At 42.6% G+C, this 140,499-nt stretch overlaps 4 protein-coding genes across 14 annotated transcripts; 2 read left to right on the forward strand and 2 right to left on the reverse strand.

Annotated features, from left to right (window-relative positions):
- Positions 1-3,622: 3,622 nt before the first annotated feature.
- On the reverse strand, positions 3,623-75,716 carry ACOT9 (acyl-CoA thioesterase 9). Of its 8 annotated transcripts, none has more exons than XM_038132339.1 (17): positions 74,792-75,710; positions 73,317-73,408; positions 71,742-71,768; positions 68,369-68,414; positions 64,129-64,299; positions 64,009-64,046; positions 61,960-62,043; positions 61,272-61,375; positions 60,406-60,479; positions 58,164-58,231; positions 57,085-57,196; positions 55,943-56,033; positions 55,075-55,160; positions 54,224-54,311; positions 53,886-54,036; positions 24,062-24,190; positions 3,623-3,669 (listed from the first exon to the last, which is right to left on the reverse strand). In XM_038132339.1, the coding sequence occupies exons 1-17, from the start codon at positions 74,803-74,805 to the stop codon at positions 3,638-3,640; spliced, it is 1,407 nt and encodes a 468-aa protein (XP_037988267.1). In that variant the 5' UTR covers positions 74,806-75,710; the 3' UTR covers positions 3,623-3,637. The 8 variants fall into 8 exon arrangements, with proteins under 8 accessions (XP_037988267.1, XP_037988295.1, XP_037988304.1 ...); XM_038132367.1 differs by lacking the exons at positions 3,623-3,669; positions 71,742-71,768 and adding exons at positions 21,993-23,569; positions 69,717-69,876 and having other exon boundaries at positions 74,792-75,715; XM_038132376.1 differs by lacking the exons at positions 3,623-3,669; positions 71,742-71,768 and adding exons at positions 21,993-23,569; positions 70,033-70,162 and having other exon boundaries at positions 74,792-75,715.
- Positions 39,377-47,345, forward strand: PRDX4 (peroxiredoxin 4). 2 transcript variants are annotated; one of them, XM_038132406.1, is made up of 8 exons: positions 39,377-39,660; positions 41,419-41,536; positions 42,499-42,615; positions 43,154-43,276; positions 43,894-44,024; positions 45,602-45,636; positions 46,842-46,888; positions 47,212-47,345. In XM_038132406.1, exons 1-8 carry the CDS (start codon positions 39,444-39,446, stop codon positions 47,213-47,215), a joined length of 792 nt encoding a protein of 263 aa, XP_037988334.1. In that variant the 5' UTR covers positions 39,377-39,443; the 3' UTR covers positions 47,216-47,345. The 2 variants fall into 2 exon arrangements, with proteins under 2 accessions (XP_037988334.1, XP_037988324.1); XM_038132396.1 differs by lacking the exon at positions 46,842-46,888 and having other exon boundaries at positions 39,379-39,660; positions 47,212-47,335.
- A 5,880-nt stretch (positions 75,717-81,596) lies between the features above and the next one.
- Positions 81,597-84,345, forward strand: SAT1 (spermidine/spermine N1-acetyltransferase 1). Of its 3 annotated transcripts, XR_005258346.1 has the most exons (7): positions 81,597-81,861; positions 81,991-82,042; positions 82,127-82,210; positions 82,517-82,624; positions 83,381-83,482; positions 83,575-83,615; positions 83,834-84,345. XR_005258346.1 is itself a non-coding variant. In XM_038148710.1 (6 exons), the coding sequence occupies exons 1-6, from the start codon at positions 81,796-81,798 to the stop codon at positions 84,002-84,004; spliced, it is 516 nt and encodes a 171-aa protein (XP_038004638.1). In that variant the 5' UTR covers positions 81,599-81,795; the 3' UTR covers positions 84,005-84,345. The 3 variants fall into 3 exon arrangements, 2 of the variants coding, with proteins under 2 accessions (XP_038004630.1, XP_038004638.1); XM_038148710.1 differs by lacking the exon at positions 82,517-82,624 and having other exon boundaries at positions 81,599-81,861; XM_038148702.1 differs by lacking the exon at positions 82,517-82,624 and having other exon boundaries at positions 81,598-81,861; positions 81,991-82,210.
- A 17,997-nt stretch (positions 84,346-102,342) lies between these two features.
- Positions 102,343-131,485, reverse strand: APOO (apolipoprotein O). The gene is made up of 9 exons (XM_038142402.1): positions 131,419-131,485; positions 127,480-127,587; positions 125,054-125,173; positions 122,366-122,420; positions 121,213-121,308; positions 119,185-119,276; positions 113,458-113,565; positions 105,424-105,519; positions 102,343-102,650 (listed from the first exon to the last, which is right to left on the reverse strand). The coding sequence occupies exons 1-8, from the start codon at positions 131,425-131,427 to the stop codon at positions 105,451-105,453; spliced, it is 657 nt and encodes a 218-aa protein (XP_037998330.1). The 5' UTR covers positions 131,428-131,485; the 3' UTR covers positions 102,343-102,650; positions 105,424-105,450.
- Positions 131,486-140,499: the final 9,014 nt, after the last annotated feature.

The following is a 140,499-nucleotide window of genomic DNA, read 5'->3' on the forward strand; positions in this document are numbered from 1 at the left end:
TCCAGTCTGCTAATCTGACCACAAGGAATTGACAAATTAGTTCTAGAGGATAAATCAAAGGGGTTTTTGTGTGGCCCTTACCCCCTGTTTTGCATACAGTGCTTCCAGCTCACTGCTGTCTCCTCAGTTCTCCTAGAAAAGCTCCCTGGCTACAGAGGCGTGTTATTTGAGGGTGAAATGCATTAGCCTCTGTTTGCTCCAAATTTAATTCATCTATTTAAATAATTTAATACAGCATCCATCAGTATGAAAGCTGGGCAAATTGAATCCAAAGGATTTGAAGACACATAGATTAAATAAACTACCTTCAAATCCTGGCTCTCAAATTATCACTGCCCCTGGATTAATTCTACCTTAATTAGACAAAATAATCTTCTCAAAATGATTAAATTTGTGAAATAAAGATGAAATAAACATAAAGTAAAAGCAAATGGAATATAAACAGCCAGAAAGCGTAAGATATAATACAGAGCCTTAAATCATACTAAAAGTCATTCAGTTTAGGTTCTCATTAGAGCTCTAAAAAATCATGAGTGGCATGAAAAAGATGAATAAAAAGTTTTGTTTCTCAAAATACAAGAGATAGGGGTGCATCACATGAAATCTTCAGCCAGGGCTTTAAAACAAACAAAAGCGAGGGCTTTCTGACAGAGTGAATCATTACAGTGCTAAACTCATTGCCAAAAATGCTGCAGATGCTGAAAGCAAAAGTAGAATCTGACAAATCAACAAAAGATAAGGCCACAAAGACTTATTAAGCACAGAGATCAGAAAATCTTTAAGCCATAAGCTGCTGAGGGGTGGGAGAACCTATTGGGGAAATATCACTCAGTACTTTCCCTGCAGTTACACCCTTTGCCTAATTATCAGCTACTGTCAGAAACAGGATGCTGAGCTGGATGGGCCCTTGGTTGGGCATAATGGGGCTATTCTTGTAATGTGACAAGTCATGAATTGGATTTACTTTAAAATGTTGACACTGGCTTCAGTCTTGTACCAGACGGTGACTGAAGAGCGCCCAAGTTAAACTCAGCTCGTGGAGTTTAGGAGAACAATTAGGTTCTCAGACTTACCTAACTTCAGGAGTTGTTCGTGTTGCAACTCCACTTGATTGCCAAATCTATTAAGCATCACTACTGTAAAGGCAAAGTCAGATATTTTTCTATGGCTATGGCCCATCATGACAGCAAGCCAGCAGGTTACAGAACAAAAGACAGCAGTACTCTGCAAAAGGTCCCTAGCAAGCAAGTCCTTGACAGCAAGGATTTTAAGGACAAACAAAAAAAATTTTAAAAAGAGTAATATCTTCAAAAAAGGCCCCAAAATTTGAGGACAGGATTGAAAGAATTAAAAACATCTGTTCCCTTCAGGAAGCTAGAAACCATAGGGAACACTCCTTTGAAGTCTCTGGAGAGTCCTTTGGAAGTAAGCATAGAAGAAATCCCTGCCCTCCCTGGACTGTAATGAAAAGCAACACTTGGAGATCAGGGTCAGAAAGATGCTTGTCCAAACCAGGCCTCAGAAATTACAAGCAGAGCAGGTCATCACTCCAGAAGACAGTGTAGAACTGATGCTAAATTCAAGTAGAGGTAAGGAAACAATCCAGTTTTATACCCTTGCAGCAGGTGGTGCAGGCCCATACGTCAAACATAACCAGCAGCGCCACCTGACAAACTAATCTTCTCTTTTTCAGCCACAATGCCAAAGTTTCTGAGCAGGAAAGCATTGAGACAGGTCAGTTTTAAGCCAGTTTTAACACTATCTGGAGAGTCACCAGGACTCTAGAAGCAGTGCAGCAGATAGTCAATATTGCCATGCCCCAAGTCTACTGCCAGAGCTGGATCATCCCACCAACTGCATGTTTCAGAAAAGCCAACATTTTATTTTTGTCTTCTGGAAAAAAAAAAAAGCCCTAGATTGATGCAGCCTGCAGACCTGACTCACCCTTTATTGTCTTCAGCAGAAAGACCCTTGATGCCCTCCTGGGAGTGGAGTGCAGCCTTCAAAGTTGCCTGGAAACATAAAACATGATAAGACTGTTCAGGTATTGAAGCTGCCCTCAGAAGCCAGGTGAGGACAGCCTCAGGCTCCCACAAAGCTCGTGGAGAAAGTGTTTACCAGGAGCAGCAGAGTGAGTTCACTGCCCTTTTCACCCACATCAAGAGCCCTCAACAGCCAGACAAGTGGGTGCCCCCAAAGGTGGCACTGGGACATGCAGGCAGGGGTGTCTCACCACTGTGATATTTCACAGTCACATCAAAACAAGCTCTTTTTTCCCCCTGTTTTCTCTTGTTCTTCCTCCCTCAGTTCCCCATGCAAAGCCTGTCCCCATCTTCCACCATCATCTTGCTACAGCAGGAGCAGCCATTAAATACCTCAGCCCAGAGTCAGAAAATGTAATGCCCACCCTGCTGACTGTCCTGAGCCAGCTCTCACTCTGCACCTTCCTTTGGGGAACAGTTCTCAGCCGCACACATTTCCTCCATCACACTCGTACTGGTACTGACCTCTGCTCCTGAAACAGCCTTCAAAACCCTTATCAAGCACCAGTCACCACCCTGACCCATACACAGCCTTAAAATTACAAGCCCTGGATCCCTGCCAGCTTAAATAATGCACATCCCGATGACTTTAAATCTCTTTTTTTTTTTTTCCTCTCTGCATTTTCCATACACAGTGTTAAGACCCACTGCAGAAAACTCCGTTTCCCTGCGTTATTCTGTAATTTGCAATGCCACCCACCAAATGGTACAGTAGAAATAGTTAATCACATAGGCTTGGGATATGCATAAGCTGAGTTGTAAAGGTGCTAATAGGTATATTTGAATTCAAAAGAGATCTGAGAGGTGGAAAATAATATCTTATTAGTATGCTATATGTGTGTGCAAAGCAGCAGCCTGTTCTCTAAAAGATGTGGGGGGAAAAAAGTAGAACCAAAGCCTTCAGCTTCTCCTATAACAACACATTAAAATCAGTAATCTTTATTTTTTTCTCGTTAGAATTATTAACACTATTGATTTCTACATTACAGAATTTTGAGCCATTGCAAAAAATATTACACACAGTAAATCTGCATTTCTGTGTGTTGACAACCATCGTGTCTGTCTCTGGGTCCAGCCTCAGACACCAGCAGCTCAGTGTTTCCTTATAACTTGCAGTTTGCCTGGCATTTGCAGAAATGTGTTGAACCTGAATCAGGTAGGAAATGGGTCCTCAAAATGAGCTGTTAGAATGTACTGAATATGGGCTGAAATAACACAGCACGAAACCACCTTCAACTTGCTTACCTTTATTTCCCAGAGCAGACATATTCCTCAAATACATGTAATTTATGGGAATTGCTCTTTCTGTCTTCAGCACACTGCTGGTTTGCAGGTTGTTTTCTCCCATTCTCTTTGCTCACTCTAGAGCAGCAGCCTTCACAGAGAAGGTCCAGCTGAAGGGGCCAGGGACAGACGATCTCCATAGAGGCAAGGGAGAATAAGATCAGTGAAGTACACAGATTATGTGTGGGCAGGATTCATAAGTTTAAAACTTAGAATAAACAAGTATACCCAAGCAATTAATCCAAGTTTCATTATGACTACTTAATGTGCTGTTGTTAGTCAGCTCAGTAATTCCATCACATCCATCACGTTTACATCTCAGCTACAGAATTTGGAAATGATTCTGCAAGATACAATTTGGGGGGGAAAAAAAAAGGTTATCATTTCTTTTTAAACCTTGGAGCATGAGGGGGAGGATAAATACTGGGCTATTTGAACTTAGAGTGTTTTCTCTGGCATAGAGAGGCATAAGATTTCAACCTGTTCTCTTTTTAAACTGAATTTCAACATTAAAAGTGGATAAAGGGGTTGTGACACCCACAGCACACTCTGGGCACCAGGGGCATGACTGAATTTAAAAAAGCATTAGGCAATCCCTGCCTGTAGACATTCTCCCCCTCATCCAGATCTCTGATGTACAAACTGGCACAGTGAAACCTGACACTAGAGTCTCTGTTTCCATGAGCAAGGGGCTACTTTTGCAGAAACTTCTTGGTTCATCTGATCTCAAACAGCAAACCCAATGAGATGAAAGTTGCTCCCACAGGCTTCTACTGGGAAGTATTTTCCTTTGTACTGAGTAAGTGCAACAGGAAACAAAACAAAGCAAATCCCTTGGGCACATTCCCTCTCCTCAGCTGTTCACACTGACCTCCCAGGATCTTTACCAGCCTGAGTCGGGTTAAGCAATGCCTGCCAACCAGGGCAGAGAACGTGCCATCCTGAGTGTGGCACACACACCATGAGGCCACCGTGCAGCTCCCCACCTGCACAAGGGCACGGCCAGGTGTCACGTCAGGCACCTCCAGCAGGGAGGGCAAACACACTGCCAGCCCTGGGGTCTGACACTGGCTTTGCAAGCCCCATCTTTCAACCTAACGTTGCCTTGAACAGCAAGGAGTGTGTATCCATGTTGTACTCAGCACACTGGCTGCCTTGGGGATACCAAAAAGATAAAAAAACCCAGACAGGAAAACAATCTGTGACAACTGCTTTCACCTCTGCAGTCACAAAAGCTGTCAAGAATCCAGAGGTCTAGAAAGTGAAGCTTCCTGTTCATTCTGAGCACAGGACAGGCCCAGAGAGGTTGTGGAGTCTCCTTCTCCGGAGATACTCACATTGTTTCAACACATTCCTAAGTGATGTGCTTTAGGGAAGTAGGGAGGTTGGGCCAGATGACCTCCAGTGATCCCTTTCACCCATCCTGTGTGATTTTGTGATTCATCATTTCCTGGGAATGAGGTGGTGCTTCAGCAAAGCACACAGCACACTACACATGAAAGTCAGGGTGGCACAGTCGGTGGATAATGTGAAGCACATACATCTGCTCTGTTCTGCAGGGATCAAAACATCCATTCCCTTTTTTGCATTCACCCTTTTTGCAAGGATGAATCATACCTATAGCAATTATGTTTTCATTAGTTCACACTGGATCTGTCTTGATTGAATTAAAAAAAAAACAAAAACAAAAGAAAAGAACATAAATTCACTTTAAAAGTTATGATTAAATGAAACAATGCTCTTCTGCAGGACATTGAAACTTACTTAATCACTTGCAAATCTCTAAAATCAACATTTACATAATGCTTGGTCCATCACTTTTTTAATTGCTCACATATTTTTATACTCACACAATTTCTTATTACACCAGGTTCACTAGATCACCTTTGGAAAGTATCCCACAAAGTACAAGTGTATGTACATTCAAAGCATAATTGCAAAAAACCTCTAGTGCAAAACACAGAACACTCAAAACTAGTTCACGTGCACATGGGTTTTTAAAGCTGAACTGCATAAAAACCCAACAGAAATGCAAAACACTGAAGACTCGATTACCATTTTTGCACCACTACAGCTTCCAGGAAGATGCAATATTTTCTTAGTATTTTTCAATTTAATCTTTCTCAAGAATATGATTATTTTGCTGTCACTGGGTTTTGATTAGTACTTATTCACAAATGTTTCAGTTTTGGTTTTGTGGTTTTTAATGTTCAGCTGCAAATTGTAGTGTTTCACCTGCCACGGACATCATGGGAAGTATTTGACGCTTTGGGGTTTTTTCTCTTGTCCCTGGAGTTACAGCAAAGGTAGCTTCACCCTAGAGTTTAGGATCTTCTTTATAAACAATCTCTCAAATTTGTGAAAAGTATTGCTGCTGGGAGCTTAGTGGGTGGCAAACACTCCAGGTGCTGCTGAACATTCAGTTCATGCATTGGGCGTAACTGGAATTGGAAATAATGAGATTAATATTTCAGTCCTGAACTGTGCCTGTTCCTCTAATCCTCTGTTGCAACTATATTTGCTGCTTAGCAATATCAGTTTTAATTCCCAGTTCCTAATAAGAGCTATCAAGCATCACTCTCTCGAGTTCATTATACAGAACTGGATGAAACCTTAGGTCAAGTGTAACTCCCTGGTGAGCTTACATTACCATTTGCCTCCTGGTTTCTGTCTGTGCTCTACTGGTTCCACCTCAAGCAATGGCAGATCCTTTGTAAGAGCTGAAATTGTTCAGCTGGGTCCTCAGGGCACCCCAAAACACAGCAGACAGCACACAGCTGCGGCAGCAGCCTTGGCCACAGAGAGCAGCAGGCACAACTTTCCCAGGCATTGTCCTGGGCAAGGCTGTGAGAAGGTCAGAGAAAAGAATGAGAAACAATTCTTATCTTCACTTGCTGCACCTGTTGTTGTGCACATGTGGAATGTGTTACGGGGATTTGTTTACCAAAGGGGGGTTTCTTAATTGGCCGGTGGTGGTGATGTTTTAATTAAAGGACCAATTAGGTCAACCTGTATCGTAGTTGTCCCTAAAGGCAATGGGTTTCTCAATAGTATAGAATAATCAGGTGATTGATCAGCCTGCTGGAATCATGCAGCCAATGCTAATTATTGCCTGGCTGAGGACGTCGTGCTACGACACACAACAAATGCCACAGCCCTGAGGTGTTTAGCTGTGGCAGTGCAGCTGGCAAAAGCAAGCAGCCCAGCAGCTGATGAATGTCACCAGGGTTAGCGCAAATCATCCTTCACTCAGTGTTTTCCCCATTCTTCCCATCCTCTTTTGTGACTTTGAAATGAAGGTGCATAAGCAAAAACTGGCAGTTCACATCCACGACAAATGACCAGCATGAAATAGGTGACAACTTCACATATTTACAAGGCTTGGAGGAGGCATTTGGATCATCAGGAGCCTTAAAACCACATGGTTTTTAATATGCATTTCCAACTCTCAGGGATATGATGAAGAGTGTTTCACTGCTGGCTGAGCACTAATGGGTTTGGAGATGTTAACCGTAGTCCAGAGGCATCCTGAAATGGTGAGCTAATGTGCATTTAATTTTGCTTATTTGGTTTTAGCACAACCAGGTTTAGTTCTAACACTGTAGTGTCAGCACCAGCCATCTGGGGTTGAACACTGGGAGAAAAGGGTGTGAGTGGTCAGTGAAACCTTTTGAGAAGAGGAAATTTAAAGAGAAGCAGATGAAAAACAGAAGAGAAACAGACAGGGATAAGAAAAAGAAAAGAAATGTCAGAGAAATAACAGCAGTAACAGGCAGTGACAGAATAAAACACCAAAAGGGAGTGGTGCTCAAATAAATACCCACACATCTGCTTGCTCCACACATCTGGGTAAAGACTGGGTGTTGTCAGGAAACTCTCTGAAACACTAATATCAGCAAACTGAGGGATGCCAGTGTTCCCATTTTAGATATCAGCCCTCAAATTAGGATTGAGTACTGGATCCTCTCCTGGAAAAAGAGCAATCCTGAAACCATCCAGTAAGTCCTGGAAACATTTAGAGGCTGCATGGCCTTTAAGCAGCTCATGTTAAGTTTCCTCCCTGAAAAGCATTCAAAATACAATATTTCAAAACAAAGCAGGGAGGAAATGCTTTTCAGGGAAGAAACTTAACATAAGCTGCTTTGATATTTTACTGTGGCTTTTCACCTGTAAGTTTTGCAAGTTATAATGGGCTGGGAGGATGTTGGCACAGGAGCTAAAGGATGACAAACCAAACAATGATACAGGATCACAGAATTTTCTGAGTTGGAAGGAACACACAAGGATAGTGTACAGGAAAACAAGATCATCTCAGGCTTTTAGAAGTGCTGCTACCAGCAGGAAGAGAGTCCAAAGAAGCAAAAGGGTCAAAGATATGAGAACTAGAAGATCTGAGCAGGGACATCTGCAAACCAGGAACACAATCCTCTTCCTCAGCTCTAGATGTGCACTGCAGGCACATCCCAGCTTGTAAGGACCTGAAGCCCAGACACATTCCCAGGGAGAGGAAGGTGTGAACACAAGCTGCCCCCTCGTGTACTTCAGGGTGAAGAAAAAGCAAGAGTGCAGTAAATGCCATGTCCAGAGCTGTATGCACAGACCAGCAGCCACTGACACCAGCCCAGAGCAGCATCCTGGCAGGGAGACCATGAACCAGCCCCAGCCTGAGCAACACTTGGCACCAACAAATGGACCAACCATAAAAAAAATCTCAATAGATCATTTTCGTCCTTATAAATGTTGTTACTAATGATTTCACATCAGTCCAAAAGAACCTTCCATAGCTCTTACTCTGGCAGGGCCTGAAGCAAGGCCAGCTCTGAACAGACAGTGGATATATTCCCCTAATTTCCAAGACTAACTGTGTAATACAACTTTGTCATCACCAGCAACAAAGAGTCTCCCAAGAGACAGCCTTGGAGAGCCTGGGGGGGGACTTTTAGAATCACATTAAAATATGTCTGGTCTTTAGTACTGGCCAGAATTTCACTGTTTTTCAGGTGGCAAAGTAAACTGAAGACAGAGGAAAATCCACCATCTTCTGAGTGACTTGAAACCAGCACCAGTTTAAACTGTAATGTCAGATGTACAGATTCTTACCTAGTGTAGATTCAGAACCGGCTGGCAAATTAATATTTAACAGGAATCTTAGGAAGCTGCCCACATAAAGAAAACAAACTAAATACCAGCTAAGGTTTCATTCTGCATTCATACACCTACTTATAATGGGACACTTTGGGAGTGGTCCCTCACACCAAGGTCCTGCAGCAGTTGAACCAGGTAGAAGCAGGGATCCCAACACAGATGTGCTCCCCCCATCACACTAAAGCTGCATCTCAGACGTGGGAACACCACCTGAAGCTGGATCCTGCAAGGGCCCAGTGAGCTGAACCAGCTCATTTGGCCTGGGTGCTGGGAGGGTGTTTTGCAGCAGACATTGCAGACAAATCCAGAAGGATTAGTGGCTGGAGAGCAGGAGTGGAACTGAGAAACCTGCTCCTCCTGCCAAATAAATGCAGCAAATGAGTCTTGGGTAATGGAAGTAGAGGGTGTTATGTGAAGGAAATGCATATTGCTGTCTCCTGTAGTGAGGGCCACAAAGGACTGGTTGCACCAATTAAATTAAATCAATTTCATAGCCGGTATTGCACTATTGCACAGCCATCTGTAGAAAGTGATATTTCAATTAAGAGCATTTCCTCTCAGTTTTGATTAAGACAGTTCATAGTAAATTTTTTTTAAATTAATATAAACCATTTCTAAAGTGAAATCCAAGCCTTGACAGAACACCATTAGCTGATTTCATGCAAGCCTAGAAAAAATAACTTCTCAGCAAGATACATAAAGTTATGAGAAAGATTTCTGGGTTTTGCAAGAACATTTATTATTACTACTTCTTTTCTAAAACTCATTTCTAAAGCATTGTGAGATTTTCTTTTATTGTGGCTGGCTTTATGCTTGAGTGCTGCAAAGCAGTTTGCACTGAAAAGGGCTTTTTTGCTGATAAAAGATACTGAGAATCCTCTTGAGCTTGGACTATTAAATGGCCAATGAAGATCTATCAACTTCCAAGCACTTTTTTTTTATTAATTTATTCATTCATACGACTAATCATTACACAGCACTTAAAAAACTTTGGGAGTTTTTTTGTTTGTTTTTATAGAAGAAATAAACTCTTGAATGGCAAAATTGGTGAATAGCGTTGGTAGGTAAGCCTGCCCACCAGGACCAAGAGCATTCAGAATTTAAGTGCTCAGTCAGACTGACACAGGTTTACTGCAAAAAGTGAAAGCACACAGACATTTGTGTTAAGCTGCCTTGTGGGAATACCTACTGGAGTTGTCTGGCCCTGCAGTGAGGTTTTATTGTCACCTCATCTCAGGCAGCAGGGTCTGCTCTTGGAATATTTGCCATCTATAATCATCTTCTCTGCATATTTGAGGAAGAAAGGACCAAGGAGGGGAGAGAGGGAGGAAACAAGGGAGAAGAGAAATGAGATCATAGGATGTTTTTAGATTTGCTAGTATGAATATATTTCTGTTGGAAAATCACTTTAGCTAACCCCATTTGTTTTATTCCTTGTTTTATGATATACCTGTATAAATAACAATGCCAAGTGTAACTTTTTGCTGTTAGAAGCTTATAAAGTCTCCAACTGCATTAGACAACTGTGAGAAATGAACATACTGCTTATCTAGAGGTTATCTGAGATGTAGTGAATGGCTTTTCACGTCTCCTCAGCTCAGTTGAGTACAAAGGGGAGTGGCTTAGATTATTTCACCTCAGCTGGTTTGAGATAGCATGGATAGAGGGGGAGAAATCCCCACACCATTCTGCAACAGACAACTTTCTGTCTGAGAGCAAACCAAGCAGTCACAGCTTCTGCACTGAAAAGCTTTTCAACCACTTCGAGGTCTTGCATGTGCCTGCAGGTACCATGAGAGGGCTAGGCTGTACAGCTATTCCACTAGACCAGACATGTTCCAGAGTAGCCTATGGCCATGACTCAAGAAGATACATCCTATTGCTCCACTTGCGTTATTCTGTCACAATTTCTGGTCATTTCTCCATCCCTCTTAGGAATAGGCAGAAATATCTGCCCCCAAACCACAGATGAGCAAAGGTTTGATCCTGCCCCTCTGACTTTTCCAGACCCCAGCTCCCTGGCCATACAGAAGGCTTCTGTGAAGCTACACTGGTACAACTTGTGTGAGCAGTTCCAGCCTATTAAACTATTCCCTGGGGAGTTCTTCTCACCTAGAAAAGTCAATAATGTCCTTATTTCAGTTAAGCATTCATTAGCTTTCTGTATGCAAGCCATTGAGTGGGCAGGGAAGAGCAGAAGGATGCGTGTTGAGAAGACACAATGTTCTCCTCTGGCAATGTGGGAAGACTGGCACATCATAATGTTCAGGAATAATAATTGCACCTCCAGCACATCCACTACCTTCTTGATCAATGTTTAATAAAGATTTAACGTACTGGTGTCTTTGAAAAGTAACCAGCAGTCCAGATGCACAGCTCGTGAGGGTCAGGAAAAGGGCAATGGAGGAGAACTCTTGAAAATGGCTGAATAAGAAATTTGATTGAAAACAAAAAGAGTGGAAAAGCAAGTTACTGTTTCTGACTTTTACTACAGATAAGCAAAATCTCAAATAAAATAAAAAGAAGAATATATTTTCACCAAAAACACTGGGAAAGCAGGAATATTAACTGTTGCTTGAGTGACTTATGTTGTCCTTCATGTAGGCCAAGCTTGGTAGTCCAGTTGTACATCCTGTCATGCCTGAAGATATCATTCCCCCTCACTCATGCAAGCCATTGCTTCTGGGGAACCTGGCTTACAGGGCAAAACTGGAGCATGAGGAAAACAAATGGCAGCTTTATGAAGGATTTGGCATAGCTCTTCCAAACCAAAGGCACAGGTCTTGGCTGTACTACCTCTGTTTTCAATGAAAAGCACCAATTTCTGCCAAAATGCTATTGAAGTTCAAGTGATTATTTTATTAAATCTTAATTGATTGAAAATGTTACCTCTCAATTTTTGTGAATTACCTTCCTTGAACATTGGAGGCAATGGTGGACTAATCTTTTTTTCTTACATTAAAAAGGAGAAAATGTGGTGCTATATTACTTGACTAATTTTGCTAGACTTTCAAATCTAATAATAGCATTCTTTGTAATTGATTTAGTCTTTCTCAATTCCACTCAAATTAGCTTTCTGCTTTAATTAAATCACAACATATTTTATGCCAGGAGAGAATTGATCATTTTTACCTGCTGGAATAATTACAAAATACCACCATAATGCACAAGAGAATCCTGAGATCTATAGTTATAAAAAAGAGTTAATTTTATGCTCCTGTTTTCCCTCCAATATTTACACCATATTTGTATTTCTGATATATTTTATGCTGCTATGTTTTACAGTGTTTTGCAGATGGTCTTGCAATTCTCAGCATAAAATAATAGGAATTAAATATTTATGGTTGTGCATAACTTTAGCTCTCTCTGCAGTCTTCAGAGTTCCCTGCAGAAGTCAGCATTTGTCAGCTCGGAGCCTGCGCTGGCACCAGCAATGATTGTACTGGCACTGCCTCACGTTACAGCAAAGACTCTCCCTAGCCCCACCTCATCCATAATTTCAGCACATTTCATCCCATTCTCTTCACAGAAAAAAGTTATCAAAGTCAAAATTGTTGCCCTACTTTTCCAGCCTGAGGAAGGCACTGTCTGAGAGCTGAGACTTTGCTTTGGTTTCCAGGCATCTCATCACACCTTGGAGTGGGAGGTTTGACTCTGTGTGGGACATTTGTAATTCATGCCTCCAATCAGACCAATGTGGGAACCCAGGACATCCCTCTGGGTGCCCTGGATGGCCAGAGCCGCTGGCAGGGGGCTCTGAGACCCTGGCATGCAGCCAAAGACACACGTGGGGTTTTGATCTTAGCCCGTGGAGCAAATCACCAACTCTGTATGAAGAATTACAAGCCACACACACAAGTTTAGGTATTGTAGTAGAAGCAGTCACGAAGTGAAAGGAAGGATTTTTGAGTGCTGTACAGGGGGGTTTAAGCCTTGTACACAGGGGTCCAAGTTTTGTACATGGGGGTCAGGGGTTCTGAGATGGAGGGATTTGGGTGTGCCCTGTCCTCCTCCTTTCTCCTTCCTAGTCTCCATGTCTTTGGTGATGTTGGCACTCACAGATTGGTTTAGAGTAGAAAGTCACCATTCAATATAGATAGTAGGCATTGGGGAAAAAGTATAAACATGTAACACGTAATGTGTGATATCAAAGATGGCAGCAGCCCCTGGGAGGGCAGTGTGCCTTTGTCTGACCTGCTGAACGGGCCACAGCAGCTCAGGAGAAGAATCTTTTAGATAACCAACAATAAACAACCTTGAGAACAGACAACAGAGGACTACTGAGTCTTTCTTTGAAGGCACGGGTTGGAGGAGGGACTTTTCTATCTTTCGGGGTCACCCCAATCCGGGACTGAGACCCCACAGACCAAGACCTCAGACTTCCCTCCACCTGACAACAGGTCACACAAAACACACAAGGAAGAGGTGCACAAACTGTTTCCAGGGCACTTGAGGCTTGCAGTGAGGGACTGGAGGAGCAGGTTTTCAGGGGCAGCTGCTCTTCTTCCATCTAGAGCCACAACAGGACAGGACCAGGAGAGCATCCAAGCTCTCAGCAGAACCAAACCTTCAGCTGACACACACAACAGCTGAGACAAGTCTTTGCCTACTGCTGTCCTGGGTCCTACTCCCTCCTGGGTCTGGGTCTCCTCCTTAAAACCAGTTCTGGTGCTGTTCACAAGCTTGGGATCCTTTTCCAACTAGTAGATAGAAAAGCCCTGTTAGTGGTAACCCATCCCATGCATTTATTCTAGAAATTTCAAAATTAAGTAAGAATCAAAAATTAAAAGCACTGCTAGTGTCTGTTAACAATGTCTAGACTTTTTATTTCTTTCTCTGTTCCCTTATTTGACCATCTGTGCTGCTCTGAGAACAGGAACTTGAGTTGTTCTCTCCAGTGTACACAACGAAATGGACCCTGGTAAATCTGCAGGTCCCTCCCCACAACTTTTACCCTCTGCTATGTAAATGAAATGATTTTATGAAGTTATTTTAATTATAATATGGTACTCTTACATTAGGCCTAATTTCCTTTCAATAGAGCCTCAGAAGAAGGAGCTCATTTACAGTGTTCTAAAGCCCTTGTACTTCCTTATTGCCTGAACTTTCTAATATGAATTCTTGTAAGACAGAGCACAACATTAATTATGTGTATCTATATTCACTCGTAAACCTATCAAAATTTGCATCTACTCCCTTCCTGCTTTTTCTCCTTGTTGAATTTGTTCTTTTCTTCTCAACCCAATCTGTTAGGGACCTGGTAAATCCTTTGCATCAGTACATGTTTCTAATTTCAACCTTGAATGTAACCAGCTAAAGAAAAAAAAAGTCCAGAAAGTAAAATTTTCCTTTGCTATATGTCTTTTTTTTTTTTTTTTTTTTTTTTTTTTTTTTTTTTTTTTTTGCTCCTAAATATAACTTCAATCTTTATCTGGCAGAAGCTAGGAAGAGAGAGTAATGATTTCTCTTAAAAAATGAGTAAAGCTTAAAAACTTCTGAAGCAAGATTTCTGCCTCCAAAGGGGTACTCACTCAAAATGCTCTGTGTCTCAGTGTGAGCAGTAACATGTCTTCCAATCTGAACATCATCTCTGAAGTGCCTTGTCTGAAAGAGCAGCCAGCCTGTAACTTGGACATTCACTAAATAGAAGTGAGGAAATCCTTTTCATAATGCTGTGCATAGACACAGAAAATTACCCCTTGTGCACAATTGCATATGAGAATTCAATCTTTTTTACAAGTGTTTGGATACATATATGTGCATTTATATTGATGTATAAATAATATAAATATGTTATTAATGACTCCCAGTAATAATACTGCTGCATATTCTGGTGGTACATGACTTCAGAAATCTCCCAAGGGATGTTGTCATTGCAACAACGTTGTTCCAGCTCTGCTGGAATAGGACAAGTGGAGTGGACAATTGCTACTGTCAACTCACACCTCATGTGGAGGTTTACTGACAATATAGCCTCTGCTAGCTTTCCATGACACATCTCTACCTGCAGCTGCACCAGCTCTCTACACAAAAATATAAGTAAAGTCTTCAAATCATGTGAAGGCTCGCAGCACTAAAGCTAAGATCTGAAAATATTTTCTGGAAATATTAAATATTTTAACGAAATATAGCTGTGTAGTGACTGGACTGGTTCAGTGAGTGCTTGATGTAATCATGCACATGTGGCAGTGTCTATCCAGAGATCTCTGTCAGTCTAAAATTGAGTTTTAATAAAACACTGCAAAATGAAAACATAATTAAAGGCAAATGCAAAAAAGTAGTAACTTCTTAACTTTTAGTTTCTATCACTATGACCACAAACTAGCAGCAGAATGCAATCACTGATCCTACATTTGAAAACACTTAGATGCTACCCACAACCTGCTGGTGTAGTAGCTGAAGGCAAAAGAAGCAAGGTGAAGAATAATTAAGCAACTCATAATACATTGCTGCTATGCATATACACAACATGGAACAAAAAGAAACCACATTAGCAAGAAGAACACATGGAAGAGACCTAGTGCTTTTCCTGAAAAATTGTCCGAACTTCTTCCTTTAAGTAACACTTGGGAGCACATTGGGTTTTAAGGTCAATTGTTTTCACACATTGGAATTGTGGGAGCATTGACTTTCTTCATTAAGTCGGAGCTATAATCCATAAGACCGACAATAAAAATATTCATGGTGCTTTGTCCAATTTTCAGCTGATTATCATCCTCTGCAAGCAAAGCTGCAGGAAGCAAAAAATTGAGTAACTCATTGAAAAACAGACCAAACTGCTTTTCTCTCAGGAACTAAAATGTCCATCTTTGGGAACACACTGGCAAATTTAACTAAAAAAAACGTATTTGTCATGATCTGCTCAGCATATTACCTACTTCATATATTATTATTTATTTTAAGTAAATTAACTTAAGCATTGACAATTATCTATTTATGCCAATTTTATTGCCAATTATGTCTTTATTGAGCATCACTGGGCTTGTACCCAAAAAATCCTAATTTAGTTTGAGAGTCACAACTCTTTTTAAAAACTTTTCCTGTACTTCTTATAGAAGGACAAAGTTGTTCTTCTACAACTTTGCTGTAACCATGTAGGATTAACTTGACAGAGCTATTGGTGACCAGACCAAGCACTCACCTGCAGGGTGGCTCATGACATTTAACCTCTGGCCTCCTCTGCCCTGCAGCTCCAATTGCTCCTCCAACCCGGCCAAGACCAACATTTCTCACAAAACTGGAGCAAACTTCCCTCCTGTGGGCCAGACAGGTGGACAGGTCTCCAGGATTGATCACCTGCAACACACTGGAGTGTTCCTCTCAGCTTGGAATCATAGAATCAGTTAGATTGGAAAACATCTCTAAGTTCAACCATTAGGGTTCTTTCTGCAACAAGTCCAGACTTTTGGCTTGAGGGTGTGAAACTTGCTCACAGATTTTGGTAGACTTGCAGTGAGGGAGACCCTAAGCCACAAATCCCAAGCATTTGGGAGAATGTTAAGGAAGTATCACTATGTACTTTCTCTTCTCTTCCTCTCTCACTCAAGTACCTGCAGCTCAACAAAAGGCAGGATAACTGCTCTGAAGTGTTTTTCTTTGCTTCTGTTCATTAGGAATTACTGGCCAAAATCTGATATCCAGAATTCAGACAAAGAATGGGGTAACATAAGTTTCCCTCATCCCCTCATTTCCCCTTTTCTTTTTGATATTCCAAGAAATGTAAATAACTCACTGGTTTTAAGAAATCAATGGAGACTGTCACGTCCCTGCAAGTAAATGAATGACATTTAGACTTTCCACTACACAAGTTTGAATCTCTGATTGATTTTTATGCTGGAGAATTTAGTTTAGGCAAGCACTACTGCTAAAGTCTCATGCATCAAAACAAGACAGACTTCCATTTGACATCTCCTGAAAAACAGAGTGAAACTGTCCAAACTCTTCAAGTACACTTGGTTGCTTGACCTTGTAGGAGAGCTGCTTGTATCACCCAGGGAAGTGCAGCACGGAGTGAGACTGTGGCCTTCACTTTGCTATACCCTTCTATATGAATGATAAAAATTATCTCAGGAATGAAAGCACAGATTAAGAAACAAGTCCAAGATGTTCTCAGAACAAGGGTGTTAGTAGCACAGCACTCGTTAAAGTTTACAAATCGTGCCAGCAGAAAAAAAAGCAGTGCAGAGACACTTCAGCCCAAAAACTTCCTGGGGAAATAAGGTTGGCAGTGGCTGAAAAATTTGTTCAGACCTTGTGCACATTAGAACAAAACCATCTGCAGCCATGTCAGTGACTCCAGGTCACCGAGAATCACAGCTTCCTTCCCAATGCCAAACTGAAGGGCTCACTCAGCTGACCAGTCTACAGTTACATATCATCATCTGATTTAATTCTGAGTTTTAAGATTAATTCTTTTTTTCTGTCATTTGACTGGTTTTTCTCACCTTCCTTATTAAGGAGAAAGTTGGACTTGGGTTTTGTATTATGACAGTACCCTTCCCTGAGACTGTGTGCTGACAAACAAGGCTCTGCAACTTCCATAACCATTTTTTCTTTTAGATACTAACCAAGGCAATAACAATTTTATCTGAAGAACACAAATACATTTGAGGTGACCAACAAAGAGAAAACAGCTTTTTATTACCTGAAATATTCTACAAAGTTGTCAACAAAAGAAGAGTGAGTTGACTGAAGTGCACATCAGTCATTAAAGCAACAATCATCATTTCAAATCACTCAGGGAAAAATACATTTATCTGTGGCTGCTTTTATGAGTGGAAATTAATTCAGCCAAATTTCAGAGAGGAATAAATGGCCTTTTGTCAGAGCTACCACAGCCAAATTGTGATTCCTTTCTGACTTCTAGCATGATGTCAAAACCCAGCATCTCACATGACATGTGAGTGCAGAGTCCCCTCAAAGAGAGACCAAGGAGAGGATACAGCCTCAGCCAGCCCCTTCCAGAGCTGGATGGGGGCTACCCTGATTTGGGTGAAAAAGGAAAACAGTGCAGGGGGAATGTGCCAGCTCAAGCCCATGGCAAGGTGTGCTGCTGCCTTTCAAATGAATGGCAAGAGGCAGGTCAGTTTTACCAAACAAGAAGGGAGCCACAAGCATTACACCTCAGGAAAGCACAGGTTATGATGGCCAGAGCAACACAAGATAAATAACAGTGTACCCCACACAGCCTGCTATCTTAAATCAGTGCTGCCAAACTATGCCTTTTGGAGGAGAGCTAAAAATGACACTGAAGGTTTTCATGTGGCTTTTACTTCAGAGTGAATCCATTCAGCCTGGGGAGACATAGAGATCCTCTCAGAGAATCTGCTCTTATCTAGCAGCAGCATTCCTGCTTCACCAGGGCTGAGGACACTGAGTGCATCTGACCAGCAGGGTCACCCAGGTCACTCATCCCTTCCCACAGAACAGAGCCTTAATTTGATGAGTATGCAGAGCATAACAGAAAAGAAAATCACGACAGCTTTAGGCCCTGTGCCCTGCTCATCTCTCCAAACAAATCCACTTCTGCTTTCAGTGACTTGTTCCCAAACTTTTCTGACAAATGAGTCATTACCTACCCACCCATGATTCTTTTGGCAGAAGAAAAAAAAAAAGCCTTGTGCAACATCCATCACTCTGAGGGATAACAACAACTGAATAACAGCTATTACCAACAGGGTGCTGCTCACAGAGAGCAGGGGACCAGTGTACAGCCCCATGTGCCAGGCTCTCCCAGGCCACAGCATCTGCAGACCGCCACCTAGAAACCCCCACCTCTAACAGAGGGACAGGGCTGCTCCCCAGCACCCCCCATGCCAGGCTTTTCCATGCTGAGGAAAGCTTGGCCACTGCAACTGAGTGCCAGACAGAGGCAGATCTGCAGGAGAGCTGGTCCCAGCACTGCAGCCCCGCTGCTGCACACAAGACTCCTGGAGAATGGCTGAGGTCTCCAGTTACCCTAATACCATTACTAACAACTACCTCATACAGCAAAAAAATAATACTTTTATGCATTTTTCCTCAACATTTGAAGGAACCATCTCCTAAATACCACCTTTCCTTTGAAACTCTGAGTTTACCCAGGTTGCATCTCACTCTGTGCCGACCTCACCCTGCCTGACCTCACTTTTACCACCTCCATTCCCTCCCCCTTTTGTTTTCTCTATCATCAATGTGCTTCTGCTTAGAATAATTGTTAAATTGTAAAATTAAATTTCATGTTAGTTCTTTATTAAGTATCTTGACCTAAGTTTGTTCTGTTTGTTGTTCTTATTGAAAAATAAGTGAATGGCATTTAGCAGGTCCATTCCAACCCAAGCCATTCCATGATCCTGTGGCTCTATATTTGCAATTTCTTGTGCAGAGTATAATCTGTGCTGCATCTTCCTGTCATATCATACTGATAGAGGCCCTAACAGCTAATTAAAGATTTTTATACTTTTTCTTTTCTCTGTTTTCTCAGACACAAAGTTCTGGTTTTTTTAGTAGCACCTGATTTTTATGGAAGACATCTCTTCCAGACAGACATGCTGGAAGCAGCAGCAATAATTTCTGACCTATTATGGGCAAATCAGCAGTATTAAGTGATCTTCAAAGCACTTCTGTAGATGGTACAAAATGTATATAAGCTGCTCCATTGGCAAAATTATCTACCTTCTGGTGCCATTACACAGAACAGCCTAATATGCATAATTACAGTAATTATGCAGAGTACAGCACAAACAAAAACAAAATTATATGCTGCTTCACACTGGCACTCTTTCAGACAGAAATTAATTTTCACATTTACAGTATTGCAAATATGGACAACATTAGTACAGCAGAATTTGAACGTAATTATGCATACCAACTCCACATTAAATTGGTGTTTTCCATCTCCAGTATGTTGTAGGTAGCTGTTGTGATGTCTTTTTGATAGTACACTAAACCACCTAAACTTTAACAACATGCAAGTCCATCTCTGCTTGTCTTTCAACAGCATCACTGAAAGTAAAGTACCACAGCATCTGTAACCACCTGCTGCCTTCAAGCTGACTGACTCTGCTTTCCATAGCACAAGGAACTAGTAGGAATTGCCAGCCATGAAATCTTGACTTTGGGACAAAATATACCTAAAATCACATCTTCAGATCATTCTAAAAAGAAACATCCTTCCTTGTTTAGAATTCAAAACATACTTTTTAAGTTTCCCACCAAAAAAAAAAAAAAAGAGAGAGAGGGAGAAAGAGAAAATATTTTAAGCAGAATGGACTGTTTCCTTTCAGTTCAACTATTTTTAAGCAAAATGAAAACTTGGAGCCCAAGGTCTTCCTACACTGCAGTAACAACCTGCATGAACACAGCTCTTTGCAAAACACATATCCCCTATATGCTCTGATAAAATTTCAAGTTACTGTTATTTTATGCATATGGTTACCTAAAAGGAGAATCCCTGTTGGGACACCAGACTACTCTGACTTTGAGCCTGCCACATTGGCTGGGAAGTGTCCCAGACCTTTTCCTCTCGTCAGCCCCAGCAGCTGGGCAAGGCCCTGGGGTAAGAACAAGAGGGAGATGAGTGAGTATTTAAGTGTTGAGGGTACCTGGAAAGGACTCACCAGGCACCAGAGATAAGACACTGCTGTGACTGAGAGAGTATCCAGAACCCATCTAGAGAAGCAGAAAATGCTTGTAGTGCTGGGGTGTGACTGCAGGCAGTGAGCTGCTGCTGGCACAGAAAACCTGCACTTGGAAACGCAGTAGCTGGGAGAAGAAGAATAATGAGTGGCCCAGTTTAAAGCTTCCAAGAGAAGAAGGTTGATGTCAGTGGCAGTTTTGGAAGTCTTTCTCACCTGTTTGGACACCAGCTCTTTCAAAATGGTTTCATCTATCCAGGCTTTTGATACTTAGGAGAGGGAAGATGGAGGAAGAAGGATCATGGCAAGCAAGCTGCTGAAAAAAGCAAAACTGAATGTTTGTTAAAGGACTGAATTAGTAGAACTGTTTTCCACATTGTCACATCATGATGACCTCCTTCAGCTCAGAGTGGATACACTGGCAGGCATTAAAACCCAGACCAAGACCAGGAAATGCAAAGATTGCTCACGTGAGAGGAAAGCCATGAAGCCCTGCTGTGGGTCAGCAGGGACAGGGATGCTCAGGCTTGTCCAGACTGATCAAGCACAGGAGAGGCAATCAGCCAGGCTCCTTCAGCCACGGCCCTGTCCTGAAAGTCCCAGGTCAGAAGAACATCTGGGCAGAAAAGCACTGCTTCCTTCCAGATGTTCCTCTAGTCAGCTCTGAGTGAAAGCTAAAATGCTAACATTTCTGGAGGAAACAAGGCTCTTCGTGTCTGCATCCAGGATTGTTTGTCTTTGGTTGTGTCTCTTCCCTAACCCTTTGTGAGCCCATTGGACAATTTAGATCTAATAAGACAAACCAGAAGTCTTACAGTCATTAAGTTCCCACACATTTCCTGAAAATGGCATGTGGGTGGAAGAGAAAGAGCTCATTAATGCTGCCTGTGGGGGAAAGGCTGGTGAACAAACTCCCCCCTCTTTAGAAACCAGATTGCACACAAGGGACAGAAAGCAAGTGGTTCTGAAAATCCCAAGTGTGGGGAAAGCTTGAGGTCTGAAGAGGACCCAAACAAAAAGGTCAAAACCACAGAAACAAACACAAACTTTCCTTCCTTATATGTTTTGACATTCAGTCTTACCACTGGGGGTAATCCAATCTATTTTAGTTTCAGGACCTGAAAAGAGAAGGGAACCAGGTGTATTTGTGTTTGGAGTTCAAGTGGGCACATCTGTGAGCCCACATGAGCTCCATGCAGGAAGGAAACACTCCGCAAATAACACGGAGCTCTCGTGTATCTTCAACTGCCCTGAGACTGGGGAATGCCATTTGTAATTGCTGATTGTAGGGGACCATTGAGAAAATTGATGGAGCCCTGGCTGTCAAGTGGACTGCCCTGCACAGGCAGGGCAACAGCTGACCAGAAAGGAAAAGAAGGTTTGGTTACCACAAAACAACAGAAAACTAGGGTGAAGGCTTTATAATCAAAGCTGTGGCTCATGTATTAGCTGAATATTCTGCTTCCATGTGAAGATGTATCCAGCTGAACAAATCAGTTTTGACTCTTTGATAAAATTATCTATTGAACACATTTACAATCAAATAGCAGCCAACTTCTTCACTGTTGGTATGGAGGGGGGGTTTTTGTATAGCTATGCCAGTGTGTAACACTCTCTGTGTGGTCTCTGGATCTCCAAGTGCAAGGACTCAGGCCGTCACTTTTCTTGGCAGAAAATATCCTACAATTTTCCTAAAGTTCAAGGCTTAATTCTCATCCCTACAGCACTCTGACTGTATAATAATCTTCAAGTTGTCACTAAGGAGCTATGGCAATAACTTGAAGACTATGACCTAAAGCACCTTCTCAAACATCTACTTTTTATCTTATATTCTTTTAATCTTAATAATTACAGAAACAACATATAAAAAGATTGAAATATTTTAAATAAGGCAGAGGATATTTTCATTTAATTTCTTTAATCAAAAGATTTTCCAAATGTGACCATTTAAAAGAAACATTTCCACTGCAAATACTGGAAAAATAAAATTAATTACATAGAATTATTTCAGCTTCTGACATTTTATTTCCCTATCTGATTTATTTTATGGGAGTGTTCTCTTCATTTTGCTTTATTCTATGATGTTTTTAGAATGAATTAACTTTATTCCCAGATCAAACCACCTCCCTAATAAGTTCATTTATCCTTTTGGATGCAGCACTGAAGTACAAGCCAGTCACCCAAGCCAGTCACAAAGGAAGATTGCTCTGAGTGGAATTCACTTATGTCCAAAGGCCAACTTCTCAAGTTTGCAGGTTGATAAATCTGGAATCACAGACACTTCCCAGGAGGTAAGTTGTCTGAAAGTTGCATGGGACTTTGATTTTGCAAAAGGACAAAAAGCAAAGCAACACAAGGAGCCCAATGTGATTCATGAGAGAGAAACCCTTCCAGGAGCCTTCTTCCCCTGCAGGGACCTGGGCTCTGTTCTCTGCACCAGTGCCACAAGAAGATCTAGCCACTCATTAAAAATGTATTCCAGGTTCACAAAGTCATAGATTGGTTGAGTTTGGAAGGCAGATCATACAGTCCTGACCCGTGCTCAGAGCAGAGTCAAAACAAGACAGCTGCTCAGGGCTGTGTCCAGTCAGGTTTTGAACATCTCCAAGGGATTTTGCCTTGGGGCACTTTTTCCTTGATATTCAACAATAGAAGAATTGGAGCACTCTACAACCTGTATCAACAAATTGGATAAAAGCAACCATCTCTCCCTAAAACATCACATCTCTTATAAGATCAGAATGGTCTTTTCTGCTACTGCTGCTATTGCTGCTATAAAATTTCAATTTTCTTTTTTGGACTTTAAGAGTAGGTTTTACAGATTCTTCACAAGTAATTAAAATCTCCTGCCTCTTACCTCTGTATATTTGAACAGATTGCCTCATATATTCTCTAAAACTATTATTAATCACATTTATTACCTGAAGATTTAAGCCTTAGTATGAGAGATCCATATAGAGAGTAAGGAGGTACTTTTGGAGAGGAACATTTCTGAGCTGTGTACTTCTTCCATTAATCAAGGCACCAAAGGAACGATCTCCACCAATACAGCTACCCCAGTTCTCAGCAGGCAACAATCTCCCTTTAATGTCTGTAAAGCATTTCTTATTTAATAATACCAGCTAATTAAATAATCAGAGAAGCATATGTCTATGGAGAATCAGAGAAGTATATGCCTGTGAAGACTGTTCAGTCCCAGGCACAAGTGTGAGAATGTGGGTTTTTTTCTTCTAATAAGTATTGAAGCTAAATTCTTCCTTAGCTTTTCATCTTACTGCTCATTTGAATTTCTCAGAAGCATTCATTTTGACTCTAAGAAAAGCCGTGATTCAAATCCTTGCAGCTTTGCTGATGCTCAGATTAGATCTCCTCGTGGAGCAAAGTGTTCCCCAGGACAGCTCTACTTAGCAGGATGCAGGGTTCGGTATTTGTGTGAATCAATCCAGACCATTCCAGGGTCACTTTCAGCAAAGGAAAGCCTGCCTGTTAAGACCAGATAAGAGTGAGGTCATTGATTTATTTTTCCCTCTTAATCTGGCAAGGTTTCAGTTGAAGCCTAAACTCATTATCTCTGTGGAAATACAAACACAACTTGGTCCCTTGAAGCAAGTTAATTTAGTTTGAAAACAGTTAGGGAGTTACCTTCTGAATTCAATTAGCTAATAACTCCTCATGGGTAAAGGTCACAAGAGCAAGGCACTGTGCTGGTTCAAGTTAAATGCAATTCTAGGTAATATCAGAGCAGCACTTTTTCCCTTCTTACTGAGTCATGGCTGCAGGTTCTGGCCACCATCTCCAAATTCTCTGTCAGAAGGGAGAGAAATTTTTGCCAGAAGGGATCACCTTCAGGGATGAGAACAGCAGCAGTACCTTTGAGCCACAGCTCCTGCAGTGTCTCCCCTTTATACTGGAAATAAATCAGCAGGGGAAGACATTCCCCCTGTCAACCACACTGAATAAAGCCCCTCTACTCACCCATGTTAATCAAAATAATCTGTACATTAAAATCAAAATCCTCTCTGCAGCAAGATGCAGGATTCACTTCTATTCCCAGCTGTTGAGATGGCTCCTGTGAGGACTGGTGCTGTAGGAGAGCCTGTGTTCCTGCAAAAGATACGACACTCGAGGATCACTCAGAGACCACCAGCTGCAAGAGGCTGTTCCAGGCTGGGCTGGGAAAACATTTCCAGCTTAACATCCAAGTTAGAAAATAATACAATGATAGAAACCCTGACAGGCTTGATCACAGTATAATAACTGTTGGTATTGCTACTATAATAGAGGGGAAGTGAATGGTGGAAGGGCGGCACATTTTAATTGTTCTCACAAGGAAACACCGGGCTCTGAGCTACGGCAGGCAATCACCAGCTACAAGCAGTTCCCTCTCAGAGAAACAATTTTTCATTTTATAATGTGAAAGCAAATTTCTTGCCAGTATTACCTCAGGTCATTAGCTATATTGTAATTCTTGTATTTTTCCAAACTGATTTCCCCCTTAATTTGATTTTGAGCAGCTGATTAAATTTACCCTCCTTGAAGAAACAGACATTCAATTTAACTCTAGTTCGACATTCTCCTGGTATCAAAAAGCAGTTCTCGTGGTCACACTTCTAGCTACAGAGTAATTTTGTCACTGCTTTAAAGGGGCATTCTGTAAGCAATGACAATATGTTGGCTTCTCCTGCACATCCATGTTATACACAAGCTCAGAAAGCAGAACAAAAAAATGTACAATGCAGAAGGTACTCTTCAGACAACTACAAATCATTGAATTACAGGACGAAGGCAAACCCAATGCAGCACTGGTATTCATTTTACTGACTTATCCCACAAGGAATCAGAGGCACGGGTGCCTCTGGTTCATTACCATAGTCCCCAGGGCTCTCACCTCCTCAGGTGGCTGGATCAATGAGACCTTCCAAACACATTCTCTTTCAAGACTCTGAGTGGACATCCAGGCTGGGTCTAAATTATTTAAGTAGGGATCAAACCTTGGGATCCTGTAGGTCTCTGAGCTACTTTATGTGCAAAACATTAAAAAAACATTACACAGAAACATTATGCTGAAGAATTCTACTGGATCAGATCAAAGGTCCACTTAGACCAGTATTCCACCACTAACAGGAACCAGCAGCAGATAGCAAGGCAAACAATTTTAAAAGGGGTAACCATGCAGTCATTTTCTCCACTCTTTCCTCCCCACATGCAGAGCCTGCCACACAGGCAGCTCCTCAGGCACAAATGTCATCTCCTTGCCTATTAGTCCCTGACAGATCTCCTTTTCCTGTTAATTTGCCTCATTGGTTTTGAGCCCATCTAACCTCTTGACACCCAGCAGATACTGTAAGACTGGGTCCAGTTTAATCACACACCACTTGCTGTTTGCTTAAGCCACTACCCAGTAATTCCACCTGATGTCCCCTGTTCTTGTTCTGGGAGAAACGCAAACAATCATTTGCTACTTATTTTCTCCGTGCCACTCATGATTTTAAACACCGCTATCACACGCCTTTCCACCTTCCCTTTCCCCATCTAAAGAGTCTATCTAATCAATCTCAATTCAGAAGCTGCTCTTTCTTTGTGAAAACACTTGTCAGGTTTCTCTGTCCCCTTTGAACACTGGCATACCTTTTCTTAGCCGTGGAGACCAGAACAGTGCACAGTAATCAAGAGGTGAACAGACAGCAAAATAATTATTTTGTTTGCTGTGTCTTCCCTAGCAATTTCTGACAATCCATTTGCTTTTGAGCATTGCTCTGCCCTCAGCCAACGTTTCTTAGAATTACTGACAGCTAATTTGAGCCCTGTTCCCTGAGTCACAATAGGTAGTTTAAAGCCCATTTCAGCAACTACAGTCAGGTTTATTTTTTCCCATGTGCGTTATCTTGCGGTTGTTGGCACCAAATGCAGGCTGCCATTTTACTGCAATGCCACTCACCACGTTTTTAAAAGTAGATTTTTATTTCTCCTACCCTGAATAACTCCATCAAAGAAGCATCCAGCACTATTTAGAACATTTTCCAGACCACTTATGAATTTGCCAGGCATCACAGAACTCAGCGCAGATCCCTATGGGATTCCACTTGTTATCTCCCACTCAAATACCTGACTGTTTATTCCTACTCCTCACATCATTTCCAGCAGGGAACTTTCCTTTCATCCTGCAACTGTTTTGCTTCTTTAGGATCTTCTGACTGAGGAGCTTATCAAAAGCTTTAGGAAAATCTGAGCACACTGTACCAACCAAATCACCCTAATCCACACTCATGTCAGTGCTTCAGACAAAGTGCAGTGGATTTCTCTCAGACACGATTTCTCTTGACAAAAGCCACATTGACACGTTTCCAAAGTCCTTTTTAAACAGAGGTGACAAATTGCTATTTTCCCTTTCTGTGGCACAATAGATGTGTGGGGCAGGGGTTCCTGTTCTGCTGCTGAAAGTTGGCTGAATCTGAGTGTGCAGTGGCTGCAATGACCAGAAGTCCCTCCAGCCCTAACCATGCAAACAAGGCCCTGCTTGCCCTTCTGAAGGATGCCAAGCACTGCTTCCTCTGCAGGGATTCCCCTTTAGTGTCTTCAACACGCAGTCACTCGTGCTGCTCCACAGCAGCAGAACCGCTCTCATCGTGACTCTTTCTCCACTAACACTCCTGCTTCTTTCTGCAGCTGCTTGTAGTTGTGATATTTTGTGAAAATCCCTTTGCTAGGATTTTCTTCTCCTGAGAAGCTGAAGGGCCTCAGCTTCAAGTGTAAACAATTTGTGATCTGCTGCTGTGGAATGCAGCAGGTGCTTCCTCCATTGGTCAGTGTGGGATGTTTCTGCTTGGTGGCCAATCCAGGAGGCAGCAGCTCTCGGACTCTCTGGGAGTCACAGAACTTTGTTATTCATTCCTTTCTATTCCTGTCTTGCCTTCTGATGAATCTTTCTCTCTGTTCTTTGTAGTATAGTTATAGTGTGGTCTTTTTAATGTAATAGATATCATAATATAATAAACCAGCCTTCTGAAATGGAGTCAAGATCTCTCCTTCCCTTCACCAAGTCCCGACTGCCCAGAAGACCCGCGGTAATAAATGGTGACCCCAGACACGGTAATAGCTGCTCTCTTCTGTGAATTACTTCCACACCTTTAGTGCCCACAATACCCCCACAGAACCACCTTTCCCTCAGCAGCCAGACCTCTCCTGCAGCCAGGCTGCACCTTCCTTGTGAACTCAGGCCTTCCTGGAGCTCATGGAGGGGGCTGGGATCTGCTCTCACAGGGGAGAGGCCCCTGCCTCTCTCCACCACGTTCAGCCATCCCTGCAGAACATGACATGACAGAGCTATCTTTTAAGAAGGTTTAACCAAACTCCATATTAAAATTCACATGGGTTCCCCAGTGAAGAAAATTTTGAAGCCACAGAACTACACTGGTGCTTCCTTTTACAATCAGAGATTAATCATCTTAGTGTTATGGCTACTCGTGTAAAGTCTGAGGCATCAATTAAATTAAGGTAAGTGACAGGGTCTCCCTAATAGCATTCAGCTATTTGACAACATATCTGGTAGTTATTTCAAATTGTTGTGGCTATTGCAAATAAAATTTAACTATGCAAACACACTTGGTTTCTAATTTTACCTGGTTTCATGTTAATAGGCTTATTCTCATCCTATTCTTATCCCTTTTCAGATTTTTCATTTAATGCCTTGGAAAATATAAGCATGCACATTTCAGTGGCAACTCAGCTTTTCAGAACATATCACAAGTTCTTAGAGATGTATACATAAAAGGAGTAAAAAATCCACCAGGATCTTAGGCACTGCTTTGCATGTATGAGGTGCTATCTGTAAAAGAATTCAATCAGAAAATTCATTACAAAATGTGAGAAATGGCCCAGAACCTTCAGTCTAGTGTATGCTGGAATTTATGAAGTAGTGTTAAGGGAAAATTGTTTCCAGAAGGCATCAGATAAGATGGCAAAGATAAAAACTTCCAAATAAGGAATTGGAAAGCAGACATACACAGTGATGCCCAAAATATGCCTTTTTAATTCCAGGTACCAATGCTCTAGTTAACAGGTGGATCTGTATTCAGTCACGTGAAGCGAGGCCAGGGATTAAAAATGTTCCTGTCCCTGAAAACAGCTATTATGAAGTATGTTAACAGTAATGGATTATTCTCAACTGAGGAGGTGAAACTTTTCAGTGGAAGAAAAATACTTAATTTGAGTTTTTTCACTGACACACTTGGGTGTCTGTGTGCATACATGTACACACAGAGGCCACGTGAGCTCAGAGAGCATTGTAAAAACACAGGCCCTGAGTTTCTCAGTCTTTTTAATATTGAAAGGTGAAACAGCTAAGGTGGTACTACTTTCCTGCTGTGAAACACCCCCAACTGTTTCCTTTCACATGAAATGTCTTTCGAGCTGGACCACTTAAGTCCCTGGGGCTACAGTAAGTACCTCTAGGCAGTAAATGGTATAATTTACTGCAAAATTTGTGTACAAAATATCTCCCTCCACAGCACCCCAGAAGCCAGAAGGACACATGCACAATGAATATTTCAGGACTTAGAACTCATAAAGAAAGGAAAATTCAGAAACTATAGATCCCAAACCCAACCACATTGGGACAATCACTGCACAGAAACCAAGCTTGAATGAACAGCTTCCAACTAATTAAAACCTAATAACCATAGCAATGTTTCCAGCTCTGCATGCTTCACTAAATGTTTAATTTTTTCCACTGACTTTCATTTCATACATTTTAGCAATATTTGTGTCTCTTGATGCATTGCTGATGCTCAGATTCAGTTCAGTTTTCCCAAGTCTTTATTCCACACTGATTTCCTCAGTGCCTGAGTCACCCTTTCAGAGATGATGTTCCTCCAAACCCAAGCCTGGTCCGGCGGTTTCGGGGTATTTAACCAGGGCAGCAGCGTTGTCTGGGCTGAGTGGGAGCAGGGTAATGCCAGACTCCTGCTGGTGCTGCCTCTAACCTCTTCTCCAGCCAGGCTCTGAAAACAGCCCTGACCCTGCTGCATCTCTCAGCAGCAGTTCCCTGCTGGGGAGGGGAGGGTGAAGGAGCTGCTGGCCTGTCCCTCAGCCAGGAGAAGGCTGCAGGCACAGCAGGGCAGCTGTTCAGACCGCACACCCTCTGCCCTTACACAAACCTCGTGTAAGAACCACAACCAAAGCTGACCCATGGCAAAGGGCTCCTCCTCGCTCTTCTGCTTTCAGCCACCCAAAGGCTGGGCACAGTTGTTCAGGAACATCACGGTATTTGCTTGTTTCCTCAAAATCTTTTCTTCAAATGTCTCACAATAACATGAAAGCTCGCCTTTCATTTAAAACAAGGCCTCCATGGAAAGCCAGACATGTGAATCCTACATGCACACCTGGAAGCAGACTGGTCCAAAGATCTCCAAGCCTCTTACTGCTACTGCTTTCCCTCTTGCAACCTCTCAGCATCTGCATTCAGCAACACTGCACAAAAACTCAAGGCACAGGACTCACCATTTCTTCCTTCCAGGCTTGGGGCTGTTACCTGGCTCTCCGTGGGGAGTGGGGAAAGAGGGAACATTTTGGCTGGTGTGCCGGGAAGCAATCACTGCTGCCAGCAGAGCTCGCGCTCTTCCATTGTGGAAGCACTGCTGTCATCAACAGCAGGCTTCACACCACGAATGTTCAGGCAAAAAGCAAAATCTTTACAGCTTCTGAAAAACAGACAGCCCCTGTAGCTCCAGACAAGACAGACTTCTGTTTTCTTTGAGTGGGTGCAGAAGGATTTAGTACATTTACTGACCAGGCTATACATTCTGTCACCTGGAGCCTTCTGCCTGCTCTTTATTTGTAATTTTTCAAAGAAACCCCTCTGTGAGACAGGACATACTGGTGACAGTCTGTCCCTCCCTCCACAATAACAGCCCTGCAGCAGCTCTCCTGCCTTTATCAGAAGCACCCAGGAGCAGCAAGATGGGAACAGGAATGCACTGAAGCACAAAGTGGCTTCAGTGGGATTATAATGAACTACTGACCCTTAACAAACAATTTGGTAAATATAAACTGTGGTTTGCTGTGGTGCCCTCCTCAAGCACCACAGGGTGCAGGCACAGCAAGCAGGTGACTCTCAAGGGGTACTGCTGCTGCCTGGGGAGGAGCAGAGCACAAAGCTCATGTCTCAGCCAAGCCTTTCAGTATCAATACCAACTTGCCACAACAGTTTCTAGATGGCTTTCTAGTAATAAAACTGAACAAATGGGTAACAAAAACTTAAATTAACAAAGGGATTATGTCAGGTATTTTTAATGAGGCATTTTTAAAATGAATTATTTCTTGCTAAACACTAAGAGTCTGTTGGTAATGTGGCGGCAGACTCACCAGGACAAAAAGCATCATGTCAGGCCTCTGAGAAAGGGCAGCAAATGTTGCAAATGACCTTGAAGACTGTGCTCCTACAGGACGATCAGGAGATACAGAATCTGACTTCTTTGGTTCATTTTTTTTTTAATGCTGCTTGTTTCATTTTCATTAAAAAAATACCATCTGGCAGAAAACTTATCTCAGAAATCAACACCCAGGTCTAGGAGAGGAACTCTGCTCCATTAACTGCTCTGTATTATCAGCTTTCTTAACTGGCAACTTCAGTTCACTCAATAGTTGCTCACAGCAACTATTTCAAAGTGTAGGCTTGAGGAATAATCCCTTGCAACAGCTGTTTGTGCAGAAGGTCAACACATCATTTTATATATCTCAGCAACATTTACCATCTTCAAAATCTTAGAAAGTTTTAAAATGTTTTTTTAAAATAGGGGGAATTACTCGGCAGCACCTCGCACACAGTGAATGACAGAGATGACACAAATTTTGACAAGACATCTGCAGCTGTACAGTGGTTCAGATATAGCCATCCCTCTGTCCAGGGACAGGCTTTGGGTCATGCCTGGAGTGGCACAGGGAGCATTCACTGTGCTCATGCAGAAGTGTTATTTTATTTACAGATTACACCCATTCCCCTTTCCATCACTTTAGACTCCATACTGAGGAAAACAGTCAGAGAATACTGGTTCTCATTCTTGTATTACAATTTAAGTGTGCAAGTTGCACACTGTGCTTTGGTTTAGGCTTCAAGAGCAGCAGAAAAAAGAAAAGCAGATGCACCCAAATGTAGCAAGTATCAGTATTTTCTAAACATTTTTGTCCATATTTTGATTCTGTAATGATGGATATGATTGTAGGGTATAAATATATGCTCTGCACACAGGTAATACACCTCAAGTGTACTACCTATAGTACCTATAGCATCTTGAAATCCCTATGCTTGCACCTAATTTGTAAACTTGCAAACGTCTCCAAACTTCTAAGAATGATGCCTTTCTTAAAAATAAGTAAACATGCCATAATAAATAATACTCATATCTATGTATCACGGGCTTTTTTTCCTTTAATCATGGGAAAACAGCAGCACTACATTTCAAGTTTAGTTGTAGTTGATCAAATATTTACTCTTGCACAGAGGCATGGCTTCCCAAGGCTACCTGGAAAGCTGACAAATCAAAGCAGAGAAAGAGCTTTGGCTCTAACAGGAGTTATTTTAGTATTAATGCAAAGTAATTTACAATTTACTATACAACTTATATGCTAAATTAGACTATTGGATTTATCTGAAGGAGACTTAAGTCATATACCTACGGTCCAAGGAACACAAATATTGGGTTCATTTCACTTCCAATTACTACGAAATTTTGCTTCGTAAGGAAATCTTTAGGTCCTTGCATTAGACCAAGCAGGCAAGCTGAAATAGTTGAACCTCTGAAATATTTGCAAAATTGAACTGGGATAGGTGAGGATGTTACCATAAAAAAGGTAAACTCTTCATTTATTTACAGCAATTCTAAATGGAGCACAGAGATTTCTGAAAGAGCAGAGACGAACCAGGGCCTGTACACTCCACTCCAATTAAAGTAGAGATGATAGCTTCCTGGACTGCTTCCTAATCTCCCAGAAACCGTGCATAGCTAGCAAAAAAGGAAGCAGAAGCAAAAATTCAGTATTGATTTCAGTACTCCATAGTGAGCAGGTTAAAACTCATTTTCTCTGACACATCTTCACCTCTTTCACCAGAACTTTTATGGGGTTTTTTTAAATTTTTTCTTCCTTTTCAAGAGATTACAGTAGCATCGCCAGCATCTTCACTCTCAGAGTTTATTCAATACAGTAAAGTTTTTACTGAAAAATTATATAACCTTGATTGTTGCAACAAGTTCACAGGAACCGGGGTTGTTTGTGAGGACTGAATATAGATTTCAATTTGCATTTCCCACACCTGTGGACCTTGTATTTTAGAGAAGAAAATACCAGATCCCAGATTTTGGGGAATTTCAGACTCTTGGAGAACAGATGACTTCAATTCTTTCCATCGGTATAGCAAGCATGGTACTGCCATCTAGTGAGCAATGTAAAAGCAACTGACACATCAAGGTGCATAAATATTTCTCATTATGAGACATTTTTCTCTTTCATAAGTCCAAATAGAAGAGAATAGCAAATTTAGGTATGGAACGCTGCTAGAAAATAGATAATAGAGAAAGCTTTGCAAGATAAAAGTGAAGCGGCATAAGCAGGCCAGCGTAACAAGAGGAGTTGGGAGCTCTTTATGACCACATTGTCCCACCATCCTGGGAATGCAGCCCTCTCTCCTGCACAGATCAAGGGATCACCCATGCTTCAGACAGCAGGGTCAATTTTTTGACAACAGCTAAATATTCAATTTTTCTTCACGGCCCAAATGCAAGGCATGTAGCACACCCATAAGCTTGTGCAAGGCTATAGTGGCTACCCACAGAAGAGGCTTCCCCCAGGTGCCACCAATAAACATTAGCAACCTCTGTCCCCATTCTGGTTTAAGAGAATAGGAAATTAGGTTGCCACAGGGCTTCTTTCCATCCATGAGGCTGTGGTTCAGACACCTGTGAGGACAAGACACAGCTTTGCTTTGTTTGAGCAGAGAGGTTGTAGGTATGATATTTTATGAAAATTCCTTTGCTAGGATTTTCTTCTCCTGAGAAGCTGAAGGGCCTCAGCTTCAAGTGTAAACAATTTGTTATCTGCTGCTGTGGGATGCAGCAGGTGCTTCCTCCATTGGTCAGTGTGGGATGTTTCTGCTTGGTGGCCAATCCAGGAGGCAGCAGCTCTCGGACTCTCTGGGAGTCACAGAACTTTGTTATTCATTCCTTTCTATTCCTGTCTTGCCTTCTGATGAATCTTTCTCTCTGTTCTTTGTAGTACAGTTATAGTGTGGTCTTTTTTAATGTAATATATATCATAATATAGTAAACCAGCCTTCTGAAATGGAGTCAAGATCTCTCCTTCCCTTCAGCAAGTCTTGACTGCCCTGAAGACCACCGCATCAAATGGTGACCCCAGACGTGGCATCAAGAGGTGACAAATTTTCCACCTTTTCCCAAAGGCTGACTGAGCTGAAGGCTTGGACCAGAGTGCTGTAGGCTCAGATCAGATCTGAGAAGGCAGAACCAAGGGTGGGACGCCGAGGGCAGCAGCCTGTGAATGTCTCTGATGGAGATTACTACCCTTGACACAGTGGGATTACTGCTCTGGGGCTGAAGGTCTGTCTTGGTCAGCTCCACCAGACAAAGCTAGCAAGGTGATTCTGGCTGTGATGGCCCCAGGGCACAGCAGCAGCACACTGCCAAGAGCACGTCCAGACATCCAGCACTGGCTTTCCAGAGCAATTCCTCAACTGTCCTTCACAGTTCACTGACTTGCAGAGAACAGCATATGTCTAACAGGTGTTGTTCAGCACTGACTTTCTCTGTCCTCATCAGTGCAGCGGGCCAAAAATTGTGCTAGTGCACAGAGATGTTTTGGGCATTTCTTTGAATCCAGACTTGGTAAAGAAAGAAAAAATGAGATAGAGCATAAACACACTTGTAACCCACCCCCAGGTGACAGCCAAAGGAAAACTGATGAGGTCCCACAAGGACGACATGATTTGTCAACTCAAGAAGGTGGTTTCACAATGTTTGTTTTTATTCACAAACTTGCAGATTCTGTCAGCACTTACAGAGGCAGAAGAAAGCTTGGAACAGAGGTGCTTTAGAAACCATACTCCCCCCTCACCCAGTGACTAGCGGCACCAACCACCCTTTGCTGCCAGGCTCAGTCAAACACACCAGTGACCTGCTCTGCCCTGCTCCTGTCCCACAGCCCTGCAGGGTTTCTGACACCAATGACACAGGAAGCAGAGCTGGCTGGAGGAGAAAGAAATGAAGCAGAACTTTTCTATGGCAGGTGTGTTTGCAGAGGAAAAACATAAATTCCTCTCTAAACACTAATGCATTCCCCAAAGGTAGGCTGCAGGAATAAACACATCTATGATGCTGCTATAGTATAAAGTGGCAGGTTTTACAGAGTCTATGCTTATGTTCACTCAGTCATACTGCTTCCACTAGCTGACAACACGAGCAGCAGTCAGAAGTCAGGATGCAGCTCAGTTAAAGCAAATGGCACCACCCAACACTTCTCAGCTTGATACACTTTTTCTTCAAGGCCCCTTTGCAGCCAGCACATGCACAGCTGATCCCACCAGTCTGGCCTTACCAAAAGCCAAAGAGCAGAAGTCTTCTCTAATTGTTAATTTTAATTATGGTCATTCTGTTCCAATCCCTCTCACAAAATAGATGTTTTCTACCCTCCTTTCTCCAGCAAAGTTTCCTATGCTATAAATTTTTGTCATGCATGATGAGCAACGCAATATATTTGTTAAAATGTCCCTGTAAAGCAGGAGGAGGATAAAACCAACTGCTAGTTTCACCAGCACAATATTGAACATCTGCTCCATCCGTTCCAGGAAATGGTGACGGGTATCTTGCTACAATATATTACACTAATTTTTCCAAGATATTTTTATGTTTGGTCATTGAAATTGCAGCAAGGTATTTTATTACCACACAGAACCTCCATAACCAATTCTAAACTGCTTCAGTAACTTAAATCACTCCCTGCTCACATAACTTTAGTGCCACTGTGGCGATGACATCCTGCTACTATCAAGGCCTTTGCCAAAACTGAACCTTCCTCATGGGCCTGGATAGGGCATGACAGGAGGAATGCTGCCTGGGTGCAGTGGGGGAAAGGAAGGATTTAAGAGATTTCCCTTCACACACGCTGAGCCTTCCCAGCTTCAGAAGAGCTGTGTAACAGGAGGAATGAAGCAGTGTTTCTCTTATCACATTTTAACAGCATCACTTAATGTCACCAATTCAAACACAACAATCGGCATTCAGTCGAGTATTTAATCACTGGGAAAAGAAAGACTGCTGCCCAGTTTCTCCATTTAGACTCTGAAGAGTGATATACATTTGGATTTCATCATGGACTCCATTTATGAGTTTTTTTCATTTTTAATCACTTGCAGAAGTCTTGAGAGTACAGCATCAGCCAGAAAGTCTTTCTTGTTGCTCTTTTGAACTCCACTCTATGCCTATATATACTTAATCACATATGAACCTCAAATTACTGCTATTAAACTAAATATTAAACATTATATTAAACATTATATTCCGCAGATAAAACCCCTTTTTGTCCTTCAGCATTTTCTCAACTCACCAGAGGCCTGCGTTTTTTCTATTTTTACTGCATTGATTTTACTGGTTTTCTCTCTCATTTACAGATACGTGGGAATATCTTTCAACTGAAGGATGTTAACATTATGTAAAGGGCATACCTTGCGACTGCTCTTTTTTTTTTCAACCTTACTGTGTGTCTACCTTTCAAATCACTGCCATTTCCTACAGCTCAAAACACCAGCACAAAGAAAAGAGCAGGGCCAACCAAAATTCTCTGTGAATTCTCTCTCTCCTCTCTCACAGAGGCCATGACTGTCACTTTTCTGATGAGCACTGAGATTGAGGGAAGCTTGATATTAAACTCAGTGCTACTAGAGTTAGATCATGTAAAACAGTAATCTATCAACACGTTTTAGCAAGCTGAAATGTAAAGCTCATCTGATTCTGAGATCAGTGGGAATACACAGGTTGTTTAAGTGCTTTTTTCCACCACAACCAGAATGCTTAACATGAGCAAAATGGGTTTTCTTCATCCTCTTTTTAATGACATGACCTTGATAGGGAAGAGGTGTCAAACTCAAACAGCAGCACTGAAAATAACAGGTTTTACCCTGCTTTCAACACTTGGGGAGGTACAGAGAATGGCTACCACCAACTCCCTGTGGAAAAAACAGGACAAGGGGATCTCATGTGCCATCAAGTCCATTTCCCCTTTAGGCAGACATTTAATACAATTTTTTTATAATTCCACACATGCTGATCAAGTTTGGTAAATATGCCGGTGTTTGCTCCTGTACTCATGAGAGGGCTGTCCCAGAGCCTTACACTTCTGACCCTCAGTAGTCTTCAATCCCTTCCTTCTGGGGCCCAGGGAAGATTACTACTGTGGCAGTAAGGATATGAGTGGCATAGCCCTAACTTGGAGAACCTAGACTGGAATTTAGAGGCAAATACCCCAAGAGATGGGAAAGAAAAGGAGATCTTTCTGGAGAGAAGTCCAAGCTTTGGGAGAAAGGAACACTGACATCATAGGTTAAGAAGTCCAAGCATGCCTACAAGATCTTGTTTCTACCCCTCCTGTGAATTTAATTCTGTGAAGTACCTTTCTGAAGAGTGAAATCTGTTACAGGAAACCAGAAATATATCAGGATATTTTCAAGACACAATGTATACTCACAGGTGCCTTGCTAGTCCTTTTCTTCTTTTACAGAGCCTTTATCTTTGAAAATGGCCCTCAGCGTATTCTTTTGCCTCTGCTCTTTACATGTCTGTTCTGTATCATTTGAGGGAAAAAAAATGCAGAGAAATTGTACAGTCCATTCTGGCACAGGGGCTACAGCATCCTGAAGCGTTTCTCATAAATCATCTGCAGAGACAGGCTGCAATGCAGGCGTTCCTGACATCAGGCTGGAGAGCTGTTACTGGGCCAGCAGCTTTCCCAGAGGATGGCATCCACACTGCTCAAAGCACAAAAGGTCAACACTTTTGATAAGGGACAGCTCCAGCTCTTTCACACCCTTATTTTTAAGGACCCTGGGTGTAATTTAATTGATACACTTGACAGATGACCTGACCTGTCCGTGTCCAATGGGTATCCCTAGTTCAACCAGAAATTGCGCTGCCACGCCTTATCAACTGCTTGTCAAAGCCTACTTACTGTCTTCAAAAATCTTCTTATTAAATGCACTGTGGAATTACATTCTACCTATGCTTATCTGTGACATATGTAATTGTTCTGTGATATGAACCACAATTCACTCAGGACTGGGAAAAATGACCTCTCACAAGGCAAACTTGGAGCAAGGCATCTGGGTCACAGAGATGATCACAGTGCTGGAGCATCTCTTCTGCAAACATTGAGGCTGCTCAGCCTGGAGAAGGCTCCAGGGAGACCTTGGAGCAGCCTTCCAGTACCTAAAGGGAGCTTATAAGATGGTAACAGACTTTTTAGCAAGGCCTATTCTGATAGGACAAGGAGTAATGGTTTCAAATTACAAAACAGTAGATTAACACCAAAGATAAAGACATTTTTTACAATGAAGGTGGCACGCTAGCACAGGTTGACCAGAGGTGGATGCCCCAACCCCAGAAACATTCAAGGTCACCCTGGACAGGGCTCTGAGCAACCTGATCTAGCTGAAAATGACCCTGCCATTGGAGGGGTATTAGAATAGATTCTCTTTAGAGGTCCCTTCTGTGAGACACAAAGCTGTGTTTCGTGTCAGGTACATACAGGCAGCATGTGTGCTTGTGATTGTGATATGTGTGGAAACTGATCATGGGACAATTAGAGGATGAATTCTAAAAAATAACTGAGGGAGTAAAGCATGGAAGAAGGCCTTTGAACTTATCCTTTGTTTGCAATTAACTTTTATAGCATCTGAATTAAAGCTTTAAGGATGTTGCTGCTGGACAGGAACTTTCTGCACGTAGCTAAGCATTAAACAGCTTTGCAATAATAACCTTTTGAAGTATAATTTTAGAATATTGCTTGTAGTAAGGAGCTTTGAAAATATAAGTTTAGAATATATGTAAAGGAAACATGCTTATCTCAACACCTTAGCAAAACAGTAAAAAGCAGCTTGAGAAAGGAAGATGAACATCAACCCAAGGATTGATAGCTTCGACCAAGGGAAGCTGGACATCACTGTTACAAGATTTATAGTCTTTGCAATTAAAAGGTGGGCCCACATCTGGAGTCTGGACCGCAGCAGCTGGAAGACCTCTTTCTTCTTTCAGAAGTCGAACCCCACCATCTGGGGATACTCCTTTCTGGAGTACATCCTGAGAAAAACTAACTCACAAGAGTGTATAGAATTGTGATGTAAAAATTGGGAATAGAAACTGCTGAGAAAAGCTTACGTGTACCCCTATAAATATCTGTACGCCCCAACCATCGGTGTGCAGTTGGAGGGAAAACTTCCCCCACTGTACCCAGCGCTGTTTTGCTCATACTTTACCACATTAATTAATAAATTGATTGCTGCTTGAAAATTGGCCTAGTCAAGCTTCTTATTTATAACACTTCCAACCCAAACTATTTTGTGATTCTGTGAATTAAGGCACTCAGTATTTAATTTCTGTCTAACCACACTCTTACACAGTCACCACGTGCACCACACGGTGCCCATTCACGAGCTGCTGCCGAGCTGGCCACAATCCAAGGTTTTGGGCCCGAGGCAGTACCCCCTTCTGCACTCCCTGTATCCATGAGGGCAGAATGCACAATCTGCATTCGGCACAGCTGGGCACGACCGCCAGTGGTGCGGCGCCCACAGAAGCCACGCTGCCACAGATGAGCGATGATAGCAGATAGGGAGCCGCTCACACTCAGAGCTTCCTTCTGCAATCACTCCGGGTACGTGCGCGCCCTGTCTCCACAGCCACACGTGTTCTTTTCCCCTCTTTCTCTGCACCCGTACATCATTCCCCTTTTCCTCCGGGGCCGGAGCAGGAGCCCGGGGCCGGAGCAGGAGCCCGCAGCCCCGCCGGCCCTGCCCGCGCTCAGCGCCCGCCCCACGGACGGGGCAGGGCCCGGGGCGGCTGTGCCGGGAGGGGGTTCCTGTGCCGGGATGGGGTTCCTGTGCCGGACCCGGGGTGGCTGTGCCGTGTCCTGTGTGGCTGTGCAGAGCTCCGGGCTGGCACAGCCCCAGCCCCTCGGGTCCCCGCCCGGCTCCCTGAGCCCCGGCCCGGCCCGGCCATGCGGCGGGAGTGCGTGAGGGCCAAGCTCCTCCCCGCCGCCGCCGCCCCTCGCCGCGCCGCGGGGACGTGCAGTCGCTCGGCGGGACATGGAGGCGGGCGGCGGGGCCGGGGCGCGGAGCCCCGCGCTGCTGCTGCTGCTGCTGGCGGCGGCGCTGGGAGCCGAAGCGGGGGCGGAGGAGCCGCGCCCGGCGCGGCAGCGCGGGGACGAGCAGTGCCATTACTACGCGGGCGGGCAGGTGTACCCCGGCGAGGCGGCCCGGCTGCCCGTCTCCGACCACTCGCTGCACCTCAGCCAGGCCAAGAGTAGGTGCCGGGCGCGGCCGGGGCTGCGGGGAGCGCCGGGGCCGGGGCGGGGATGTGCCCGCAGTGCGCCTCGGGGCTGCGGAGCGGGGCGGCGGCAGCGCCACGTCAGGCGGAGCGGGAGCTCCCGAGCCCTGCCCGTCCCCACGCCGGCCCTGCCCGCGGCCTCCGGGCCGGCCTCGGCAGGCAGGGAGAGGGGAGGAGGGGGAGCGCCGAGCGGCTCCTTCCAGAGCTGCGCTCCCATCGTGGTCGCCGCCGCTGTCTCACGGGCGGCCGGCGGGGTCCGTGGTTCCAGAAATGGCGAACGAGTTCAGGGGATCCGCGGGAAGCGTTTCAAGGGATCCACAGCAATGTTTGTGCTCACGCTGCGAGCGGAGACAATGAACGGGCGCCTCTCGTGAGCCGCCGCCACCGCGCTGGCTTCGGCACCGCTTTTGTGCCTGTGCTCTGATGCGGGTTAAATGCTCTACGTGACAGACGTGGGGACAAACACCGTAAATCGCATCGCTGTGAGATGTTCGGGGACACCTGCTCAAAGTCCCGTCCTGCGGGACACAGAGTACAGAGAGATCACACAGATATTCAATTTGAAATCCTTTTCCAGGGCATATGTCCTGTTTTAAACGTTTGCAAGCAGATGCTCCAAAACAAAACAAAAAAGAAAAAAAAAAAAAGGAAAAGCAGCCAAGATATTTTTGTAACCGATACTGTTTGGGTTTTTCTCCATTTGCAGTGTAAGTTATTACAGACAGATGTTTATAACTGCAAAAACAACTACCTTAATTTAGAAAGGGGTAAAGATGTACAGTATTTCATTTAATATCTTTTCCTTCTCCCTCCTAATCTGAAGGTCCTTGTTATGCATCCTTGCTAACTATATTCTGCAGCTGTGAGCTGTCCTAAGAAAAGGAGAGCCAAACAATTCAGGCACCGTCGAGATAATACATAAGATTCCACATATTTTTCTCAGAAGCTTTTCCCTAATTTGCCAGAGATGTATGTCAATGTCCTTGACATGGCAAGTGTATTCAGACCACCTTGTAATTCCAGCATACCCTATCCTTTGTCTCAGAATTCACAGTGGTATGAAAATAGTACCTGGCAGATTAATTTTTAATATTTTCAATTCAAGGTTAATCCCTTCTCATAGGAACAGTAAATATATTTCATGCTTTTCAGATGGATATTTTTTTAAAAACACAGCTGTCCAGGTTAAAATTTGCTTAGGAGTTGTAATTTAAGAAACATATGCTGAATTTTTAGGCATTTGTCTCTAAACATGTTGTGGCATGTATTTTTTTATGGACCAGAATTCCAGACAGATTTCCATGGCTAAAAAGCAGCAAAGTGAGTTTGAACTATCTTGTGCTTCTGGTTCCCAACAGCTGTTTTTAAGATAACAATGAGAGTACCTGAAGTATTAAAGAGCTTTCCCCTTCAGTCCAGCAGGTGCCCTGAGCTGGCAGAGCACACAGGGTTTGTTCAGTCAGCCCAGATAAGGTTTGTGTGGCCTTGATTATCAGTGATCAACAGGGCTCGTGTATGAGCACAAGTTGGTCAAATTATTTACTTTGTATGTGTACTAAAGCCTTCATTTCTTCATCATCCTGCACCCCCCTGTTCAGAGCTGGAAAGCAGCTTCATCTTGGAACTGCTGCAGGTTGTTTTTCAAGCAAAAGGAAGAACGGCTGTCCTTGGGCAGCTGGCTTTGAACACAGGTGTTATGTTCTGACTTCTAATTCAACATTCTTTGCATTTCAGTCTCCAAGCCAGCACCTTACTGGGAGGGAACAGCAGTCATTAATGGAGAGTTTAAAGAGCTGAAGCTAACAGATTATGAAGGAAAATATCTTGTCTTCTTCTTCTATCCTCTTGACTTGTAAGTAGGAGCACTATAGGCATACCACTGAGTGCAGCTACACTCAATTCATAATTCATTAATTCTTCTCTTTTTTGAGGTCTTGTATTTTTTGTTTGGTAAGAATTTAGGAGAGAAGAAAGGAGTGACGGAAGAAAATACATTGTTTGCATTTGTTTTCTCATCATGCATTGGTAAAATTGCAACACAGTCTTTGTACTAGTAACTGTGTCCACTAATTTGTGTCTCCACACGAAACAAACAACTTTGTAGTTACCCAGTTAGGCAGACAATAATGTTCTGTTCCATGCTGTAAATCTGTGCTGCAAGTAGAAGAAAGCATCCTTTCTAGAGTGTATATAATATATCCAAGAGGTGGCATTTTTCCCTTTGAGATCATCCCATAACATCTTATGAGCACTTAGCATTATCATCCTTTATTTAGAATGCAGTAACTTCACTGATTGAGTGAAAACATCTCTGGTTTTTAAAGGACAATCCCATTCTTTTCCACTAAATGAAGATAAGAGGACAGAGATGCATAACTACTTTTAATATTGTAACATCATTAGCTTTACTACTTTAGTTCTTCTGTAATGGAAAAAGTTGAAGACAACTTAGTTAAAAGTTGCAGATTTGCACAGTAACAACAAATTATAGTATGGTCCTCTGAAAAAATTGGCTTATAGTGCCTTAATTCAGCCACATTTGTAAAGTCTAAAAGAAAGTAACAGTACAAGCTCTGAATCCAGATTGTAAAGTAAACATAGATTTTTAGTCTTCAGAAATAATCCATTTGCAACAAAGCTGGAGTCTGAGGGTGGAGGATGTGTCAGGCAGCATTTTGGTTAAATACTTGAAAGAGCAATAAAAATAAGCAAGAGCTGAAATAATTTATGATAAATAGACCATTTTAAGTTAGGCAGAGAATTTTCTGGCTTTCTCATGAAATTTTGACTTTTATCTTGTCTTCAATCATCTAGTACGTTTGTCTGCCCAACTGAGATAATTGCCTTCAGTGACCGAATTGAAGAATTCAGAGCAATAAATACTGAAGTAGTAGCATGTTCTGTGGACTCAAAATTCACTCACTTAGCATGGTATGTATCTTTCTCTTGTCTTTCACTAAACATTATTCATGGTTCCAACTTAGCAAGAGAACAGTACTCCCCAGATTTTTAGCCCGTGGAGATATATCATAATGTGTGAAAGTGTGATGCTATTGACACAAATGTTTAGAGTAAATTTTTACCCTAATGTGTGAAAGTACTTTTATTTTTTAAGCTTGTTTAATGTGCATTGCAATATGTTGTGTGTCTCAGTCCAAAAAAATACTACTAATACAAAAAGAAAATATTAATGAAACTGTCAGTAAATGCTTCACTTGTCCCAGTTCATGAGCACATTGGCATAAAGCAAATGCAACTGATAAGAAAAAGATGTGGACAGAACTGCAAAAGATCTACTGAACATTTTGTTCAAGCCACAAATACTGTTCATCTCCTTGGTGTGCAGAACAGAAAAAATATCACTTGCACTAAATCCTTCTGTCTATACTGATGCAGTTTGTGATTTCTGACTTGTGTAGGGAATATAAATCTGTATGAGAAATGCATCTGTATTTCCTTTCCTTCAAAGGATTAATACTCCTCGTAAACAAGGAGGACTTGGACCAATGAAGATTCCCCTTCTTTCTGATCTGACACACCAGATTTCAAAGGATTATGGAGTGTATCTGGAAGATCAAGGACATACACTTAGGTATTTCACTGGGTGGCAGTTTGGTTGGGTTTTTGCTGGGGTAAGACTGCTTTATATTTAAAGAAGGATTTGAAGTTTTTCTTTTAGAGCAGCCTTTACTTGGGGATTCATGGCGAGTAGCAACTATTGAAGAACACAAAAAATGTAGTCATAATGAATCAGAAGAGGGCTCAAGGTTAATATCCTGTTTAACAGCAGGGATCAGTAGATACCTAAGGCAGGGCAAATGTGCAGGATTCCCCAGAACTGCAGTTGCTCAGGGACCTCCCAAGTCCAGGTGGAGTCAAGACTAAGGTTACCTGAAGAGATACATTTGCCTACAACTGAATAGTTTCTTTTGGGGCCCCTTTAATGACCTAGCATCTGCAGCATCCCTGCCAGGGCCTGTCAGAGCTTAGTTTTATGTTAGTTCTGCAAGGAAGTATATTTTTTTGGTTTTAACTGGAGCTCAGATCAAGTCCTGTGATACCCAGGTAAAGAATAGTAGGTTACTGGTGGTGAGTGTTACATGGTGTTTGCAAAGATCAAATTCCTCCCATCCAGAAGACATAAAATAATGCATGAAAACACCACTATTATTCTGTTTCCTAACACACACCCAATTTTTTTACCTACAGAGGCCTTTTCATTATTGACAATAAGAGAATCCTTCGACAGATCACAATGAATGACCTTCCTGTTGGGAGATCAGTGGATGAAACACTTCGTTTAGTACAAGCATTCCAGTACACAGACAAACATGGAGAAGGTGCTCTTTTAAGTATTGCCATATTGAAGATTGCTTTACTTAGCCTGGAAGCTGTATTAGCTTTTTGGAGGAAAGATGCTCAGTAGCATTAAGGACTGGTCTCACACATTGACTGGAGTGATTTGATTGCCCTGCTTGATTCCATGGTCCCAGGTCCTCAGGTTGTTTCTAGAATAGTAATTTACATTTCGTTTCACATCTGTGACAATGAGAGCATAAAGCATTCCTTTAGTCTGGATTTTGGCATGATGTACCCTGTGTCACAAGCATAAATTTGTACAAAATATGAGGCTGTGAAGAACGAGGCCCAATATTTCAGTACGTTTTTGCATACTAAAGTAATGGAGATGCAGGCCATCCTTGTCCTGTGCCATTCAGTGAGGACCTGTGACAACTAACTGAGAATGTTTCGTGTCAAGATACATGGTGATACTGTGGAAATTACAGCACCATTACGTGTGTTTTCTGTATAAGTGCTCTTGATCATCTTTCCCCAACAAAGAAATTTTACTGTCTTCAGATCATTACTTTGTAGCAAGAATTCTTATTCCTCCGGTTCAAGCATGGGGTGAACTTTTTCACATTTCTTTAAATAACTTATTTGAAGATTTCTTTAGATATGAATACACATTTAGCAGCTTAACTTCTAGTTCAACTCAATGTCTCCAAGCATTTGAAAGTGCCTTTATATGAAGGTACAAATCATTATTCTGCTGTGCTGTACAGACTTGAAAAAATAGATGGTGATACTTAGGCTCTGCACATCTGACTAAGGAAATTTCCCCACATTCAGTGCCAGCTTACAGGATGTTGATTTGCAGTGTTTCCAGATTACCACTTTTTTTCCCCAGCTTTTACATGAATGTTGAGGAGAGCTTCTGTAGACACCTCATTGGTTTCTTTGCACAGAATAACAGTTCTCCACAATTCCTACTAACGTGTGGGGCATTTTGTCTGCCAGCCTGTCTTAAAGCAGTGTAATATGACATAACTGCTTGGGCTGAAGCCTCAGAGGGAGAGCTCTGTATAAATGAGAGCTTTACTCCAGAATACAGCTGTTCAGGTGGTCCCAGGGCTCCCAGCCACACTGTGGATTCACACATGCTGCAATCCCTTTGCTCCTGAGCAAGGTTACAAATAAAATTAGTCTCTTGTGAAATCTTCGAACCGATCTCTGTGCTAAAAAATGCTCCTAGTTTTGCTTTTAAAGAAAGAAGGGTAGGTCTCTATGTAGTCACCTGAATTTTATTGCAAAACTTCTGTTTTACTAGAATAGGTGTTGATTCTCAGATACTGCTTTGCCAGCACTTCATGTAGAAGGGCACAAGAATTAAACTGAGGCATAGGCATCCATCCAGAGATCTGCAGGTAACTGAAGTGGTGGGTGGTATCAGGTATAAACTGCTAGGTCACCATCCCATGTGTAAAGAAAACTGCACATTTAATAGTTTCAGATATTGACATGTGATACTTCATGGTGTTTTACTTTAAGGTCAGAAAGAGAATATTAAGCACACAAAAGTCTTGTGTGTGTAAAAATACTTGAGCTAACTTTGTCCCTTTTTTTTTTTTTTCAGTTTGCCCTGCTGGTTGGAAACCTGGCAGTGAAACAGTAAGTCACTGTTTATATAAACATGCATGTAGTACTAACAAGCACTCAGGTACCATTTCTACTAGAGCCAAATCCAAAATCTCAGCAACTTTCAGTGAGAAGGTATGAGTAATGTTGCATCATTAAACTTACACCATTTGGATTACTATTGGTTTCATTAGGGGATTGTTTCCCTCACACTAGACATGTTCCAGTTGTTTCCACCATGTTTTGTTCCATGGTGCATGAACAAAATTCACTTGACCAGCAGTGAGTTTGTGATCAAGAACTTTTTCCTGTTAACACCTGATGAGGGAAAGTTCAAAACTCTTGAGTTTGCTGTATCTTCTTGGTTATTTGTCCATATAAATTCTTGGTGGTTCTTACTGCAAATCCTGGGCACTACCTAAAAAAAGACAAGACCCAAGTTCCCAGGCTGCTGTGGGATGTGCCAGAGCCAGTGCCACTGTCAGCACTCCAGCAGGGAGCACTGCTTTGCTGTGCAATTGCCCTCCCTTCTTTGCCACTCCTGAGCTCCATGTGACTGGAGGCAGAGGAGCCAGAGTTCACATAAACACTCACTGAACTCGTTTGTGTTCCCTGGCCCAGAGCAAGCCTCAGCAGAATACTGAAACTTTCACAGAGGGCTGAGCTGCCTCATCCAGATGAGATCACTGTCACTTACTTGAGCATGTGGCTTCCTTCTGAGCCATCTGGTGATGGCAGTGTACTGTTGTTAAAGAGCTGGCTCAACAAAAAACAGGTCCCAGCAGCCTCTAAGCAGAGTTAGTGAGCATTGTACTTGATAGTAAAAACCAGTGGAATTTAAAATCATGTTTCTTTGCTGGATGTGAAAGTTTCCTAGGATGACTTGAGGCTGGGAGTCAATTTTTTCAAGGTAGCAGAGGAGTGTCATAATGGGGGAAGCTGGATATTGAGACTGTAAAATGAAAGAGGGTGGGCTGGCCCAGCATTTGCATTTTGGCACTGAAAAGTTCTGCCCTCCATAACTAGGATCACCTAGATAACATGACATTGATATATTTTCTAACAAACAGTTTTACAGTGCTGACTAACAGCTCCCACGCTGCCAGTTTAGTAATGTAAAGCAGTACATGAGCATTCTCCACCTCCTCTGTGCAAAAGATGCAGACAATAGCAGAGTAGTTGAAAAAGCCTTTCTCAAAGATGTAGTCATGCCTTTTAAATGTGTTTGATTTAATTAGATCAAACCAGAGGAAGCCATGAGAGTGTGGTGGCCAAGGGAAGAACTGTAAGTAAAGTCTGTGCCTCTAGGTTACAGATCCTAATTTATCAAAATATCTTGCTTTTGGGGCAAGCTGTCAAAATTCTTCCTTTGGTAGGCTGCACTCTCTCATGCCTCAATTGGTTGAATCTCTCTGCTACTGCTGTTAGGTACCTTTAGAGGTGAACAGTAATCTAGTAGCAAATCAACTGATAAATGACTCTTCAGTGTTGCAAGTGAGTCGGCAGTAGCATCTTCCTGTGAAATACCATGCTGTTCTGGCTTTATAGTTTGCTGTGTTTTTGTGGCTTTGGTTTTTGACTAACATGTTAATTTTCTTTCTTGCACAGATAATTCCAGATCCAGCTGGAAAACTGAAGTATTTTGATAAACTAAACTGAGGCTCTCTTCTGTTGAATTCAATAGGTCACATTCAACTTGATTTTTGCCAATAAAATTTCATTAATTTTGGTACTTTTGTGAGTTTGATTAATATGTAACTTAATACGTAACCGTAAACAGAAGTCTAACCTTTGTGAAGCACAGGTACCTCATTCATTATCGGACAATATTCTTATGAAATACATGTTTTCTCTTTAGGTGATATTTAAATGTTCAGTCTTCCCCAAATCCATTTAGCATCTTGGGCTTAGATTCATGACTTTTGCTATTAATAGATTTCTTAATTTCTGCAAAAATCTTGTGTGTTTGGTCACATTCTAGAAACTACAGCTAGAAAAGAGCCACTTGGTTATGGTCCATTTGTCTGTAGTCCAGTGGCAATAGCAGCTAACTTAAAAGCCAGGAATAAGTTACAGTTGCTGAATTAAATTTCCAGTCTGGGTAAAGCTTGAAAACATTTTTCAACTACTAAGAACATACCCTACACTATATAAATCAGTACATCTGCACTGAAAAAACCACACCTCTACCAGTTCATGTGATTCAAGGGCTGAACCAGTAAATTTTTCTGTGCTTAAATTTGTAGTGTATTTGCTGATAAGATCGATTCTGTTTCACATTTTCTGAGTTTTGTCCCTGTCCCTGCACTGTTAACAGATGGATGTGGGGGATAGTGTCCTGTTCCAATCCACTCCCTAACTGTGGCTCCTAGGTTTAAGGGAGTAGTCATAGTCTTCTCAAGATAACTACTGACATATGATCATCAGAAACTCTTGCGGCTGATGGACAAGAATTTCTTCTTTGAAGTGAAAAGAACATCTCCATGTAAGACATACTTGTGTGCACTGGAGAACCCTTTCCTGAGGGTGTCATCTTGCTTGTTCCCACCTCTTCCTGTTTTTGACACAGTATTCTAAATTCTGTGCAACTGGAAAAACAGAAACTGAAATGCGTGTCAGCTTTTCACTAGGGTCGTCCTTGAAAAGTCAACAGGCACCTTCCGTCTCCAATCTGCACCACTACATTATCACTCTCAGTTGGATTCCACATGCCTGAGAACTCACTTTCCTCACCAAACCATACAATTCCCTGCCTTATACAAAGGCTTCACTACAGTTCTGTAGAATCAGGCCAGGACTTGCATTTGCCCCGTGAAGTTCCATGATTTTGTGGACTTGGATGAGTATTGAGCAGCTCTGCATGTTAGTCACTGCAGACACAGAGCAGGAACAGCTGCTTCCTTCACTTCAGCTCTGATACAGATAACACCTGTGCACGTGCCATGGGCAGAGGGAATCACAGCCAGGGCAGGTAGAGCTTCACTGAGCCTCAGCCTCCCTGTTCCTGTGAGGTCTGGGGCAAGGAGTCCCTCATCCCATCTAGAGGGTAACAGAGGCAGAACGGGATCAATGCTGAACCCCAAAGGCTTCTGGTGTGCTGCTCCAGCCTGAGAACAAAGACCAGAGGGCAGCATGTAAAGAGAGGTGCCTTCTCACATGACTAGGATATAAATCACCTTGAATTTTACCCTAGATTCTGTTTACATCAACCCTGAAGCACCAAGAACACACAGAATGTTCAAATAACTCCAAGCCACTGCAGCGTGAGAAATGTGGGCCCAGCTATCACATGGGTATTCAGCACCAGCCCAAGGCACAAAATGAACACAGTGCTTATGTCCCCTGTAGAACTGCTGCCCTGCTCTCGAGAGGCCTTGCCCCTCTCCAGCCAGCTGGCTCCCAGTCACACCTAATGCTCTCCCAGCTGCAGGAACCTCTGGCATGAGCCAGCAACACCTGATAAAGATGAGTTATCTGCCATGTGTTGAACACGCTCCACCCAGCTCACGGCTCCTTGCAGAGCCCAGGAAGCAGCGAGTTACAGCAACACAGCTGTATCTCTGTAGCAGTCAGCAGCAGCACATGTCAAAAGCTGCACACAGCCTGAGTCAAGAACAGAAAATTGTGCTGAGAACACTTAGTGACTGAAGAAAACTGGGCCATCTGCATGCTTTGACCATTGCAAACTGAAGTCACAGCAGCATAGCTGTGTAAACTTTCAAGGTTTTTATAAATGCACATTTACATTTTAAACAAGTGGTAAGGGATGGCATAGGGTTGTTGGTTGTTTCTTTTTTAATGCTGTTCAATGGGGATGAAAAGTACTGGGGAAATAGGGATGTAGTCCTTAAGCAAAGACTTCAGTTGCCATGTGATTGTACGTATTTAAAATGAAGAAATGACAAAGCAGTCTGTTCTTCCAGTACTCCACCTGAGGTTTGAAATAGCTGGAAATTTCATACATCTCTGCTTTCCCAAACCCCAGGATATATCCAGGGGTCTCTCTTGGAAGTGCATGAAATGCAGATGCCATTGTGAGCCTGTCTTCTACAGAAAAAGCAAAAATACTCCTGCAAGGCAAGTAATGACTAATAATGAGACACAGTCTTCAACTTCCTCAGCTATTTTGGGCAAACATTCCACACCCCTCTACTGCCCCCTCAGCTGTTAAGCTATATATGGTGGTGAGGTCTGCAGATGAAAGCCACACCTCCAAGCAGGATGGATCTAGCTGAGACCTAGATGTCACTTCCAGAAATATCGAAGAAGCATCAATTCAGATAATAATAATAATGGCAGATTTTTGATGTTAGTAGCTGATGTAGCCCTCTGCATAACCCTTCCTGGGTTATGCCCATTCCTTGCCCAGAGAAACCTCTTCCTCTGCAAACTCAAGTATATCCAAAAAATAACCACCACGTTGTTGGGAGCCTGTACTGGTATTAGGTTTATAGTTGGACTCAGTGTATCTTACAGGTATTTTCCAACCTGCCAATGCCCAGCAGTGGCTCCAGCCTCATGGACAGGAGCCCTGCATGGATGAGGATCTCTGCTGGGAGAGAAGTGCTCCAGTGTATTTTCTGTTCAGCTCTGGTCATCCAACTACACCTTCCACAAAAGGAGTCCCCAGTTTCTCTTTCATGAAAGCTGAGTATTTACCCTTTTATTTTCCTGTTAGCTTGTGCCTAGCCCATGAAGAAATGATCTCTCCCATGCCTGGTCAGGAATGCATTCAGAGCAGGATCAGCAATCAAACCAGTGTCACCAAAGGCTGGACTGGACGTGCAGGAAAACCAATTGAGCATGCAGTGAGTCTAGAGCAGGTTTCTGAACTAAAACTGTTGCTCTGTGGCCCACATTATACCAGCTCCTGCAAACTTCTTTCCAGAGTACAATGTGACACGGCTGCAAAATCTGACAGGGCTGCAAAGGAATGGTCCCTTTTTGAAAAAGGGCTACCAGAAGCTGTTACATGAAGTTTGAGTAATTTTAGTACTTTTTTAACCACAGAAAAATAAAAAACTTTTGAAACAAGGCACTCCTTTGGGCACTGAAATCTCCTTTTGTATCAGTATTAAGTGAAAGGGTAAGGGGAGGCAATCCTGCTCCTCCTCACTGTATTCCAAGAAATAATGGGTACAGACATCTGCTTCCTGCTACAGTCAATTAATTATATAGTTAAGGTTACTATAAATAAAAAGATTTTCTAGCAATTCCTTTAGGCTTCTGTGGTAGTGGTTAGTCACCTACAGCAGTGACAGGCTGGATAGAAGTTGTAACATAAACCCAACGTGAATTACTAAGTTGAAATATTTTAATTCTAAATGTGAGATCAGAGAACATTTTTCTCACATACACATAAAAGGCACAAAGCAGCATGCATACCCTTGAACAAAGATATCAGAGAGGGTGACAGCTTGGAGTTACCATCTCAAGGGTAAAAATACATGAGTACATATGTATAGCAATAAACAGAAAAGCATGTATCATTTACCTATGTGCATATACACACAGAGAAACATTCTATATGGCTGCACATACATTCTGAAACTACTGTCATTGTGGTATGTGATTAGGTTATCATGAACTTTGAGAACACATCAATTCTTCTACACATCTTCATTTGTGGCATTCATTTTCTTCACTGCATCCAGAGGTTCTGATGTCACCCTTTCCTCCATACTCTATTACCTCTTCTTCTCTCCAACCCCTTCCCAAAGGCTGAATTTAGAAATTATGATAAAATCATCTTTAAATGCAGCTGAAAAGGATAAATTTGGTGTCCCCTTAACTTATATGTGTTATAAAAAAGTGATCCAGGTAGGATCACTGGGTCAGTGATAAAAACCTGCAGGTACTCCGGAGTAAAACACAGCTCTGAAATAGATCCTTTCATTTCCTGCCTTCCTATTTATTTTTTAACAGTCAATATTAATCCCTGCAACAAGGGGGAAGAAGCTGAGATAAAATTTCAGTTCTTTATTTGTATGGTCAGTCTAATAGAGTCAGTTTTAAAAAGGAAAAACCCAGAAAATACAATTTATCTCCACAGCATCATAACCATTGAAGATTTTAATGTCATAGGACTGAGTCAGCACTGGAGTGTGGCTGAAGAGAGAAACTCTATGGAAGGAACCAAGAGCTTACCATCAGAGCATGCAAGAATCTGTTCTGGATCAGGCCACATCCCTGTACCTAGTCTGGAAAGCAATCTAACTTACCCAATACAGCAGCTGAATCTTAAGAAGGAAAGGCTGACGTGTAACATGCAGATTATTACAATGCTCAATTACAATTCCTCACAGGAATAGCAAAGAGCTGCTAGGGGTCATGAACTTCATGCCATCCTAGTACCAAAGGAAACTGCTCCTAATTGTGACTGTCTCAGGCTTTCTAACTCAGAAAGAAAAGCTCAACATGCTGCTTTATTTTATCAACGTGGTTCATGCATCTGTGCTGACTAACATAATTACTATTTGCTGCATCGTCTTTTCAAATGATTTTAAACCTCACAGGGAAGCCAGAATCCATTCTTGTGTATTGTAAGACATCACATTTCTGTTTAATCCCCGAGCCCAACTCCTCCTTGGGTGTCCTGATCAGTTAGGATATCAATCTTGATGTGAAGGTACCAGAGAAGCAGTTTCATGCTTGTGACATACTCACTGCTAAAAGTTAACGCCTCCCATCCACTCAGCTTCCTTATTTCAAGAAATTGGGCTTTATGTGCCAGCAATTGAGATAATTAAAACTTTCTCCATTACATCAGAAGCACTTCAGTACCAAGTACTCTGTTTCTGTTACTTATATGCCACAGTTATGACCACCATGGTGTCTCCTCTGTGCTGGGGAAGTTCTCTGACCTTCACAGGTAAACTTGACAACTTTTAGAGCTGTGCAATATTCGTACTGCACTTCAGTCCACCAAGGGAACAGATAAATAATCCAGCTGAGGAGGAGACTGTCCTCTAACTGTACCACCCCTCAGTGGGATAAAGATCCCATCATTCATCGGCTGACCTGGGAGCTGCTCCACACAGATTCTCAGGACCCCTAACTGCAGCACCAAACATCACCATTAGCATTTGGTAGCATTTTACCTTTTTTGTTCCCAGTCCTTAATAAACAAAAATGTTCTGTTCTACAACGCCATTTCCCAGTCCCACCCAGTCTCACCAGTCAGACCTCTAGTCTCCAAGGCATGAGAAATAATTCACTAAGGAACTCAAATCAAACAAACAAAAAATTAGAAGAGGCTGGCAAGGACACAGAGTGCCAGAAAATACCATCTAGCCACCTATTTTCATTGCAAAAATCAGTTTCCTCCCAAGGCAATACGAAAACCATCCAAACAGAAGCTGCAATAACCTGGTAAAATCCCCAGTGATGGGAAACACCTGCTTTCCATTGTGCACACACTAGTAACTTCTGAGCCTCTGCTGCTGCTTAGATGCATGTGTCCTTGTTCAAAGAAGAATTATGACCCTTAACCTAATTTACACAAGAATGGAGGTCAAATTGCTTCACCTTTGTGTATCTACTTTTGCACACCTTTTTCTGACAGAACTTCTATCCCTTATCAGGGAAACACAAAGGAGAGCTACTCCTTTGGGGAAAGCAGCAGATGCTGACAAGACAGCAAAGATTGCAATGAGATCTCTCAAAGTAGGTAAAGAGAGTCTATCCAAAGCCTCAGACTGCATTTTTTTCAGCCTCTTTTCCTGGCATTTGCATGTAAAAGATTTCAATGAATTCTAGCAGTAAAGAATAAAAAATCCAAATATATGCAAATACATGAAGAGTACTGAAAAGGCAGGTTTTGGTGTGGAGTTTGGGTTTGGTTGGTTTGGGCTTGGTTGGTTGTTGGGTTTTTCTTTGAGTATTACAAGCACCTGTCCATGAGCCACCTCTAGTGACAGCTCTTGCCAAGAGAGCGTGCTGGTGCACTGCTGCTGCAGCACCCAGCGCCTGTCAGACTTCTTTCATGACTGCAGTAAAGTGTCTCTTCCCATCTAAATACAACATGGACTCTGCAATAAAGTGGAGAAAAGAGAGAACCACATCAGAACCTTAGTATCAATACTGGGCAACTAAACAGACTGGCAAAAGGAAGAAGTAATCCACACTGTCATCAAAGCATAAAACCTATGTGGTTTGCCATGAAATCCTGTTGAATTATTTAAATGCCAATAGTTCATCTATTAAAATGACCAGTGTTCCAAGAGAAACAAATTAATCTTTTTCACAGAATTATGATGACAACATATTAATAGGATACTTGCCTCCATATGTCTTAGGTACAACTTGTGGGACCTCATTTTCTGATATAAATGTAAAATGGAAAATATTGGTAGTATGGTGCTCCCTGGTATTTGCATTGTAAACTTCACTGTGTACTCGAATTTGGATGTAGTTTTTTTCTGTGTAACAGACCTACACAGTTAAAACAAGAGTTAGAGATTGTAATTAATCACCAGTGCTGAAAACTGTAACAGATTTCATTACACCATTTAACAAGAAAAGTCACACACTCTCATAACACATTGTTCATTACCAGTGAGTAACGCTGGTGACAGCGAAGACAAGGTCTGCTCCTTTTCAAAAGGAAATCAACTCCTACCTGTCCAGAAAGCAGTAGCAGGGATCCAACTTCTACTGGCTTCTGAAACATGATATCATCAACAGATACGATAAAGGGTCTGGAACCCCTGAGGAAACAAAAGAGAAATTTCTTCTCAAGAATGAAAGGGATGTCTGCAAAAATTTAAAATATCTACTTGTCAGCATTTTAATGAAGGTCACAAGAGAATAAATCTCTTCTTAAACAGAGGCTACAGGAAGTGTAAGGAGTTATGGCATCACTGGAGGAAACCTCTCGCCCCACTGAAGTACACACTTTCTAAGGATACATTATTGCATCTTGTGACTTACACTTGCTAGACAATCTTCATGCCATCATTGCTCAGGCATAAGTTTTTCAAGCACTGACACAAACCACTTAACTTTATATCAGGCTTTGCATACCCCATTAAACTTATACATAGACCTTTGCTGGGTGATGACTTCAGCCACACTTCCTAAGCTCAAGCAGTTAACAGAAGTTTAGAACCCATTCCTCTTGTGTACTGAATGCAAAGACGTAATATTTATTTGATATAATGAATATGTTATATGGTTAAAAAGTCCATCTCAATAGCTTGGTAAAATAAAAGAAAACAGAAAATGGATGTATTTTCTATCTTGACAAGCAATCCTTAAAACCCAAGTTCCAAGGAGCAAGATGCCAATCTCTCTGTACATATGACAGATGCTCCAAGCAAAGCAGCACTGTGCACTAACAGCACACCATTCTAGCAGACACCTAAGTTTTTTCAGCTCAGATTGTCGTTAGGTTGGTTACCTTGGGTTCCCAACCTCTGTGTATGAGCAAAATGCTCTGGATTATATAAATATTGCAGGTCCACAACTCACCCATAGCTGCAAGCAGTTGCCCATCCCAGTTCAAATGCCTTTCTCATGAGAAAACCCCCAAAGATCCTATTGAAGATGTTCCGTGCCTGTACATAGAAACAAATACCAAATTCTTTTCAAAGCCTTGCATTGAAGTCTGCACTTCAGTTCCCAGTATTTAACAGAAGTCCCAACACGTGAATATATAAAAAGCTGGAACTTTACCACTGAAATATGTATGTAAAATTCAAAATGCCCAAGGCAACTTTACTTAATAGGAGTTCATCTGACTAATTTGACAGCAAAAAATAACAATTCAAAATTGGATCAGCAACCAAAGGCCAAACTTTTTGCAAACTCTTTGCAAAGGAATTTCTTACACAGAATGAACAGTCTGGTAAGAAAACAAGGTCATTAAAAATTGTCCATTTTTGCAGAGGTAATCCAAACAAATTAAAGACTGGCAAAAGAAACTAGGCTCTAAATTGCAAGGACTGCAGAAGCCAAACAAAATAATGGTTTGATTAATCTTAGGCAAAAATTCATAGTCATAGAATGGTTTGGGTTGAAGGGATCTTAAAGACATCTAATTCCAACCTCCTTGCCATAAGCAGGACACCTTGCACTAGACCAGGTTGCTCAGAGCCCCACCCAGTCTGACTCTGAACATTTCCAGGGATGTGGCATCCACAAATTCTCTGGGCAACCCGTTCCAGAGCCTTACCACAATCACAGTAAAAAATTTCTTCCTAATACCTATTCTGAACATCTCCTCTTTCAGTTCAAAGCCAGTACCCCTTGTTCTTTCACTATGTGTCCCTGTAAAAATTCCCTCTCAAAGTTACTTCTTAAAGAACTTTGTGCAATTCATTGATATTTTTCAAAATACCTCAGGATGGCAAATCTGCAGGCCTTTCAGCTTTGCATCTTCCATCCACACTGAATTGGGTGGTAATTTACGACTCCGGAAACTCACTGTCCTTTGGAAGAGACAATAAACTTTACAGTCCCCAGAATTAGCAGAATTCTGCACGCCAAAAAAGCAGAAATAGCTAATGCAGACACAAACTAAAAAAAGCCACAAAAATACAGAATACCAAAATAAACCCAAAACAGAAATGGTATCACTAAACACTGTTCCAGCTGACCTTGAAGGCTTATCTAAAGCTGTCCTTAGATTTGTTACTGCAATAAACTTATGCTCCTGATCTTTCAAAAACTTCTGCTAATGTGCAAGTTGATATGAATGAAGAGGCTTGAGAAAGGTACATCAAAGAAAAGATTAATCACAACCACGAAGTGCACACTTTGTCAGAAAAGCCCTCCTCTGTTTTTTAAGTCATAATAGGAAATAGAAGCACACAGTGAGTTAATGGAATAATTCAACATCAAACATGCAGACAGTTTTTGAAATTTTCAAACCCAGACAGAAGTACAACTGCTGATTTTAAGAGCAAGCAGGTCTGCCTTTGGTAAACAGCTTTAAAAATAACAATTGTATAGGCTAATAAGTTAAAGAAATGAAAAATTATTGTAAATACAACACTGCACTAATGTAATTAAACACTGTGCTATCACTGTTGGCATCAGATGACTTCACACTAATCTCAAGTATAAGAAACGCATGCTAACAGCTCCCTCAAATAATGTTGCCAGGTACTGTATTTAAAACACATTGCAAGGTTATTTGGTTAAAAGGTGACCAGTTCCTGCCCTCATTGTTTTTTTAAATTAGATATCATGGCAGAAAACTGATTGTGCAAGTAATGAGTGCAAAACCATTCCTTTCTCTTATCTGGTTCAACACTACTAACATTTTTCCTCAAAATTATTCCTAACAGCTTGTTTAGAACAACAGAAGACTGCTCTAAGAGCTGCAGATGTCATATTAAAGTTTGTACCTGCATTTCAAATAAACTGCCACAGAATTTAAATGTGCATTTATTCCAGACTACTCTGTTACAAGCACACTCTAAAGGCAATTTTCCCTTTCACAAGATGTCAGTTCTCCTTCACCCCTCCCCTTCTTGCCTTGTGTCCAGTGTATTAAGGAATATGTCATGCACAATGTTTCTTTCTTCTGCAGTGGGAGCCATTTTCAGTAAGGAAGCAGTGCTGAATTCAATCCTCTTCAACTTGTTCACTGAATATTAAAAAAAAAAAAAAAAATTTAAAAAAAAAAAAACATAGTAATAAAGTTTAAAAAATAAACAAATAATGGCTCTGAAGATTTTAACCTGAAATCAACCATCTTTCCACTTATTTTTCCTTTTCCCCCATAAGTTAAAAGCTGTAACTTCATGGTGCTATAGATCCAAAGAGAAATTTGGCTTTTATAATTGACTGCAGTGAAATAAAAATAAAGCACAAGTTCACTAGTACCTCACCAATGTGATGAAGAACTTCTACATATATTTTATGACACCCACACACTGTTCCTACAGAAAACTTGAGTACTGCCCTCAAAGTACAGAACATATCTAACAAGAAACCCTACAGAACGACCAGCTAGAGGTTTTGCCAATGGCACAAATGAAAGTTTATGACAGAACTCACTACCATAGGCTGCAGCAACTGAAATTTTAGCTTTAATGATCTTCTGTCCAGTTTATTCAATCTTCAGTGTTTTTCTAATTCTCCGCTTTAAAACTCCAGCTTGAAACAAAGGAGGATGGAGCTACATGCTCCTTCACCTGCTCTCCCACTTTTATTTTCCTGAGTTTCTTTTAAAAAGGAGCATGGGGACCCTGACAGGTGAGGAGCTGTGATGTCCTGCAGGCCCACCATGGGATAATCAGTTGGCCAGAGTATTAGGAGCCCCTGTGCTGCACTCAGATCCAAAGCAGGGGGAGCATCTTGCCAAAGGTGAAGTCCAGAGGGTGTGCAAAGCACATTAGGAGTGTCTGTCAGTTTAGCCAAAGAGTTTCCAAGCATGTGGTAGCAGGCTTTTCAACTCTCTGATTCTACTGACACAAATGAGACAGAACAAAAATCTGATTTTAAACAAATCAGGGACATTTCTAAGTAGCAGAACTCCTGAACTTTGCTTCCTCCTAGCTATTAAGTTGAAACTGAGGCAGATGTGCATACTACCAGGAAATATGACATACATTCCCCTTGCTTGAAGATTTCTTCCTCCTCAGGGCTCTCAGGAATGAGTGGATTAACAAATGCTGGCCTATGGACAGGAAGTTTTTTTTAAGTTACAAATTTTACAAGAATTTGTCCCATAAATACATTGTAACAGTCTTCCATTTCTGCTTAGATACACAGTACAAGATGAAATTACATACTTCAGGTTATATGATAAAAATAAATATGGCTTGCCAACAGATTATCACATTAGCTTTCAGTCTGAAGAGGCAGTTAAATGATCCAACCACTACCTAGTGCAATCAGGAAAGTGACATATCTATGGTTCTTAAGAAGCTAAAACTGTACTCATAAATTATAATGAAAATTGTTCAAGAATAAAGCTGTTCAGAAACTCAGCAGATGAAACAGGATGATCTAGGATAGTCTAAACCAAAACTTGACTGGTACCATTCCTCCTGGAATAGAAGAAGCACAGTGCTGTAGCCAGCAAGTGTTTTTATAACCTACATGCTCCCTTGACAGCCTTATCAACAGCCAAAAGCTGTTTACCACTTATCAAAGATTATGACATGCCTTGAGCACAACATTTCTGTGTTTATTCTACTGCACAAATATATTTACTTTAACCTAATTATATAATATTTAATTATTTGCACGAGTAAAGAAAAACACTTATTTTCAAGACCTGCTCTTCCCCATGGTTTCTAATTATTATTTTTTTAACTTTCAACATTCATACAAATGCTGAGAACAACATACACATTGTTATTTTTAACTTTCAACATTTATACAACTGCTGAGAACAACAAACACATGGTTATTTTTTAACTTTCAACATTCATACAAATGCTGAGAACAACATACATATACACACATGCACACACACACAGAGACCTGCTGAACAATTCATCTCTACCCCTAGCTTTTACTTGGGCTGGCAACAAGAGGCAAAGAGGTCCTTCTTCTTAGAACAAACTGATCTTTCCTGGTTTGCTAAACCTCTGGATTTTGGACATCCACCAGCTCCTTCTCCATCACAGAGCTCATTTCCCCTCAGCTCAGCACACATCTACATCAGCTGTCCTGGCCAAGCCCCAAGCTGCTGAGATCCAAGTTTCCCAAAGCCACACAATGCTGGTTTTTGTGGGGCTACAGCCAACATAACATATTCTGTATCTCTGAAGGGTTTTGACCTCGCATAAATACCCTCCTTATATGGACAGACTGCTTCCAAAACACAGCTGGCCTGTGGCCAGCTAGCTTGTACAAGAGCCAAGGAAGTTTGCAGCTATCTGCACAAGTCCATGTAGGCTTGTCCTCAGTCGATGTGCTACTGTGTAATTACATCAGATTTCATGTCATTATTTTGAAAAATTAGTCTTTAAAATGGAAACCACAACATAATTTGTTTTCTTAATGTATAGTATATTCACTGTTTCTAGGTTTTTTCCTTCAAATCTGAAGGAAAAAAAACCTAGAAACTACTTCTAATGTTATCAGGACCACATAATTATATCAAGTAAAACTCCTTCATTAAACACATCTGTGTTAAATACAAGCAATTATTTAAGCTAAGTAGAAACAGAGAAATGTTTATTACTTGGGCAGGCTATATATATAGCCTTTCCTATATATAGGAAAGAGGTAAGAATTACAGCCAATTTTTCTGATGCTGGAGTCATAAACCTAAATGGCAACTGAGCAGCCTTTTATTCTAATAGCTAAGGAATTATAGAGAAAGTAAAATGAGAAAAATAACAAAATAAATGTGCGGGGTTTTTTATGTTCTATGGGAATAATTACCAGTTTCATTTTACTTACACGGGCAAGTTTTAACCCAAATTATTCTGGTGACACCTATTAAGTGTCTATTAGAGAATTAATGGTATTAATCACTCAAAAACTATTTAACCACTGAAACTCAATCATTAATTCAAACAACTACAAGAATGCAGGTGGGTTTCTGGCAGACTCATTCACTTCTGTGTTCATTCAGACCAGTCACTCAAACACACAGAAAAATCAGTTTAAAAAGAAAAACAGTCAGATCCCAAGACTGCCAGCAATTCCTGGTATCATGACTGCTAAAGTCTGAAGTTTGTCACATGAAAGTTAACACTTGCCAGTAGAAAGCATCAGCTATATGGTTTATTTACCACCTACATTATATGGCTTCTACACATACAGAGCAAGCTGCCATGTTTGCCATTTTCAGCACAGCACAAGTCAGGAAACTTCTCCTGTCCTACAAATTACCGTTTATTCTCTGGGTCCCGGGCCACCATGACGAAGGTTGCATCTAACACAGGCCTGTAATCACCATCATGTAGCTAAAAGAGACAGGGAAAAATACATTACTGAACTCTAAAATTGGAAATGTGCTTAGCAAGGTATTTAGCTGACAAAAACTATTCAATCATACTGTTAATTCTGCTTACTTTCACATTCTGTCATTCCCTCCAACCTCTCACAATCAGTCAAAGATAAGGAAATAATTAAAACTTTCATTTCAGGAATTCTGCAATGTAAACATTTACCAGGGAATGTTTATTAAAAACTTTGAGCCGGGAGGGGAGGAAATCAACACAGTCATTGTAAAAGGACCCACTTAACCTTTACTCTGAGAAATGCCACAGCTTTTTTTTATATATACCACTAATTGCCACTAATGCCTGCACTGTAAGGAGTTCAGAACAAAAAGGTGTAACATTAGCTTCTACATCAGAGACTTCACTTAAGGAGAACAATTGAATTTTAAAAATGTACCTGTTTACCTGAATTATCAAAGAATCACAGAATGATTTGGGTTTGAAGGAACCTTAAAGACATCCTGTTCCAATCCCCCTGCCATGGGCAGGGGCACCTTCCAAGAGCAAGTGTCTCAAAGCCCCATCCAATCCAGTCTTGAACACTTCTAGGTATGAGGCATCTCTACTTCTCTGGGTAACCTGTGCCAGTACCTCACTGTCCTCACAGTAAATAATTTCTTCCCACTATCTCATCTAAAGCCATTCTCTCAGTCTGAAGCCCTCCTCCCTTGTCCTGTCACTATATGCTCTTGTAAATTCCCGCTGAACCACCTCATGCCCGGTGTAAGATGGAGAGAAGTCACAGAAACTAACCTGCAGCATGTGCATCCTCACTTCCATGGAGGTCTTCCCAACCCAAGAAACATTGCCTGTGAATTTGATGTCACAGTCTGGATGTATAATCTTCTGGCACAAATCTACAAGACAAACATTAGGGGTTACTGGAGACAGATCACTCACAATTAATACTAGAGAGGTCAGATTTCCGAGGACCTTTATGTGATCTGAAGGTGGCAACACACACAAAGACAACCCAGAAAAGACAGTTGTTGCAAGGGACCACGCTGCTTGTCTGCAGTTTCTGCCTCTGCAGACTTTTGAAGTCAGAACAGGAGTAGGAAGCAGGCACAGGGGTGGACAGCAGTCCCAAGGGAGTGTTCAGCAGATCAGGCAACACAAGCAAGGTACAACTCACCAGAACAAACACTGTTCAATAACGAAGCAAAGAATCTGCACACGAAAATAAAACTAAACACAAATGTACAGGAACCATGTCAGTTGCATTTTGAAGGGAAATGACAGGAAATGCTGAAAAGCATCTACAGAAGCCTCTTCCCATCTCTTGTCAACAAAAGCCAGAAAACTTCAAAGCTAAAACAAGATGAAGCAAACTAAACAGGAGTGAAAAAGGTATCCTCATTAACAACCATGGGAAGGCAGTAGCTGATGAAAGAGTAAGACAAGCAGATGAAACTATAGTATTTACTAAATTTCCACTTACTGATTTTATCCACCAGAGCTGTAACTATGGATAAAGGAGACCTTTGCTGCATTTCCTGCTTGGTGTGAGTGTAGCAAATAAGAACTGTGAAGAGATCAAAAATGGAGCCAGCTCTTTAACAAAAACTTAAGTGGTGCAGATCAAAGTCATCTTTGCAAAGCGTAAGAGGTACCTGGAAAACACAAACTAAACTACCCTAGTATAGGAGAGCAGAGCTTCCACATCTTCATGAATGTAACACATCGGATTGCTGTAATGAAAACAGCAGCAGCTATCTCAGTTTTATGCACATTTACTTACTACAAAGATAAATTTAACTAAGCATTTTAAACTAGCTCATCACTTCCAGTCCCACACAATCTTTTCACTCTACCTCTGCAGCTCCCTGTCTCAGACTCTCATAGCTTCTATTTTGATTTCATGAAGGCTGTCCAAGGATACATGCTATCTGAGGACTTTTTAAATACTGATTCCTTTAAAGAGGTGGAGATTAAATAAACTATGCCTTACAGGCACAAAACCGTAGTCAGAGGTATTTATCACACTGCAATTACTGCTAGCCAAGCCACTATTTAAACTAATTAGCTTTGTTCATAAGAGCACATCCAAGTAAAGACACTCCTTGGAGTAATTCATGGTTGCAAATATATGGCTTTTTTCTAGTGTTCATATAATTTTCACTCAACACAGATCTTCATTATCAAAAGTATCTGTCTTGTACTTACTGAGATAAGAGAGAAGGAATCCCCACATGGACCATACACTTCAGAGTCGGACCTAACAATCCTTGTGGGGCCCTTCCAAACCAGAATATTCTGTGATCTGTGATCTGAAGATCTCTATCCTTCCAAGTAATCTAAGATTTTTTTTCCCTTTTGAAGTCACAATTCTAAAACCTGTTAAGCCTATCAACTTATTGTATCAATTTGACTACCCTGAATATTGTTTAATTGGGACAGAATCTTGATTAACCCAAAACAATACATCCCCAGTGGAGCTGACTGAAGCCCAGTATGACTGCAAACAAAGTAAAGACATTCTGTGCTGTCACAGGAAAAAAATTAGATGTTCACAGATTTCTGGGGAAATTAAACAAGGGACAGAATGAAAAACAGGCTCATCTCATCTAACAATGAAAGGTAGCCAACAGTTTGAAGTCTCCTTTTCTAACGCAGGACAGATATTGAAACCAGTATCTTCTACCTCCCAGGAAGAAATATCAGTCATGCAGCTATTTCATCTATCCTCAGTATCCATGCATTCATCCATTCATTTCTTTCTCTGCCTTCCTCAATTTTGTCCATCTGGGCTCTCAGAAGGAGAGCCATCTGGGCATCTCAGAAAAAAGATGTTCTATTCACAACTTCCCCTTGATAAGTACTTAATTCTTTGTCAAAAACATCCATTAAAAAGCTCCCAATCAGCTATGGAACTAGGATGAAGGAGGAAGTCACCTGGTGATGTTTTAAAAAAAAATATCTCCCAGTTCTACTAACAACCTCACACTTATTAAACCAAAGAAAAAGATTATGAACTTTTCAACAATTTGCAGAACCCAAGAACATACACCGATTGTTTTTAATTTGTTCTCAATGGGTACATTACATGCTTTCCAGATTATACTCTCTTCTCCCCAAAAGGAATATAAAGATATTTGCATCTCATTAACTGTTGGTGTTTGTGGCAATTTTGGTTGAGATTTTTTTTCAATTAAAAAAAATCGTATGTTTTCATTTTCAAAATGCACTCTGCAAATTTTCTCTGAGTTCACACTGAAAATGCAAATTCATAATTTAGGATCACTTTTCAGTAAATTATTTTTGTAGCTGATCCTTTAAAAATCTGACAGAGGCAGGAAGCCAATTTTGCTTCCATCTGTTCTTTATCACCCTTCCTTCTCTTTCAGTACCAGTGTCTTCTTTTTTTCCTTCCCTTCTGAGATGGCAGAATTGTGGGTTTCCCTCCAAGGCCCTACTGTGTCACACCAACCGGTGCTCAGCAGTAATCAAACTCACTTTGTGCAGCCTTTACAAGGGCACAGGTACATACCTCCTAAACTGTCAAGATCTTCAAGTATCCTTCCAAACCTGCAATATAGGAGGTTGACAATTAAATACTCACATGCATGGCAAACAGAAGTTGACAGGTGTAACATGGTTGCTTTGTTACCTTACGCTGTTGTGTACATTCAGGTATTTTTCTCTTATTTCAGGCTGACTTCCCAGAGGAAGAATAACTTCCAAGTAGCTATCCTTCATTCTCCTAGGAGGGAGATCTTCCTGCCGTTTTGCCAGTAAAGTATGGAGAGCTTTTCTTTCTTGCATTGCTTGCACATGATCCCTGGTAAGAAAAAAAAAACCTTTATTCTGAAGTACAACAAGAGAACTGAAACCCTAACTAAAAGATGTCATCAAAGATTATTCAAGTTAAAGCAAAAAAGTAGTAGATATAGCAAGACACAGTGAGAGTGCCTTGAAAAGAAAGTGAAATGCACAAAATGAGAGATGTTAAGCAAGACTACTACAGAAATCTTTTCAATAGTTTGTGTACAAGTGGCAAGCACATACTTCACACTGATGAGATGAACAAAATGCATCTAATTCTGAATGCTACCAAAATCATTCCCCTTGAAAAGAACAGATCACACATAATTTAACCTATGAGGTTTTGTGCATATTCATGTCTTCCAGAGTTACAGTACCACACATCTTCCACACTGCCAATTTTAAAGGACTGACCATCAATTTACAATCTCTCCCAAGGTCTAAGGTAGATGCACAGTGCTGGCTAGCACTAATGACAAGTGAACTAACCTGCCAAGACCTTGCCATCATCCACAGGTGAGCTCCCCCTTTGCAGCATCAGTTCTAAGAGCAGGCTACAAGACAAAGAAAACTAACCTACTTTTCTTTCTCTCTTCCTACACAGACATCTTAAAATTATAGAAAGTTACAAAAAGAAACAAGAGAAAAGGGAGAAAATTCCTTCAGAGTTGCTTTTCCAGCACCACCAAGTCACAGGGGCTGCAACTCTCACAATAGAGAAGGGACCAGCTTACTGTCACTTCTTTCCAATCTACCACATTGATTCCTTGCACAGGTATCTACAAGATGTAACAGTCTTGCTCAACATGCTCTCTTACCTGTTCCAAAGTTCCCTCCCCTTAAAAGCGCAACCTGACTGAATAAAGCAAATTATTCATAACATCCCTAGAATCAATACTCATCTATTAAAAACCTAAGGGTTAAACATGCAACAGTTCTGGTGTAAAGCCAAGCAAATATATGGATCCATTTCATAGAGAAAGAGAATGCATAAAACACTAAGCAACCAAACTTAATGGTAAATTTCTGGATGCATGCCATTCCTTCAAGTTGTGCTTGCTGCATTGCTGAGATTTCAGTGACATTGTGTTTAGCAAAACCAATTAAAAAAAAATAAAACAAGGAGAAATAAAGAAAACAACAGAAAACCTTTTCACCAAAAAGAAATTTTGTCTTAAGTTTTGACTTTGGATGAATTTTGGCTATTAGCCACTTAATATGAAGGCTTACTTGGCTGAGTATTATTTCAGAAAGTCAAGTTTCAACATATTTATATTACCTCTTTTCTGTTTAATAAGCTTCAGGGAAATGCAAATAATCCACGATCAAAGAGAGTGAAAGTCAAGCAGAAAACTTCAGTTAGTTTCATTTGTTTGTTTGTTTTAAACATGAGATGTGATTTACCTCATCAGGGAAACATGATTACCATGCAGTTTACAGGAAACAGAAAGATACCAGCCTCCTGCAGAGGGTTAATGTTTAAAGATATGCCACTAAACAGATATGGAATATTACTGCACGACTAAAGAAAGATGCAAGGTCCAAGATGATGCATGTTAATGCATTTTAAGAAAGTTTTTTCCAAGTTCTTTCAGTGAAAGGCTTAAAAGAAATTAATCAGAAAGTAAATAAAAATTTGTCAACAAACATAAAGAAACCTAATAATAAAAGTTTAACTATATTCTGTTTTCACCAGCTCCATTCTGGCTCCTCTGAGGTCAGCAGCAAAATTCTTCTTGACTTCCACTTCAGAATGTGTTCTTCAATATGCAAGAGTATTAGGCTCAATGCAGTAACATTTTTCAACAGACAAATGCTGTTACACACTGCAGTACTAGTCATAAAGTAACAATAATCCATCTAAATATTAACTAGCACCTGCCCTGAACATTCTGAGGAATGTTTATGTATTTCTGAAATAGCCACAACTCCATCTATAGATAAATAATAGAGTAAATAATAAAATAATAGGTAAATATAGTCTAAATATAGACTATATTTAACAATTAACAGATTAATAGTTTACTACAAGTACAAAAACAGAATAAACACATAAGCGAGATACTTCTTTTTCATAACAAATACAAAATGCCACTGGCCTTTACAAGAGAAATCACAAACCAAAGTCTCCTTTTAGCAAAATCAGTGGTTAAAGATGTTCCTCCAACATGCATTCCTCCTCCCTCCCAGCATTCCAGAGATGTGTACATCAGTCCTTCCCCAGCTCCCTTTTCAGGACCCCTATCAATCTGTTCCTCAGATTTGTCCTCTGTATTCATTCAGTGGCCTAACTCAGTTAAATTCCCAGCTGTTAAGTCTCCACATGTATCAACTCTTTGTCACTCTATTTTTAAAGTAGAGGGCTCTCAAAGGCTACACAATCCATGTCCACCAAACCTCTCTGTGTTTAACCTGTCCTTCTCAAGCTCTCCCATCTGTGGTCTCCCTCGCTTTCCTTCTTCACAGTATCTAAAGGATTCATTAATCTGCAAATCATTTCTGCTGCATTTTGTCCAGCATGAGAGAAGCACCTGTCTAAGAAAAACACTGCTGTGGTGATCCTGGCCTCAGTCTGCTCTCCCTCAAAGATGGGAGCAGTGGGGGAAAAAAATAGATGGAAGATCAAACTTGACCAGAGCCCTCTAAAATCTCGATTTTCTAATGGCATTTCCATATGGCATCATTCCTCCTCAGCCATTCAGGGATGTGGGAATGGCTTTTTCATAAACAATTTCTAGGGCCCTTTCTAGCTAACTTGATGAAAACTTCAAGCCCCCTCATGCTTAGATACCACTCTTACTAAGCAAAAAATGAGGTTCCCAGATTCAGGCATTCTTTTTAGAATGACTGAAGCCATGTTTAGAAGGCCTGGACACATCAGAAGGCCTGGACAGAATCAGAAGGCCTGGACACATCAGACACTTTACCCAGGCACACCTTTCTTCATTTCCCTATCACTGCACAAAGTGGGAAAAAAGAGGTCAGCAAACACAGCCAAAATTAACAAAAAGCATGGAACCAACCTGTGGTGTTGCATTTTAGTTAAATGTTTTAGTTAAATGTTTTAGTTAAATGGTATGCTCTGTCTCACCCCTCAAAAATGTAGGGTTTATTCCAAGCTGTGATCCTCCCCTGCAGGATCATGGATCTGTAATCCCACTGCCCCAAGTCTTATTCCACACTCACTTTGAATCTCCGCTTAAGCTGTGCAGAGCAGACCAGACTCTCTCTTGGCCCCTTTTCTCCCGAGGCTCTCCCTCTCTCCCCCTCACCCCCTTCTCCCTCAGAAACCATGCTGCTCCCGGGAGTGGGACCCCAATAAACCCTCATCTGATCAGCACTCTCAGAAGCCGTGTGGAGTCTCCTTGTCTGCCTGCTGCTACCAGTGAACACACAGCCCCGGACTCCCCAGGGGCCCCCTCAATGAACTGCTTCACCAACCAAACTGTAATGCCAATTCCTCCAGACTGCTAAATTGGCTTTTCCAGACTGTAACAGCAGCGGGTTACAGTCAACTCTGGCTTATTCAATGTAATGGAGGGGAAGGAAAGTAACTTGAACAAAGCCAAACCAGCAATTATATTAAAGTATATGTAAATTAATCAAAAATTAAGTTAGGGAAGACAAAGGAAATGCTCAAGATGCTCCTGATAAAGGAGACCCGGATCCCAAGCTGACAATTTTCCAAAGAGACAGAGGTGCCATTCATAACGCAGCCTGGTACACAGTGAACAAGCTCAGCTAGCTCTGAAACCAGCGCAGGAGAAATCCACCTAGAGATAACTCAGGAGGTAGCAGCAACACAGCATTGGAAGCCAGACTCTACAGCTCCTAACTCCCACTGGATTTAAGCTAGTAGGACAATCTTGCAAGCACCAAGATCAGATATTTTGTTTCTACCAGAGAAATCTTAGAAATTTGTGATCCACAAAGTATCAATTCAGAAGTTTTGTTTCAATTACCTTTTAGTGGGGTCTTTTACTTCCCCTGACAGCAAGCCAACTATTGCTAACTTCCACTACCACAGCCCTGAGCTCCACCTTGGTTTCACAAATGAAGTAAAATACATGTAATGCACACTGTACCTCCAGTTGGTAGATGCTCCCACTATATCCCTCAATTTGCTCCGCACTGGAAAAAAAAAAGAAATCAAAGCAAATCAAGCTTAGTTCTGCAAGTGATAAACATGAGGTTGCCTGGCGTTAAAGGCACAATCCTCATCCCAGAACAGGAAAATTAAGCAAATTCATGCAAATAGCAGCCCAGAAATGAAAGTTTGGCCCAATTCAGTGCTGCTGTTAGTAGGTATATCACAGTAATGGGCTGAGTAACATGACGCCATAGCTTATTGCATATGGTCAACAAAGAGTGTTTGTTAGTGCAATCAGTCACCTCCACTGCTAATTAACAGCTGAAAGCCAGCATGGATCAAGATTAGATTGGGGAATTTTGATGTGAAAATATTAAGCCTAAACACAAACTGTGGAGAGAACATAAATCAGAAAGTCATAAAAGAACACAAAAGGAACAGTGCAGCTGGGAAATGGAATGAGGAGAATACCAACTAAATAATCCCACCCACAAAGGCAGGCAGTATCAGCAGACGGGTTCTTGCCAGCAAGGTTTCATAGCCCAAATTTTTAGCAGTCTGAAAGAACACAGAAGACAGGCCTGTACAATTTATTCTGACCCTGTTTGCACTCTCAGGGTTAATAGCAGTTCTGCACAAGTTTTTCCTAAATGTCAAGAATAATCTACATAAGCATCTTCTCTACTCTTTCTCAGATGAGATTATTAAATGTGCTAAGGTCCCATCAAATTTACCAAACTACTCCATGGCTGGTGAATGTGGGCTATTTGGAAACATCTGAAAACAAACAGCAACAATTCCCAAGCTCAGAAGAGAAGCTGAGAATTGTATAGAAGGGACCCCTCGCTTATATACAAAGATCTTTTATACCAGGAGGTTCAAATGTTAGGGACACATCAAGGAAGAGCAACCAAAAAATATCCAGAATTTCATAGTGAAATTGAAAGAGGCTGCTGGTGAGTCCCAAGCTGATTCTTTACCAGGCTTGGCATTTTTCAAACCAAGTGCCTGATCAGAGTATTCACAGTGATCAGCAAGCTGGCCTGTAAAACCTGGAGGAGCCTAGCTGAATTCCTAGGATTTAAATCACATTCCACTCTTGAAGATCCGCTCAGCTATGCTCCCCTCCTCCTCAGTCACCTCAGCTTCTGCCCAAGTCCCCCCACACCACCACTACTGCTATACCCCAAACCTGCCCTTCCCTACTCCTTCCCCTGCAGCACCCTCAGCCCCTGTCCCTACTCTCCCAGCCTGTTTCTGCTCTGCCTGCTAGAGAAGCACCAGCCTGAGCTGGAGGCAGGCACGGGAAGGACTGCAGCCAGCACATGGATCCAGTGACTCACCAACAGCCAGCAAACACCAGCGTCCATGGCTGACCCCAGCACCAGCTCTGGCACCCTAACAGATCTCTGATTTGGAAGCCAATTTTCACAACATTTGTGGAAATACGTTTCTCTATGAGACTGGTGGCTCATCTATTTTGGTTGACATCAACAAAAGGTTCTGGAAGAGGAGGAAGACAAGAAGATAGGCAGACAAAGACAAAAAAATAGATTGCTTAGACCTAATTTCTTTACAAAATTAGGCTAAAAACATGTTTTGAAATTAGAAGACTTCTACTACTAATTCTAAGAACAAAAAAAAATTCAAGGAAAGAACCTGATTGAAAATCTTGAGAGTTGATTTCTTTTGGAAACAGGGAAGGTCTGATTCCTTTTTCCTTAAGAAGCAGCAGGCTTGCTTACAGAATAGGTATTACTTTCTTGTTACTCATACTCCACCTGTGAATCTGCCATAGCATGCATTTGATCAATATAGTGTTAGCAGAAACACTGTTACAGCTTCTAGAACACAAAACCTCAATTTTTCAACAGTGTGCAGACTGTGCTGGGATGAACAGGGAATAAACAGCACTTTCTCTTTGTTTAAACTGAATTCATCTTCCTTTTCATCTCTAAAGAGGTAAAAAGCTCTGAAAAGAAATCTCTAGTCCAAACCTGCAAAAATGTATACAAGTATAACGCTTTGCCTGGGGGTTTTGAGCTGATCTGATGAGCTCTCAACACCCCAACGTTACACCCCAGAATAGCTCAGCATTCCTTGGGAGGCATAAAAGGAGCAGGAGGCTGATGTGACAGCGTCAGGAACAAAAAAGGTTTAATAAAGGCAAAATAACAAACTCAAAGCGATCCAGGTGCCCCAGACTTGTGCTCCTGGTAAAGACACCTCACAAAAGCGATTTGGTTTCTTTGTTCTGTGCTTTTCTACTCAATGGCCCAGGCGGGACCTTTTGGCTCATGGCCAATTAGCTGTCCCCAAACTTGAGGTGAAGCCCCAAGGTCCTATCAGTGATTTTCTACCTGATCACTGGGAGAAAGTTCTGGGCTCTTTCCTTTTTGGGGGACAGAGGAAGGTTCTGTCACTCTGTCCATAGGGGGCACATTCCTACATACAAGCTGTTAGTCCCATTTAATACGCCTGATTTCAATTTTAGGCATAAAAATAAATATTTTCCAGGCTGAGGATACATTAAAAATTTTACCTTAGCATTAAAAGGGACAGAGTGTAAAGCATTTCTAAATGTTATCAAGCCAAATCTAGTCCATTTTACAGTTTATAAGTTCATGATTTTTAACTTTTTCCTTTTTTTCCTCCTGGGAAGACTATCCTGCTCTTCTAGATATTAGAAATTTAAGTAAGTAACAAAAGAAAATTAAGCACAAAAATCTATAAGCTCTTTCTTTTATTATCATGGCAAATGTCTTGAGTGTGCAAGCCAGTTACAGCAAATGGGACTTCTCCATCGTGCTCACGTGGAATACTGCACAGAATCTCCTAAACTGGCATCACTGGATCATCCATGCCAGAGCGGCAGGGTCTGAGTTTATTTCCACTGTGCTGTGGAAAAGGACACGAGGAGGGCAGCTGGACAAGACCACTGCATTCATCTCTCCCAGTGAGATCCATGCCCCTCGTGCTGATGCCTCCCCAGCTGCACCCAGGTTCAGGAAGACCACCAGCTTTGGAACAGAGCTCGCTCTGGACTTAGGGGAAGGACACAGATTCAAAGGTCTCAAATGAAGCCAAGTGCTGCAGGAGCTGCTGCCGTGAGGGATTTTGTATCCAACAAGCCTCTTAGAAGCGTTTTATCCAGCACTGTAGACAGAGTGTGCTGACAGAGATTTAGTGCAACACTGCCACAATTAAGACCAGGGCCAGTCACCAAAGGTAAAGGGGCTTTAAGCAAGGCGACAGAGAAGAAAAACAGCACCTCATTTTTCACCAATGCTAAAGTAAGGAAAAACAGTAGCTGAGTAAGTTTAGTGTCATAGCAAATATTTTAATATGTACAAGTTACCACAACACACCATTATTCACATGAATGGGTGACTGTCCTGTGGAGTACAAAACACAGGTTAGATTAACAACGAAAAGAAACAATGCAATTTACATCTACTAAGGAGTTACTTGATTATTCTACCTGCTTCAGGTCTGTTTAGGCAGATGTTCCTTAATTTTAGTAACTGCAGGCAATCTATCCTTGCCTGATTTAAAGTCAGTGTCCTTTTGTTTTCAACTCGGTTTGTCCTTTCCTTTCAAGCCATCTTTCCAGTTCCCTGTCCACTGATTCAGTGTGCTATCTGCTTGCAGTGTAATCCCAAATAGTTCTTCAAACTCAGGGCTACCAAGTATGTTAACTTTGGAAAGACTATCCGTAGCATTTTTCAGGAAGCGGGATGAGAGTTTTTTCAGAGGAAAATTCCAAAGTCCTGCTTTGTGTAGCTTTTGGGAGAGCCATGGAAGAAGTGAGGGCAATTACAATGGGAACCAAAAATTGTGAGAAGGAAGCATGTGAAAAACTAGTAAGAAAAAGTATTTGGTGTTTTGTGAAAGCATGGATACCAGATTGAAGGTATCGTTTACACAACAGTAGAATAGTTTACGATCAGCAAAACTTTGAATTGGAACAATTTTGAAACAGAATCTCAAATGTTTACAGTTATTGTAGTCCACAAAATATTAGATCCTTGAAGTACCAGGATGACTTCACTGATTCACTGTTTTTACTGGCCTTCTGGATGGCATCATCTCCAAATATTCAAATAAACACTCAGGGCAAGCTGCAAGTATGCAACATCATGTATCCTTGCTTTACTCCTTTAACCTCCTAAATTATCATTTATTAACAACAACGAAAATAAATTCTCTAACAACAAATAACCCTCATTTTCTCTTTTATTGGATAACCAGTAACTGTTGGTGTCTTCTGTTTAGAAAACAAAGAAAAAAAGATCTCAGAAATAAGCATGAAGGAATTACTTGTACCTGGCTCCAGCCTTTTTCCTCCTGCCCTTTTCAAAGTACAAGGTATTAGAATGCAAGAAAACCTTTTTGAAAGCTTCTGAAACAGGAGCATTATGGTTTGTTACTATTAGAGCACTGAAACAACGTTTCAACACAAAGCTCTATTGACAAGAGCAATCTCACGAGGCAATACTGCTGATCCGATTAAAAGATTTTTACAAGTTTGCAAAATTACCAGGATTGACAGATTAAAAGTTCTGCACGGAGTTATTTCCACTCAGGTCCCCATTTCTCAGCCATTCTCTCCAGTCTCATTGTATCTATCTGCACTACATGGACTTTCTACCAAGACCCAAGCTGAGCAGCAGGTATGCTGCCAGAAATGAACCAAGGCCTGCCAAGGCTGAAGAACCAGAGGAGCCTCTAAATCTGCAGTTTCAATGGTTATCCATATTTGTGCCATTCATCTCCAAACATCCAGTGATTTTCTGCTGCTCCCTGAACACTTCTACCATGAACTAGCAGAAAAGGGCATGTTCATTATCCAAACCATATTAATACACGAAGGGACACTGCCTGAAAAAATAAATTCCTCAGTAACATCACTAAATCTTCCAGAGCACAGCCATCTACCTTACCTTCAGACATGTCAGGAAGCCCTGGGGAGGCACTGGTGCCAGAAGTGAGTGTCCTAGCCAGAACAGAAGGAAGCTTCCTCATGATGCACAACCTATAGGCAGAGCAGAAGAATTTAGTGTCATTAAAAATAATCCCATGAAAATAATTTAGGGTTTAATTTGGGAATCATTCTGGTGACTTCAGAAACACCAGTCCTTATTTTCAGCTTGATTTTTAGAACTAGATACTATCAGTGCAACAGTTCCAAGACCATTTAAATTCCAGCTGTCACCTTTTGTTATCTAAAAACAAGAAAGAAGAATGCCTCACTGGCAGTAATTGTTCTCTTCACTGACTATTCAGATGCTCCAAGACAACCAACTTGGACTCAACACCAGCTTCTACCCTGTAGCATCTTAACACAGATGGGGCCCATGTGCCTCCAGGAAATCATCCATGACCCTAACCATACACTTCTCCTGCACTTGGCTGGTGTGCATAGCAGTGGAATGAGGAATATACCAAAAAGGATTTCACATGGTCTCACAAGCAGTCCCATTCAGCTAAGCCTGGTTTTCTCCTCCATGGCTTAGTGCTGCTGCAGCAACTCAAAAAAGCCTAAAGTGCAGGATATAAACCTCTTAGCCATTAAGCAAGAAGGAACAACTGTGAAACCCTTCAGAGAATGTAAACCACCCACAATCCACTGAGTGTTCTACAAGGTAACTAGCCAGCACTACTCCTCTAGGCAAGCATAACTGTGGTAACACAAAAACACACAGAGAGTGTGTGTAAACTCCCTTGTGATAGTTCACAGCATCATCCTGACAAGGAATATGGATTGCTGGTCCTTTAATTTTATTCCTTTGGGACTGAGATTCCACCTCAAAAAAGGACAGGTGGCAGGCCCTCAGGCACCAACAGAAGAGCAAGGCCATTTACACATATCTCTCTTTCTCCCCTTCACGTGTATCTACACATAGGTATCATGCACATACAAGCCTTCACTGTCTGCACATACGCTTGGAGGACTTAAACGGGAACACAAAAACACAAAAAAAAAAAAAAAAACCACCAAAAAAAAAAAAACCAAAAAAAAAAAACCTCTGAAGGCAGCGGAGTCCCGTATGCAGAGGAATGACGTGAATGGCGATGGTGAAACGCCTCTGCGAGTGCTGCAGCCTCTGGGCTCGGTGTGTCACGGCACGGCCAGCGAACGCCATGCCGGTACAGCCGCACCCCGCCGGGCCCCCTCACGCCCGGGGCCCCAGCCCGGCCCAGGCTCCGCGCCCGAGGCCGCGCTGCCCGCGGCGCTGCTCAAGTTTCGGGGTGCCCCGCCCTGGCCGTGCCCCGAGCCCCTCATGGCGGAGCGTGGCCCGGCCGCGGAGCGAGGGTCGGGGCACGGCCTCCCTGCCCGGGCCCGGGCCCGCCGGGGGCACCATCTCCCCCGGCCGCCATTCCCCACCCGCGCCGGAGGACGCGCGGGCCGCCTTACCGGGTGGGCAGCATGGTGCTCGCCGGGGCTGTCACCGCGGTCCTCCCGCACCGGCTCGCGGCTCGCCGGGCACAGAGAGGGCTCAGGGCCGCCCGCAGCTGGAAGCCCTCGCTGCAGCGGGATCCCCGGGCGGCACCGCCCGGCCTGCCCCGTGTCCCTGTGGCAGCGCGGCCGCTCCCCGGGGCGGAGGCTGGGGCAGGACACCGTTAGTCGTCGGGCGGGCCCGGCAGAGCGGGCGGGCCCTGCCGGGAGTTGCTGTTAATAAACATGATTATTTTTTCTTTTTTATGCTCCGTTTTTTCACTGTGCCGTGAGCAAGGAGGGGTGGTGGCGCTCAGCTGGGCGCTGTGCCCGGAGCTGAGGCGCGCCCTAAGCCGTCACACGGCCGTGGGGAACGCGGCCTGCTGCCCCGGCCCGTCACTTGGTGGCACTGCTAGGGAAGGTAACTGAGAGCCTCGGAATTTTCTAAGGAGAAGAGGCTTAAAATCTTGAAGAGTGACGTTATCACTATGTACAATTCCCTGAAAGGAGGGTGTAGCCAGGTGGGGGTCAGCCTCTTCTCGCAGGTAACCAGCGACAGGACGAGAGGACATAGTCTGACGCTGTGCCAGGGGAGATTTAGGTGTACATTAGGTAGAGCAATTTGTTCACAGAAAGGGTGTTTAGACTTTGGAATGGACTGTCCAGAGAGGTTGCTGGCGTCACCGTCCCTAGAAGTGTTTAAGGAAAAAACTGGATGTGGCACTCAGTGCTGTGATCTGGTTGACATGTTGGTGTGCGGTCGCAGATTGGACTCAATAATCTCAGGTCTTTTCTAATCTAATTGATTTTGTGAAAAGAGAGCTGTGTTAAATAAGCTGTGTGCTTTGCACAGGCAAATAATCAACAAGTTCAATGAATCAGAATTTTTTTTTTTGTTCCCGGGAGCTGGAGAAACTTAGATCAGCGATGACATGGGGCCTGCACTGGGGTGTGTGGCAGAGGGGCAGCCCTGGCTCAGAGCCCATCAGGAGCAGAGCAGTTGCCGTAATCGTGGCTGCACCTCCAGGGACTGGGATATATATATATATATATATATATATATAGATAGATAGATAGATAGATAGATAGATAGATAGATATACGCGTGCCCAGGTGCAGCCCTTGGCTTCCACACCAGCCACAATGTTTGTGGCTCTCACTGGCCTTTTCAGCTTGCCAGCAAAGCAGTGTCTACAGGAGGTACAAGTTAGCAATGAAGTTGCTAAGCACACCTTGCTGAAGACTTAGCAAATGACCAGCGAGATTGGATGAGGATATGTAGGAATGTGTCCCCTATGGACAGAGTGACAGAACCTTCCTCTGTCCCCCAAAAAGGAAAGAGCCCAGAACCTTCTCCCAGTGATCAGGTAGAAAAGTCACTGATAGGACCTTGGGGCTTCACCTCAAGTTTGGGGACAGCTAATTGGCCATGAGCCAAAAGGTCCTGCCTGGGCCATTGAGTAGAAAAGGACAGAACAAAGACACCAAATCACTTTTGTGAGGTGTCTTTACCAGGAGCACAAGTCTGGGGCACCTGGATCGCTTTGAGTTTGTTATTTTGCCTTTATTAAACCTTTTTTGTTCCTGACGCTGTCACATCAGCCTCCTGCTCCTTTTATGCCTCCTGATGAAAGCTGAGCTATTCTGGGGTGTAGTGTTGGGGTGTTGAGAGCTCATCAGATCAACTCAAAACCCCCCGGATAAAACGCTACAAGGATAGGCAAACACAAAGTACATTAACCAGAGTATTCATTACATGTAAGGGTAACACCTGAAAACTGGATGGTCTTTAAAATCCTTTCCAACTGAAACCATTCTGTGATTCCGTGAAAAAGCTGAGGGCGCTGTTGCAAAGCTTCTCACTCATCTGGTCGTGGGAAAAAAAAAATGTGGAAACCTGGTATTCATGCATGCTGAAAGGTCAAAAATCAAGGTGCCATGAAAAGAATCACCTCTAGGCAGTGCAGGAGACTGTGCCAACGAAAACTGTGACTGTGATACATAATAAAAACACCAACTCATTGTGTAAACCCCCCTTAGTTATAAGGAAAAATTTAGATTGCATAGGTTTCTTTTTAAAGCCTGAGATATTTACCCCTGATTCAAGTACACTGCAGGATCAGAGCCAAAGGGACTTCTACTGTATCCAGATACAATACTTCTACTGTATCCAAAACTGAGTTCTGGCTGGATTCTTTCCCAACCTTTATTTCTATAACTTTTATACCCCAAATCATTTGCACACATGATATATATGATTTTTGGATTCAGGCAGATACTTAGTTATGTCCAAATCCCAAATTCATTAAACTGCATAATTACAAATTGCAGATAAGATGTATTAGCCTACAGGAATAGGGTTCTAATGATCTAAAATATGTTTTCAAAGATAATAAAGAAAAATTATGGTCCTTTTATTGCCTGCTTATGGAAATTCATGTAGTTTTGTCACATGAAACTGTTAATTTTGCATTTGCCATGAATTCTGAGCATTGCTCATGCAGTATTTATTTAGTATTTGTACTACTCTGACAGAGATTAATATTTTTTTCTATGTACAGCTTAGTGCTGATAAACTGTAATTTTAAGTGGCTTAAATAAAACATCAGAAGCAACTGTGAACTCATAAATATCAACACAAGGTCTAAGGATTAGGAAGAAAACGTTCAATTGAAAACGATAAGAGAATCCTATATGTCCAAAATCATGAAAAATTACAGGTCAATACTGAATATTAATTGCATTTTCTGTATTTTGCTCCAGAGATTTGACAGGACATACAAATTGGATTGAAATATTTGGAAAAAATTATTCGTACAATCAAAAATCATTAACTCACTATATTTTAATGTGGAATAAGGAGTTTTTCTCCTTCTCCTCTTATTTATCACAAACAGAGAACCTCTGAGGCACGAGAGAGGCATTCATACAGGAATGCAAGGAATCTTCCTAGTTGTGGGGTTTCCAGCCCCGGATTGGGGTGACCCCAAAAGATGGAAAAGTCTCTGCTCCAACCTGTGCCTTCAAAGAAAGACTCAGTAGTCCTCTGTTGTCTGGTCTCAAGGTTGTTTATTGTTGGTTATCTAAAAGATTCTTCTCCTGAGCTGCTGTGGCCCGTTCAGCAGCTCAGACAAAGGCACACTGCCCTCCCAGGGGCTGCTGCCATCTTCTATATCACACATTACGTGTTACATGTTTATACTTTTCCCCAATACCTACTATCTATATTGAATGGTGACTTTCTACTCTAAACCAATCTGTGAGTGCCAACATCACCAAAGACACGGAGGCTGGAAAGGAGAAAGAAGGAGGACAGGGCACACCCAAATCCCTCCACCTTAAAACTCCTGACCCCCATGTACAAAACTTGGACCCCTGCGTACAAGGCTTAAAACCCCCCTGTACAGCACTCAAAAATCCTTCCTTCCACTTCGTGACTGCTTCTACTACAATACCTAAACTTGTGTGTGTGGCTTGTAATTCTTCATACAGAGTTGGTAATTTGCTCCACGGGCTAAGATCAAAACCCCACGTGTGTCTTTGGCTGCATGCCAGGGTCTCAGAGCCCCCTGCCAGCGGCTCTGGCCATCCAGGGCACCCAGAGGGATGTCCTGGGTTCTGCCACCTAGTGAAGGAGGAAATCAAAAATTAGAACAGGGGAAGAGAGCTTGATTAGTTGAACAGTAAAGAAAGAAAGTTGGTGTTCACTTGGAGCCTTTCTGTCCATCCTCCAAGGAAAGAGAACATTAGAAAATTTAGATGGAAATAAAAACATGCTTTTGATACAAGCGCAGATGGGGTCCCATAACTCTCTGAATAAACTGTTCAGTTAAATTGCTGTGAAAGGATCTGGGCGAGCTGGCTTGGCTGTTTCCTGCATCTTCAGACTAGAAAAGCCCTCCATCTCTGGGCAGGATGTGGGAAAAACTTGCCTCAGTCACTACAGAACGCTCCACGTGCTTTTATTAACAGCTGTTTATAACAGTTCCTGTTGCAGGCTAAAAAAGAAAGTGCCACTTGCTATTTTGCACAAATTTTTCTGTTTCTCTTATGCGTAATATTTAGGGACAAGGTACAGTAAGAATAATAGGAATTATGCACATTTTAGATAGTTCTAGCCATTTTATCATCTCAAACACCAAAGTCCAACCCTCTTGGAAATGCAGATGGATTCACAGTCAGCAGGTTCTGCATGGAAGAAGCTGCTGGCTGGTACCCAAGAGCTAATCCAGACTTCAGTGCATATTTCATTATAACAGATTATTTCAACATTGGTTTACCATAAACACGTTTGCTAGCCACCTGCTAGCACACATATTTGCACAATTTTAAAAAAAATGTTGATCCTTTTCAGGAGACTTGCCGCTACTCATTCCTTGGAGAGAAGGGCAGATCAACAGGCTGTGATCACTGAGGGATAAAATCCAAGCCCTATGCAGGTCATTAAAGATTTCATCATTGGCCTCAGCTATGTCAAGATGACATGAAACTTGCTCAAAGACAAACAGACCAGAAACAAAAGGAAGAAGCTGTAAAACACATGCCCAGTCAGTCTGAGTAATTCACAAACTGAGTTCTTTTGGAGCCTTTTTGTAAAATATTCTTACCATTCTTATTAAACTTGCTTATTGTGGAAAAATGCCCTTAATAATACATATCTAAGTAATTTTACTATAGTCTATGAGATTTAGATTTCTTAATTAGCTATTTTTAATTTTCTTTTTTTTTACTAAATTCTATGCATTTTCTATTATTTAATAAAACTTTTTGACATACCATGAAATTTTTTAAATATTTTTTCCTTCTGCCTTGTGAATTTGAAAGCTAAATCAAATGAACTGTATTACCTTGAGCAGCACAATATCAGCATATTTCTGAGTAAACTAAAGCAGGACTTTCAAAAACAGTCAAGGGAGAAAATGTTTGGTCTTTTTTTGCTGAGACTTCAACTTCTAAATCATGTGACTTTTCTGACTTGAGAAGAAAGAAACCAGGCACTTTGTGTTCTGACACAGCAGTAGGTTTCCTGATAGTGTGACTTCCTCATTGTGAAATGCAAAACAAAGAGAGTTGAGACAACACAAAGGCTGTTGTCTCTCACAGAGACAGTATTTCCCATTTCGGATCCCAGTCTAATCATTTCTAGGGAATGAAAATATCTGTATTCATTAAAGGTATGTTGTTAAGCTGAGTCTGTTCTTTGGTAGTTTATTCAGATTCAGTCTCCCTACTAAACACCCTGTCCTGAGGGATTTCCAGACTCACAATCCATTAAATAAATTTTAATTTCTCCACTACTAGCCACTGGCAATTGCTTAGTGATATGGAAACGCTTCTGTTCTTTGGGCATCTCTGTTCTTGCTCCAGTAGAGAGTAAAGTGAGTCAGTTAGGATGTTTGCATAAATCCTAAATTACTCTCCCAGGCCTTCAGGCACTTTCCACTGTGTGCTAACACCAGCCACCCGAACACACACTTTATACACACTTCTTTATACAATCCTCTTGCAGTATCATGTTCTGTGCTAGTCCCTCTGTCTAAGTGAAGGCCAACCTTGTAGCTTGGATGGATACATGAAAAAATGGGGGTGTGTTATGAGAGTCAGCAGAATGACTTAGTGTCGTTCCATATCCCAAACCACTCTTCAAACAAGTCAAATTAAGCTAAATGAAAGATAAAGAGCTCCTTTACAATATCTAAGATTGTACATGACAGTGGCACAGCTAATAGAAGAGGGTGAAAAGAAAACCACATATATGGCAAAGAGTTGCACTTTTCTGGGTGGCCCGGCTGTAGGTCTGTGGACCACACGGTCACTGAGGTCGTGATCCAGCTCATTCCTCAGCATACGGCAGTATCTCTAGGTATTATCCAGAGGAAGCACAGGGCTGAGAATAATTCCTCCATCCTTTCATACTCCAAAGTCATGTTGTTGAGTCTATTCAGATGGAATTTTCCTCATCACGCCCACCTCTCTCCTCAGTGACATCCACGCCTCCATCGGGATGGCGTCGGAGCTTCCCTTACGGCAGGCTACTGGCAGATCCCCCTGTTTAAACCCACTCCCCCGTGCTTCTCCCAGCACAACCCCTTCCCCTCCAGTCAGAGGAGTGACGGTGTGTGTGCCAGCCTGGGAAACATCCCAGGCCCAAGGTTAAACTTCAGTGGTTTGAACCTTTCTCCGTAAGGGCGCTCCTGCCCGGGGCCGTACCCGGGTGCTAGACACGCTCCCCCGCGCCCCGGGCTGGATGCGGATCCCTGCTCCGCGTTTCCCGCAAACACCGAGGCTTTTTTCTCTCTCTGCGAGGCTTTTTTCTCTCTCTGCCCACAGCGGTGCACGAACTGCCCCCATCGCCGCCCCGCGCTCTGCGGCCAGCGCGGCGCCACGGCCCCAAACACGGCGCCGCGCAGGGAGAGCCGAGATGAGGGCATTGTCGGGCTCGGTTCTCGGGGTGCCTCGGCAGCCGGTGCCGGGAGCAGCAGGGCCGGCGGTGCCGGGAGCAGCAGGGCCGGCGGCGCGGGGTCCCTGAGGGCCGGTCCCGCCGCCCGGGGAGAGCCGCCGGGGTCTCGCCCTGCAGCGCCGCCCAGCCCCGCCAGGGGGCGCCTCGCGCGGAGGGGGGCAGGGCCAGTCACGAGACGGCCGCAGCTGTTGCTGGCAGGCCCGGGCAGCATTCCGGAGAGGGGCGCGGCCATTGGCTGAAGGCGAGCACCGCGGGCGCTTCTATTGGCTGGTGGCGGGGAAGGCGGGGCGAGGATGTCTTTAAATGGGGCGGCCGAGGGCCGCTGTCGCACTCTCCGAGCCGGGGAAGCAGCGGAAGCGCACCGGGACCGCCAGCAGCCGAACGCCGCCGGGACATGCTCGCAGCCTGACTGACCGCAGGTGGCCGCCGCGCCCGGGACACGAATGAAGAAACAGCTGCTCCTCCTGTTCACACACCGGGGACTCGTCAGCCGAGGGGGCCGCAGGGGGAAGCGTCGCCGAAAATGGCCTCGTTCAGCATCCGCGCCGCGCGTCCCGAGGACTGTCCCGACCTGCTGCGACTGATCAAGGTGCGGGCGGGATGCGGGGCGGCGCCGGCGGGGCGGGGGGGCAGCGCTGCCCGGCGCCGGAGCAAAACAAGCTGTTGCGCAAGGGAGGGGGGGCGGGGAGAGGCCGCTCACATCCTCCTTCTCTTCCAGGAATTGGCGAAATACGAGGCCATGGAGGACCAGGTGGTGCTAACTGAGAAAGGTAGGGAGGGTGCAAGAGCTCACTCGGTTGGCTGCCGAGTGACAGCGCCTGTGGCTCAGGTGCGTGTGTATTCTGCTTTTCTAGAGCTGCTTGAGGATGGTTTTGGCGAGCACCCTTTCTACCACTGTCTGGTTGCAGAAGTGCCAAAAGACCAGTGGTCGTCTGAAGGTGAGACTTCCTGATACTTATTTTTGGACGCTAGATACACAGAAGCATCATTTGCTTAATATTAATGATTGTAGATGAGGTTCCACCAGTGGACTGGGGTAGGAGAACTAGGTTAACTGGTAAAATTCAATAATGTGTAGTGGTACTCTGCTGAAGTGGTTGCTAATCCTGGAAGCATGGGAGATCAGGTATAACATAATGTGCTTGACTCCAATTATTAAATGGCTTTTCTTGTTTGACCCTGACTTACCTTTATGTAATTCTGTTGAATCACATTTTTTTCTTTAATTTGTCCCCAATCTTCAGGTTACAGTCTCTAGCTTCGCCATGTACATGGCCCTTCTGTGTACATGGATGGGCGGGGAGGTAACTAAAAGATCCGTTACACAATAAAGTAGATGATCATAATATGAGGTAAGGCCTACAGGGACAAGTGCTATTCCCAAACCTTTACCAAAGACACAGTAGATGGCAGAAACCTGTTTGCACGCTTCTCTTACAGTATGTGCAGAGTGTTATGGCAGATGGAGTTAAAATACTCAGGGTTTATGTTGGAGTGAGCTGTTGTTGGAAGAGTTGGTTTCTCTTCTCACTTGAGCCACAGAGTTACTTGAAGCTGCAGCTTTACTTATCTTGACTTCCTGATGCTGAAAGTAAAGAAAACAGTGTGATGCTCAGTGGAAGCATAAGTGGAAGTGTTTGAAGTGCTGCTGTAAAGGTGGCCTGTAAATAGGCCTTCTGGCACAGTAGTTACTCAGGAATATACATGGAAAGATCAGGGTTTGACAGATTATTCCTAAGGAAGCAGAGCTGGGGCAGTCATCTGGATTGTGATCTGCTGTGTAAAGTACTTACTTGTCTTCCAGACTGGAAGTGAATCAGTAGGGTGTGCATTATTTTGTAGAACAAGGCCATGTTTGCACTTACTATGACAGTGCTTTTGAGGATTTCAGGGTATGAACAGAGCAGTCCTTTTTTTATTAGGCTGATACAATTTGTCAGAACTCGTGTTTTCAATTGTGTGCTTATTTGCAAACTTCATTTTTAATTGTAACCTAGTGTCATATGTCTGCATGTCTCAGAGAATCTGTGTGTTTAAACATGCATGTAAAACTTTAGTATTTTTACCTTGTAAATTCTGACTAGCTGAAGTTACACCCTTTGTTTCAGAAACATGCATTGTGGGTTTTGCCATGTATTACTTCACCTACGATCCGTGGATTGGAAAACTGCTGTACCTTGAAGATTTTTATGTGATGGCTGAGTACAGAGGTACCAATTGCAGAATTAGATGAGTTACTACCCACAGGGCTTCTGTAGATTTAAAACTTAAGCTTCTTGTTTTTTGGTTTTTTTTTTTTTAGGACTTGGTATTGGGTCAGAAATTCTGAAGAACTTGAGTCAGGTATGTCTAAGTGCTAAGTCTAAACAAGAATTAAAGGAGGTGGCAGGACTCTAGACAGCTTAAAACATTGCCTGGAGTCTGGTAAACTGTGAGAAGTGCTGCAGTGGCTGCTGGAATGAACTCTATGACTTGTGGTGGTGTGCAGTTGCTGAGTAATCTGGCTGCTTGTCACCGGGGCTGTCCCCAGGCGCTGTGACCGTGTGGCATTGGCTTTGCAGGTGGCTGTGAAGTGCCGCTGCAGCAGCATGCACTTCCTTGTCGCGGAGTGGAACGAACCCTCCATCAGGTTCTACAAGAGAAGGGGCGCCTCAGATCTGTCCACCGAGGAGGGCTGGAGGCTCTTCAAGATTGACAAGAAGTATCTCTTGAAGATGGCAGCAGAAGAGTGAGAGATTATTCCAGCAAATACGTGTTTTCTGCGAGTATATCTGCTCTCTGAATAAACTTCTTGCTTTCTGTGTATGTACAGTTTGTAGTGGAATAAAGTAGTGTGGATGCTAATAATGACAGTGCAGGTGTGGTTATAGAGTAATGGTACTGTGCTCTGGAGCTGAGGCAGCTGTGAAGTTCAGTATGTGCTCGTGTGCATCCTTTACCAGTGTGGGCTTGTAATCCCTGTATATGGAGACTTCATTCTTGTAAGTGTCATTCAAATGTGTACAATGTACACACTGGTAGGGTTTGTTTTAATTATTGCCTTTTATAAAAATAAAATAGTGTTTTCACTTCATGGCAGTAGTTTTGACTTCAATTCTCACATAAAGTTTTCCATCAAATAACATGCATATTAATAAAAGACTGGATTGGTGTCAGCCTTCTCACAAGTTAAATGATTTCCCATGGTCCCAGGGGGATAAAAGTGCACTTGTGAGCCTGTGGGATCTGGTGGCAAGGTTCTGAGCACCTGACTTTGAAAGGGTTTGAGATCAACCCCTGGTGGTGCAAGGCATCCTGCCTTGTGACATACATTTTTAGGTACAGCTGGAGTCCCTAAATTAGGTTGCTGCTCTCTGGACAGCTGCTCCAGAAAGTCCAGAGCTTGGGCCTTCCACTTGCCTGCAGAGCACCTCAGCTGGAAGGGCATAGCCTTGAAGGGGAAGATCCATCCTGGTGTGGTTTCAAGGCCTGAGTTACAAAAAATTGATTCTGACTGGTCATGTGAAATGAAAGTATATTTACAAACCCCACCAAAAGCTAAATTATGTGATTCCTAAACCACCAAACTCAGATGCTTCACATGGAATGTGTTTCTGATCATGACTTCAGATCAGGTTCAGCATTTCTGCTGAGCCTCAGTGGCTGTGCTGAACTGTAAGTGCTGTGTTAAGCAGTAGGAAACCAGCCCTCTGTTTTTTAGCCTTTGTACCGTAGCAGGTGCAAACAATGCTGCTCCTCAGTTTTTTAGATGTCTCTGAAATTAACAACTTTGCAGTACTGTGTTTGCACTTCTCCTAAGCTGATAGTGAAAGTGGATGCAGGCAACTTCGTGCTGCTCTCCTCTTGCTCTCTGGTAACCCTGCAATAAAAGGCTTTTTTTGGCCAGCGTTGCTTTCGCTTCAAAGGAGGGAAGAGACTTAGCTGCCTTGTAACATAAAGTGGTTTAAATAAAACAAGGTTTTAAACCTGTTGGTCACTGCATAAATCATGTGTCACGTGGAAGATGTTTCCTCATCCTAGAGACTAGTGGGCAGTGACTGCTTCAGCCATGGGAAATGCTGAACTAATTGTAAGAATAAGGTATCACTCTGCCCAGAGCCGACAGAGAGCTGTGCATGAAACTGTTCTTATTTTCTGTTTTGTTTTTGTTTTTAGCTGATGTGTAGTCAGCAGTGTGCCAGCTCTGCCCAGGGGTGAGGTTTGGCTGTCAGCTGTTGCTTCAAGAGTGAGAACACTAATAAAAAATACAGGAGCTCTTGGAGGAGAGCAGAAGGTAGCTCTTCCTTGGGGGCATTGGTGGACAAGAAGCTCAACATTGTCTTGGCAATGTGCACTTGCAGCCCAGAAAACCAATGAAGCCCATGTCCTGGGCTGCATCCAAAGCCCTGGAGGCAGCTGGTCAAGGGAGGGGGCTCTGCTCCACTCTGGTGAGACCCACCCAGAGTGCAGCATCCAGCCCTGGGGTCCCCAACATCAGAAGGATGTGGACTTGCTGGAGTGAATCCAGAGGAGGCCGTGAAGATGATCAGAGGGCTGGAGCACCTCTCCCATGAACACAGACTGAAAGAGTTGGAGCTGCTCAGCCTGGAGAAGGGAAGGCTCCAGGGAGACCCAGCAGCTTTCCAGTACCTAAAGGGGAAAGCTAGAGAGGGACTTTTCACCGGGGCAAGAGGGCTTTAAGCTGTAGGAGGACAGGTTTAGACTAGGTAGTAAGAAGAAATTTTTACTGTGAGGGTGGTGAGGCATTGGAATGGGTTGCCCAGAGTTGTGGATGTCTCATCCCTGGAAGCATTCAAGGCCCGACTGGCTTTGAGCAACCTGGTCTAGTGCATTACATCCCTGACCGTGGAGGAGCTCGGAAGGAGATGGCCTGTGAGCTCCCTTCCAACCCAAACCATTCCATGGTTCTGTGATATGGTTCCAGTGCTTATCTGGACTAACTCCAGCTGGACTGAGAATGGAATCTGTCACAAAAACTACCTTGATTGAGCAGGTCAAGTTCTGTAAGAAACATCCCTTTCCAGGACTGCCCCAGTCTGTGCAGGACCTCACCAGCTGTGGCAGCCTTCACACCACACACAGCAGCCTGAAGCTCAATCCCTCTCCTGCCCAAAGGGAGTGGAAATCTGTGTTTCTCACTTGGCTGAAGATTAAATGCCAGGCTACAAACCTCCCCACCCTTGCTGAGCCTGTTCTCTTCTGGAATTCAGTAGGCCAAAAGAAGCGAGAACAAGCACAGCCAAGGAACCAGCCCAAGAGCTGGTGATGGAGGCAGAATGGGAATGAGGAGATGGTCTCTAGCAGTTCTCACTGAGCATCAGGGTGTTTTATCTTCTCCTTGGTGAAGATGTAGTAACTTCACTGGTTACTCTGTGAGCTACATTAACCTCATCTCAGCTCCTGCATCTCATACTTACTGCATCTCAATCCTAGTGCAATCTGTTTAGAAGTTATTTTAAGCTTGTGCTTCTGGCTCCATTTATCAGACCAGAAGGTGATTGCTAGTAGAGTAGTTTAAGAGTGGTTTTATTTTGAAATTAACAGTTCATTAGATATCTAGGGCAGGCCTGCTTAAATCTCAGGCCCCAGACTTCTGGAGCACAATAAAGCTATCAAAGCTGCATGACTGAATGGAACAAGCTAACTAATTAGGCATCATAATTAGAAAAGTAAGCAGCTTAGTCAAATTTTCAATCAATTTAAAATTGTTTATCATATCTTGTTCCTCTTCTGCCAATGTGGCTCACCATTGCATTTTCTAAATGAATTCTGATGGAATGGATTCTCAGGCAGTCACAGAAAACAAGTGAGGCAGTGCTAAATGAGAAGACCTTTTCTAGCCAGTGGGGATAATTTTAAACATTCACACATGAAAGGAAATACAAGACCGCCCTTTCAGATATTACTTTTGCTGAGATCCTACTAAGAGGCAGGGTTTTTAAAACCAGCAGAAGTATCCTCATAGTTTTGGTAAGAGTCTCCAGCGGTGATGTAGTAATGCCATGGGTCAAGAACAGACCAATTTTAAATTCCCTCAATAACTTTTCCTCAAGCTACGGGAGGACCAAAGTGCCTCAGGAACTACAATTGAGACACACAGCAGAGTGTTTTCTGTGGCTTTAGGTGCTGGACAAACCTCACCTGGTGTGACTTTCCTCGGTTCCAGGACCACAATCACACCGCCAAGCGGAGAGCCAGCCTGTGGTGGGGGCTGAGCCATAAGCAGCTGGCTTTGGTCGCTGGTGTCCCACCAGCGGGAGCCCATGGCAGCAGAGGCACAGGGCTGGCGTGAGCCCGGCCAGCGCTGCGCTGCTCCCCGGCTGCAGCGAGCCTGCCTCCGGGGAAGAGTTAGGGAGCGAGTGTTACCAGCGCTGATAAAATCTCCAGGGAGCCGAGGCACAGCTCCTCCTCGTTCTCCCTCTCAAACTCGTGCCCCGGGAAGTTCTCCTCACGCTGAGCCAGCCCGCGGGACATTTCGCAATGGCAGAGTTTCCACATTCCCATCGGGTGGGGACAGAAGGGTGGCCTTGGGCAGACTTGAGGCCGGAGGATGCGTCAGGACCGTGCAGAGGGAGCGCCGGGCTCGCCGCCCCCTCTCCGCTCGGCCTTTCCCTGTTCACAGGCTCCTGCTCACTGATCCGAGCCGTAGCCATGGCGACGACGTGGAAGGAGGCTTTTTTTTTGTCTACGTAAGTTCAAACAAAATATATGTGAGAAAAACAACCCTTCCCCCTCCCCTCTTCTTGTAAAGAGCCTTCGATGTCGATGTAACTCAAAAAGCCAATGCAAACTTTTCCTGTGAAAAAGCATATGAGGGCTTTACTGCGTTCCTGCTCGGTGTTTTGTCTTGGGAGAGTCGCCGTCCTGGCGCCTGGCCCGGGGGAGCCGAGGTGTCAGCTCGGGGCAAACACCAGCTCCGTACTCGGGAAAGCTCGGCCTAATTCCCCGCCAGGCAGCGCTGCCTCGGGCTGGAGGCCAGCCCAAGGGTGTGTGTCGTGCCTCCCTTTCTTTGGGTCCACCAGAAGCTTTATTTCCTTCGGCTTGCTCGAGCCTGCTCCCCTCAGCGCTCGCTCCCCTGCGCTCTCCCTCCGCGTCCCTCGGGGAGCGGAAGCTGAGCTCGGCCCCGGGCCCTCACACGAATGGGCGGATAGCAGCGCCGAGGGCCCGAACCTGCGCCTTTAAATAATTCACCTCACGCAGCAGACTCGGCTGTGCCCGGGCAGGATTGCTTAATTTTTTACCTCAGGTGTCAGAGAAGTGGCTGCAATTTAAAGGAAGGCCTCAGCTGCTCTCTGAAACCAAGCGGTGAAGCAGCAGCGAGCCTGCTGCTAATGTTTAATCTTGCTGCAAACTCGAAGCAGGCTCTGACTTCACCATCCATGCAAGATTCCTTCCCAGGACTCTTCTTTCTCTCACCAAGTCCTGGCTAACTTTTTTTGCTGCCGTTTTTTAGGAAATATGACCTTGATGGAGGGCTTCAGAACCCCTCAGGAGCTCAGGCTTGTCCCCATGGGGAGCTTGTGAGGAGAGGGTGTGAGGCTGAGGGGATGTGGGCTCTGGGGCAGGAGCAGAGCCCAGCACCCGTGCAGCAGTGGGAGATGCGCCTCTCCTCATCCTCAGGCCTTGCCCTGCTGAGCTCTGACTTTTTCTGCCATCAGAAACACCGTGTGTTCGGTAACACAATAAAGCACAGGTACGCGCCTCAGTTGAAAATGAGTGAGTGAGGGGGAAGAAATTCCATCTTCGAACCAGTTTCGGTTTCGTTTCACTTTTTTACTTTATTTACTTCAGGCCAAAGCAAGAAACAAAAAGCCCGAGGGGATAATTTGCTTGTGAGGATGGAAAACAAACACCCTGTTCAGAAACTGCTCTCACGTAAATAGTTCTGTTTATTTTGTTCTGAACTTTGTGTATTTCGATTGTTGATATAGCAGGTGCCAGATGGTCACATCTACTCAAAGGAAAAAGGAACCTCCGTTTTCTTGAACTATTTCCCTTTGCCACTGAAACAGACTAAAAATAGCATGCTTTGGTAAGACAAAACCAGGCACTCATCCTCTCCTGAGAGTTTGTTGTACAGTATGATGAGGTAGGTTTATATCTTCAGAATCACCTCCCAGGAACCCACTGTGCAGGGATGAGACATGAATCCCTGGAATTCCTACTAGAAACTTTCCTCCACACACTAAAAAACGTGAGGGACACGGTAGCTTTCCACATGGAAGCCCGTCAGTGTTTCCAAGGAACTGGATATTGCAGTGTTATTTCCAAAACACACTGATAAAACTGCAGGGTGAGACTTTGGAAAGCTGGTTACTATAATTGGACACCCAGATACCACTGTGGAGGTACCTTTGAACAGACTTTCCTTATTGCTCTCATGCTGAGCAAACTCCAGTCTGGGCTCTCTGTGATCTCCCTGAACTTCCAGATTTGGCCCACTTGAGTCACCGACACACAAACAGCAGCACACACCTTGTGCAGGAGGAAACAAGACTCGTCGTTTTGGTCTGTAGTCTCATGCCTTTTGCAATCAGTTCACATGATAGGATTTGGGTTTCTCCCCCAGCCAGCTTCCTGCCACGGCCTAGCACAAATGTACCAGAACATTTCCAACCACTGCCTCAGTGTGTTTTAGTTACAGTTTCAGGTACATGGGCCTTTTTCAGAGTTAACATAGAGAGATGGGTCAAACTCTGCACTCACCACTCCTAGAGTGACCTCCATACAGAGGGGTAGCTTTGCCACTGGGGCAGAAAATGTAAATTAAAAAGGAGGCAGGAGAAGGGATCTGCAGCACTGAAGGAAGCCAGGTGCAGGGGCTGACCACAGCCTGCCACAGGAAGTCACACACCCAGCAGAGGAAGCAGCATCAAGGGAAACAGTTTAGGCTTTTTTCTTTCCAGATAATGTAATCAGAACAAACTGTAAGACTTATACCAGAAAATCAGAAGTCTCAGAGGCATATTGTTGGGATACATTAATAATTTCTTGATTATTTTTACATCCCACTGATGTTATTACCCTTAACTTAATGGATTAGCAAGTACTAATTTTGGATTTGGTGGAGTAGGAGCAGGACTTATTTGTTGCTGAAGAGCAACAGGCAGAACTGGCAGATGGAGGCAGCAACAAGTGCTGGGATCAAAGAAATAACACCTTATTAATCCAGTTTTAAACAAAACCAAAACTAGCTGAGATTTTGAGGGATAGTGGCTATGCTTTAGCTAGGCAAGAAAGCACACCCATTTTATGTAACTACATATCTCTGAAAGCTGTAAAGCTGCCAGACTGTAAAAAGGGTGATAAGCCAAAGTCCACTGCATTACAAAGTACAGCTGGTCCAAGTGACTGTGAAGTCAGGACAAGGCTAAAGAATCCCAAAGGAAAACAAAAATAAATTACGTAAGCAAATACTCAGGATTTATAGGCATGAGTTGATGACTTTCTCAGCACAAAGTAATAAAATTATTCTGTATTTGCATGCTGGGTTTGCCATCACCACAATTTGAAATTTGATTACAGGAGTCCTGCAGGGACTCAGAAGCCCAGAGCTCCTTTACTTGCCATTTGGGCTTGGTGTCAACAAGCCATTTTCTGCTGTTAAAAGCCAAAGCACTTTTCACCCCCACAGCTCAACATACTCACTGCTCCACTGCTTCACTCCCAGGCAGGGCCAGGTTTGCTTCTAGACACCAATAGCCATGTGCCTCTCCAGCAGTTTGGGGCAGCTGGGGCTTCCCTTACACAGGCTTATATCTGGTTTCTCAGCTGGGGTATTTTCTGCAATATGCACAGGACTGCAAACATTAAAGGTCCTTTTACACAGTCTAAAAGCAAGTAGAGGTGTAGAGGAGGATGTGACATTATCTCCTGTTTGTTCTTAAAGAAACTGTTGAGCCTTTTGGGGCCAAGCAGTGATGGTATTTTAAGTTATAAAGCATCACGTGCCCCTGTTTACAGAAGTAAAAAATAGAAATAAAATATAAATGCACCTCAGGCTCTTGCAGCTTGCAATAAAAGGTTTAGAAGCACCAGCATGCTGTTGGCTGTGCTGGGTCAGCCTTCACCCCTTGCCAGAGTGCAGACACAGCCCCTCAGCTGGCTGGGCTGCCCTGCACATGCAGGGGACAGCCTGCACCATGCACCATGGGGACAGTGGCACTTGCAGCTGGTCCTTCTCTTTCATTATCTTTTCCAAGCTCAACCATGGTGACCTTACACATGGCCTTACACAGCTCTAAATAGCACCAAGCTCATCACAGGTGCTGCAGGATGTTTCTGAAGAGTTTCTGTGGGAGCTGGCACGGAACAGAGGGGCATGGAGGTGTCCCTGAGCCGTTCCCAACCCCTTGGTGCCCAAGCGCTTGCTCTGCACTGAAGGTTGCACTGAGCACTCCACAGGAGATGCCTGGGCAAACAACCACAGACAGCTCCAAGTGTCAAATCCTGCTAGCATTGTTTCTGGTGAGACTGCAGCCAGCAAAACCTGCCTGGCTGCAGCGTGGGGGACACCTGCAGGCTCAGCACCTGCCAACACACACACATGGGTGCTCACCATGCCAGCCAATGCCAAGACTGCACCCTTTTCCAGGAAAGCTGAGCCCCAGCAGTCTCATGACATGGCAAACTGATTGAGGAGAGCCTGGCTTTGTCTGAGGCTGCTTCTCTGCAACACAGCTGAGCTGGGGCAGTCAGGATTCAGTGCCTGCTGGGACACCACAGCCAGAGTCACAGCTGTGGCCTCAGTGGCCACATGGTGGGAGCACGATGGAGGAGAAACTTGCCGAGGCAAACACAGGCAGACGTGGGGACAAGCGTGGGTTTGTCCTTCCCCAGGCCTTTGGGCATGCCAAGGGCAGAGCAGGGCTGGCAGTGGGTCTGCTCTGCTGCTGGGCCCTCTCAGCAGCTACTCTGCATCACAGAGAAAGGAAGTTCAAACTTCTCCTTCAGACAGGGAAGTGCCTTTTCTGAAGAGGCTTTTGGACTGGAACGTGAAGGCCAAGAGTGTGTGTGGACAGCAGCACACTTGGCTGCCTGTCTTACATGGGTAAAACATACACTGAGTTTTGTAAGTGAAGAAATACAGCACCCTGCAGTGAAGCAGCAAGTCTTCCCAAAACCAGCTTTCTGCAATGCAGCTGCCATGAAACGTCAGTATTTGTTCCAAGGAGTCTCTTTTACCAAAACACTGCAAACTCAGCCACCACCCCAGGCCAGACAAGTACAGCCAGGATGTCCAGGGCTGACTTCAAGTCAGCCTTCCCTGTGACACCTGAGGACAGCCTCCATGGGCATCCAGCAGAGCTGCCACCATTAACTGAATCCCCTTTTTTTCAGAGTAGTTTATTTCGTCACACAGTCTCAGAGTTATGTGTGACTCACATCACGTGTGAGTGAGCGCACGTATGTGAGTTCCTCTTGTTCTGCCCCGTTAAAGCCATAGTTAAAAGACTTTTCCCACAGACATCGAGTGGAGTGTGACTTCATTCACAGCAAATACAGTTAGTACCTGAGTGATAATGTGTATAAATAGTACACGAGTTGCACCTGACCATGATAAGTTTCTTGAGCAGTTTCCTTTAAGGGTGTAGCAGTGAACTTATAATGCTCATGTCCAGCTGTGGGATAAGAGGGATTACAGTGGGCTGGGTGAAATCTGGCTGAAGGGTAGGGCTCAGAGGGGAGTAGTGAGTGGGGCTACATGTAGTTGGTCACCAGTGGTGCTCCTCAGGGCTCGGGTCTAGGGCCAGTTCTGTTCAATGTTTGGGTAAAGGGAGGCTGAGGGGCAATCTCATTGCTCTCTACAGCTTTGGGGGCGTGAGGGGGAGGGAGGTGATGATCCCTTCTCCCTGTGATCCGGTGATGGGATGTGTGGGAATGGTTCAAAGCTGCATCATCAGGGGAAGTTTAGACTGGACGTTAGGAACCTCTTTGGCAGGAGCGTGATCAAGCACTGGAACCAGCTTCATTTGGACAATTCCCTTAACAATCTGCTTTGACTTTTGATCACCCTGAAGTGATCAGGCTGTTGGACTAGATCTTCTTTGTAGGTCCTTTCAACTGGAATAATTCTATTCTGTTCTGTATCACAAGGAAGTCAACAAAAAGTGTGTTAAAGACACCAAACACTGCATTTTATAAAAAATAATTTACTGTTTTATTCTTGAGACAACTGTATTACTAGATAATTAAACAGGAGACTGTTACAACCACCAATAAGAAAATTGTTTTGGAAATTGCTGCCCATTGCAGCCAAGTGCCATGTTTTGTGTCCTTCGTCCAGACAAAAAAGACATACTCCCCTGGGAACCCCAATGTGTCCCTGACTGTGTCCCAGCAGGGACACAGCAAGGACTGGCTGGTACCTGCCTCCCTGGAGGTGTTCCAGGGGGTTTGGCATGGCAGGAGAGCCCACATCCCGCAGAGTCCTGTGGTGGGGCTGGCTAATGGCTGAGCCACGTCTCCAGTGCAATGAGCCCGTCTCCTCTCTTTTCCTGGAGGGCAGTGGCTGGGTGCCATTTGGGCTTTTTCCCATGCCTTTTATTCTGTGAAAAAGGCAGGAGCTCCTGTGGTGCTCTGAGCTGCCCGTGTCACCTGATGTGTGGGTGGGGGGCTCAGCATCATCTTGAGGCCAGCCCCCCTGGGCCGTGTCCTTCCAAGATGGCTCGGTGCAGCCTGACCCTGTGAGCTCACGCCAGCACTGCTGGCAACACCCCCTGCAAACGAGCCCTGAAAATTCCGGGCACCCAACACCTGCCAGTTTCTTTTTAGTCAGAGGCTCTGCAACAGTTTTATCTGTCCTTCCCTGCCCTGTGACAACCCCTCATCCCACTGTCTCATCTGAAGGTAAACAGTGCCCAGGGAACTTGGTGCTTGGCAGGAAACCCTCACCTTTGCTGAGCCTGATCAAAGGTAACCTTCAAGAATGTGCAGGAGAAATATTTGGTGCACTTCTCCAGCAAAGTGTTTAACAATATTTATTAATCCAAAACCATCAGTGCACTGGGATTATCATATGACATATTGGTTGTGTCTACTTATGTTTTCAGTAAGTTAACAATGGCTCAGGCTTGTTAATCTGTAAAGAGAATTAGGGCACTGTAATGGCACAAGCATGCTTGGAAAGGCCCCAGTAACTTCTTTCTTATAAACATGATTTTGCTTGTCTCCTTCCTTCCTTTTTTTTAGGACAAATGAAATAGATCAAGTGAATAAATCAGTGCCTAAATCTCCATCCCAGAAGCAAGGACCCCTTTTGATTGCCTTGCTACAAGTTAGTTGCTCTCTATGAAATTTATTTAAAATCTCAAATTAATTTCCTTTTCCTGAAGTTTAAATGTTTAAACATCAAAATGTTTAAAGAACATATCACCCATAGCAGTCAAAACAAAACTCATTATGAAATACAATAACAAGACTTTGGTGTTACTGTAGCACCTTGAGTGAAATCAGGGCTTGGAGGGCTGTGCTCCTGGGTGTCTTCCCTCCTCCAGCTTTGTGCATCCTGGAGAAACAGGTTTTCCTCTTACACAGCTGCAAGTCCCCCACAGAAATGTCCCTTAAGCTTTAACCCAGGGAGAAGTGAGTGACCCCCTCCAACTGTACTGCTGAGCTGGGAGTAGGAAAGGGGAAAAAGGGGAAAGGGATTGGTAAGAAACCAATCCTTACTAGTGCGGGGGAAAATCAGCAATGGAGAGCATGCATGAAAAAATCCACTGTAGGTTTTCACTGTGCCCTTTTCAAACCATAGCGCACGTTTGCTCACTCTTGTTTTGATGTTTCTTTTCTTTTTTTTTCTTGTCCCCATCCTGCACTCACTGTGGAGGGAAGGTCAGGTTTGAGGAGCTCACCTGGCCAAGGGTACCACAATGTTCCCCCAGCCAGGACAGCTGTCTCCTGTAGCTGCCTTCACGTGAGCAGGAAGCTGAATGTTAGAAAAACAAACACCATGTCACCCTCTCAATAAATAAACACTCACAACCTTGAATAGGTCCCTGTTGTGCAAGGCACACCAACACCCTTTCAGGGTGCAGGGCACCAGAAGTGCTGCAAAGCTGCTGTCTCCAGGATTTTAGGGAGATCCACAAGGGGGGACAGGCTGCACTGTGCCAGAGTGAGGAGACAACCTGCAGGCACCTGTGCCAGCACTGGGTGGTGTGGGACATCACCCATGGCCCTACACACCATATGTGTGGGAATAAGGGCTCCAGGAGCACCAGGAGTGCTCCAGACATGCTGCTGCAGAGCTGTGGTTCCCTGCACTGGGTCAGATGTGGCCACGGGGTCAGCACAGCCATCATCACTAAAAGTTAACCTGGCTCACAACCTTGATGTTTAAAATAAATTTCATTTTTTAAAAGAGTGAGCCTATTGTTTTCCAGCTCTCAAAATATTAATTGACCAGCTTTTAAGGAAACACTGTTCCAAAATTCCAAAGTGATAAAAGCTGAAAGTGATAATCATATATGAGAAGCCTGAGCATCTGTATATGAGAAACCTGAAAGTGGGGATGATGAGGTGCCAGAATTCCTCAAGAAAATTACTGAGGTGAGAGAGGAAATGTAAAGAAGACCTCAGCAGGACCTCTAGGCCAGGGAAGTGCTTTGGGCAAAGCAGGAAAGTCTACCGGAAAGAGGGATCACAAACACAGCAAGACAAAGAAGCTGAGAGAAAACCAGCTGTTGCAGAGAATTGAGGCAACAATCGAGTATGAAAACATTAGAGAATCTTCTGCCCAGGAACCCTGCCACTGAGACCCTGCATGGATCAGAAAGTGTCCCACATTTCCAGCCAGGAAGGATGTAGCAGAACTCTCCTGTTCTCCAGGAGCATCCATCTGGAGCAGTCAGGTGAACCAGCTGGGTCTCGCAATGCTCCTCAGCCTTCCTGCAGGCAGAGCAGCCTTTCAGCTGCAGGCAGAGAGGAGAACTCTCATGCAAATAAAACCGCTCCTCTTGTGCATTTCGCTCCACAAGGAAAATGCAAACATACAGGAAGTCCCACAGGACTACTGATTGAAATTACCGCCTCACACCACTTTTGTGGTTGTGATTTTATTTGTTGCAGTTTACTTACAAGTGGTGGCTATGGGTTTACTCATGATAGTAGCCTTCCAGGACAAAAATCAGGCTTTGATCACAGCACATCACAATCTTAGTTCAGAGACTTGTGGCCTGAGGTATGAGGAGTTCTACCTGCACATCTGTGTTGCACTTTACCTCACCCACCGAGAGCCTAAAATCATTTGGGTTTTTTCCTCCCATAGTTCTGTTACTTTTAGATGTGAGTCACCCTGGGCTGGTTAGCCCAGGGCAGAGAGTGCTTTTATACCACTGCTCCTCTAACATTCCTCAAACAAGAGACTCCCCTTAGCAGGCTAACCTCACCTGCAAATAGGACAATACTGCAAAAGCAGTAATGCTAAAAAGCGACTGGTGAATATCTGGCCTTTTTATGAGTTCAAGAAGGGTTGTGGTAGTAAAAGAGGATGCACTCACATTTATGTTACCTCTTTTTTCCACAAGCTAAGCCTCCTTCCCCTTTACTGTCTTCTTCTTGGTCAAAACGCAGTTGCTGATTTTAGCATCTGTGTATTTTGCTCTCTTGAACAGGGAGAGATCATACTGATCTTACTTCATCAAGGGAGAAGTACAGCCAAAGTTTGTTTGACCCCAGGGACGTGTCCTTGTACAGTTGGATGCTGTGCAAAAGCTGCTAAATGGCAGAAGACTCCAATATTGTGTACGAATTGGCTCGGGCTCCCTCTTGGCAGGGACAGAGAGAGGCGAGTAGCGCACATTTCTTTCTTCTTTCAGCCAGTAACAGCTCATCCCTTTCATTGTCAGATGAACCCGGCGGCGAGTACAGGAGAGATAAACACAGCAGACCGTGCCTCGCTGACCTCCCGGTGAACCGCGGGCAGGAGAGCGAGTCCTTGGCTCGCGGCGGAGCCGAGTTCTCCGCAGCGCCTTCCCCGAGCTCGGGGCGAGGCGCTGTGCCGAGCCCGCGCCGGGCCCAGCCTGACTCAGCGCAGCTCCCGGTGCCATTCCTCGTCTCTGGCAGGATATGAAAAATGTGTCAAGCCTGGCACACGACAGTAAACATAATCCTTTGGGCTGGCTTTGCTGCTTTCACCAGCCCGGTTTAGTGTAGGCAGTTTGGAAACGATGCCTTTTAGACAGAAGACCAAAACCCCCCTGGCGCGGCTCCTCAGTAAATGCAAAGATGACTTCAATGCGCGCTGCGCTGAATTACAAAACTACAAAACTCTTTTTTTTCTCTCTCTCTCTCTCTCTCTCTTTTTTTTTTTTTTTTCCCTTTTGGTCCCAGGCCGAAGTATCAGCGCAGTGCTTTGAACTGAGGTTACCTTTATGATTCACGGCATGAATGAGCACTTAGTGTGCGCATACAAGAGCCCTGTACGAATCAGGAAATGGCTCTTTCAGGTCTCCTGACGAAAGGAAGTGAGTCTGAAGCTTGCTAAATTTACAAAGAGGACGGTGGTGAACTTAATCTGGGGCAGGGGGTGGGGGGAAGGGAGGAATCTCTTTTCACTGAGGATTGATACACAAAACTGCCCATGTTTCTGCATACCGTTTTTAACAGCAACGAAAATAAATTAAAGGGGCTAAAACTGTGGTGGCGAGGGCCGTCTCCAGCTGGCTGCCTGTGATCGCTGGATGGTACGTGCATCCAGCCACGGAGACATTCCTGGCTTCGTGCTTCAGCGTCCCCCCCTTGGCTGGGGCACCGAGAGCTTTTCTCATCTCTGGGATGAAGATGTGAGCTGGCAGGGAGGGAGCATCGTCCTGCTCGGGGCGTCCTTCCCTCCTCTGCCCGCAGAGGGGGGACACAGCAGGCTCCAGGGCTCCTCCAGGGCTCCTCCAGGGCTCCTCCAGGGCTCCTCAGCGCTCCCAGCCAGGCGCTGCCTGTGGCTCGCTTTCAGTTCAGAGAAACCCACTGAACTTCCCCAAAGGCACGGGTGCTGCGCCCTGGAGTTGAACGAAGGTACTCCAGATAAAGACAGGGAAGGGTCAGATGCAGCGGGACACAGAACAGCGGATTTTGGAAGATTTTGGTACGGGACGTGGTGGGTCCTGTGGCTTCACACTGTTACGGCCAAAGCAGAGAGAAATTAAGTTCTCCTTGTGAGGTTACTCTTTTATCCGGGTGGGCTGAACTCACTACTCCCTTACAATGCACATTGCACAAGCCCCTGGGAAAAGAGGAGGTGCTCCCTGACAGCCCTCCAGTGCTTGTCTACACAGCCCCAGTGAGTAAAGGACTGCACCAACAGCCTCCCTGCCACAGCATCTGTCCCCGCAGCCAAAAAGCGCAGAGCAAATGACCCATCCTGTCACTTCATCGGCTGTTTTACCAGCTCCAGGTTAGCTTTGCTGAGGAAGGGCTGGACACTCAGACTAAAGTGCACCCTTTAGCTTTAGTCTCAATCAAATTATTGAGTCTTGTGAATGTTTCTAATCACACTATAAACAAAAAGAGAAGTTCCCTGACCAGGCTGTCCAATTGCCCCACTGCTCCTTTCACAGCAAAGGCTCTGGGATCACGAGCACAGCTCAGGCTGTGCCATGACTGTCTCCCAGGCACCCTGCAAGCAACTCAGCTGGGATCCTCCTCTCTCCAGAAGATCCAGCAAAGCTTATCCACTCTCCAGTAACTGAGGCTGGGGATGGAGCACTGCCACAGCAGGACACAGCCCACACGACTGACTGGCTTTGTGTGTTGGTTGGTAGATTTAGACCTTTAAATGCACACACACACACATACAAAGAAAAAGGGTAAGGAGGAGTCAAGGATCTCAGTCTACTGCTGGCATTGTAGGTCCATTTCCAATGGAGCAGAGGGATGGAGGAATCTTTCTGAGGGAGCAGACTTGTAACCAGCTGTGAGACATCCTCAGCCCACCTTTGATTTTGCCAGCTTTCAACATCAGTGCAATGGCTACCAAAACGTCAGCTTGAAAATGTGGCTGTGAGAGCAGCACTGGAGGAATCCATGAACTTAAAAGTCCAGCTCAGACTTCCATCTTCAAGCGGAGATAGCCAGTGATGTATTTCACTGTCATGAAATAGGAGAAAATACTCCAATTGCATCAATACACCAACATTTTCTCCAGAGGGACCCTAAGAAAGCTGCCAGCTCCAGTCAACTTAAGAACCGTATCCGGTCAAAAAATACCAGAATCAGCTAACAGTACAGACTTCAGAGGACAGAGGCTTGTTGCACAATAAGAAACATACTTTTTTCTACTAGAACAACTTTCTGCTTTGTAGTTTAGATATTGTTATCAAATGTCTTCCTTGTAAACAAGAAGCTTTTGTACCTGTCAAAACCTCTCTGGAAGAGGGTTAACCTAGGCAGCTGCCAGGCCACCCAGGTGCAGCAGCCAGCACTGCTGGGAGAGGCTGCATCCAGGAAGGTCCAGTGGGAAGCCATGCAGGCCTTCCCAGCATGCCTGAAGAGCCGAAATGCTCTTTGTCAGTAGCAGTTTGTTGTGATAAAACTGGCTTTAGAAGTAGCTCAGAATTCATAGGAAGGTACAGAAATAATCATAACAAAACAAAACAAAAAAAGGGGAAAACAACCAAATGCAGCAGTTTGTATTTGTCCAGAAGCAAATGTGCTCACCCTGAGGTTTTTCTGCCAATAAACAGCAGTCACAAGACCCTTCAACTCCCAGGGCAGTTGTCTCACGGGGTAAAATGCAATTCCCTCCACATCAATCTTGGTCTTTACTGCTCTCCTTGAAGGTGACAGATGCAATGACAAATGCTCCAAAACATCATCGTTATGACTGCTGTGAAGTCTGTGTCTGGGGCCTCCTGCAGTCAGAGCACCGAGTCTCAACCAGAGTTTCGCAACGAACATTTGTGGCAAAATCCTGTGTGCTTATTGAAGGCTACGAGGTTGTGCACAATTACCTGGGCTAACTGGATTATTCCAGGCTGGTGATGCTCCTTCTAGCAAACAGAGAGGCTCTGCTGTCACTTTTGACACGAGACATGCTGCCTACAGGAATCCTCATCCCAACGTAGGGCCATCCCGATGAATCCAGTACTCCAGCTTCCACACGCTGCAGATTACAGATGGTGTTTTTAAGAGAGAGCACTGCACCCTGCTCCCAAGGGCTCCTGCAGCCAGTGCAGCCAAGGATGCTGAGATAAGAACACCGTTTCAGCTGCACACAGTCCAGCTACCAAGCCCAAATGCTTCAGGTGAAAGGATGACCAAACATGACACTTGGGTGGGGGATATACCATTTCTAGCCCACAGAAGATAACACATGCATGCACAATTTACTTCCACATATGTAGATACGTATAGACACCAGCAGTGGTCAGCTCCTCTCCTGTTCCTCATTAGGAATGTCTGGGCCAAGAGAGCTGAATGTTTACAAACTCTTGGGCTCTTACCAGCATGACACTTTTTTTTTTTATTTCCTGTAGTTATGAAAACCAGAAGACATAAGGAAAGGATTCCAGCTGAGGCCGTCTTGCTCACATTTTGGAACCATCTCCTTGTCATGTGTGTATGCAGGTGCTTGAAGGCAGTAATTTCCTGCCAGATGAAAGCATTCTGTTTTGATGTCAATCACTTGGGACATTTTTAAGCTGCAGCGTAAATATGCTGAATTAAGAATCTGATCAAGTGAAAAGCATTTAAGTGATATTTATTTAACCCAGGCTATTAAACATGCACATGTGTATACGTAAACAAAGAACTGAATTACCAAGTAATCGCATCCTTAAATGCCAATGTGGCATGTGCCAAATATTGAAATAATATGAAACTGAAAAAAACCAGGCATCTAAAGCTGTATTCCTAATTCTATGGTATATATTCTCTATGTGATGTGAGAATGCGTGAAGAACTGTCTTAAGGGCAGAAACAAATCTATGCTTGTACCACAGGAGTGGTGTAACAGAGCATTTACTGCTCTGTTTCCCAAGTTTCCTTTCCACTACTGACAAAAACATTACTTTGATCCTCCCAAGCCTGCTTAAACTATCTTGGCAAGTTTGAAGTAAAAACAAAACCACACACACACACCTCCCAAACCCCATGCAAGAACTCTGCTCCCTATATCAACATACATCTCTAGCAGCCTCAAACAATCATAAAAACATGCAGTGAACATGTTGGGAGATCCTGTTTTTCTGCCTAAGGCAAGCACATGCCTTACTGCCTGTAATAAAAAAGAGCTGGCCTGTTTTACAATGCCCACACAGACTGGCATTCTCACTGACAAGGTTTGTTTTTCTCTAGAGGTCGGTGGAATACGCTCAGCTGGAATACCTAACCATGGAATAACAAAGATGTTTACAAGCATTTTGAATCTGATTTACTTTGCATTTTATTCCCTGCCCTTTTTAGAAAGTTAATGTATCATACAAACACGTATTTCATGCTATCCTTCCCCCATTCCTCATATTCACTGATTAATTAAGGAGCATCTAAGGCTCACCAACACAGCTACTTGGATTACAGTAACTTGCAATGCACCAAGCCCCAAAAGAGAGACTCACGGAAATGACAGCAAATCATGAAAGGGTTTTATTGTGCAAAGATTTCAAAATGCTGGAAATCCTTTTGTATTTCCCTCCACATCACTTTTTCCTGCCCTCCCCTGGCTGGGAATGAGGAAACAGCCAAGTTATTCTCTAGCTGGTTCCCACCAGGGTAACATTCTGGTTCCCATTGCGCTGCGCATTCAGGCAAAAACAAGAGCAAGCATTAACAGCTCCATTCCCACCCATCCACCAGACAGGAACTCACAGATGCTTCACTGCACACCTCCTGCTGGCACTGATGAGGCAGAGGACGTGTACAGAAAGGAGGGGGGGACTCAGACAAAACACAAGAGTCATTGTAATTGCTCCCATTCCCAATTCCGTGAGCTCATGTTAGCCAAAACATCCTCCTACTGCTTTCAGCTTTCCTCGCTGGTAAAAAACACAGGCACTGTCAACACCACCTAGAGAAGCTCTCAGATTGTGCAAACATCACACCCGTGAGTTTAAAGAAGACAGGAGGAGGGGAAAAGTGGACCATTTTCTGTATCTGGAATTTTATTTTATATATAAATAATAAAGAGACCGAGGGATTTTGAGACTTGCTGCTTGCAATGTTGATCCTGCAATGGGACAAGCACGGGCAGCCTTGAGCCCCACTGCAGAACAGAGGACGAAGTCTCAAGACTGACCCAGAACACATCGTGTCCTTCCACAGAAGCCCGAGCAGCAGATCATCAGACTGTCCTGAGGCAGAAGGCAGATTAGTCACATTCAAAATAGATTCAGATGGTTTTCATCTTTTTCTTGGGAAATTGTTGCTCATATCTATATTTTTATTCACCTATAACCAAAGAAAGGGGACAGAGGTTAAGGGGGAGAGGAAGGGAGGGAGAAAGCAGAATTAAATTTATCACAGGCCTTTTCTTTTCTACAGTGCCATCAAAACTTTTTTCTTTGATGTGGCAAGTCGATCAAAATCTGTTTGAGGAACATTCTCAACACCAATTTGGTTGCAGTAGAGATATTTAACTCTTCATATTACTGACATTAGAGCACTGATGATCATGGCTGCTCAAGAGGACTCGATTCCCACAGTTGAACTAAATGGAAAGACAAAAGAGAACACTTCAAACCCCAACTGAAATCTTGTATAATAGACCAACTTTCTCAAAAAGAATTCTTTTAAATTCCCATCAAATGCATGTTTTCTTAATCTTATTTACTCTGGAGTAAGACTAGGGCAACTTAACTTCAAGAATGGGAATTACATAAATACAGATCTGGAACAGAGTGAAAATGAGATGTGCCATCTCCATGAAAAAACACAAAACTCTCGCTTCTGTGCAACTCCCAAATACAACAGCTGGATAAAATTAAAGCTTTTTTTCCTTCCACAGCGGGATGTGGTCTGAGCTGAAGCTTGCATATCATTTTTGATGACAAACTATAATAAAGGAGGTGCAACACTGCTGGTTTTTGGAATAGAGCAATATGTTGTTGTCTTGAACCCAGTAAGATTTTGTCCTTGGCTGACCATTCACAGTTCAGAGACCCATGCTGTGGCAGATCACGGAGGAAATAAGATTGACTTTATTTTAGTAACCACATTCAACTAGGAATATTACCAACAGTTGAAAATGCAGTGAGGCTTTCAGGACTGATCTCATCCAGAATAAAAAATGTGTCTTTTCAAAGATCACAGCAATGTTCTCCAACGTTTGGGATCACCCAAATCCAACAAAACATCTGGACTTGGGGATGGAGTTAAATGACAGGATTTGATTTCAAGCACCAGTAACAAACTGCCACCCCCGCAGAGCAGCTGAACTTGATACTGAATTGAACTTTCACCATCTGGGTGCCCTAGGTCAAAAATCCAGCAGCTCCCTTCATGTGCCTCCTCCAGAAACAACGTGAGGTGAAGCATGTAGGTTTCAAAACCAGGAGCACTCAGGTACTTCAAGCTCCTGAGCAATTTATCTTCACTCTCTTAAAACTTCCCCCAAAGAAAATGTGCCTGAAGCAAAAGGCTGACATTTCAAAAAGTGAATAAAAAAATATATCCATAGCAAAAAATGCTTAAAGAAAATAAAATATGGATTTCTGTTTGTGCAGTGTCACAAAGAAAAGTTCAGTTTTCTTGGGTTTTTATCGTTTAGTAGCTCTGTCCCAGTTGACAAGAAGCACAACAATATTTCAGGGAATTGTAGAGAGGCTTTTCTTCCTCTCAGTTCTCTTGGGATTCTTTACACAAAAAATATTCAAAAATCCTTCTATTATTTTTTAAATTTTTATTTTAAATGACTATCTTACAAACTACTTGGAAACCATGTATTGTTAAAGACTTTATGTTCATAGCTCTAAAGGGAAAGCTAAGGTACTCAGTACATCAGCCAGTCAACAAGCTCACATTGCTGTTCTGAGAATTAGCAAAGCAATTAAAAACACCTTAAGGGAGCCAACATTAAAACTAGGTTTTCTTTTAAAGCTGCCCATGGAGCAGGGGAACACTGCTGCTCAGCACATGGCTGATTCCACCACATCTGCAAACATATGGGACTGATGCTGGTGCATGGAAAAAAAAAACTGATGCAGTTTGCCAGATCTGGACTCTATTTACACAAGTTGGAAACAAGGAAAAAAAAATAAATTTTTTCTGGTAAATGCAATACTGCATACAAAAATGATGAGGAGTCTCTATAATGCCAGGATCACTTTCTGATGAAAAAGAAGTTTTTAACGTGATGCAAAAATAGTACAGGGCAAAGAGAAGCACGTAGAAAACATGTTCAGAAGAGACATTCTTTATCACCTGATAATAGAGCAGACATCTGACATTCTGTGCTAAATTATGACCAATTAGGTTATAATTATTTGTAATAAGCCTCAAATACAGAGCAATTTTTATCCTATGAAACCAAACCATCACAAAAAAGTGAAGAGGATGTTTCTGTTTTGCTTTTCTAGAAACTGTAACCATAGGACTTGCTTGAGTTCAGAACACAGCCCCGGGGCCAAGTCAGAACTGGTATCTCAACTCGAGTTTCTGCCTTGGAGAGTCTGGAATATGCTGCCTTCATCTCCTCCATCTTTTGTTCCCAACAGGACTCATTTGGGAGCTTTCATAACACGAAAGGTCGGGCACATCATGAGTGTTACAGGCTGTAAGGCACTGCTGTACCCTGGCACTCACAAATCTTTAGAGAAAACTTATCAGCAGGGAAGAACTTTCTTTCCCCACCCTAATACTTTTACAAGGATGACAAAAAAGGCAAAGAGGTTTTTGGTATGGAAGGCAGAAATGGGAAGACCAAAAAGAAAACAAAAGGCCAAAACCAACCAACACCACAGTCACACAGCTTTCTTCAGTTAACTCAGAACCCTTCAAACAGACGTGTATTTGTTATGCTCTAAAGATAAAAAATTTAGATTTCTTAACTTGAAGAGTGTTAGGGAGTGCATATATTCTTGACAAATTTTAGGACAAATAAAATGATCTGTCTGTACTCTCCTAATCGTTATGAAGAAAACTACAAGTCAAACTTGAAAATGTTCAGCTTTTCCCAGTCACTCTGCTGCTTAGCCACAAACTATTACCAGTCTTTATCCTGTACCTGTTTGATGCCAGGTGATGTAGCATTCTACTTCTGGCTCTGCTCTTTATTTGAAGCAGCATGGACTTCCAGGGGCTTGTCACCCACTGCATCACCCTTGAGGAAGAAAAAAATGTGCACAACATTTCAATTGAGGCAATCCATGATTCATGTTTTTACCAGAACAGAAACCTCTTCAAAAGCTGAAACAAAAATATCTCACAAAATCAAGTGCTTCATGAGACTAATCCAGTATAATACACTCAAATATGATCTTCTACCAAACACTTTCTAGACTTCAGCCTTCCTGTAGCTAGCCAAGCAATTAAAGGATTTGAAAGAACAAGTACTTTCAACAGAAGTGCTTTAATTGAATCATTTTGCCTGTATTAATAACAGAGGATGAATACCCACCAAGTAGTTGCTATTTTGCATTCTCTGAATTCTGTGTGGATTTATACAATAGATCTCTTTTAGCACATACCCTTTTAGAGGGCGTTCTCACACTTTCCCCAACATTAATGACAGAAATCAAAGAATGAAGAGAAGCTTGTTACAGGCTCTGGTCTATCTGTTTGCCAAGATGCTATAACAAACATGCATTTGATTACAGCTTTAAATAGATACCCATTTAAAAATACTTGAAGGGCCACACACATGGCTTGGGGACTGAAGCACGTAGAAGGACGGGCTGAGATGAGGATCTGTTCAGACTAGTGAGGACCAGACAAAGGGGGAACCTAATTCCTATCCACAATTTCTTAATGAGCATTCACATATTTGGAAGAGTCACGTCCTTCTCAGAGGTTCACATCTAAAGGACAAGCAGAAAAGGACAGAGGAGCACGGCAGATTTCTCTTAGATCAAAGGGCAAAAAATTATAAATGTATTACACCACTGATCATTGGAGCAGGTTTTCCTGATAACTTGCTAAATCTCCACCCCAGGAAATATTCAGCACGTGATTATATAAGGCCTGAACCACCAAATCTGAATTTGAAACTGTCTCTACTTTGAACAGGGGTTTGGGTGAAATAATCAGAGGCGGCACCCGCCCTCAATTGTAATTAAATTCTACACATGGAAATTAAATGGCATTTCCTCTTTATTCTAGAAGGCTATTTTTACCAACATGACTGAATTAAAGAGATGACTGGTGACAGCCAACACAGCTTCACTGATGACAAATCTGGTGATCTTCTGTAACAGGGTTCCAGCAGTGGTGGACAAGGGAAGAGCAACTGATGTCACCTGTGACTTGTGCAAAGTGCTGGACACTGTCCTGCAGGACATCCCTGTCTCTGAACTGCAGAGCCATCGACTGGATGGATGGACCACTCAGCACATTAGGAACTGGCTGGATGGTCACACTCAGAGGCGCAGACGTCACTGTGACACCTGACAGGGACCAGGGACAAGAAGTGCTCCTCAGGGGTCAGTGCTGGGACCGGCGCTGACGCCCCTGCCAGCAGCAAGGACACTGGGATCAAGGGCACCCTCCGCAAGTCTGCCAACAATCCCAAGCTGTGTGGTGATCAAGATGCTGTAGGGAAGGGATGTCATCCAGAGGGACTTTGCAGGCTTTAAAGATGGGCCCACGTGAACCTCATGAAGCTCAGCAAGGCCAAGTGCAAGGTCATGCACCTGGGTCAGGAGAAACCCAAGCACAAACACAGGATGGACAGAGAATGGCTTCAGAACAGCCTTGGGGAGGAGGATTTGGGGTTGCTGGTTGATGAAACCTCAACATGACCCAGCAATGTGCCCTGGCAGCCAGAAACCAACCACGTCCTGGGCTGCTTCAAAAGTAGTGTGGGCAGCAGGTCTGCTTTACTCTTGGAAGCAAACCAGGAGTGCTGTGTCCAGCTCTGGGGCCTGTGACATCAGAAAGAAGGATGTGGACTGGATGGAGCAAGTCCCGTGGAGGCCAGGGGATCATCAGAGGGCTGCAGCACCTCTCCTGCAAAGACAGGCTGAGAGAGCTGGGATTGTTCAGCCTGGAAAAGAGCAGGCTTTGGGAAAACTTCTAGCAGCTTTCCAGTGCCTAAAGGGGGCTACAAGAGAACTGGAGAAAGACTTTTCAGAAGGGCCTGTAGTGACACTGGAAGAGGTTTAGATTAGATATCAGGAAGAAATTCTTTGCTGTAAGGGTGGTGAGGCCCTGGAACAGGCTGTCCAGAGAAGATGTTGATGCCCCATTCCTGGAAGTGTTCAAGACCAGAATGGATGGGGCTCTGAGCAACCTGATCCAGTGGAAGCTGCTCCTGCAGAGGGTTGAACTAGATGATCTTTAAGATCCCTTCCATCCCAAACTATTCTGTGATTCTATAATACTAAACGTGATGGAAAATGTAGCAAAAGAAGCTAGAAGAGACTGGAAAATGTTTCAAAGAATGGGTCAAATTTATATATTACAGTTAAACACAATAAGGCACTACAATGCCTAAGTCTGTGCAATCCTGCATGTGCTGTGCTGGAGATACAAATAATATATCAAGATTCAATTATGAAGATATTTCTTCAATGTTTTATTCAAAAAATGCCTAGCAAGACCTTTAAAAGGTAATTATTTCTGTCAAAAATCCATTTTGTTTTGATTACTACCTTGGGTATTTCATAGTAGAGGAGATCACATCCACAAACCCCAGCCATTTCAAAACAACAATCTACTCTGTAATTTGCCTGTACAGGAACTTTTAAGTTATGACATTTTACTAAAATTTACAATGAATAACCTGACTAACGATGCCTCATCTCAGAGTTTACTCAATCTTGAACAAATGAACTAAAAATAAGCTCCTCACAGAGAAGGCTGTGTTTTTCCATTTTCTTGTTTTAACTTGTAAAAAGTAGTTATTGTCTAGGTAAGCTTTTTTTTTTTTTTAATGTTCTGAAAGAGGATAACAATCTAAAGCAACACACACACTCATGCACAAGAGAACAGGGGTCTTGCTAAACTCCTTTGTTTCTCTGAGCTCAGGAGATCTCACCACAGGGCTTGCCTTCAGTATCAGTATCAAGCCTGAGTTATTTAATTCAAGCCAACCCACTGCCAGACTATCATTCCTCACACAAAGCCATTTGCAGGATTAGCAATGAAGCAGTTTCTAACTCCATGCACTGCATATGCCCACAGTGTAAACAGAAAGCCTAAGTGAGACAGCTCGAGCAGCAATGTGAGTTAGCCAGGAAAGGACTTCCTGTGGCACAGGCACATCATTGTAGAAAAAAGCACCAGAGTCCTCGAGCACACTCAAAACCAGGTCAGAGGCAAAAAATGTGTTTAGATCAATGACTCAGAAGACAGACTTCCTCTGTGCCAGGGTACCCTCTCATGATCAGAAGCAGGCACATATTCAAGACAGTCTTTCTACTTTCTGGCTCAACACAACCACTCCATAACAAATCTGGGTGGCCAGAGGAGTTCACACATCAGAGCTCTATTCCACAGCAGAAAAGGAAATATTTTGCATTCTTGTGTTTTCTGACTGTTTAACAAGTGAAAGGTGACTGATAAGAAATCTCCATAATGCATTTGTTATCAAATGTTCAATACGTAGGGATTCCTTGGGATTAAAAAAAAATAATAATTATTTGAAACTAAAAATAATACTGGAACAAAGGGGATGGTGCAGTTTCAGTACATGAGTGATTCAAAACCACCCCAACTTAGCTCACACAGTATCTAACAGAGATACACTGAAACCTAAACTTTAAACGACAAACTTTGCAAAAAAACCCACCATGACTACTCTGAAAACTTTCCTTCCATACAAAGGAAAAAAACCCAAAACAAAGCAGCTAAATGTCAAACCTCAAACGTGAGGAGCCTCCTTCCCCTACATTACAGCCCAGCCAGGTGCAGGAGTTTCTGTTGCTACCTCAGAAGCCTTGCAGATGGCCAGACCCTGTTACACTAATCTTAGAAATTCTAACTTCAAAAGCATGTAAAATAGGTGTGTATCTTTTATGCTTATGGAAACTCTTGAAAGAGAAAGTCTGGGCACCAGAAAAAGAAAAACAACACAGCTGCAAAAGAAAAACAAAGGCTCACCTGGGCTCACACATTAATAATTTACCTTCTGTCCTCTTTTGTTTGCAACGCATTGCTTGGAATAAAGAGAACATCACTGCCTTACCTTATTCATCCTCCCCCAGTCAATCAGTAACTCCTTCTTTTACTTAAGTTGACCTTGAACTTAATTCTCACAAAAATATGAAGCACTTTCAAAAATGTTCCTCTAAGCTGCCCTTAGAGAGATCAACTTTTTGCAGAGTACATTCTTTCTGTCCATCCCACTTCTAGCACATCTAAATTCCTCACTGCCCATCCTAAGGATCCGCTCCAGAAGAAGTAATATTTCTCACAAGTTTCATACTGTTTTTATTCTTACTACCAAGCAATAAAAGGAGGGCATGTGACAGGAATCAGCATTTTCTGCCAGAAGCAGATGTTTATCTTTTAGTTGAGATGACCAAACTTTTGCCTGCCTATTCAGAAGCTACCAAAGCCAAGCCTGACGAGCATTTTCTGAACAAAGCAGCTCCCTCAGCTGCTAATGTTGTGTTTTAAAAGATTACCAAAATCCATGTGACTTCAAAACTCCCTTAAAACACAATTCAAGGTTTGTTATGGTCACAGTTTGTGATGCTGATGGTGAGGCTCCCCAGTCAAAACCCTGACACCACAATTTTCAACAGAGCTTTCAGCCGAGGAAGGCTCTGGTCCACAATTTCCTTGACACTTGTTCTAAGCAAGTACAGGAAATCTGCCAGAGCTGAGCCCTCTTTGCAGCTGGAGACATTCTGTAACCAGCCAGGACTTATACCCAGAGAAAAATACCCACAGATTGCCAGAGAGATAGATTTTAAATAGATTTTTATATAACTACATATTTTAGATATTTATATAAAAATATATTTAAATATATAGGTTTAGATATGTAAACATATTATATAAAATAAAAATATATTTAAATATAAATCTATATTTAAATATTTATATTTTTACATGTGTAATAAAAACATATGGGTTTAAAAACTGTATGTATTATATGTTAGTATTGCTAAGTCCCTGGTGGTGTCCATCAGCACACCAGACAGGAATGAAAGCCAAATAATCTGCCACAAAAGCTTCTCTCAGTCTCTGAAGCTGAGAGGGAAATTAGTTTTCTGTGAGATCTCATTACTACGTGGCCAAAGTGGCAAAGAGCAAACAGGAGAAGAAAGGAACAAGGGCTGAAAGAAGGGTGTACTCAGAGCTGAAATGCTGTTTTGCTTTTGCACCATTGGGCTGCTTCACTAAAAACAAGGGGTGCCCAATTCAGCCCTGCTGGAAGAGACAGAATCCAAAATTGTTAAAATTACAGCAAAAGTCTTTGAATGGTATAGAGACAATACAAAGTGAGAACGAAGAGAAGAAGATTATTTTTCTGTGTGCTTCAGTTTTAGCAGAGAGATTTTATCCTGACATTCTGAAGAGCTCCATCCTTCTTCAACAGCATATTAAAACATTTATCTGCCTGACTTGCTCCATGGAGGGGCTGCAGCCACAGTGTTTAGAAATGTAGGCACAGAAGGTCCCAGAATTCATCTTTCTTGGCAGAACTCAGAATTCAGTTGATATGACCTCAATTTGGCACAGGATTTTGTTTCATAAAACCTTGAGAAAATTAACATACCACATTTATTTTAATGACATATTGCTGCACAAACATGAAGTTATGCACAGCTGTGGTACCTATGACTATCAAACAAATGATGAGCAACGTAACAAATTAACAGAAGCCAAGAAGAGCCACCCATACACTGCTTGACTATTTGCAAGAATCCTTTGTGTAGCAACAGGAAAATGCTGGAGTAAATGTCACAAAAACAAAAATAACATCTTTTCCTCTGGCATAGTTTCATGAAATGGGTTACATCTGCTGCAACAACAACTCAAGAGTAACATTTAGACCTGTCTTCACTAGTTCAGGACTCTAGCTGCCTAGAATGACAGTAAGAAATACATATACAAAAGCAACCAAATTCTTCCACAAGGTTGTCAAATTAAGACAGAAGTCACAGAATCTATCCTACAATGCTTTGCCAATTTTAGTATATGATAGTTAAAAGCATTTTCTTCCATGACACTTCTGCATGAGTAAAAGCCTCCAATAAAAAAATGAAACTTAAACAGAAATTCTTCTGCTTGAAAAATTGATAGTGATTTGGCGGTGCTAATAATCCATATGATTAATTCCATCTGCAACAAACCTAAAACAAACCCATCTCTACCCACGCAGACCCTCAGCTGTGTATTTTGTATGGTTTCACCAACCCAGGCCAAAGAAGCTTCAGGGCAAACTTCCTCCATTAGAATCACTTCTCAGTCCCCACTCTAGACAACAGCCTGAGGCTTCTTACAGCTGCTGTTCAGCTTCTCTGCACAGCAGGGAGACAGGAATCTCTTATCTTATTATCACTCTCTGCAGCTGCCTGAAGGGTGGCTGTGCTGAGCTGGGGTCGGCCTCTTTCTCCGGGCAGCAACAGACAGAACAAGAGGACACAGTCTCAAGCTGTGCCAAGGGAGATCCAGGCTGGAATTGAGGAGGAAGTTTTTCACAGCAAGAGTGGTCAAATACTGGAATCATCTGCCCAGGGAGGTGGTGGAGTCACCATCCCTAGATGTGTTTAAAAACAGACTGGATGTGGCACTTGGTGCCATGATCTAGTTGAGGTGTTAGAACATGGGTTGGACTCGATGATCTTAAAGGAATCTTCCAACCTAGAAATTCTGGGATTCTCTTGAGGAACTCGCGGGACAAAGCACCAGTAAGGCTGTTTGCCTCAGTGGTAATGGGAAATGCAGTTTCATCAAGTGACTGAGTCCTGTTTGATCATTTGAGTCACAGGGTTTTGTACCTGTGATGAGAGATGGTTTGTACCATGTCTAATCCATCCAAGTTACACAGCAGCAGCTCAGGCTGACAGCCTCTGAACAATGAGATGAACTGCTGGAGAACACCCCTCAATGAGCATTTGCTCCTTTGTGCCAGTAAAATGTTTTGGCAGTTAAGGGGTGTGATTTAAAGATTCTGCAAGGAGGAGGAGAAGGAAGTGTGTCTGCTTAGTGGTCTCTGCAATTCTGCAGGCTGTTTGTTTTTCTGCTGAGGTAGCAAGTGCTTGAATAAGCCTTATAGCAAAATGAAAGTGTCAAAAGGTTTTGCCTTCCAATAACACCATGTGTTCCCTTTTTAAAGCCTGGGACACAATAAAAGAAAAACTTCAGCTATTTTTTACTAATCCTGTCAGTTTGTCTTTCTGAAATATTTTAACATTGCCTCTTTTTTTTTAGTTTCTTTTTGACAGCCTAAGTTTTAGGAAAGGTACAGAAGAATTAACCAACCTTTGTTTATTCAAGTTCATTTACTGAAGTGCCTTGGGCCAGTACAGGGTGAGCATCCACTGATGAAAGTCTTCACTCTCAGAAGACTCAGCAACTGCCAGGATATGGGAACATTTTCCCAACCCAGCTTGTTTAGGAATACTCCAACACCCAGCCTCACCAAGGGAACTTGGTCCCATCCCTGAGGTCCATCCAAGTGCAATTTTGTCTCCAAAACACCTCTCTCCCAGTCACAGTGAGTTTAGGAGTGAATTTAAAACAACAGAAGCTTTACAAGACACACTTGAAATTTTCCTTCTTTAAGCAGTAGCTAAAAAAAAAAAACACCTAAAAACCCTACAGGCTTTCTGTGGCACTCATTTAATAAACTTGCTCAGTCCTCCAGTCTCTCACACTATGCTTCACTAAGCCATGTTCATATATTTCCTAGAATTCTGTTTGTTTATCTGTATCAGATTATACTAAAGGAAACTTCCAAACAGGATTTCTGAAAGTTTAGCTTGAAATAAGCCTAATGTTTTTCCACAGCTTAGAAAGAGAGAATGAAAAATTTCTCCTCAGAAATAAAGGCCAAGTCACAGTGGAATAAAACCATTGCTGTGCATTATTTTTTTTCTGAAAAGGCAGTGGTAAATTCAGAAATCAAATTCCTCTGACTTCTTACCTTATCACCTTTTTCCCCTGATTTCTTCTTCTTAGGATTATCCGTCCAAAGAGCTTCTACAGCAATATATCCTTGAAGACTCCAGTCATACAGCTGTGTGCCAGCAACCTTTGAAACAAAAGTTTTTAGAAACCATGAACTTAATAATCTGGGGAATATTGCCTTGCTTCTTATTTAAGTGGAAAAAGTCTCATGACACAAGAAGTTTAACTCTTCCTGCTCAAGCTCACAATGTAGAGAATTAATAAACATCTTGGAAAATAATGTCCCATGAAGAATAAGAAAAAATAATGTGCTAAAAACCTGTCTAAAGACTACATGAATATACATCTGTACGAACAGGAGTGGAATGGTTCCGTGTGGAAACAATCTTGGTTTTCTTAGTATTTGACATTCAACATAGTTAACATATGCAAAGTATTTCTTAATTTGACCACACCCATTTCAAAGACCCTACTGAGGGTTGTCAGTAATTGTTTGCAATTTTAGTTTTCTTCTTATTTGTTTTTTAGAACTTGCTGATAGATGAATGTTATGAATAACCAGCTGTCAACTGCCAAAACAGTACACAGCTAGGAAAGACTGTGTTTGCTATATTACAACAACAAGTATTTGATGACAGGGAAAGGCCCTAAGTCTAATGAAACAGTCTCCCTTGTCCCTTATGTGACATAGAATTGTAATATTTATAGCACCCTTTAAAACTAAACTTTTTATAGCCAGACTCACGTCTGTACTGACTTTCATATCACCATCTGTTTCTCTAAGAAATGGACAATTTGTCCAACTAAACAGCTATTAAACTAAAAAACTAATGAAATCAAGAACTAAGAAGGTATTTCCCTATCTACTACAGCAGGCAAAGCCACAAAATGCAAACTCTGAGAACAGGGCAAGCGTCCATGTTTCTGAAACAATTTTCTGGTGTTTCTGAAAAAATTTCTGAACTACATTTTTCAGTTTCTTCCAGTCTCCATCAATTCACTGTTCAGAGATTTCCTGAGCCAGAGGTGATTTTTATCTGTGTAAAGAGGCCCAAGGAATTTCCCTTCTATGAACTTTCTGCATGGAGTTCAAGGGGAAGTGCAAATTTTTAGCACCCCTGTGCCAAGTGTTTCTACTGCTGGGTACACGTGGTGTGAGGAGCCACTTCCCCTTGTTTGTCTGATCTGTAACCAGCAGGACTGATTACACCAGTTACTGCACAATGGTACAAGGATGTGCTTCTGGGCAGATACCATGTGCCTGCTACCTTACAAAGGAGGCTATTCAATAGCTAGAATTAAAAGAAAACAAACCCAAATCAGCGACTACACTTCCAAGTCACAACTAAATCCAAAATGTAGGCTGTTTTAAATACAAAGTATCCTTTTTGTCACCGTATCTGACCAATTATTTTGGTTTAAACAAGTCCATTGGATGCACTAAGTTTTCTCTATAGCTGAAAGCAGTAAGAGGCATCAGAAAAAAGCACATCAAGTGATCCAGTTAAATCTCCAAAACTGCCCAATTAAAATATTACAGATACAGATAGTTATTTTGCTTTTCAGTATCGTAAGTGTTCATTCTCTAGCATCTAGCACTTCAAGAAACTAGCTGGCTCATCTGAAAAGATGGTGGTCCCTTGTGCAAACAGTACAAACCTACCACTGAAAAAATCTGAGAAATAATCACCATAAACAAAGCGCTGGTTTTGTCTGCAACGTCACCGGAGACACAGCTACCAACATAAAATGTGAAAAAACAACTGTCCTTAAGCTATATTTTTGTTTCTGCTTAAAAAGACTCCATTAAAATATTTAAAAGCACACTAAATGCCTAACAGTACAAACTTAAAAATATTCTTATAGTCATGTAAGGTCATATGACCAAGTGATTTATGAATTGCATTAGATGAGAAACGGGTTGCTGGAAATGTTGCTGGATTAAGCAGCTACATCACAAGGTGCAGCAACCCAGACAGTTTAGTGTGCCAAAACCAACCAGTGTTTCACCAGTGCACAAACCTCCCAAGAGCCAGGACCCAGAGACACTTGCACAGCTGAAAAACACAGTTGTAGGCAGACTGGAAGTGCAAGCTACAAGGTCAACATGCTAAAATACCATTGCTGTTGAAAGCAGCAGGTAAGTGGGTTTGCATGCTGAAGTTTGAACAAACAAGTTCAAAAGTCAGATTGAGTGGCTCTCAAGAGGGATTCTGAAAGTTTGAGGTGGCCGTGGGCCACCAACACCTACACTGGGCTGTGGGGTTTCATGCCCTGGATTGGGGTGACCCCAAAAGATGGAAAAGTCTCTGCTCCAACCTGTGCCTTCAAAGAAAGACTCAGCAGTCCTCTGTTGTCTGGTCTCAAGGTTGTTTATTGTTGGTTATCTAAAAGATTCTTCTCCTGAGCTGCTGTGGCCCGTTCAGCAGCTCAGACAAAGGCACACTGCCCTCCCAGGGGCTGCTGCCATCTTTTATATCACACATTACGTGTTACATGTTTATACTTTTCCCCCAATGCCTACTATCTATATTGAATGGTGACTTTCTGCTCTAGACCAATCTGTGAGTGCCAACATCACCAAAGACATGGAGGCTGGGAAGGAGAAAGAAGGAGGACAGGGCACACCCAAATCCCTCCATCTTAAAACCCCTGACCCCCATGTACAAAACTTGGACCCCTGTGTACAAGGCTTAAACCCCCCTGTGCAGCACTCAGAAATCCTTCCTTTCACTGCGTGACCACTTCTACTGCAATACCTAAACTTGTGTGTGTGGCTTGTAATTCTTCATACAGAGTTGGTGATTTGCTCCACGGGCTAAGATCAAAACCCCACGTGTGTCCTTGGCTGCATGCCAGGGTCTCAGAGCCCCCTGCCAGCGGCTCTGGCCATCCAGGGCACCCAGAGGGATGTCCTGGGTTCCCACACTGGGCACTGCTGGGGTAGCAGCTGTGGTCTCCAAGGCCTAATGTGCCACACAGCACCATGAGCATGCATTCCTGACTACACTGGATGTTCCACAGAATCACACACATTCAGTTTTGATGAGCAATTCTTTATCTATATACTGAAAATATACACTGAGAATGCACTGGTTTTCCTCCATCTCCAGAGTGCCGTTTCACAGCATTCAGCAGCCAACATGGATGAAGCAGCCAACATTCAACATGGATGAAGTGATGCCAGGTCCTTTCTCAGTTCCTGGAGTCATGTCCTGCTCTCAGCACAGCTGTTTGTGCCCTACAGACTGAACCCAGCAAGGGACAAGGTTCAGGTTCCAAAGACACAGAAATAATGTGGTTTGCTGTCAAAGAAACAAAACTCTATTGGGAAGCTTTTCTTTCTTTCAAGAAGAATGAAAGCATAACACACAGTACTTTAGTAAAATTGAAAGGTTCTAATAACAAAGGACAGAATTTAATTCCAATGACAGAGTGATTTAAATAACTGCATAATGGAAAGTCTTTCCAGCTGGAATATAAGCCACAGTAAATACAAAGTATTTTGAGTATATTATGATTAGCTGGAAAGCAATACCATTTCAAAACACTAAATAGGGTTCCACCAGAATAAAACAAGCTTTAGTATTAAATTCAGCTCCCCTACCACACATACAGCCTGACCTTTTGTTCAAAGTTATTAAAAGTATAGTAACACTGGCAGTGAGGAAATAAATCCCTTACAAATTTGTGATTTATTAGAGTTTGTAATCTATTATTATTTACTAAAGCAGGGGGCAAAATAGTCTATTAGTTTCTTCCACCTTCAGTTAGATGATTAGTGTCTGAAAACTACCTGCTACCAATGATGAACTCTGTTGCTACAACTTCACTTAGGAATTCATACACCTTAATTTAAAAAAAAAAATTACTTCAGATGAATTAAAGGTTGGGCCTCAATTACAAAAACATTTTGCTGTGTTTATTTCCAACTCCCCATTGGAAAGTCTAAATAAAAGTGGGACAGAAACAAAACACCCACAACTTAAAAAAACAAAAACAACACAACAAGAAGTATTTAAGTGTGGAAGAAAAATAAAAAAACATAATATAAAAAAATTATTTAAATTTATGTTACATAATATTTTTTATATTGTTTCATTAACTTGGCAAGTGAGCTTTGTACTGCAGCCATTCCTTTGCAGGTTTACAGACATTTTTTGAAAGGCTTATGAAACATTTTAAAATAATTAATAGAGAGGAAAGTGTTTCCAATTTCAGATTAAAACCTAAAAATTATGGATGGTAAGATATGATACACTTAAAACTTTGTTTTTTTAAGAAAAGAAAGCACAAGACAGATTAGAGGAACCAAAACACTACCCAGGATATTACTCTCCCCACAGAAGTTTCTGAATTCATACGTCTACTGTCCTGACCAAGTCAACAAAGCTAAACCCATTCCAATCTCCTATCAGATTTTTCATTACAGTCAAACTAAGAACTGTGAATTAATCAAAGAGCAACCACGCACTTCAAAGTTCTCATAAAATAAACTAAGTATTGTGAAGCTGTTAGCACCAAATCCATAGCTAAGCCTGAACTGAGCTTCTTTAAAAACAGTAACATCAGTTTGAACAGCGTTCAATCGCTTCCCACTTCACTGTTCAGAAGGCAAGGAGAATTTTAATACACACTTTCCAACAGAAATGTCTAAGCTTCTTAAATTTTGATGGGTCTTTTTCCGGCCACTTGCATAATTTTCACTCTCTGAGAATAAGCCAAGAGAATTATCTGTATTTAGAGCATCTGAATCCTGGAAGCAGTAAAAAAAGATTCCATCAAAGACCAGAGTACCACCATGCTGGCAGAGTTCAAACTCAGCAGTTTTGACTCTCCCCAAGTCGATGACCTTTCAGTTTTTAAAGAACATTATATGTTCTTGAGAATATCATATTACCATTCTGACATCTCAGGGTTATTCACAAGTGGGCAGTAACTAGAGAGCAAATTTACCAAAGGCTGAAATAGAAAGAATTTCTGAAAGATGCAAGTATGTGCACTGTGAGTGCTTAAAAGCTGGATATGAAACACAATGTGGTGGAGAACTAAGGAATCTGCCAGGACTAAGTGTGTACAGCAAGGCACATGATCTAACATCAGTAAGGGCTGCAAGCAATTCTGTGGTCTCTTCAGTTCTTTCTCTCACAGGAAACTCATTTAAGCAACTGCAAGGTAACATGTTTCTTGCATGCCTGAAACAACAAATCCATAAATAGGGAAGGCATCCAGTAAGTTTGCAGCAGAATTCTTACCCTGTTCCAGAATGTGCATGCTGTCTTAAAGCCCCAATGAAAAAAAAAAAGCAGAAAATATCAATAACATTTATCTTAAAATGTTATGCTGACTTGTCTATAGAAACTCCTTTTTTTTTCTTTCAAACACTGTTTTCATTTGCTCACGAGATATTTCAGGTTTCCTTAGTATTGTAAGTAAACACTTAGCTCTTTGTATGTACTCAGCATATTTATGTTAATTTAGTGTTACATAAGGTTAGAGATTTTGAAAGGAAATTACATTCCTCTAACTGAAGACACTACTGCAGAGGTTAGAAAACAAAGTCACTAAAAGGAACATGTCTGATTATCTTTCAGCCCAGACTGCATCTGCTTTGACAAAACAAATGTAATTTTGTTACTTGCTACTGACATGGCTTTTGAACACGGATGACCAGTTAATCTGAAGCTAGGAGGCAACAATCAAAGGAAGAGACACTTCTGCAAAGAAAGGAATCATCACTGACCTTTGCAATAGCAACCGCTTGCTGAGGGTAATACATGGAGGTACCGATGCCCATGAGAGCTGCAGGATACACCAACTTCTTTATTTTTGAGCCTGTTGTGTAACAAAAAAATCAAAACCACAAACCACTGTTGGAGTATATGTTAGCCAAGTCAGCTGAATGGCCCTAACATTTTATTTATTAACAATTATCTTAAATACATTCTAGTGTATTTTCTCTTCCATCCTACCAGCTCCTTTAGAAACATAATCACTCTGATCAGTAGGGCCCCCCTAATAGTTTGCTAAACATTGTAAGCTTTATAAGATCATATCTTATCTTAGATGGTTGTGCACATAAAATCCTTTGGACATAAACTGCTGACCAAGTCTGGGACTAGGACTGGACACATACAGGCTCCTCTGAGTAGGAGTCTGGAAAGGAAAGTCTCTGAATCCTGGGACTCAAGAGGAGGATCCTCTCCAGACTGGTGTGTCTGACCCTGTCCTCTGTGTAGTAACTGGTCAAGTGTCCCTTGCCATCAAATCCTTTCAAACCATTGCTTTACATCAATAAACACATTGCTGCTGCTCTCTTACCAGTGAAGTGCATCACTCCATCTGCAACACAAGTCAAACTAATTATCTCTAATGGCATTTTAAACCAAGCTGGATGACTGCACAATAGTCACATGATTAAGCTTTGAATACCATATTTTTTACTTAGTGAGCAGCTGTGCATATTCAAGTGTTATGATTAGACCTGGAGGATTTTATCTGTACCTTCCAAGAGGGCAATTTCTCCACAAAGACCAAGGGAAGGAAGAATAAAATAAAGAGGACTTTCAGCAGCACCAAAATTCAGGGGCACTTCCTTCTATGATTTGAATACTTTCCAGAAATAACAGTCATATTTTAAACTATTACCAGGAAAAAAAGGTTTTAAAATTATGGTTCCCATCCTAAAAGATTCACAAATTTAACGTTTTTAGTATGAGGTATTTTCATTGAACTTAGGATCCTCTAATCTTTCAATTCCAGTCCCAAGACTGCACTCCCCCGCTCCCTCACTTTGCTACAGTCATAATTGATGGAAGCTGCTCTCATTCATGATCATGCTTGAGAAGCAGGAATACAAAGAAAAAGAACTTCAAAGAGGGAAGTTACCTTGATTTCACTAGAAAAAAAAATACACTAAGAAAAAAGCGAAGTACTGCTTTCACCAGTTCCACTGGAAAATTAAATAGTTCGAGGTGCACTTCTAATTTCTACACAGCCAAGCACAAACCTCCAGTTCACCACATTCAGGCCCCTCAAAGGTTTATCTTCGTTCAAACCATGTCCTCACTGGTATTTAAATTCTACAGCTTTAAAGTTCTGTTACCTACACTGCACTGCATTAAGAATATCTCAATGTAAGCACAAAATACTTCTTCACACTTCACATTTCTTAGACTAATGCTTCTAATTATAAGGGCATGAACATTTTTTCAGTAAGTGTGATGAAATTAACTGTATCATTTTTCTGTAGTGCAAAATGTGCAGGTATTTACAGTATACCCAGAGTTCACCAATCTATTTGCTGAATCACCATCTGCAGCATCTCTGTGTGTCAACGCACAATACTTTGAAAAAACTTGAACATAGCCCTCATTGGACACATGTCATAGTTCAGGAACATCTGTATTTCACCATAATTCATACCTCTGTTGTTTTTTACAGTAACAGATGTGATCAAGAACTTCAATTATTAAAAATACTTTTAGGCTAAAAGACACCAAACGAGTCCTTTGCCATTTTTGTTATACTAAAATACTACTGGGAAATATGGAAGACTAGATTTTAGTAACAAATACAGCAATGATAACAATAATTGTTGGTTAATAAACACCTTTTCCACGAAGTTTCTTTATAAGGAACAGTGCAGAAACATGCTTGTAACAGTTAATTCAGATCTCCTTGTCACAACTAAAAATTAGTACCCTAAAACCCACAAAAAAATCACTGATCCAAAATTGTAACATAACCAATTCAAATGGTTCCCACTTACCTCTAGCAAGAAACAATCCAATAATTCCAGCAAAACTTATTACACCAAGTCTTGGATAAAATCCAGCAGGCGGTTTTTGGAGAAATTCATAGCCCTCTGAAAGGAAGCCAGAACAAAGTGCTTTAATGTAATGTGAAAGTGTTTTTGTGATAAGGAATCATCAATACACGCTGGCAATTGTTACAAGACACAAAGAGTTATCAAAACGCATTTAACTATTGTGTGCATTTTAGATATGCTGGCAAATAACTCAAAGCCTTTGAGTTCTTCTCTAGTGACACATGAATGAAACTGAATATTGTATCGTATTCACCAATTTTCACAGGAGCTTTGCCTCTGCTCCTGGGCCATCTGTTTGGTTTTGCTCTTTGCATCTCAATCGTACCTTTTTCAAATTAGTGATAAAAACCTTTGCAAAATGGAATTTCACAGTTACATGTTAACAGTAACTAGTTTCAGTAAAATACTGCACGAAAACCAAACCACAGAACACTGAAAAGACACAGCAAAAGCAAAGTGCACTCCAAGATGGGAGTCTGGTGGAGGAATGGAAAACTATGGAAAATCTTCCATGATAACGAGTTCAGAAGACTGATCTGCTAAGTTTAAAGAAAAGAGGTGCAGTATCTGAAATGAGCTCTACATGGAATTCATGCTCAGTCCTGGTAAGCCCCAAGTATGAAGGGATGCTCCCAAAAATAAAAACCAATTAAAATTATTTTGGATTAATTCAAAATTCTTAGGAGATCCATGGAAGCAAACCAAAATGAAAAGGCTAAACATTACTAACAAAAGACCTAATACTTGCAACAAGTAATAAACTTTATAGGAGATTTCAGCTACTAAGCTGGGTTAAGCAAATACTGCTGGCTGGGAATAAATTGTGAGGGGTTTTCCCCTTCTCTTCCTGCATAACTAATTTTTAGTGACATGGATAAACATAAATGCTGGTCTCAAGTTTTAATTGTTTAGAAATGTAGTGTCCTAAGTGACCCACAAAGGAACTTCCAGCAGATACACAGTGGAAATAAATTAGTCTTCAATGCATTAGAAATTATACATATAATGATGCTTAATGGAATTCCCTGTAAACTGAAGATATAGTACAGTGCTGCATTTTAAATTGCTAGTTAAGAAAACTCAGCTGATTTACCTCTACCATGCTCAACAGCTTTTTCTAACTTGGGCATAGCTTTGGCATAAAGATCCTAAAAAAAAAAAAAAAAAAAGAGAACAAGGGTAAATAGATACCAAGTAAGTAAAATATTAACTACAGACTGTAACTGAGCTGACAGAGAAAGGAGAAAAAAAAAAACAAACAAGAAAGAAAAATGTGATGTCCCTAGAATAACTTACTTTTATTCCCACTACCACCCTTCACTGATAGGGCTATGCATGCTCAATGTTTACAGTTAGCATTACTTACAGATTATTCTCAAAGGGCTCTCTGGACAGAGATAAAATACAGTACTTCAAAACACAGACATCAATCTCAGTATTTTATTGAGACCAGGCAACCAAAACTCAGAATTATCTTGGGTTTCTCACTGTATGCAGGTATTGCAAAAATACTTGAGGTGATGCAAAGAAAAGAAGTACAACACTGCAATCGAGGGGGTCTGTGACTCATTCTGTAAGGTGATGAATTCCACTTTCCAGGAGACTGTCTTAGGCTAACAAGACTGCATTTTGAAGTGACTTGGAAAATCAGATGTCATAGATGTCCAAAGCAAATCAAAGACACTGCATCAACCCCACAGACCAATTCTACATTTTTTTCAGACTGGGAATATTCAGGAAATAAAAGAACGCACACTGGCTTTTATCCAAACAGAAAAAAAAAAAAAAAGCTCAATAAAAAGAACCCTGCTAATTGTTATTTACACTAATAATGCTTCAGAGAACAGTGTAAGGCTGTATATAAATTAGGGAACAAATTCATAAACCTATATGCCCAAAGCTAAAGGAGAGAATAGTCTTGCAATTCCACCTGAGCTGCATCTGTGCAGAAGTGAAAGCATTTGTTTAGGATATTGTACGGGGATATCTTTACAACTTTCATCTCCTCACTGGCAAGAGTGATGTAAAAAACCCACCCAGCATGAAAATAAAGTGTTAGCACCTGACACACAACATAACTTTAAATGGATGTTGGTCTTATTAAAAGCCAATTTAAGAAGAACTTGCTCTGAAGACCCCAGAGACAAAGTCTGATCTTCTGTCCTAACTGAAATACAACTGGCTCATTTCTACATCTGAGGTTTGAGCTGCATTTCCACTACAGTTTAGTAATTTTGGAAAAGTAAAGTTAATATACAAATATAACCAACTTCATTCTGATTATCCTGGGTTATCTGTTCGATTTTAAAGACAACTGAGACACACCTAAATACTGTTTTCTTCAACATAGCAGGGATGGGCAGGGGGTATAAAACCAAAGCTACCTCTGACTACAGTTAAGCAATATTGCCCCAAACCCATAAAGTTTACATGCCCACTTCATAAAATGAGTCAGTAAACCACTGCCAGGAAATGGCTTCTTGTGTGTGAGCAGAAGAGCACATCTTATGTCAGTGATTACCAGACAGACAAAAACAATAAAACCAACATGAGGACAACAGGTCAGCCAGACATCAAGCAAGGTTAAAGGCTAACTTCCTCTCCAATTTCACTTCCCAGTTAGGGTTACCACAGGCAACCGAGCAAAACCCATGAGTTCAGGAGGCCAGAGCTTTGACTCTCCTGTGGAAAACTCCTTCCCCTCCCAAGCTGCAGCCAGTGCTCCTGCTGGGGGCACTGGAAACACCAGACTGAGCAACTCTGAAAAAATGTTTCAGTCCTGTTAAAGGAAGCACCACACAGAACTTCCAGGCAGAAAAGACACCCCAATCCCAACAGCCTGACTTTCAGTGGAAAGCTGGGCACACAGCTAGCAGCTCAAGGGGATTCACAACAGGCGGAGGGCAAAGCACAGAATCACCTACAGCTGCCAAGAGACAACCACAGGGCAAGGATTCCCCCACTTCAAAAATAAGCCTCAACATTTCCTGAGCAGGAAAGAGCAAGAAAGCTATCCTGGGGCTTTGCAATCTAACACCAACAATTTAGGCCTTGATCACAAAAATCTTGGTTTTCCTCTCCACTGCAGAGCCTATTTTTGTATTTAATGAGTATTTACTCTAAACATACTACCTAATAAAATATATATGAGAAAGTTTTGGGGCAAGGCTGGAGGATTAGGTTTACCAGTACTTAGTGGCCTGGGATTTTCTCTCTTCCAGAGAGCCGCATTCCTTCCCTCAACATTCCAGTTCAGCAAATACTGATTTATTTTTTGCTAAGTTGTGTTTTGTCACAGTTGCAGTGAGGGCAACTTGGTTTTGCTTGGTAAAAAGACACTGCTTGGTAATTTAAGGCCTCCTTGAGCATGAAAACTGCAAATACCACTCTCTTATCTTCCTCAGCCACAGAACCAGTGCCCAATCCAGATATCCCTAGGTCTATTTAAGCCTAAAGTTCACTTCAGAAAACAATTCTATGCTTTAGTTAATTTTAATTCTTTTGGAAGGAGAACCCCTAAACCCAGGGTTTACTTCAGCAAATTAGTATAAAGACACAACTGGTTCTGTGTGAGAAGGGGGTAAACATTGTGACCGGAACTGTGGAAAGTTTTAAGCAATGCAGAAAACTTTCAGTGATGCCACATTTTTGAAAAATGCTGTTACAGCTATCAGCTTTTACTTTGCTGCTACCTGTTAATTCCAACTCAGAAAAAACAAACCACAATCCCAGCTGGAACTTTACCCTGAACCATTACCAGCTGCAATACAAACCATTATACCTGACACCAGGCTGTATATGGCTCCATAACATGCCGTAACCGGGAAACCCCCTCTTCCAATTCCGTTTTGGGATTCTCCACATATTTAGTCTCACGAGCTGGGGAGGAGTACAGTGACAGCTGTGAATATTAGCAAACAAGATGTTAAAAACAAAGGTGTAATTGTGTAAGTAGGTCTTCAGGGCATGAACAGTCTAAGCAGAGAACACCTAACACTGTGCTTACTACATAAACAATGCATAATAAAAATTCACACAGCTCTGAGACAACCATAATGAGCAAAGTTTAATTATACAGCACATAATTATGATGAAGATGACTTCTAACTGCTGTACAATTCATTCATAGCTGCTATATGATGCAAGTCACAAGTTATAAATTAATATTAAACTAGTTTAATAAGAACACACAACATAATTGTGAAAAATGTTTCCCACCTTAATCAGCACTTCTGGCTCCCTGTTAACATACTGAATGTACTAGAAATCACAATCAATCATTTTCTATATATGCACAAGGCATCATGAAAGAGCCTAAGCAGCTTCTAACAAAGGTAACATTCAACACACATGTGCCTGTTTGTTACCGAGCAGGAAAATGGTACAACATCCCAACCTTTGGTCATTAACCACATCAGCAACTGACAGCATTAATGGCACCCTGGCACTGAGCAAAGAGGAACTGTAATGGGCAATGGGCACCTCCACAGAATAAATGCTAAACCACCCTGTTTAGGGTTTAGAAACACCACAACATTTATCACAACTGCCTAAGCATATTTGAAACTGTATTCCATTAAAAAACCCCTGAGTTTGTACTGCCGAAGATGAACAGCTAAGCTCAGAACAAAACAAAACCTATTAAAATTTCTAGCAGTTTATATACTACACAGATGTTCAGTATAAAGAGCTTATATTTTACACCATATTTATACTCCATTTAGTAGTTTATTATAATCTGATGATTACAAGTATTGCTGCATTAAAATGCAGCTAGCTCTCTTTCCACAATCAGCTGGGAAAGAACTGTCTCTCTGTCATCATTTAAAAAGCTGCTAACATAACATAAAATCACAACAAATTTATCCAATAATCTGATAATTTGTGCAGCTGGATTTCCCACAATACTTTGAAAGATAAGGATTTTCAGCCTCACTTCCCTAGGAAACCTGGTCATCCCTGGCAATCACATTTACAAGCTGAACTTTGATCCTGTTGGACAGCCTAACAGCAATGCCTGGCACGAGGACAGAAGCCTCAGAGATAAGGAAATTCCCATATATTTCAGGAAACTAGGCAGCTGACACAGTAGAGATCCAAACTAACAGCCTGTGAATGGCAAGAAAGGCAGCCAGAACTCCATGGCTTGCACATTCTGCCGTGCTGGAGCCGATGGCAAGCCCATTACTCAGCTCACATGAGCTCCACGCTGCTGCCTCACGACTGACTCAGGCCAGCACAGGCTGGGCACACGATGGCCTGGAGGCTCCCGGGCCAGGGAGGGCCAGGAGCCCACGGCCACTGCGGCTCCTCTCGCTCTGCACAAGGGAGCTGCCAGCCAGAACAGCCAAGTGTGCAAAACACCAGCCTGACCTAGTGCCAGGGCTTGTGGTACCACACTTTAGCTTGGGGTGAAGTACTCAACCTTTTTAAACAACAGCATGCGCTCATGCACTTAAAGCTGGATTTAGTTATCAACTACTTATTTTGATTTTTTTAGTGTTGGGGGCTTTTAAAAGCCTGCGCAGCAATGCTGGTGAGTCTACAGATTGACAAGGTATTTTAAGGCTCTACTTATAACCAAGACATTTGTAACATCTAACAGAAATAAAAATGTAACAGGTATTACCACTACTTATTGTATTTGTTGTTGCTTAGGCTGGAATACTGTGAAGAAAGAATTTTATCAGTTTTCCTACAGGCTACTATGGTGGATTCAAAATACTGCCAGACAAGAATTTCCATAATAAAAAGATAATATTTTTAGAAATGAAACATTCTGATTCATTGCTTTAGTGGAGAACATAAATTAATTTAATTAGAATTTACCAACAGTACTTACAGTAAAAAGTTAAGTGGAACTACCTGGATAAAAAGCAAAGAAAATATTCCTGTGGATTTGAACTATAACCATAAGTAAACATACAAACATAAGAATGTAATTTCTGAATGAAGAATAACAGGCTTTAATGTAGGTAAAAGATCTTACACACAAGCAAGCCCGGCCCTATCACGTGAAAAACAAAATGCCATGCCCAGGTAAAAGCAAAACTGCATAGACATCTTTTCTTGAGGAAAACTGACAAGCAAATTTAAAGGCATGAACACAAAAGGTGACAAGATGCACCTAAATGCTTTCATGTATCAAAACACGATGTTTTCAGAATTCTTTAGATAGAAGAGCACTAAGACTCCAACCACACTTACCTCCTCAATTTTCAGCAACTGCTTTTTGGAAGTCTTCTCTGAAGAAGCAGCATAAACGTGGACAGAGAGCAAGCTCAGGCTGACAGGGGTGGCCCCCAGCCGAATGACCTGGAAACATTACCGGAGGACAAGAACATCACTACGTGCAAACAAAAGTGCAACGGGTTTGAACACAGCCAGCAGAAAATGTTCATGTCCCTCTACATGGTAAAAAGTGATCTCAAATAGATGCTTGGAAATCAGGAGAAATGAGGGTCAGCAGTGCACAATCTAAAGCTCTCAGGCACTGATATGGCAACATCTAAATCACTCAGGTGGTGATTGGAAAAGCCTAAGGCTAAAGGAGGCAGTAGAAATAAATGCTAATCTCATCAGTTTTCCACGCACAAAAAAGATCTTGTTTTTTCTAGTTTTAAATTGTTTTTGTATTAACTTTCTCAGCTTAAATAGCAAGATTATATTATATTTTAAACAACTTTGTGTATGCCCATAATGCCTCCATTTTTCCATAGCTAGTACCAAGAAGTTCAGTGTTTTACTTCTACTTAATATCTGCAGAAAAATTTAGGAAAACAATGAGACTTACAGCTGTAAATACCAGAACAAAATCAATACTTTCTAAGAACTTTAGGAATGTCCCCTACTTTCTGTAAGAAACATGAATTACTTGACTTTTTTTTTGAATACTTTAAATTCAATCCAATCACACAACACAACCACCATGACTAAGGTGGATATAGTTCTTCCAATATTCAGGACCTATGCTAAACTGAATTTCTTAATGGGAAAGTCTGCTTCAACTTTAAAAAAAAAATAAAAAAAAATAAAAACCAGAAGAAAATAAAATCTTAGCTGCAGAGTAAATCAAGATGGCTAGAGAGCATTTTCTAGCAAATGCACATCTTTGTTAAAAGCAAGGTATAACCCCAGAAATGTCATTTGAAATGGGAAAGCTGTCAACGCCTTGTACTCCTGTTACTGCTCAGGGAAATGTGCAGAGTTACAACAGCCTGTGTTTTGCTGGATCAGGTTACAGCACGAGTGGATCTAACACCAAACTGGAGGCGTCTGGCTCCTCTCCAGCTTCCCAGAAGTCCTGCTGCTCACCTTGCCCTAGCTTTGGTGGCCGGCTGCTTCCACCGTGAGGCATTCACCTCGCCAATTTGGCAAAAGATTAATCCTGAAAGAGAAGCGGAGAGCTTTGTGCGGGCTTAGCAAACGGAACCCTTCCATGAAACAGCCTGACAAGCACCAGAGGAGCCGTGTGGCCCAGGGGACAGGGCACGAGAAAGGAGAAAGCAACGAGGCCTCTTCCCTTCCACAAATAGTAGGGTCTGTTGCACTGACCTAGCTGCTTGTGACACTGAAGCCGTGGTCAAACCATCCCTCCTTCGTGCTGTGATGGTGGGAACTGGCCCAGCCACAGCACAATTCTCTTTCTGTCTGTTGCAGAGCTGTTAGAAAATAGCTTTAAAATTATCCACACCGCATCAGCTTATTGTAGGCAGTCAAACGTTTGCAGCTTAAATGTCTTCAACTGCCTTGCGGGTGGAATGTTTATTAAATGTAACCAATAGACTCCTCAAACTACAAATTAGACTGTACAGTTGTCGAACTTCCTGAAAATGATTGTTTAGGTGTAGAGAAACAGCACACAAGAACTAGGTCACAGGATTGCTCTTCTGGAAGAGATAAGGGATCTGATGGGTCAAAAGCTATGGAAAAACTTGTTTCAAATGGAAGTTTTTCCTTGTCTGAATTTATGGACTCGTTACTAAATCGCTATAAATGAAACACCACGATGACTGGATCAGCTGTTTCACAGCCAAGGAGAGACAAGGATAATCTTTAATAGTGTTTGCTTAAACACTTTTCACATACTTCAGATAGCCAGGACAAAAGCAAACGCTACTAACCATTAATAGCTGTAGAGTTTATTTCCTCAATCTTTCCTTTTTTCACTGCAAAACTGTTCTGTCACTGAAAAGGCAAAAATCTAAATGCATTTTCTTTCAGAAGTATGCTTTCAAACAGTGTAAATGGGGCTAAGTGTCATCAGTAGAAACAGTAAAACCAAATGTTTCAGATATTTGAGATTTTTATATAAAGACACAAACAGCAACAAGACTGGAAGCACCTGGGTGTCACAGAACAGTATCAGTGATCACAGAACTACTCTGAAATGTTAACTGTTTGTATTATCATGATACTGAAGTGCAGACATTTTCCATTGGTTTTAATTTTTAACAGAATGAAACTAACCTCTGACAGTGCAAGTTGAATCTCTTCTTAAATCTGTGCTGTTCAAGTCATACTGCAATGGCCTCCTACATCAGCTGCCTTATGGGACAGACAGAACTGCTGCTGAAATGCTGCACATTTGCACACACAGAAGTATTTGGGAGTATGAAAGACCAACTGCTGCACTTTTTGCTTCCAAAACTCCCTTTAGGAACTCATTTTTGAATTCCATACTAACCACATATTACTAAACCAACTGCTTTAGTAAAACATTTTGACTGACTGAGCTGTGCCTTCAGCCTGCCAGTCTTACAGCCATCAGTGTCAGAAAAGCAGAGCCAACATTCCTTTCTATTGGCAGTGCTCTGCAGTTATTCCAAGCAAAAAAGATACATTTACTCCTCTCTAAGAATTCAACTTTATCTATAGACCAGATAGGAAAAGCTTGAGCATACTTTTGAGAAGGCTGATACTGGTCCAGAAGAATGAAAACACTTCATTTTTCCCATCTTTTTTGATTCTTCCTCCTGTTTCTCGACCCGAACTATAAAAACATAAAACCAAAATCCAAACTCCTGAACGCTCCTGGCCCTGAACCACAAATATCCTGGACAAAAATCCACCTTCCCTTTGGCTCTTGGAGGCACACATCAGGCTGGCCTGAAGCACCTGATCCTCACTGGCAGTATAAAAGTACAAATATACATAGTGCCAGCCCACGTATAAACCCTCTAATGACAATGATGGAATTCTCGATGATTCCAAGCACAGAATTCCAACATTAAAGCACAGAAAGAACGAGGAATTTGTGACAAGAGCAGAGCAAGCAAGGGCTCAGCACATCAGTATCACAGACTCGCAGAATTGTACAGGTTGGAAGGGACCTCTGGAGATCATCCAGGGCAACCCCCTGGGCAAGGCAGGGTCACCTGGAGCAGGTGACACAGGGACATGTCCAGGTGGGTGGGCTTTGGATGCCTCCAGAGAGACTCCACGACCCAGGCAGCTGTTCCAGGGCTCTGCTACACTCAACGTAAAGTTCTTCCTCACGCTGAAATGGAACTCCTTGTGTTTCACTTATATATTAGTACTCAGTACACTCAGTATATCGATATCTAGATATATTATCAATATTTCACACGGAAAATGGTACCAAGGAAAATGAATACCAAGAACCGAGCATCACGAGGTTGTGGTGGCTTGTTATGGGTTTTTTTTAAGCAAGCAGCCGTAACAACGACCTGACTGGCACAGAGCTCGCTTTTACCCTCATCTGGGGATCTGGGGCTCTAATCAGAGGCAGCGAGAGCCGCACCGTGCTCTCCGCAGGCTTCTCTGACAACCTTCACGCACTAAAAGGGAGACTTTCCAAGACCGAACGGACACTTTCAAGCGACAACCGCACGGACCCAAACTCTGCGGCAGCACAGCTCCGCGCTGCTGGGAGCCGCTGGAAAGCAGGAACGGGACCTGCTCGCACCAATCCACACTCTGCGGCGCCGCCGCCGCGCGCCGACGCACCCCGGGAGCAAGTCTAAGCCAGGAATGTGCCTCCTTTCATGCAGCACGGAGGGCACGCGGTTCTGAAGCGCTAGGAGGAGCGATGGAGCGGCGCTAGGAGCCTGCGAGGAGCTCAGAGGCGGCGCGGGGAGCCCCGAGCGCCGCGGGCGCGGCCCGGCCGCGGGGACCCTTCCTCACCTTGAACATGGCGGCGCCGGGCGCGCGGCGACGGGGCGATGGCGTCGGCGCGGCGTGACGTCACGCGGGCGGCCCCGCCCCGCGCCCGCCGCAGGCACCGCCCTGGGGTCGGAGCGCGCGCTCGAGAATGGCGCCTCAGGGCGCCTGTGGGGCTGCGGCGGTGCCCGAGCGCCGAAAGCGCTTACACACCAGCCCTCAGCGCCGCGGCACAGCTCGGGGTGTTACCCTGCAGCCTGTATAAAGACAGTTCGGCCGCTCAGAGGTCACAGAATCAGTCACGGGATTAGGGAATCAATTAGGCTGGAAAGGACCTCTGAGGGCGTCGAATCCAGCTTGTTACCGAGCGCCACCCTGTCAACTAGAGCATGGCACCGAGTGCCACGTCCAGCCTTTCCTTAAACCCCTCCAGGGACGGTGACTCCAGCAGCGGTCCATTCCAATGTCTACTCTCCCTTTCTGTGGAGAAATGCTTCCTGAAGTCCTTCCCTGGCACCCCTTAAGGCCGTTTTCTCTCGTCCTGTGGCAGGCTGCCTGGCAGAAGAGACCGAGCCGCAGCTGGCCGCACCCTCCTGCCAGGCCGAGAGCGATGAAGGCACCCCCGAGCCCCCTTTTCAGCCGGCCGGACACCCGCAGCTCCCTCAGCCGCTCCTCAGCGCCCCAGACCCTTCACCAGCTTCCCTGCTCTTCTGTCTCGGCCAGAGTAACTTGGATGGCTGGGCTGGTTTTGCTTGGGGTAGAGTTAATTCTCTTCCCATTGGCCGGTAAGGGGCTGTGTGTTGGATTAGTGCTGAACATAGGGTTGATAATACAGAGATGTTTTTGTTACTCATGTGTTGAAGGCAGAATATCCCTTTCGTCAGTCAGGATTACCTGTCCCAGATGTGTCTCCTCCCAGGCACTCCCAGCCCCTTGTATGAAAAGCAGAAAAGGCCTTGGCTCTGTGTAAAGCTCTGCTCAGCAATAACAAAAACATCTCTGTATTATCAGCCCTGTGTTCAGCACTAATCCAATACACAGCCCCATACCAGCCACTGGGAAGAGAATTAACTCCACCCCAGCCAAAAGCAGCACAATGGGGCTAGTGTATGGATAGGGATCTGTGCCTTTCTATCTCATATTAAAAAAAAAAAAAAAAAAAAAAATCAAGCACTCTTTTCTCAGTCTTTTTACTCTTTTGGTCTCTGCATCCCCTGGGCCATCTCCCAGCTCACTTGAGCAAGTTGGACCGATGCAAGTTTTGTCAGCTCACATCTGCAGCAAGGGAGGGTCTTGTGTACATCCCACAGTGAGTGACTCGTAACTCAGTGGGAGACGAATGGCAGAAATGAGGAGCGCTACATTTCTGTCAGAAAATGGACTTGGAACAGGCTGCCCAGGGAGGTGGTGGAGTCACCATCCCTGGAGATGTTCAAGAAACATAGTTTCTTGAAGAAAGCTAATATTGATTTTAGAATATGAACAGCACCGTGTTAGTGCTAGAAAACGTTGTTAGAATTTTAATGCAAAAGGTGAATCACCTGAAGAATAGGGTAGCAAACACTTCATCAGGAACAGTACTGGGGAAAGACAGACGAGGTAGGCACCCTTGCACGATTTTCTTTGTGATGGTAATTTTTGTTGTTCCCTCTTAAAATTCCTACCTTTCATTACTGCAGATTCTTCACAGACCTAACAGAAGCAGCTACGGCAGGAAGAAGTTTAACCACTGCATTACAGAACTGGGCAATGCTCCTTAACAGGCAAATTATTGGGACAGCAGAAATACCATGAACAAACGGTATAAGATGAGCTCCAGTGCCCACAGACAATACTGGTGTTTCATTATGGATTTGATTATAGAGATTTCAGCATGGAAAAATTAAACCTAAAAGGTACCTAAATGACCAATCAGTGAGGAACATTAATTGCCCTCTTTCTCCATTGCACCGTGCTTTGCACCATCAGTTACATGTACAGAATATAAGCCAGAGTGAGGCCAATGTTTATGGAAATTTTGTGGAGGTTTTGTCAGGATGTGGAGTGATGGTGTAGTTTGCAAAGCACTTGCATTTCTTAATGCATTTTAATAATAATTCTCAAGGAGTTTGAGAAAGAAAATGGTCCAAGGTCAAAATTACAGGTGAGCCCACAAGAGGAGTGATGACATCAAGGAGAATAATGGCACCTGCCCTGGTTAGTTCTCAACCAAAGCTAAGTCCCATGCCATGGGTAGGATCAACTGTTCCTCAATTTTTGCAGGGAGCAGACATAAGAATATTTCAAACACACTGTCTTTTTAAGTTTGGTACATGAACAGTAAAAATTCTAATTCCTTCTGGACATAAAATGTTGTAAATGTTACAAATATGTATTTTTGTCATCAATTTATATGTAGTGGCTATACAGCAATTGTTAATACAATTATGTAACACAGATATAGATATCTGAAAAACAGATGGTTGTTTCAAAAAAAAGTTTAATCCAAATAATTTTATTAGCTCAGGCATCCTCAGTGCACTTTTTTATTAATGTGGATATTAATCTTTAAAATCTAAAAAACTGATAGACCGATTAAAATAAATGGGAAAACCTTTGTAGAGAAGAATACAAATATATTTGCTTCCATGTAGGAGTATTCTTCTCTTATACTGGAGGAGGTTGTCCCTGCCAAATTTTCCTGGGACAAGGATAATATATACCATAATGGATTATGCACAGTCCTAAACACTTCAGACAGGCTTAAAAAGGAGCTGAAGTTTCTGCTGCTGAGGCCACAGAATAAAGAGGTTTGGCATGATTGACTCCTGGCTGTTTCTAATGTAAGGACCTCTAGCAAATTTCAGTTTGATTTTGCATGCCAGTATATTTAGAAAATTGGCTTTTCTAAACACTTGTGAAAGACGGATTTCTCTCAGAAAACTGCAGCTCAGAGAAGCTTGAAAATGTCACCACAGTTCACAAACTATGTAATCACAGGCAGAAATACAATTTAAGAAACTTGATCTCTAATCCAATGCCTTAGCCATTATGGTCTGAGCTTTCACAATGTTGTATTAGATTGCTTGTTTGCAGTTTTTTGGTCAGGAAAATAAGATCATTCCTCTACTACTAATACAATTACAGTTGTTTGCCATAAATGTATAATCGTAGGGAAAAAATTGACTTGTTGCACATTAATGTTAAAATATGAGTGTGTAACATCTGTCCATCAAATACCAATGAAGCTGCCTACTCACACTGATTACTGGAAAACATTATAATTCTGGAAGGCTGGTTTATTTTGATGTTCTCCTTCATGATAAATCTTCTTGTATATTAAACAAACAAACAAACAACCCCAACACTCCCCATTTTTTTTTTCCATGCACCTCTTCTCATTAAAACAAATTATTTAAATACTACAGTTTTGCCAGCCTGTTCAGAATGGGGTTTTAATATCTTTATTTTATAAACTGCTATTCTCTCTCTTAGAGCTTTTTGTTTGTGTTGTGTATTCAGTGGAAAGAATGCTGTTTGGCAGATCTCTCTTCAAGGTCACTGAAAACACGTAGTTCATAGGAAATACACGGGCACAAGGGCTCCAGTAAATGCAGCCTCAGCTGCTCAGCAGCTTCAGCAATGCTGCGAGCCTGGCGCTCCGAGTGCCCGCACACGGCACAGGGAGAGGGGCATGGCAGGCGCGCAGCTCTGCCGGGCGGGTCTGCAAAGCAACGAGCAATTCCTCAGGTTCCTGTCGCTTTTAGCACATATTTGTTAGGCACATAACTGAACTGGCTTTTATTGGGTGCATGACGACAAACTTTCCACAATGCCTTTGTGAGGGGGGAGTAGTTTGCACGTCCATAAGAATACCCCTTCATCCTTTCTACTTTAATCACTTCGGAAATAAAAACAAAACCAAACCGAAATTGTGCAGGCTTTTGTGTTTAATGATACCATCTTCTTTGGAGTGAAACTTACCCTGTGCTTTTTCTTTTCACAGCTAAGGTGGGTCGGTTTTCGACGCTTGTCAAAGGCACTTTATTGGCAGCTACAGGTCTGCAGTCACACATTCAGGAGGTAAATTGGGTGTTGAGAACAGATGCCATTGCAGAGCTATTTGTGTGCTCCCACTGACCTACCTTTAATGCGGCAAAGGCTTTACTGCATTCACATCTGAGGTAAACCAGGACGAATTTCAGCACCTGTTTTCTCACCAGCTTTGTCACATTTTGCCAGCATCCACAATACACTCTGTGCTTTCCAAATAAAGATTCTATAAAATAAGACAAGAGGCAGGTAGAAGAGAGACATACATAATGCAAAAACCCCAGTATAATTCAACTGCATCTATTTCACTTTTGATATACCATGGTTAAAAACCCAAATGTTCCTTCCCTAATTCAAATCCTTGGCTTCTTGCTGCAGCCACCAGTAGCTCTGGTTCCACATTTTTCAGCTACTCCTTGCAGCTGCAGTGAATAATTCTGTCATTCTATCAACAGGTTGTTGATACCAACAGAAATGGGTGGACTGCCCAGTCAAGCACAGGTAACAGGCTACCAGTAGCAATGAAAATACAAGCAGCTTTTTGATGCCCGTAAATACTCAAAAGAACAAAACCTAACTCCTTTCAAAATTCAAATGCACCTCAGATTTCACTTGAACAGGGTACATTCTGGAAATCAACTGAGGCTACAAGATGAGAGGTTCTGCATCTGTTGCCAGTCTGTATATATTTTCTGCATGAATTTTTTTTTACCTTAAAATTATTTTCACAGTGATCCCTCATTTCTTAGCAAGGTGATGTGAATAGCTTTACCTAATTTGCCTGTAAATGTATTGATTTATATATATTCATAAATATGCGTGCATATTAAATGTAGTACATTATTTACCTAAATGAGTTTCTAGGTGTAACAAATAATTTTCAATTAAAGGCACACATTCCTTCTGGAAGCAAAATGCCCTTTTTGGGACACAATCTGCTTTCTGTCCAGAGCTCTCATTAGTCAAGAAGTCCTTCTGCAGTTCCTTGCTCTGTGCTAAAGGCATTTGTTTAGGCTGGGTTTGCACCTTTGCCTTCCTTTGCCTCACATTCATTGAACTCCATCATATCTGGTACCTCCCACCATTGCTTCCTTTCCAGGAGCATTTGCCACAGAGCAGCAACACCGACCTCACACAAGCTTAGTCCCGAAGCGCATTTAGGAAACTCCAGGACAGGTCTCTCACAATCACTAATGAAAGCAGTCATTTAGGTGGTTTCCCCTAATGATCCCTTATCTGTTTAACACATTATCCCCTACATCTTGTGAGGATGCCTACGCCCCACTCCCTCTGGAGAAGGGCCGTGGCTGGCATGGTTGCAGCTCATGGTGCAGGAACTGAGGGGGCACGGGGCAGTGGGGCACAGCCCGACAGGCTTTACTTTTAACTGCTTCTATCGAGTACAGCATTTGAAACTACCTCCTCAGACTCGTAAATTAGTACAATATGGTGCTAGCCCACCAGAAAAACAATGCCTTAGCTTGCTTTGGCTCTTGCATAGCCGAGAAAAATGTCACCTTTCTCAAGTGTGATCAAATATGTTCTCACTGCTCCCTGCATGCAGCAAGGCAGGGTACCACACAGGCCAGAAACTGGGTGTTACCAATAGCAGCAACTTCGCTGAACAGCAAGGGTGGCAATTTCATGAACTGAAAAGCCTGAGGGATCAATCCATTGTTAAAGAAAATGGGAATACGAAACAGGTAAATTGTATGTCTGGTTCCAGACATTATCTCTGGAGGATATTGGATTCATTCCATCCACAGCAGATGCATAAATCATCAAAAGTTAAAGTGCTGGAAAATTGCTAACCCATCCAGTTACTTTAATGTGTTCTGCCCTGCTTTGAATGAGGCTGCAGATCTCTCTGTGGCTTTCTACTCTGGTTTAACAAGCTTGGCAAAAAATGCATGCTTGTAATTGATTTTTACCATGGGAAAAATAAAAATCTCTGCACAGCAAAGCTAGGACAAAACTAAAACTGAGAAACTCTGATCACTTTTTAAGAAGCATAAGTTCTGCAGAGTACAGTTGGTTATTTTTTGGGTGTTAACAGTTTTGTACTGAGATTTCCTTGGCTAAGGTATTTAGTGTGTTTAACTTAGAGGTCAATCTCACTCCCCTTTTTTTCAGAGAACAGCACTAAGCCAAAATCCACCTCTTTCAGAAAACAGCTAAAATACTTCCAAGAAGGTTGTTAATTGGATCAGTTCCCAACTTTAAGACCATGAAAAGTCATTCAACTAAAAGCTACAGTTCAGTTAATTATCATCACGTTTTTTTTTTCCTTCTGACTACACAATGCTTTGCAGTGCTTTGGATAATCTGTCAGGAGAGAGATCAGGAAAAGTTATTACTTGACAGTAACTTCCTGATTGCAATTAAATGAACTCCAAATTCACAGGAGACTATACAGATTTTTAAAAAAAGCTTTTGCCCTCTGAAACATCTTGTTGTGAAACTTTGGTATTTTGGATTTCATTATAGTAAGTTAAAATTCAGTTCTTGGTACCAAGTTGCAACCTGTGGTAGATGAAAAAATCCTTGCAGAACCACCTGTAAGAGCCAGAAGAAGTGAGAACACGTGTGACACAAGGCAAATCCTACGGACATCCTCAGTAACCAAGGACACCTTGACCAAGGACACCTAAGTAACTTGGACTCTTCCTAGGCACGTATTTACCAGGAGGGCTTTCTGAGAGGTGCAGAATGATAGCAGAGCAACTCCTTGCTTTGCAGGAGTGAAAATAAAGGTCATTTCCGTACCAACATAGGGGAAGCACTAAAGGCATGTCTTCCATCAACACCAGAAGCACAATCCCATGCATTTTGTATGACTTGGGCAATCTGGGAAGGTAAACACAAGAGGAATCCACTGACCACGTTAGAATTCTTCCCTGAAGTGACAGAACCTGAACACAGAGGAAATACTTGGTTTCTGCTGGCATGATGTAATTCCTTTGACAAAGAAAGGATGGTAAAGTCAGAAAGTCTCATCAATAGCACTGAAGTACATATAAACAGACCCATACCATGCACAATTCACCACAGGAAAGAAGAGATTCTCACACAGAAAAAATAATTACATGGTGTAACTCGAACTTGTGAGATGAAACACATGACAAAGTCCAAACAAACCAATGTTTAGAACACGCCTGAGGACATGTGGAAAAGGCTGTGGGAATGGAGGCTGCCAATTTAAGCCAAAGACAGACATAGCTATCTGGTAAATAGTGCAATAAAAGGGTTAACCATTAAAGCCTTCTACCTCATTAGAAAACAGATATTTTATTCAGCACCACTTATTGAACATTTATTTGTAATACAGGAGAAATGCTACCAAGGGTGACACCACCAGTAGACATTTGAAGACATCAGATACACTGCAGAGAGTATTTTTTTAGGTCCTTTACATACCACATACCATCAATCTAGAGTGTTTGGTGCTCAGCATATGATGTTAATGCTGGCATTCATTCCAATGGATAGATGAGTGACCAGTCACTGCAGGCTTACCCAGACATCACGATGAGGTTTATTTTTACCTGTCAACATTGCCCACAGCAGCTGTCAGCACAACTGTAGAATTGAACGTAGAAGTGGAAAGTGCTCATGAAAACAAGAAATTGAAGCTGCCTTTACACATGTTCCCTACCCTCTTCCTGAATGAAGGTTTTGCACATGCCAAGAATATTGCCTTGGTCCAGGTGGTACTTCAGTTAAAGGATGACACTGAAGCATCAGCAGATTTGACAGGCTAGAGGCTGGGCAAGGGAACACGTATCCACAAGAGTATTATGAACTCAAAAGGCACAGAACTGATACAGAATCTCTGCAACACCCAAAGCAACACTCTGCCTTTCTGTATTATGAAGGTAATGAATTCAAAAAATAAACAAACAAATAAACAAAAAAGCCCAAACACAAAAAGGAGAACCCCAAAACCCCAACCTATAACAAAAGGGGAACAGCTGTTGAAATTAAGAATTTCATGTCATCAAGAATAATTTCTAGCAAATGTAGAAAGCATTCACCAAATAAGCCCTTTGCCAAAAATAACATTAATTTCATACCATACAAAACAAATGAACACAGATTACTAACTACTGTCAAAATTAAGGCCACATATTAAAAAAACAAATTGAAGAATTTGGTATGAACCAGTCAAAGTGTGAGAGCTCTCAGTGAAATAATGGGAACTTTGTTGGAGATGCTTGATGAACTACAGAGGTGCTAATAAGTAAAGTCAGGCATTGTGACACCTTGGAAAAAAGGCATTGCCAAAAATTCAACCTGGCTCACTGAGAAGGAAAATTAAAAAGGCAAATGAAAAGAAATGTAAGTAATATTTATAATGTGACAAGACTGTCGTCTTCTCTTCCACTGTGTAAGTCTAATGCATTTAGTTTCCTTTTGAACTCAAAATGGGGACATATCACAATTAAAAGTGGCCCTTCCTCCCTTTAATTCAACTACAGCATTCTCCCATTAAAGAGCACACTGTGTAGGATGAAGAAAAGTTACTAAAAAAGGAGAGGAAGGAGGAGGGGGTGGGGAAAGTTACTTTATGCAAATGAAGTTCAAAGTAATTTTAATTATTAAAATAAAATTAAAATGCTATTTTAGAATTCAGTATTGAAAAAAAATAAAGGCACCACAGTTATTTTCAAATAATCTTGACAGCAGACTTTTAAACCAGGGGCTTTGATCTGACAAGAGACTTGACAAAATAGTGACAGAGAAAGTAAAAGTGTGGCAGTGGACTGGCAAGGAAGGCTTTCATCAGACTGCTTGAGAAAATAGGATTATAACCTGTTTTACCTGCCCTCCCACCCTGCTCCTCCTCCCTGGTACTGAATGCTGATCTGACACTTTAATCCTGAAATGAAGTTCCCCCTTCCTGTTACAGGAAATGTTAAGAAGCATAACCCGGCCTTCTCGTGCTCTGGGGTGCAGGGGTGCAATGAACACAGGGCCTGGAGCCCCCAGCAGGGAACGCTCTCTCCTGGCTGCTGACAACCCCAAAGGCTGCCCTGGCTGCTCAGCCTTGGCAGCTCCAATCCAGAACTCCAC

Source organism: Motacilla alba, chromosome 1, assembly GCF_015832195.1.
Source record: "Motacilla alba alba isolate MOTALB_02 chromosome 1, Motacilla_alba_V1.0_pri, whole genome shotgun sequence".
In the NCBI taxonomy this organism is placed as follows: Eukaryota; Metazoa; Chordata; class Aves; order Passeriformes; family Motacillidae; genus Motacilla; species Motacilla alba.

Coding starts and splice junctions, on each gene's coding strand:
- APOO (XM_038142402.1), bottom strand. Junction 121,309..122,365: donor AGCTGTTGAGCATGGTAGAG/GTAAATCAGCTG, acceptor GCTTCCTTTCAG/AGGGCTATGAATTTCTCCAA. Junction 113,566..119,184: donor AAGCGGTTGCTATTGCAAAG/GTCAGTGATGAT, acceptor TTTGTTTCAAAG/GTTGCTGGCACACAGCTGTA.
- ACOT9 (XM_038132320.1), bottom strand. Junction 55,161..55,942: donor TGCAGATTTGCCATCCTGAG/GTATTTTGAAAA, acceptor TTCTATGTACAG/GCACGGAACATCTTCAATAG. Junction 23,570..24,061: donor GATTATTTTGATTAACATGG/GTGAGTAGAGGG, acceptor TGGTCTTAACAG/GCAGGCTTTCCTTTGCTGAA.
- SAT1 (XM_038148702.1), top strand. CDS start 81,796: ATGGCCTCGTTCAGCATCCGCGCCGCGCGTCCCGAGGACTGTCCCGAC. Junction 82,211..83,380: donor AGACCAGTGGTCGTCTGAAG/GTGAGACTTCCT, acceptor CCTTTGTTTCAG/AAACATGCATTGTGGGTTTT. Junction 83,483..83,574: donor TGTGATGGCTGAGTACAGAG/GTACCAATTGCA, acceptor TTTTTTTTTTAG/GACTTGGTATTGGGTCAGAA.
- PRDX4 (XM_038132406.1), top strand. CDS start 39,444: ATGGAGGCGGGCGGCGGGGCCGGGGCGCGGAGCCCCGCGCTGCTGCTG. Junction 41,537..42,498: donor TTCTTCTATCCTCTTGACTT/GTAAGTAGGAGC, acceptor TCAATCATCTAG/TACGTTTGTCTGCCCAACTG. Junction 43,277..43,893: donor GATCAAGGACATACACTTAG/GTATTTCACTGG, acceptor TTTTACCTACAG/AGGCCTTTTCATTATTGACA.